This window comes from Epargyreus clarus, unplaced genomic scaffold (assembly GCF_041222505.1).
Source record: "Epargyreus clarus isolate Ecla_fem2 unplaced genomic scaffold, WU_Ecla_fem_2.2 ptg000007l, whole genome shotgun sequence".
Taxonomy (NCBI): Eukaryota; Metazoa; Arthropoda; class Insecta; order Lepidoptera; family Hesperiidae; genus Epargyreus; species Epargyreus clarus.
The window spans coordinates 1,928,387-2,072,565 of NW_027332215.1; the positions used below are offsets into that span (position 1 = coordinate 1,928,387).

At 34.4% G+C, this 144,179-nt stretch overlaps 2 protein-coding genes and 2 non-coding genes across 7 annotated transcripts; 2 read left to right on the forward strand and 2 right to left on the reverse strand.

Annotated features, from left to right (window-relative positions):
- Window positions 1-24,508: 24,508 nt before the first annotated feature.
- On the reverse strand, window positions 24,509-97,806 carry DopEcR (G-protein coupled receptor DopEcR). Of its 4 annotated transcripts, XM_073074144.1 has the most exons (6): window positions 54,783-54,810; window positions 50,247-50,399; window positions 35,111-35,211; window positions 32,972-33,155; window positions 31,192-31,448; window positions 24,509-27,412 (listed from the first exon to the last, which is right to left on the reverse strand). In XM_073074144.1, the coding sequence occupies exons 4-6, from the start codon at window positions 33,144-33,146 to the stop codon at window positions 26,816-26,818; spliced, it is 1,029 nt and encodes a 342-aa protein (XP_072930245.1). In that variant the 5' UTR covers window positions 33,147-33,155; window positions 35,111-35,211; window positions 50,247-50,399; window positions 54,783-54,810; the 3' UTR covers window positions 24,509-26,815. The 4 variants fall into 4 exon arrangements, with proteins under 4 accessions (XP_072930245.1, XP_072930246.1, XP_072930247.1 ...); XM_073074145.1 differs by lacking the exons at window positions 50,247-50,399; window positions 54,783-54,810 and adding an exon at window positions 97,688-97,806; XM_073074146.1 differs by lacking the exons at window positions 50,247-50,399; window positions 54,783-54,810 and adding an exon at window positions 38,720-39,232 and having other exon boundaries at window positions 31,204-31,448.
- A 6,452-nt stretch (window positions 97,807-104,258) lies between these two features.
- On the forward strand, window positions 104,259-109,796 carry LOC140743180 (uncharacterized). The gene has a single exon (XM_073074234.1). The coding sequence runs from the start codon at window positions 104,259-104,261 to the stop codon at window positions 109,794-109,796; it is 5,538 nt and encodes a 1,845-aa protein (XP_072930335.1).
- Window positions 109,797-116,851: 7,055 nt separating this feature from the next.
- Window positions 116,852-116,923, reverse strand: TRNAY-GUA (transfer RNA tyrosine (anticodon GUA)). The gene has a single exon. It is a non-coding gene; the product is annotated as a tRNA-Tyr (tRNA).
- Window positions 116,924-131,476: 14,553 nt separating this feature from the next.
- On the forward strand, window positions 131,477-131,550 carry TRNAV-GAC (transfer RNA valine (anticodon GAC)). The gene has a single exon. It is a non-coding gene; the product is annotated as a tRNA-Val (tRNA).
- The last annotated feature ends 12,629 nt before the right edge of the window (window positions 131,551-144,179 follow it).

Sequence of the window (144,179 nt, forward strand, 5' to 3'; positions counted from 1 at the left end):
AACTAAGATGTTACAACAAGACATACAAGTTGTGTTTCAAGAATTTGATTGTTAAAGTCAGGAGCTCATCTCATTCGCTTCGGTGGTATATTAACCAATTTCTAGTTAGATCTTTGTCAACAGCACGACCGGACTTTCACTTACTGCTAAGAACTAAGATGTTACAACAAGACATACAAGTTGTCTTTCAAGAATTTTATAGTTAAAGTCAGGAGCTCATCTTTTCCGCTTCGGTGGCATATTTACCTATTTTTAGTAAGTTTTATTTTGACAGCACGACACTACTTTTAAATACTAGTAAGAACTAAGATGTTACAACGAGACATACAAGTTGTCTTTCAAAAATTTTATTGTTAAAGTCAGGAGCTCATCTCTTCCGCTTAGGTGGCATATTTACCTATTTCTAGTAAGATCTTTGCCAACAGCACGACACGACTTTCACTTATTGGTAAGAACTAAGATATCACTACAAGACATAGGACATGTCTTTCAACAATTTGATTGTGAAAGTCAGGAGCTCATCTCATCCGCTTCGGTGGTATGTTTACCAATTTCTAGTTAGATCTTTGTCAACAGCACGACCGGACTTTAACTTACTGCTAAGAACTAAGATGTTACAACAAGACATACAAGTTGTGTTTCAAGAATTTGACTGTTAAAGTCAGGAGCTCATCTCATTCGCTTCGGTGGTATAGTTACCAATTTCTAGTTAGATCTTTGTCAACAGCACGACCGGACTTTCACTTATTGGTAAGAACTAAGATATCACTACAAGACATAAGACATGTCTTTCAAGAATTTGATTGTTAAAGTCAGGAGCTCATCTCTTCCGCTTCGGTGGCATATTTACCTATTTTTAGTAAGTTTTATTTTGACAGCACGATACGACTTTTAATTACTAGTAAGAACTAAGATGTTACAACAAGACATACAAGTTGTATTTCAAGAATTTGATTGTGAAAGTCAGGAGCTCATCTCTTCCGCTTCGGTGGTATATTTACCAATTTCTAGTTAGATCTTTGTCAACAGCACGACCGGACTTTCACTTACTGGTAAGAACTAAGATGTTACAGCAAGACATACAAGTTGTCTTTCAAGAATTTGATTGTTAAAGTCAGGAGCTCATCTCATTCGCTTCGGTGGTATATTTACCAATTTCTAGTTAGATCTTTGTCAACAGCACGACCGGACTTTCACTTACTGCTAAGAACTAAGATGTTACAACAAGACATACAAGTTGTCTTTCAAGAATTTGATTATTAAAGTCAGGAGCTCATCTCTTCCGCTTCGGTGGTATAGTTACCAATTTCTAGTTAGATCTTTGTCAACAGCACGACCGGACTTTCACTTATTGGTAAGAACTAAGATATCACTACAAGACATAAGACATGTCTTTCAAGAATTTGATTGTTAAAGTCAGGAGCTCATCTCATTCGCTTCGGTGGTATATTTACCAATTTCTAGTTAGATCTTTGTCAACAGCACGACCGGACTTTCACTTACTGGTAAGAACTAAGATATCACTAAAAGACATAAGACATGTCTTTCAAGAATTTGATTGTTAAAGTCAGGAGCTCATCTTTTCCGCTTCGGTGGCATATTTACCTATTTCTAGTTAGATTTTTTACAACAGCACGACCGAACATTCACTTACTGCTAAGAACTAAGATGTTACAACAAGACATACAAGTTGTCTTTCAAGAATTTGATTGTTAAAGTCAGGAGCTCATCTCTTCCGCTTCGGTGGCATATTTACCTATTTTTAGTAAGTTTTATTTTGACAGCACGACACTACTTTTAAATACTAGTAAGAACTAAGATGTTACAACGAGACATACAAGTTGTCTTTCAAAAATTTTATTGTTAAAGTCAGGAGCTCATCTCTTCCGCTTAGGTGGCATATTTACCTATTTCTAGTTAGATCTTTGTCAACAGCACGACCGGACTTTCACTTATTGGTAAGAACTAAGATATCACTACAAGACATAAGACATGTCTTTCAACAATTTGATTGTGAAAGTCAGGAGCTCATCTCTTCCGCTTAGGTGGCATATTTACCTATTTCTAGTTAGATCTTTGTCAACAGCACGACCGGACTTTCACTTATTGGTAAGTACTAAGATATCACTACAAGACATAAGACATGTCTTTCAACAATTTGATTGTGAAAGTCAGGAGCTCATCTCATCCGCTTCGGTGGTATGTTTACCAATTTCTAGTTAGATCTTTGTCAACAGCACGACCGGACATTCACTTACTGCTAAGAACTAAGATGTTACAACAAGACATACAAGTTGTGTTTCAAGAATTTGATTGTTAAAGTCAGGAGCTCATCTCATTCGCTTCGGTGGTATATTTACCAATTTCTAGTTAGATCTTTGTCAACAGCACGACCGGACTTTCACTTACTGGTAAGAACTAAGATGTTACAACAAGACATACAAGTTGTCTTTCAAGAATTTGATTGTGAAAGTCAGGAGCTCATCTCTTCCGCTTCGGTGGTATATTTACCAATTTCTAGTTAGATCTTTGTCAACAGCACGACCGGACTTTCACTTACTGGTAAGAACTAAGATGTTACAACAAGACATACAAGTTGTCTTTCAAGAATTTGATTGTTAAAGTCAGGAGCTAATCTCTTCCGCTTCGATGGTATATTTACCAATTTCTAGTTAGATCTTTGTCAACAGCACGACCGGACTTTCACTTACTGGTAAGAACTAAGATGTTACAACAAGACATACAAGTTGTCTTTCAAGAATTTTATTGTTAAAGTCAGGGCTCATCTCATCCGCTTCGGTGGTATAGTTACCAATTTCTAGTTAGATCTTTTTCAACAGCACGACCGGACTTTCACTTACTAGTAAGAACTAATATTTCACTACAAGACATAGAACATGCCTTTCAACAATTTGATTATGAAAGTCAGGAGCTCATCTCATCCGCTTCGGTGGTATATTTACCTATTTCTAGTTAGATTTTTCAACAGCACTATACGTCTCCCAATCATTAGTAAGAACGAAGATACCAGTACTTAATACGTCATTAGATCCTAAGTATTCATAAAGAGTATTTAGTATTTTTCTAAACTTTCGATGGACGAAAACGTTGTTTTATAAATATTTTTTTTTAATTTTCGCATGATATCCTGTGCTAATCCACTGATATTTCAACATTGAGGCTATAATTAGAAGTTCATAATATTAATATTACATAATATCGACTTTAATAGTTATTTTTTTATCACTAACCGGACTAAAGAAATGTAAGTTAATTATATTATTGTGCATTTAAAGCAGATGAAACTTTAATTCGAGACATATAAATACATGTTGGAGTGTGGCTGTACTACGTAGAATCTAATAGTACTAACTGTACAATGTGATCTTTATTTTGTAGTTACTAACATTATTCCGATAATTTCAGCCATTACCTTGATCATCATTGGTTTCAATCACATCATCTGATCGATGTTTTATTATGATCACTGAATGTTTTATTAATACTATTGACAGAATATATGAGGCAATACTTTCAACGATTTAAACAATTATAACTGTCATTTTGAATATCGATACCTTAATTCGCAAATCAGTCAACTCCACTTTTTGTCAAAATGTTTTTTTTTTATTTATTTTGATAGTAAATGGCGTTGAACGAATGATATGTAAAATTAATATAGAACAATTGTTTAATTTAAAAGTAAATTCAGAGTATTATAGGATTGTAAGTAAGTAAATATTCCGTTTTATCATAATCATTCTAAGAAAACGATCACATGAGTACTTGAACTACTATTTGTTGTGCAATAATGTGACCAGATATTGAACATTGAAATTTTTCACAGGAAGTTATCGCTACAAATATATTTATTCATTATATAGGTAATATTAATTCTATGTTGAATTGAAAAAGTTTTACATAAGTCCTAAAAAGTTACTGTTAATTACTTACGTTTCTTTATCGGCTCCTCTCTGGACGGCCAGTCAAGGCAAGCCAGATTGGGAACACGTACCAATATTTCTATTCTGTCTAACAAGTTCAGGTCCCTTAGGAGCATTATCGTTTATTATTTTTTCTCTATCTCTATTTGCATAAAAATAGTTAGATCCGATTGTCATACTTATATACAGCGACTTTTCATGGACATTTTCGCGTATTCGTAAACATTATTGTGCCTCTAAACTATACTTCCAGACAAGGGGTAGCCTAGGTGTTCATCATTAGCATAAAGTTTCTAAAATGTGCGTCTGCAATTTGTTGGCGAAAACAAATTGCCACCCCCCGACCGAAGCTGCACGAAGCCGACTGTCTCTTATTTCGTCACGTTACGTCTATATTTTAGTGTAATTAAAACCCTACTTGCTCGAAGCCAATCTGCGGCCCAATTTCAGCCTTTCAGACCGCCTTTTCACCGTAGATGTGCCGAAAAGACTTTAAAATCGAAAAATTTGATTTAATTACATTACCTTACAATGGCAATCGAAAATCATAAGATATCATTGAACATTTTATTCAAATTGATTGGGATTTAGAATGGGAAGGTATACAAAACATTTCCTAAAAAGGTTAAAGACGAATAGGCCAATAGTGGTTCAACCGTAGCCAAATTTAACCGCTAATGGCTAATTCGTTACCAGGAGTTGTGTCAACGAAGTGAAAAAAATAAGATTTTACTGAGGTTTTATCAAGTAAATTTACAGCCGAAAATGTATTAAAATGAATTTTCTAGTTTTAAGATTGAAGGATTATTTAAGTTTTAGGATTTCTAAATTATGTAATTTCTTCTGTAATAATTAATTATGTTAAAAAAAAACTCCACTCAACATCCATCTCGGCTATTTGGTGCGAACGTGAAATAGTGGAGTGTACTCCACCCTATAGGGCACAAAGTTCTATAGTGCCGAGAGCGCGTCAGTCATACACCGTAAATTAATTAAATCAAATTATTCATATTTCTTTTGCATTTTTATCTTTTTATTATAATTTGTTTGAAATAGGTGACACTGTGCAGAGGCCAAGTCCACAAGTTTGTCAATCTTATAATTTTGGCCGCTAATAATCATAAATTGAATTTCCCAAATTGCTTTAAATTAACAAAACCTTATTAATGTAAGTTAAGAAAATCGGGGGATAGTGCGAAAAGTACATAAGAAATGCGAAAACTCAAAAGATAATTAACTTAAAAGTAAATTCGTTCTTTCTCCTATCAAATTAGTTTATACTGGGAAAGAAATAGGAGAAAGAAGTCGGTGGCCCCAGGCCCGCCACCGACGGTAGGCTCCAGCCAAAGCGTGAGCCTTCCCCGGAAGAAAAATGGAAGAGAGAGAAAACCTGGAAGAAGACTGAACAAAACTAAGTTTTGGAAGAGAAGTAATTATTGACAACCATGTTAAAGAAGTATAACCTCAACCTTTATTGTATAAGACCGCTTAAACAACCATGTTAACAAGGAGCCACTTGGTTAAAATAAGAGGCTGGTGTTAGCGAATACTGTTACTTAAGATCTACATAGTGGTGCTTCGTCAACATGATTTTTTACGTAATGTAACATAGTACTATTCAATAACCACTTTGATAAAAGAGGTGCAGAAACTAAAATATAGACTTTGGAAGACGTAGGAGGAAGTTTTAAAATTTTAAACTAAATAAAAAAGAAAAGGATCATAAATCTCGCAAAATAAATACGAAAAATGTCGTTCTTTCTTCTGGCGTATGCAATCAAATTAAGCAATAACATAGGTACGATAAAAACGTAACGGAAATAGTACCAGAAGGAAGAAGTCGGTGGTCCCAGACCCACCACCGACGGTAGGCTCCAACCATAGCGTGAGCCTTCCCCGGAAGAAAACGAATAAATAGGACGAATAAATAAAAAATATCAGAAATCTCGCTAAATAAATACGAAAAGTGTCGTTCTATCTTCTGGCGTACGGAATTAAATTAAGCAATTACACAGGTACGATAAAAACGTAACGGAAATAGTACCAGAAGAAAGAAGTCGGTGGTCCCAGACCCACCACCGACGGTAGGCTCCAACCATAGCGTGAGCCTTCCCGGAAGAAAACGAATAAATAGGACGAATAAATAAAAAGATAAGGATCAGAAATCTCGCTAAATAAATACGAAAAGTGTCGTTCTATCTTCTGGCGTACGGAATCAAATTAAGCAATTACACAGGTACGATAAAAACGTAACGGAAATAGTACCAGAAGAAAGAAGTCGGTGGTCCCAGACCCACCACCGACGGTAGGCTCCAACCATAGCGTGAGCCTTCCCCGGAAGAAAATAAATAAATAGGACGATTGCTTAAAAATCATATGAATAAATAAATTAGATTTAAAAAAATGTGACAAAAATAATTTTCAAAAGACAACTGCCATTTGATGATTTGGAGAAATAACTACTTATTGTGACCCGACTACGCTTGCCGACTATGTTGCCAAAGTGTTACTCGGTAGTGTCTGGAAAGTACTGTTAATTTTTTAAAGTTCTGCGAAGTAAAACATCGTCGACATAATCCCTAACGTGTCTTAAGACGAGTTAAGTTCCAAAAAAATAGCCAGTAAAATTAAATTAAAAAAATATATAAAATATGAAAACTTTATTTAGTAAATTAAGTACTTCAGGGAATGGAGACATGAACGTAGGCAAATTATATTGAACGTAAAAAAAAACAATCATTGACAACTGTTATTTAGTTTTGTTGAATATTTTATTTGACCGCTTATCGACTATGATGCCAAAATTCCACTCGGTAACACCGGTCGCTATGGTATGCGAATATGACACTGTAAGAACAACGAAGTGGAATTCCATCAACATAATTTATAACGTAATACAGTTGTCTCATTTGACAAAAAAGATGTTAAGTAATCGATTCTAAATAGGATTGAAAGACAGAGAAGTTAGATTAAGATCGAAAAAGTTTCAAGAGAAGAATAGAAGAAGAAGTAGAAGATAATAAGAAGAGAGAGGAAGAGAAGAGGAAAGGAGCAAAATAAAAAAGTACCGTTCTCCCTTCTGATACACATACTTAAGAGAAGAATGAAGAAAGACCGAAACAAAACTAGGAAACTGTATCAGAAGAGAGAAGTCGGTGGCCCCAGACTCGCCACCGACGGTAGGCTCCAGCCACATAGTGAGCCTTCCCCGCAAAACATTATCCATAAAGAAAGGTAAAAAAATAATTTGAGTATAACTGGGGTTAACCTAAAGACTAAAGAGTATGAACTTCATAAACGGAAACGAAAATTGAAATCTATAATAAGAAGTTAACTATTGGAAATTAGCAAATGGGGGGCATATACCTAGATCATATAACTAATATTCACGTAATTGAACCTGGGATATAAATTAAATTTCACAAGAATTCATTACTACATGACATGGCAAAAGACAAGGATGACCACTCCTTAACTACTATCCGCGACAATTATTCATAAATGTACGTATATACTTTAAAGATATGCTACGTGTCTTTCTAAACAATGTGTATACACATGAAAACAATAAACGTTTACCACCACCATCAACACAAAAACACATGTATTTAAACAATTGTTTTTGTGTCGATGGTAATGGTGGTGAGTTATTGTGGCCATAGTATATTGTTTTAAAGCGTATATATATTGTTTGATATGAAAGAAACATGCACGTAACATTCCTTAAAGTAACATCGTACAATATTAAAAAAATATTTGCGAATTGTAGCAATACTAGAGACGAAAGACAAGACTTAGAGCGTTGTTTTTCACAAGGGAATAAACTAGACTATCAGTTGGTTATGTTGTCAAAAAGCCACTTGGTAAATGACTGGTTTTGGTATTCGATTTATAATGTTAAATGTACTACAGAGTGGTGTTCTGCCAACATAACCTGCAATTGACATAATCTTACCCGGCGATCTATCAATTGCACCTAAATCAAGTTTTACTACAAGAAAGAATTGCTCCGGTGTTGTTCATATGTGTGTTATTAAATATTGTAATAGCGCATTACCGTCGCAATGTATGTAGTAGCTGGTGGTAAAATCTGAACTTCTAAAGATCTACAACAGCTTAAAATTATTAGTTGAAATTTGGTCGTCGAAAATCTTTGGCAGTTGAAATTTAGCTATTCTATTCATGCCTTTCGAATTTAAATGGTCATCAAATGCTGTCACCAATGAAAAACTTCAACCATAAATTAAGGAAATATAATTAATATAAGAGAAACACTAATGAATCAAGAAATATATCCAGAAGATTAATGTATACGCTTAAAACACCTAAAATTTAGTTATATTGACGTTTCACCTTACGGTTTTAACAACTATATTATCAAAACTCTACTCGGTAGTCGAAGTCACTGGTAAACGTGTAATATTAGGATTTCCGCGAAGTAGAATTCAGTTGACATAGTCCTCAACGTTAATGTAACTTAGTAGCATCACTAGGATTCCAAAATGAAATTAATTAAGTAAACTATGTTAATATTTTCAATATCAAATGTTTGGAGAAGTTGTAAATCAATAAAAGAAGTAATGCAAGAAACTCACAGCAAAGGGAAATTAGAAAGTGAAATTAATAAAAATTTGAAAAATAAACACAAGAAACATAATTATGTTTTGTAATTGCAAATTAAAAACAGTAAAATAAATAAAAAAGTTTTTCCTTCTGATACACATACAAGGCACTGAATAATTATTGAATGTATCAGAAGGAAACAATCGGTGGCCCCAAACACGCCACCGATGGTAGGCCTCAACCATATTTCGTGCCTTCCCCATTAACTTTAGTAAATTAACAAACACAGATAAAAAGGTCACGTAATGTTTTTGAATCAAATCAGTTATAATTCATGTTTAAGATTAAAATACACTATAGGTGTTACAAAATAATAATTGACAACGTTAAATAAATTAAAAAAGAAAATGGATCGTAAGTGTTCTGAAAAAATATGTTCGAAAATAATGTTCTAAGCAACTTAGCGTGAAACACAGAAGAAATTCAAATTAAACGAAGGTTTCAAACTGAAGACCTCGAGTAAAAAATACAAATGTATTCAAAATACAAAACAAGTATATTGACGATTCCGTTTTTCTCGTGAAGCTCGTTCTTACTTGCTTCATCAGAAGAAAAATCGTGCCTTCCCCGGCAAATGCCAGTAATTAAAAATAGGAAACATAAGTTTTGTAATTACAAATTATAAATAGTAAAATAAATAAATAAAAATAGTTTTTCCTTCTGATACACATACAAGACACTGAATAATTATTGAATGTATCAGAAGGAAAAAATCGGTGGCCCCAAACACGCCACCGATGGTAGGCCTCAACCATATTTCGTGCCTTCCCCATTAACTTTAGTAAATTAACAAACACAGATAAAAAGGTCACGTAATGTTTTTGAATCAAATCAGTTATAATTCATGTACAAGATTAAAATACACTATAGGTGTTACAAAATAATAATTGACAACGTTAAATAAATTAAAAAAGAAAATGGATCGCAAGTGTTCTGAAAAAATATGTTCGAAAATAATGTTCTAAGCAACTTAGCGTGAAACACAGAAGAAATTCAAATTAAACGAAGGTTAAAAACTGAAGACCTCGAGTAAAAAATACAAATGTATTCAAAATACAAAACAAGTATATTGACGATTCCGTTTTTCTCGTGAAGCTCGTTCTTACTTGCTTCATCAGAAGAAAAATCGTGCCTTCCCCGGCAAATGCCAGTAATTAAAAATAGGAATCATAAGTTTTGTAATTACAAATTATAAATACGAGTAGTAAAATAAATAATTAAAAATAGTTTTTCCTTCTGATACACATACAAGACACTGAATAATTATTGAATGTATCAGAAGGAAAAAATCGGTGGCCCCAAACACGCCACCGATGGTAGGCCTCAACCATATTTCGTGCCTTCCCCATTAATTTTCCTCATTAACAGACACTTAGATTAAAAAATACACGTAATTTTTTTTAATTATTAGTTATAGTTAATATAAAAGAATAAAATACACTAAAAATGTCACAAAATAATAATTAACAATGTTAAAAAAATTGTAAAAGAAAATGAATCGCAAGTGTTGAAACACTGAAGAAATTCAAAATAAACGATGGTTTAAATTAAAGACCTCGAGTAAAAAACACGAATGTAATCAAAATTCATAATAAGTATATTGACGATGCCGTTTTTCTCCTGAAGCTCGCTCTTACTTGCTACATAAGAAAAAATCGATAGCCCCAAACTCGCCATCGATGGTAGACACCAACCAATTTACGTGCCTTCCCCGGAAATTCCAGTAATTGGTTTAGAATTCCAAAATAATGCGAAAATACAACGAAGGAGAAGAAATGAGGATCTCAAAGATATACCTCAAGGACATAAAATACCAAAATAAGTACATTGACGATTAAAATTCAAAACGAACGTCAAAAATATAACTATAACAAACAATTGAAGACCTTAGTAGAAGAATATTTAAAATAACAAAAAGATGGGTAATGATGAAGCCATTTTTCCTCCTGAAACCTGTTCTTGCTTGGTACATCAGAAGAAAAAAATCGATGGCCCCAAACCCGCCACCGATGGTAGACACCACCCTTATTACGTGCTTCCCTGGCATTTTTTTAATCGAAAGGAAGGATTAAAATTCAAAACTAACGCCAAAAATATAAACAAAACAAACAATTGAAGACCTTAACAGAAGAATATTTAAATATCAAAAGATGGGTAATGATGAAGCCATTTTTCCTCCTGAAACCTGTTCTTGCTTGGTACATCAAAAGAAAAAGATCGATGGCCCCAAACCCGCCACCGATGGTAGACACCACCCTTATTACGTGCTTCCCTGGCATTTTTTTAATCGAAAGGAAGGATTAAAATTCAAAACTAACGCCAAAAATATAAACAAAACAAACAATTAAAGACCTTAACAGAAGATTATTTGAAATATCAAAAGATGGGTAATGATGAAGCCATTTTTCCTCCTGAAGCCTGTTCTTGCTTGGTACATCAGAAGGAAAAAATCGATGGCCCCAAACCCGCCACCGATGGTAGACACCACCCTTATTACGTGCTTTCCCTGGCAATTTTAGTAAGTATTAAAATTCATAAATTGGTTTTTGCCAAAAAATATAACTGCAATCTGTCGATAGTGGAACTATTCTCATGCTCCAGGAGAATAGTCCTACCATCTCAAACAACAGATTCTATAGACTAATGAAGGAGTTATACAAATAAAACTAATGAAGAGAACGATTTGGTAGACTTAATAATTTTCCGTTTTAACGATTATGTTACCGAAGTGCTACTTGAGTATAATAATGTGCTGATAATAGTACACGAGGTTTTAAAAGTTCTGCGAAGTGGAACTTCTTTGACATAATCCTTAACGTAATTCAATATGCTGTAAGATTCTCTACCAAAGTCTTATAATAAAAAAATATTTAAGAAAAAGAGAAACCAAGGAGAATTGATACGAAGAGAGAGGAAATACGAATGAATATCTAACGTAAATATAATTTCATAATTTAAAGGAGATAACGATTTGGTAGACATAATAATTTTCCGTTTTAACGATTATGTTACCGAAGTGCTACTTGAGTATAATAATGTGTTGATAATAGTACACGAGGTTCTAAAAGTTCTGCGAAGTGGAACTTCTTTGACATAATCCTTAACGTAATTCAATATGCTGTAAGATTCTCTACCAAAGTCTTATAATATTTAAAAAAAAAAAGAGAAACCTAGGAGAATTGAGACCAAGAGAAAGGAAACACGATTGTACATCTAACCTAAAATTAAGTCCATAATTTAAAGGAGAAAACTTAAGATGAACGTACCGAACATCACAAAATAAATTGACAACCGTTAATTACTTAGATGTTTAATCGTTTACCGATTATTTGACCAAAGAGCCACTTGGTGAAACGAGCTCGCATATGTTCGCGAATATAATATATTAAGATCTACAAAGTGGAGCTTCATTCACATAATCTAAAACGTACTGTTGTTTAAAAATACACCATTTAGATAAAATCATAAACGAATAAGTCAAATTTTTTATTTAATATTTTTGGGTAATATCAAAACATTGGAAGACGATGTGGAACGCTTGTAAAATTCAGAACATGCGCCGAATGTAGAATGGGGAACAGTAAAAATAATGGGGATATTAAATCAAGACGTAAAAACTAAATGGACGTGTACAGAAATGCGAACGCGTAAATAATTGAAGACGGGTTTAATATTTTTAAATAAAGTTATAAAAAATCATAAAAAGAAAAAAAATCCTTCAATACTCCAGGTGAGTATCAAAGGTGAACCGCACTTGTTTCTGTCACCCTTAGGCAGGGGAAAGGCAACAGAAACAAGTGGTCGGTGGCCCCAAACACGCCACCGACGGTAGACTCCAACCATATTACGAGTCTTCCCCGACGAAAAACTCAAATCTACGAGTATAACGCAAAACATTACCAAGGTTTTCGATGTATCGTACAAAGTTCCTTATGAGTACAAATTACAAAAATCTTGAGTTTGCAAAACACCTAAAAATCTACCTATATAAAGCACGATACGGGTTGTTATTTAAACAAAATAAAAGACATATTCCTTATGAATTATGCTTCATAATCATAATTTACAACACTAATTGCTTTTATATGTGGTATCGTAATATGACTACTGTTTTAAATGCAATCTTAAGTATTTTGAATATTGTGGCCTATTTCATACTCATCATTTGGATTATTTTTTACAAAACGATGTCTCATTAAACTTACGCTAATACGTCACGTCTTCTTCCTAATATCAATAATACTAACACCGAGTCCTCTAAAATATTATTGCAATAAACATTAATGCATTGACATTACCTAGAAGTAACTGGAATGTTACCAAATAAATCTATGACACACTTGTTAAAAGAATACGTGACTATTAATTGTCAAATAATACAAAGATAAACCTTACATTATAATTAGAAGCATTTTAAATACGAATCTACGTAGTTAATTATCATCGGGCCAGTTTTGGTAGCAATGGTACCTTGGACTTAATCTAATATCTATAGTATTACAAAGCAACGCCTTGTTTATTAGTATAAGGGAATAAACATATAATATTCAATACACATTAATAGTCCTAGTACGTCTAAAGTGATTAAATATTGTAATTCACTGTGTAATATAACTAGATTTAGAAGGGATAAAAATGCGTCATATGTATAGAATCCATGCAATATGATTATATTTATTTAGTTAATATGTAATCGATTATTGATAATAGTTTAGACATACAATAATCATACAAATAGATTATCAGAAGATAAAATAAGGCAGTCATCTATCTGCATGTTTAATTTCAATTTTTGTTGGTATTTTTCTTACATACATTACAAATTACTTATACTTGAAAAACATTAAGAAATATATTAAAATACGCTATTTGAATAAATATGTCAAAAGAGTAGAAGAAACATCCAATATCTGAATCGATATACTGATTCCTAAATATACTATTCCTATACTGCGAAGTCTAACCAAGGCTACGAATTAACTAAATGCGATATCTTAAATTTTAGAAGAAGTACGTAGACACGACCAACAACAATGTGAAAAAACAGTGTAAAAGTGAAAAAAGTATGCTTTCTTTTCCTACTAATGTTACTATTCGTTAGGGAAGAGATTAAGTAATATTCCTATTTGAAATCTGTAGTTTATGGTTGAGTAAATAGTAATATTAATGATGTTAAAGAATGAATATTCGATGAAAATTCTGAACATACTGCAATAGTGTACAATAGCGAATTTGGAACTACGCGAAATAAAAACGAGAAGCCTGAGTGCCATGAAAATCCAATTCGTGATTATCATAAGTAGGCATTCGGTAAAAGAAAAGAAGCACACAAATGAAATTGCAGAATTTCAACCCCATCTCAACACCACATTTCATGAAGCCTTTTCCAATTCTTATTGAGATCACCATCAAATCTCTGCTAAGCAAGGTTTACGAAATTACATGACGAAATAATTCCAGCGTAATAAAACTGCTAGATGAAAGAAAGATGTTTGAAAATTAGAATTTCCATCGCCAATAATTTTTATAATATGGCATAGCAGTAGAATTAGCGTAATTATAAGTGACAGATGAAAACGAAGTGTCGTTACGAAATGACATGTCGATTTCGTTTTTTTTAAAGAATGTCCTTTTTAAGTTGAAGTAGCAAGCGAGCGTGCAGTCAATCTGATGGTAAATTGCTACTGCGCGCCCATGGACATCTGTAATCAACCCCGGATATGTTAAAATCGATAACAGATGCGTTGCTACTCCTGTGGTCTAAGTTGAAACGCCTCGGATAAGTATGTCTCACTTACCACACCCTTCGAAGCGAAACAGCATCGCTTAACCCTGCTGTTATAGGCCGAAATAGGTGTAGCGGTGGTACTGCCGGAGTCGAACCTCAGTGGGTTCTACCACCTTCATAACTAACTGGCACAAATGTGAAGAAAACGTCATAACACGATTAACGAATGAATTGAAAACGAAGACTAGTGTCAATGTTTCTATTGTGTATTGATGTGCGTTGCTTAAGGTTTCGTGTAGTGTGAAATGTGCTGGGTTTATAATAATATTGTTTAAATGTAGATCTACGTATTGGAAGAACACTGTAATCTGAATAACTTTTAAGGGCCTAACTAATAAACTAAACTGCAGTTTATTCGGTTTGTGAATGTCTCCGATATATGTATATTATCTGCAGAACCTATTCCAAATACACTACAATTACACGAAGAGTACGGACTTACTATGCAGTAATATTTTTATTTTTAATACTGATGCATTACCCATGGATAATGCAGTAATAATTAAATAGATATGACCGCCATAATATATCCATTAGAGAAATAGTACATTTAATAATATTATTTGAAATTTAAACTACGATTACGCAAGACTATAAGTGATTAATATAATAATATAATTATCGTAAAAGAATAAGACAGATAAAGTTAAATTTTAAACTTAAGTATTACATAAGCAAAAATTGATAATTAAAATATGCACTATTCATACGAGAGCGATATTACCAACTATTTGCAATAAATATTTATAGTAAATTAACGAATGTCATGCATCACTTTCATTTCGGCATCATTTTCGAACTTAAAATAATTTAAGAAAATCAGTTTCACTTATTTTTTTCTAACAAATGATTAAAAAATGATATCTCATCAATTCAAACAGAGTAGTTAATACTAAAAGACATAATACAATTACTAATTCAAATAACTTTCCTTATAAGACATGGGACCTATAATCGATACAATGGGAAACAACCCGGATCAGTTATACTAGTCCCGCCGCCTTGGTCGGGCCGTGCTCCCGACCCTTGCCTCGGCGCAACTACACTCATGGCCTACTCTTTTTGTTTTACCGTAGCGCTTAACATATAGATATATAATGCGCTAGTCTTCAACTAACACTAATCTATTTTGGTTAATATATCAATATACCAACACTAATAACACGAAAGATACGAAACGGATTTCGATACATAATTTACTTAACAAATCATCGACCTTTTCGCCGGGTTTATTATTTATTATTAAATATTATTTATGGCCGATAGAAAATTTACATGATCGTATGGATTAACCATAATACAATTACTATAAGCTTACTACAAGCTTATATCCTATAACTCTAACCTATTACTGTTGCGAATGAACTAACAGTCCTAAAATGATTATTTATTTTCAAGCATGAGAATTGCAAAATTATGTAGGTTTGAAGACTGTAAACCCACTTAAATAGTATCTACTTGAAATAGTGGGCTTTCCTACTGAATCTCCATTCACATAGAACGAGAAGTGTAAATAGAAAGAGAAGAAGATATCAGTGAGATATTAAAATATGTTATTTATGTACGTTTAAGATAACAATTGGAAGAATTACGGCGATATAATTCGAAAGCGAAGTAAGAAGATTTCAATAAATGGACATAATAGACGACTAATAACGCGATAGATATACCTATATCCAGACAAGGGACGCATTAGAGAGATTATAATCAAACTATTTTTTACAAGATTTAAGTAGGAAACTAGCTACGACACACATCAAACCAGAACACAGCAGCGCTTAATACTGCTCTTACCAGTTAGAATAAGGTGTGGCGGTGGTACTTCCCCCGACGAACCATATCGGTTCGACCACCATCCACTACTAGTAGTAATAATAAGTATTATTATTAATTTAGGAAACCCACGATGCGTTTTATTTTACAGTTAGTACATCAAAGGTTAAGATGAATTACCTCTGAGAGTAGATAAGAACATAATCGTCAATGCCTTTGTAATCAAGAGAATATACCATGCTTAACAAAATATTTTCAAATTCAGAAATACTCGTATTAACCGGACCTATAGGCACAGTCATAATTCTCGTGACATTATGACAATACACTTTAGCTACCGTTTTGTAAGCCTGTGCATGCACCTCTATTTTTTTTTATCTTGAGGTGTACACGTGTGATAGTTCATTAACAAAAATAGTTATGAAAGGAGCGTGAAGTCTACCGATTCACACTAAGCCAGCGTCGTGAACAATGATCAAGATCCGTCACTCTCAGATACCCTTGCCCAGTGGGACAGTAATGGGTTGACAACGAATATGCATAGCGGTGGACTTCTAGCAACGAATAGATTGAATAGACAATTTAGATATTATGTTCTTTCTGAGAAAATGTGTTACATTATTTCAAAAACAATGAAACACATGTATGTATCATATTATTAAGTTCATGTCAAGTTAATTCGTTTCCTGTTTAATTCATAATAGCCAATGATGTACTTACTACCATATAATTACTAAAAGTATAACTACAGACACAGTCACAATTTTTGTGACATTATGACTGACATTATGTCCCACTGGGGGACAATAATGGGTTGACAACGAACATATATAGCGGTGGACTTCTAGCAACGAATAGATTGAATAGACAATTTAGATATTATGTTCTTTCTTTGAAAATGTGTTACATTATTTCAAAAACAATGAAACACATGTATGTATCATATTATTAAGTTCATGTCAAGTTAATTCGTTTCCTGTTTAATTCATAATAGCCAATGATGTACTTACTACCATATAATTACTAAAAGTATAACAACAGACACAGTCACAATTTTTGTGACATTATGACTGACATTATGTCCCACTGGGGGACAATAATGGGTTGACAACGAACATGTATAGCGGTGGACTTCTAGCAACGAATAGATTGAATAGACAATTTAGATATTATGTTCTTTCTGAGAAAATGTGTTACATTATTTCAAAAACAATGAAACACATGTATGTATCATATTATTACGTTCATGTCAAGTTAATTCGTTTCCTGTTTAATTCATAATAGCCAATGATGTACTTACTACCATATAATTACTAAAAGTATAACTACAGGCACAGTCACAATTTTTGTGACATTATGACTGACATTATGTCCCACTGGGGGACAATAATGGGTTGACAACGAACATGTATAGCGGTGGACTTCTAGCAACGAATAGATTGAATAGACAATTTAGATATTATGTTCTTTCTTTGAAAATGTGTTACATTATTTCAAAAACAATGAAACACATGTATGTATCATATTATTAAGTTCATGTCAAGTTAATTCGTTTCCTGTTTAATTCATAATAGCCAATGATGTACTTGCTACCGTATAATTACTAAAAGTATAACTACATTGTAATAGTGCTTCAGATTACACAAATAATATTTACTACGGTTAATTGCCACAACATGTCCTCAGCGTCTAATTTGTATTTATATGATTTTAAAAAATTGTTTAAATGCGATTAAATATTACAAAATACGAGCTACATAGATTACATTGATTGTAATGAAACTATATTGCTTTCATTATACGAGATAATACGAAGGATTCATAATTAAAACACGTCAAGATAGAGAAAATTATTACTTAATACACTTGTAGATGTTCATAGAAGTAAGACTAAAATCACATCGATTACCCTAACACAGTTTATATTGTTTTTACGAAGAGACCTTTATATTAATAGAACTTCCGGTTTTTTTTTTATTTACCGAAGTTCTTTGTATCCACTACAAAAACTCTTACAAGATTAAAAATATTATAAGAAATACAAGTACAGAAATACCATAGATCTTAATTTTTAATAAAATTTAATATATGTATCGAAGACTAATGGATAAATGTGATAATGCAAGTCTATATAAAATTCCAAAAAACAAAAGAATATCAAGAAACTGTAAATGGGAGACGATTAGCATATTTTTATTAAGTTTATTATAATACGAATGCAAAAAATATAACAAAACATGTTCATAGCCTATTCTACGGCATGGATACGTGCCAACATCCTCGGAGGATATTGACGCATAGCCCCGCAGTTTCTCACCACGTCACTGTTGCTTCGAGAGAAGTAACAGCAAAGTAGGAGAAACAGGTTGGTGGCCCCGACCCGCCACCAACGGTAGGCTCCATCCTCTCTTAACGAACCTTCCCCGGGAAGAGATCATCGCGCCTCATTTACACCAATCCATTGCCATGAATAACTAGCGCAGAAAATTTAGTCATAGTTAAATCGCGTACGATTTCCCTTTCGATAGATTGGCGCAACCAATTTGAGTGGGCTCTGCAGCCCATGGTCATATCAAATCCCGAAAACGAAACGTAACGTAATTATATGCAAAAAAAATATTTACCAATATATCTAAGTAATAATATTTGAATAGTTAAGTACTGTTTTAAAATCAAAATTATTTTTAGTAAACTCAGTTTTTTATGTTATGGTGTGGTTATTTTTTATTGCGTCTATAAGACTATTAATCCAGATAAAGGATATAAGCCTAACAATGCAAAGTAATTGTTTAAATCTAATTCTATTTACAAGCAACAAGACGTGTCACAAATTGTTCCCATTAACACGTAAAAAAGTAGCTTAATAATACGCCTAATAAAGAATACGAGCCCCATGGAGATGTCATTTTAGCATCAGCGATCAATGATTTAGCTGCTTTCGGAAGCTAGTTGCATCTTCAAGCGCTCTACACACATGTTTGTGTCGGTTGCACTTTTGGACGCTCGATGTAGCAATTGAACGTGAAAAACGCGAATCGATGGAATCGCCAAAACCGCCAAGTATCTAGTCTGCTAGGGTTCTAAATTATTATTATGGAAGACTGCTAATCAAATAAGACTTTTTCCTACTATATTATGTTCGGTTGTTTTAGTAGGTACGTGATAATTGAATGTAATGGACTTTTTACAATTCGTCTATCTGATCATACATCAGCACGTAGTTGTAAAATTTCCGATTTATACGAGACATTTATATGAAAATACCGAAAAGTTGTTTCGCGGGCATCTTATAAACTTATTATAGGTTTTAGATTTTTTGTTAATTAACAAGATACGTTCTTTCACAAATTCTAAGAAAAATTGGCGCGAAAATGTATAGTCGCTTGTCACAAATATAAATGTCGGGTAGAGCATGTCTGCTGTACGATTTTTTGCAAAATTACTGCAATTATTTTTTATTTAAGTGGCATCTATTTTTCGCACAACTATAATGAATGAGTAAGAATCTTTAAGTAGTGTGCGCTAGAACATTTTTAATATAAATATTTTTGTTATAGTAACTAGATTACAGCTATTATTAAAATCTAGGATTATTATAAACGCGCATCCGTTTATCCTCATACTAGGATTAAATATATACATTCGGATGGCCAAACTTATTCGTCTTAATAGAACGCGTCCCATTCTATAAGAGCTCTACGTTATTTATCACAATTTACCAATCAAGCCTATTAAATCATTACGATTGTAACAGGATTTTTTAACCTAGATTATACATACATTTTATCTGAGTAATATGTGTAGAATTAGGTACATATCCTAGCATATAATATGTATTTATCGTTAACTATAATACAGTACAGAACGTGTTTCTGTCCTATCTACAAATATGTAACTACTTCTTTATACCCATTGAAAGCCTATTACGGTAACTTACGGCATGAAGTTTAGTTTAAGTTAATATTACAAGTGCTTTATTTAATAAGTGTGCTTTAGAGGATCCATAATAAGGATTTGATTACTGTTTTGTTTTTATATTTTTGTTCTGTATATAAACACATTGAAATCGTACATACGAGTCGAATAGATTAGGTTATATTCAGTCGGCAGGCGTCTACTACTACTATTTTATAAAAAATATATATACTTGTCGAATAGATAACCTCTCTTCCTTTGGGAAGTCGCTTAAAAAAGCTTAGTGAGGTAATATACGACACCCACACATATGTGTGTTGTCTAACTTTGTTATTTTACAATGCTAAAAAAAGTTAGATTTTTAAGGAAATAAATGATTATTGCAAACTAGCTCTTAAGAACGTATTCGTGTACTTATTGCAATGTTTCTGAACATCATTATAAACAAACGACTTTTCGTAAACAACTGCAGTTGATTTGTCGCAGCCTTTTACGCTCAGCTATAAATAGAGATACTGTGAACCCTTTTTAAAATTCCATATCTAATCAGACTATTTAGCAAACGGAAGATATTTTAAAGTAGGAATACTTAAAAAATACGTCTGACTTCAGAATATAACCTTATCACTTTAGGTATATGATATGACATCTGAACTATTCGTTGTTATTAATGGAACAGTGGAATGAGTATGTCTCACAAAATTCCTATATATTATGACAATATCCTGAAGCAAGTAAGTTTTTAATTGCATTGTTAGTAATAAAGTTAATTTTAAGTAATTGTTACAGACATTTATTTTCTAATTAATGTGCTTTGGAGCACAGAGATTTCGCTTACGTATTGTACATGTATAGCGCCTTGATTATTATACATTTATCCTATATTTCTATTGTTATTCCTAAAACCAGAAGTTAGCGTTTTCGTTAAAGATCGGAATATAATTACAGACGAATTGCATATGAATAATTATTCAATGAACAAAGTGTTGAAGGAGATTGTAAAATATACAATCATGTCATCTATATATACGCTAAAACCTAAGAAACTACATATTTACATATTATAGTATAGTATTAAGTAGCAGTATAAAACTATAGATGATCTGTATGGCCAGTGGCACAGATATTCATCTCTTAATCTAAGCTAATGTTATTGAAGGTTTATTTTCTCGCTTGCTTCACCTTAGACGATGTAAGGTATAATTCTTAAACTATTATGAAATTTATATCTAATGAAATACGTTTTGCATATGAACGGTTAAGTTTCGCCGTCACTAAATAGCTACGATAGAAAAGTTTAATACGTCATACAGGACGAAGGTGTATCTTACAAACAGTAAACAATCCTACAAACAGTATAATAATTACATATATTCCAATTCTTAACGTTAAGATTAAATTTCATATCGTATTTAAAAACCTCAATTGTTTACATACACGGCAGTGCTCTTATCGAGGCTATACGATCTTACACAAGCTATAGCGAACCATGAGTATATTATAATATCATAAAGCACGAACATGATCTCTATTTGCCATAAAACTAACGTTTGTCGACAAGACTCTCGATGGAAATCATCAAATATTATTATATATATCACTTGATCATATAATTATTTAAATGTATATAGCGTTACAACTTATCCTAAAACGAATTCCTCTATCAATATCCAAAGAACAACATACGACAAATAGATTGGGTCACCCGATACTACATGGATATATCGTTATATTGGTATAGCTATCGACTATATAGCGCCCATAGCTAAAGTATACTAAATACTAAATGAAACTTCGAATATACCACGAATATTTCGAATATGATAATAACCATGTATGGTTACTTTCGGTATCTTAATGAAAGAATATTGTGCGGATCACATATTAACAATATACATAACTGTTACTGGAATTTACATTTCTAATCGACCAAACGACGCATACAAGACGAAGAGTAACACTGCCGATAACACGAATGTCTCGCCTATTCCTATAACAACAACCATGCACTCATATGATTACTTTTCAAATCGTAACTTATGAGAATAATGCGAGGATTTCGATGATCCTGGAAATATTTCATGACGAATTCGCTTCTAAACTCGCCACATTCAACGCTAACAGAACCGTAACATGGAAGATACGAGTAGCACGAATATCTTATCTATCTACCTTAACCCATAGATTAGTAAAGATACTTCGCCGCCTTGAAATTGAATGAAGCCACAAACGGGTTTTTTTAGTAAGTTCTTTTTTTGAATTCTTGACAAATAAAAACATTTTTAGGGAAAATTTACGAATAAATAACTAATACTGCGTAATTTACGTAATAAATAAATAATTATTTTAAATATTTTAGGGACATTTTAGCACGGAGTTATGCAAATATTTAATCACAAATTGGCTTTTCTAATTCACAGACAGAGACATATCGATGTACATAAAGCGTCATTAATGAATGATAAATGACACAAATATTTAGTAAATACTACGTCTGCAACCCTACATCCGTGTGGTTACTTTTCGTATCTAAACAAGTAACAATAATGCGAGGACACTGATGTTCCTGCAACATTTAAACACGAATTCGCTGTTTAGGAAACCCAAAAAATTAAAAGAAAACAAAATTTAATATCGACCGTAACAAGGTTACCTCGTTATCTTTATCGTTATCACCGTAAATCTGAATGGTGGCCATTTCCAATTTCAATCAATATTTATTGATAATTTCAAAATAGGACGCAGAAGGTCCTTTATTGAAAATCAGATGTAAAAAGTACGAGTACTAAGACTGAACTAACATTTAAAGACAAGCAATAGAAAAGACGCCGATGTACAGCAGTATTTAAGCATAATGTCTCGCCTTAAAACTGTGACGATAACCATGTGATTGTATGGTTACTTTACAAATCTTAGCAGACAAGTATAATGCGAGGACCTCGATGATCCAGAAACTATATCTGAATACGCATTCGATTATCAATACCAATCGAGCGACGCGCGAGAAATGAATAAAGGATTACATTAACATCACGAATACACAAAATACGAGAAAGGTACGAAGACCCAAACTCAACGATTCGTGTAGCTCTTTTTTTTAATTGTATTTTAAAATGTGTTAGAAATTTTCATAAGGTTAACGAAACGTAACACTGATTATACGAAAATTTACGATACAAACTATTTTCTACCACAATTTGAATCACAGAAAGTGATAATTCCGAATTCATTAGACAAAACTAAAATTGACACGAATAATACGAATAAGGCTAGTCTAGATTAAACGTGACACGAACATTTCGACTTATTTATCCGATTATAACCATACATGCGCATGGTCGCATATTGTATCATTACTTGCATGAAATATGCGGAAACGCCGATATTCCCGCTATATTTTACGCAAATCTAAATGATATATCGAAAAAAACACGAAAATGTGCTTATTTTTAACACCTACACACATTTTTTTTTTATTTTTTTCTGTTTTTGTTATTACATTGACCGTAAAGAACAATACGAGAAAGTCGATACTCCTCGAAATATATTAATACACGAATTCTATCAATAAAAACGACCGTATCCAGCAAATACTAAAGATATATATGAATATAGCACGAATATAGTAATTTCGTTACAATTATAACTTTACATCTTTTTAGTTATATTTCGGATCTAAACCTATCTATGCGAGATCGTTTATATTTCTGGTGACCTACGTTAATAGCATATCGTGAGCATATTGTTTTATTATTCCTGCTATATCAGTAGCTACAAGTCGAATTATAACTAGCAAAAATGCTATAATTTATTTATACCAGGAATGCTTTCTAAATGGAAGAACAACGTTTGTTTGAATGCACGAAAATCTTAATTTTACGACTGACCATAAGTCCATATGGTTTTATTTCTAATGTTACAATGCAAGATCGCTGTTTCTTGCATTGTACATTGAATCTATCAACTATCCGCAAACATTATCGTGTCATCTATGCTATATGTGTCTATTAAACTATAAATTATGTCCGATCGAAAATTTACCGACGAGAATTACGATCGAAAATTTACCGACGAGAATTACCCTCGAAACATTTTGTCAATACACTAAATCGAATATCACAAATTTCGCAACATTTGAAAACTTATAACGTATATACAACTTACTCCTAGTACTACCAATCTGTTCGAACCACGTGATCGCTGCCACTTCAGGTCCTTGCAAGTTTTAAGATTATTTAAATTCACGATTACGCTAATTATATACAACAAATACGTATTACGAGCGCATTTAAGTAATACGTTTTAGAACGCAAAATTATAATCTTATAGATTAGTAAAGATAGTTCGCCGCCTTGAAATTGAATGAAGCCACAAACAGCTTATTTTAGTAAGTTCTTTTTTTGAATTCTTGACAAATAAAAACATTTTTAGAGAAAATTTTCGAATAAATAACTAATACTGCGTAATTTACGTAATAATTACGTATAAATAAATAATTATTTCAAATATTTTAAGGACATTTTAGCACGGAGTCGTGGCAAAACTTTTTTACGCAACTATTTCAATTCTCAAAACTGGGTACATTTTCTTGTTAGGAGTGAGTAATCTTTACTTATAGTATGTCTTATATTTGAAATTCTCGTGTCACAATGTTAGTTACCGTACTCCTCCGAAACGGCTTTACCGATTTTCACCAAATTTTATATGCATATTCAGTAGGTCGGAGAATCGGCTACTATCTATTTTTCATATCCCTAAGTGATAAGGGTTGTTCACCCTTAACATTTTTTTATTTATAGGGCAACACAACGTTTGCCGGGTCAGCTAGTTAAGTATATATTCATTCATTGTAACTTTATAGAGTAACGCAAGCGCTCCTATGAGATCTTACGATGCTATCCTTAACCCTATTATCACTATTTTGCCACTGGGCCTCGCGTTGGGACGAGTAGCCAACGCGCAGTGGCAACAGAAGTCGTCTTAATTGACGGTTTTCCCATTTCGCATGCTATTATATATATACAACCTTATACCATTCCTATTATAACCTTAACTAACAACGTCTGCACTACATCGTTGATAGTTTTTTCTGTGATCGTTTAGATTTTTGTAGAAAATCTAGTCAATATTCAATATGTATTGAAGATTGCCGATTTTTTAAAATGTGGAATTGTTCTAAGTGAGATAAGGTAAGATAATCTTATTTAACTCCAACGCTGTAGGTGTTTCAAGTAAAATGTTTATTTGTATTAAGTAATCATTTATTCCATTTTCGAATTATCTCCTACATCTGTGGTTTTACTTAAACTTTCAAACTAGTGAATGGAAAAGACTATCAACGAGGTCACTAAGCTACGAGTAGATATTTTAAAAACAAAGTTAAGTGCAAAACGCTATTGCACCGAGCACTAACGCTTATACGTAATTGTGCTTTACGCATTCATTTATCAATTCTAGCTTTATAAATCTACTTTATATTTTAATACAATAGATGTGGATTCGAATGCGGCACATCCGAAGTGCTTTAACTTGTTTCCTAATACGTAAGGCGGATTACATTGCTTAATCGGTCAGCATTTTTACAATAGCGAAAATGTTACAGTTATCGAAACGAATAGAAAAATAGTTTATGTACATGGTGCATTACGTCAATATTCCGAATTAGCATTAGTTTAATTAGGTTATACGTTAATTGATTAAGTACATGTTGTTAGTTATTTCAACACGTTATTGTAAATTCCTATAAGAATTTACGAAAAATAGCAAACGTAGTCAGCAGTTACATATTATTATTATTAATGTAAGACGCTATATCGTCATAGGCTTGTTATGACATCGAAAGACAAATTATTATTCACGCCTGCAATCGAAAACGATTATGTATAGAAGAAAATAATCTTATCATTATGTTAAAGAAGAATAAATGATATGGACATATTATTGCAGATATAAATTATATTAATTATTGTCGATAAATTGAACGTTCTCATGATATAGACGAAATAATCAAAAATGGACAATATAAATGTAAGTAACCTAACCGACGTCAATGAAATTTAGATTCTAAACTCGACGCTTTTTCAAAAGACAAAAATCCGTTCATTAAAAATTTAAATATAAAACTACTACAGGCTACAAAAAAATACCTATTTACCTTTTGCTTCATTAATCTAGGCTATGTAGAGGTAAAAAAGCATTCCGTTGTATTGAATTTACGATAAGTTTTCAACAAGAAACGAATAAATACGTCGGAAAATATAGTTACACATCCAAAATAGACGTCCTAAGCTAACCTAAATTAGTTATTTCTAAAGGAATAACAGTAATAGTGATTTTATTGATTTTTCCATCATCGACTTCTCTTTTATCCCGTTTTTTAATCTTTACTGAGATTATAGCCTCCTCTGATCGACAGTTTAGGAATTTTATATTCCAGCTTTCCAGGAATATAATATACCGTGTCGCTGTTTGTATTTCATCATATTCGTTAACCGTTGCTGAGATTGGAACTTTTTAAACAATTTGACTCGGCACTTGGTACAATATCTCCTATTTTCATTGAGAAACCGTTACAATTATTAATTTTAATATTACTCTTAACTAACATAAAGAAAAAATTGAGCATTCTATTCGAACGTAAAGACAAATATCTGAAGACGAAGTGAACTCCTCGAACGTTGATGATGCAGGCTCCGCTTAAAAATTTCTTAAAGTCACATTCTAAACACATGCCATCACTAAAGTTCGAGCATATATGCTCGATAGCAAAAAATCAATCATCATTGTCCATACCTATCAGCTCCGCCTGAAGACGTCCCTTGGTGCGGCAGCACGCGGTGAGGCACAGAATCCGCAGCGCCAGGCGGAAGTTGGGGCTGAGCAGGATCAGGATGATGATCTTCCAGAAGGAGTTGAGTATGCCCAGCCACACCATGCCGAAGTGAAGCATCGGGATCTTGAGCTCCTGATCATTGAAGTATTCGTAAATTCTGACACCGGCGTACGGGGCCCAACTTAGCCAAAACGCAGACACGAGGATAAAACTCATCCAATGACTAGGATTGGCAAGATTCTCTGCCAGCGCAGTCGCATATTCTTTATCGTGTATCGGGGCACCACTATTCAGCTTTCTTTTCATTGAAAATATATAGAAGTAGTTGTACACGATGGAGATGACACTAGGGCCAAGAACAAGTATACCCAAAGTAGCAGTGTAGGCATAAGTGGTGCCCCAGTCGAGCATACAGATAAAAGTTTCTGTGTCAAAGTTGGCCTCTTTCTTATATCCAAGAAGTGGTGGGCAGCAGAGCATGGCAGCGGAGATCCATGTGAAAACCATCCAGCATTGGCTTCGCGTACGAGTTTGAACCTGTGAAATTATTGTGGGATTGTTGATTGTGTCTAAATGAAATCTATTTTTTCTTATAAATAAGGGTAATATTACTGCCATATTTAGTCTACATACGAGTAACTGCCGATACTACCTATAGATTTTGGAATTTTGTTAAAATACGTACATAAGTTACATTGATTAACGTATCATTATGTCCTCTATCGTTAAGACCAATCTGGGTTCCTAAATAATTTATTTTTTGTTGTTCATCTAGATGTGGCAGCATTATTTAAACGTACATCTTTGAACAATCATGCAAATCCGTTCTATTAGCTTAAGGCGAAGCATGCCAACTAAACGTAGATCTTGAATGGTCACAGAATGGCATTATGCTCGAATGTATTACATGTCTGTTAAGCTAGCTGCATCTTATTTAATTTCTCACTTTAAAATGGCACGTACTAAACAAATGTAAATCAAATATAGTTCCAGTTAATAGAACGTTGTATTTGAGATATTGATAAATTAATTAAAAATAGTTAAAATGGTAATAAAATATCAAAAATATTCGTATCATAGTTTGATCAAACGAAAAATGTTTAGTAACTCGAGTAAGCTTATATTAACCAGTTAAATAAGCAGACCTTATAAAAATATATAAAAATCTAGCTATATTGTATAATATTTTATCCCAAAAACCTTTATTAAACCATGCCTTGATATCCCAGCATTAAAAATAATTTATTAATCCACTTTTATTAAATTCAAAAGATTAAAATCGAGCAATATACTCTAAAACTCCAGATTGTGCCAGATAAAAAAATTAAAAAATCTGAAAGCAGATCTTTCAATTCATGGTCAGTGTTTCAATGTCATGTATCGTGTTGAATTATAAACATTGACATAACCTTCACCCTGTCTAATTTTTATGTAAGTTGACCAATTGACTAATGAGGACAATATTAGAATGCTCTAATACATTATAATTGTAGAAAGAGTATCGGATATCCTCTTTTATTTTCACTTGTATTAGAATCCAATAGAAGTATCTACTAGACAAATAATATCGGCAATATAAGTATTTAATAGTAAACGGGAATTTATTTATATTGTATTTCCCCATCTCGCTGTTCAGAGCAGAATGATGTATATAGTTTTCATGTATAAGGTTTCCACCTTCCCTTTTAGGAACTCTTTTACAAGCCAATGTACCTAATAGGCTAAGACTTCACGAGTTATTTTTTGCTTGTTAATCACACTTTTTATAGCGTAACTATCTCAAGCACTGCTGTATCGGGTAGAAATAGATGTTATACCTAAGTTTGCTAAATACGGCAGATGTTACTAATATCATCTATAACTAAACTCATACGGAAATGTCGCAACGCATCTGTAACCATGTCGTTACTTGTGGATAGTGTTTCTATGATGACCACTTAACATCAACATTCGCCCACCTCGAGATGTGGACTAATTTTAGGATTATGTGTAATTGACAATGGGAATACAGTATGCGGTGGTCGAATTTTAGATTTTTAGTATGAGTATAAGTAATAGTCTTTTGATTCAAATTTGGATGGGAGATAACTGAGTATTTTTCTCGATTAAACACATTAAGAAGAACACACACAAAGCAAATGCAAGTGAAGCAAATGTATGTTAGAAACACATTCAATGGGTCGATAATGTAACTAAAATAATAATTAACAATAATAAAAGAACTTATATGTATTTATTGACAAAATAATATGAACATTGAAAGAAACCATTGACTCAAAGGCCTAATTCTACTGACGTCAGAGTATGTTATATCTTGTTATTTTTTTATATATCTATGAGTGATTTCTGTCACTCATACAAACATATTTTTTCAGTAAAATAAACGGATGTCTATCATGACTAATAAAGTATCGGACTGCAGGTCAGGTCTTTTGATTTTATAAAGAAAGAGCTAAAATGTAGGCAATTTTGAGAAAAAATTACAGTGTTTCGACATAACACAATATAAATCTGTTAATAAAATGTTTACCTTAAACTTATGGAATACTTCATGTAAGATAAATTCGCAAGAGCTAGATCCGAATACAAGAACAGGACAGCAATATGTTAGTCTTTGCCAAAATAGGTGTGACAATGGTATACTCCTAGTTTCGTAGAATTTGGCCTTTACTCTCTATTATTAAATTGAAAGTAAGAACTGACAAATGTTATGAAAATGTAAACTTCATTTAAGTTCCATGCAATTTTGAATAAATTCCTAGTTTAATCCTCATGAGGATATTATGGTGTTTTATGTAAATGTGTTTCTAACTTTACCATTATATTTGCTGGCTCTCAATGATTTATAGTAGAAAAATGGCGACTACTGGACAAAAATAAAAGAAGAGGGTTTCGTGCGAATTGTTCACATATAATGTACACTGCCAATTGGATCACTGTTATCAGTACAATCATCAAGAACGGTTCATAAAGCCTTCCTTGTGATAACTAAATTTTGATTTATTATTATATTCTAAAAAGTAATTTAGGCAACATAAGTTGCATTTTCAAGATTAGTAGGAGTTAGAATTAATAAGTTTCCAAATTTTTTATAAATTTGCTTCACAAAAACTAAATCACTAAATGACGATACTTTTTAATTTTGTATTTGAATCCTAAAATAAAATAAAGCAAAATAGCATATAATTAAAATATATACAATAAATATTCTAGAATCTTGAACAAATAATCCATGTAATGATCAAAGTCTAAACTAGCATTAAAACTGAAATACTATATGGTTCATGTCTCTTTGGTTCTAGAGACCCGTTCCCGGCAGTGGGACGTATGTATGTAGAGTATTATATGGAATGGGAGTCTGGCAGTGAACATTCGGCAAACACTAACAAGCACACAGAAAAAAATATTTACCGTTTACAGGAACAGAGTGATTCAAAACTCGAATTTGTAAACATATGTTGACAGTCTTATGTCAAAGGAAATGAAAATTTTCAACTAGTTTGATTAGTGTCATTTATTGGATTGATTTTAATTTAAGATTTATAAATAAAAAATCTTAATGGATCATTTCAAAACTAAATCAGGTTGTTTTTATTTTGCTTAATGGCAGGTAATATTTGGTTTCAGCTTTTATGTTAGTTGTTTGCAGTTATAATTTGAAAAAATCGATAAGAAATTGATCCAACCGAATCGGTATATGTGACAAATTTCGTTAATGTGGCATAATGATGTTCCTTAGTAATGTTTTTTCTTAAGTATTCGGAACTCTTTAAAATGTTTTGGCACATCCTATATTTTTTGTTTTTTATCACATTTTTATTACTTAGACCTGTATGTGTGTTTTTATCTGGGTATATAACGGTATCTTTGAACTCGATTTGCACCCACTTTGACCGGTCAAAACAATTTTGTCTCATTGTCCTCATCAGGATCGTCGTTATTAACGATTTCCTTCTTCGGTTTTGGCGTGTTTTTTAGTTTTATTTTTCACTTTATTTTTTAACTGATTTATTTACTGATGTATATAAATCCATTTTATCTTATGTTTGGATAAATATCGATGATGTATTAAGACGTCTCGTTTTACAAAATTCTTAATCATGGTGACTAATTAGATTTTTAGAATACCGAAATCGTATGTCTCAGTATAAATGAAACTTTTCTAGTGAAAAAATCAAACCTTTGAACAAAGAGTTTTAAACCAATTAAGGACCGAATAAAAACATTTGAATCACTCAGTCAAATCAGAGGAGCCAGCCAGTTGCAAACACAGTCGGTGGAGGCACATAGAGAAGATATAGAAAAAAGATATCTACCGTCAGACTAACCGTCTCATATCTAAGCGGTTTCCGGACGGCTAAGTATCGGTCTACGGAGATCCACATGAAGGTGTAAACCGAGACCGACCACAGGGTCACCTCGACGTAGCCAGCGAGGCGACACATGAGGTCTCCGAACATCCATTTGCCAGTTATAGCCGGGTACACTGATAGTGGTACAACGAAGATCCCGCATAGTAAATCAGCCACGGCCAGCGATAGTAGATAGTAGTTGATCACTTCGTTCGACAGCCCTGAAATTCGGGAAATGATGTAGCATACCGCCTACAAACACGATTTATCTATAACTAATAGTTTTTCATTTAATTTGATATAATTTTATTTGTTATGAATATTGTTTCATTTACTTTGAATATTGTTTCCTTTATTATGAATATTTTTATATATGTTCATATAATTTTTGCTCATATCGTTTTATCTAATCATCAATCTTTTATTATTCTTTGCTGGGCACGGGTTTTCTCTCAGAATGAGGATTAATGTTATAGTCCTCATATTGGTCAATTTCACGAATTTGTTTTAAAGAACTCTCAGTGAGTTAGGTGTAGATTTCCTCATGTTATGTTTTCCTTCACCGTTACAGATAGTGACCATTAATTTTTATCACATTACTTTGAAAAGTCAGAGTGATTAGTAAGTTGCTGTGATCATTAACTAATAGTAAACTGTTTTTATTTCTTTGGTTATTGACGTCACGGAAACCTTACAAATTCTTAGATTTCTGATGGCTTCGGGATCGAAAGTGATATAATTATAGCGATTGACAACTCCATTGTATTGTACAACCTATTTTAATAAACGTTTTGTATTAAAAAAACTTAAATAACCTATCAAAATCATAATGTTAAGTTAATTTTGGTTTGAATTAGAAAAAAAGTTCAGCAGAAAGAAAAAGGATTTAAATAGATGCCTAATTCAGTCAGTTAATTCCGTTCCATAATAAGTAAAGTTTTTTGAATAATAATGAAATGATTACACTTTAAACAATTGTATTTCTCTGTAAATAAACACAAACATATATATAAATATGTGAAATTTACTCATGCTACGCCGACTGCTACGTAACCACCGTCACACCTATTTCGGCCGTATAACAACAGTGCTTGGATAGGTAACTGAGAGGTATGAAAAGCAAACACACGATACATTCCAATTTAGTCCTCATGTGAATTTTGTTTACTAGCGACACCTACACTACAGTTACAGTTCATCTACATCTTGCTAATCATTATATGATTTTAGACTAAAACTATCGCGGAATTGAGACATTTTATTATGTAACTGGTTGCTAATCATTGTTTGCTAATGGATGAAAAGTATTTGACTTATTTCCAAAATTAACTATCAAAGAAAAGTACTAATATAATTACTATTAATACGATTACAAACCTAAATCTAGGCATTATTATTCGTGTGTGACTAACTGTCTGTAGTTCACAAAATGTAATTATTGTACATTTAACAATTGAACTGGTTTAAAGAATATTGAGTGAAAAAATAATAAAATCTACTTTATGTACAATTACTATTCTAATTTAATTTATTTTCTTGATTGTTTTTAATCATATTCTGTCTAGAATAGTCTAGGTGGATTACAAAAAATAACTACTAAATCTTGACTTAATATTTGATGTATAGTTTCTAAACTATGATAAAAGGAGGACGTACCCACACGCAACTTGGGGAATTAGAAAAAAAAATCCTAGAGCACAGATTTTGTAAAATAAGATTTCGGATAAAAATAGCAGGTACAAACCTTTGAAGTTCAGGAATGCAGCGATGATGAGAAGATTGGAGACGACGATGGCGATACCCATGACTGCTATGATGGCGGCTTGTGTGAGTGACTCGAAAGTCGCCAGGGGGCTGTCCGCCACACTGACCTCGCCCGACCCTGCCGCGTTCCTCGAATTGAGCAGCCGCGCCGGCATCTCAGGGCCCTGGAAGGGACGACACTATTAGCGCAAGTCACGCAAACCCGACGTGAGACACGGATGAAGCCCTACTATTTAGTGTTTGATGTGAATAGAACACCGCGTCCACGATATTACCGCACCTACTGCCTCTGCCGTTTGGGAAATATATTTAAACTTTTATACAATAAAATTTAACTATTGGTTGCGATATAATTTTATTTTCTTTGAAAATATAGGCTAATAAATTATTATTTTTAACGATTTTTTTAAATTATTAAATTGAAAATTACGATCTTTAGTTTGGATTGTATATAGGTATCTACTTGTTTTTTTATTCTTGTGATGATAAATTAATGACAAATATTTTGTATTGTATTTGCATATGTCAAATATCATACATTTATGACTTAGTACTTATATTCAAATTTGCTTATGTTTGGACATCGAACTCTGGATTCCTTAAGCATCAGATCAGTAGGTATGTAGGCATTATGCGTCAGAATTATAATATATGAGAGAAGTGTACATATAAATCACAATATTAAATTGTAGTTCATATTCTTTATGTGCAAATAAGATTTATATTCCATTATTATTTGTAACACGTGAAGTTAACTTAATGCTGGTAAATCCTACAATTGCTCACTTGTCTTTCTCATAAACTCTTTTGCATAAGAAGCTTAAATATAAATCCCTTGTATGTTCAACCGAGAATTTTCTTACTTAAGTACTTATCTACAAAGTGAGTTCACATACAGAGTTTCATAAAGATTTTTAAAAGGAAATATTTTTAATGTTAATGACTTATTATTTCATTATCCATCCAAAAGGTTTATTTTTTTCAGTTTTCGTGACTAATTGTGTTAGTTTCCTGCGGTTTTTAAAGTTTATTTTCTCAAGATGTTCTTTGAAAATTATATTATAATAAGCGAATCGACTTGTATTTTTTTACATTTTTGATTTACTCGATATTTATTAAATTCAAATTATTATTATTGTAAAGACATTCACAAATTCATAATGCTACACGTTAAAACTTCTCATATAACAGGCTTATGTTGCGTGATAATTATCGTCTATATACAGACCAACTAAGCCTTTAAGCCACAAAGTTTGAAGGTCGCAGGGGCTTATCTCACGGAACTCCCTGTGTTCTAATCGTATGTAACACGGATATATTTAATAGGCATCTGTTATGAATAAAATATAACAACAAATTGTCTGGTTTCGTTTTAAAATGTTTTTCGCTTTTAAATTTACTATTTAAATTATTAAAAATTACGATGCCGACTATTAAAAATCTTTTTTATATTTTTTGTCCGTGTGTAAAAAATGGGTGCTGCGTATGTTTATAAAATATTATAATATATGCTGTACAGTAGATAAAATTAAGTATTATTCTTATCATTTGAAGTTGTAGACCTTCACCTTAAATTGATTTTTCCGTCTTAATTGAGTTTTATCAGAAGTTGGATTAGATGCAATTCTTCTTGTTACGTATCTCTGCCTTATTATATCCATCAAACTAGAACACATCATTGCAATATTTCTATGTGAGGTGCTGCATGAAGAGTCCAAAGTTATTGACAAGAATACCTTTGTCCGTGGATATTAAAGCCAACCTTCTCGATGTCTCAAAGGTAGTAAATGCATGGTGAAGCATGCATGGTTGAAGGGGGTAGAAGCCTTTGCAGTTCAACTCCGGCGGCGCCACTGCCACACCTATTTTCGCTGCTGTGTTCTGTTTCGAATGGTGTGGTGAGGGAGAAATACATTTCCAAGGTGTTCCAACTTAGTCCTCAGGAATAGTGGGCGCATTTGTGGCTGACCTCCGGAAGGAATGTCGTATGCTATCTGGGGTTGATTACAGATGTCCATGGGCGGCAGTAGTCACTTACCATCAGGTGGATTGCAACCTCGTCTGCTACTCTTGTTTTATAAAAAAGTCTCAAAAGTAGTGGATGGATGGTGAGGCTTACCTTTCTGGTGTCGTCTCGCTGCTCCCGGGCCCCGCGTGTCGCCAGTCACTTCTTAATGAAGGGCTCGAAGAACCATTCTGTTCCGCGTCTTCGGTTAGATCCTGGTTAAAAGGGACGGTATTGTTAATATTTGAAAATTACATCCATTTTAATCTATGTCTACTTGGCTATTAGTATTAGGTAAGGTCAAAGAATTGGCAGAATTCGGTATTTTTTTTATTGTATTGTATCCTCTTTAATGTAATGAAAAAAAAATGTAACTTATTATAATTGCTTGTATACTGAAGTTACATTTGAAAAAATATGTAACTCATTAATTTATTTTACATTATTGAGTTATTCAAATGGAAATATGTAATTGTTTTCGGATATTATTAAATAATGTATGAGAATAATCATTAAATTGTATGATATTAGGCGCTTAAATTATTTTATTTTAATATGCTTAAGTAAGTAAAAGTTTTGTAATGTCAATCATTGTACTAAGTGCATAACTGCGTATGCGCATGTTTCATTTGCACTATAATTGAATCTCAAACATGTATTATTAAATTGTATGATATCAGGCGCTTAAAATATTTTATTTTAATAGGCTTAATTAAGGTTTTGTAATGTCTATGATTGTACTAAGTGCATAACTGCGTATGCGCTTGTTTCACTTGCACTACAATAGAATCTCAAACATGTATACGCCATATACACCTGTATCTCCCTTAGAATAAAGTGTAAGCAAAGACAAATGGACTACATGCTCGCTTGATACTTCTATGATTTGAGAAGTGACTTAATTTAGGGACAACATTTTTTTTTTTATTTTAATAGAGGCAATTATGGTCGTAATAAGATATATATGGAATAAAACTTAAAATCGATTTGAATTATTTTGTATATCTTAAAGGATCCAAGTTAAGTATTTATAAAGGGTACAAAGTTGCCTTAAAAATACAAATTGTATTTTAAAATTCAATTCACGATTGTGTCAAATTACGATCGGCCGGAATAAAAAAAACGAACGCATTTTTTCCCATTCCAAACCGCGTAAGCGTTGGTTACTTGTCGCAGCCACGCGTAGAGTTTCGTAGCGTCGTAGCAGCGTAACGTGCTACGGAAAAGTTACAAGTACACTGCCGTATCCCCTTTTGATCATTTAATAATACAACATCAAGGTACATACATGTTTTATTGTATAAATACGTTGAATTCAAAATAAATATGATTCATGTCAGTACATGCTTTTATTAAATATATATTAATTTATCATATTTTTTTAAATATTGATTAATTTTTATAATATTTCCATATCATAAATTTTTTCACAGTAAAAATTGTGTAAAAATGAGCAATATAAAAAACAACTCGTTTATGATATGTGTTGTCTATTCAGGCTGCCATCTTTAAACCGGAGTGTATCAGTCAGTCAGTTAGTTAGTATAGTAGGTAATGGTTTCGTACTTCTTGAAAATTTATGTCTCAGCTTCGATTTTTTTCATTAAACTATTACCATAATACATTTTAGTTCTTAAAATTTCAACATGCTTGGATGTGTACTTCAATCGAAGTCAGTCGAAAGTTAAAGTTAAATTAATAATCGGAAAATAAAAAAATATTACATTATAAATAATTAAAAAAAAATCAAAGTACAAGAAACTAAAATAAAAATTGCAGCTTAAATGACCTTTTTCGATATACATGATGACGGATTTTAATTTATTTAAATGATTGCTTAGTATTGAGACAAATGTATATTAGAAAAGTTAGAGTAGGAAATATAGACTTATTTATTTTTAATTTGCAGCTTTAAAATAAGTGTACATGTGAAATTGCAGATTCTTACCCATTTTCAAAATTTTAATTTTTCAATATATTTTTTGTGTTAAGTCAATTAATTTATTTTGTTTATTTTCAGATAAAAATAATTTCCATTTAATAAACAATGATTTCCTTATCGAAACGCACTCACTTCAATATTATTATTATTAATTCAAGATTTTACACACATGAATATTATGCATATGAAAAAGGAACTATGTATAACCTCCTTTTTTGAACTTGGTGAACACAAGAACAGAAGAAAATAAAACAGTAGCACATATTGGAGGAGAAGAAGAAATAAGAAAGCTGACTGGGTAAAATTCGCATTTAAAGAAGAAAACCTTTCGCATTATAAAATACCTGTATATTTTATTTGAGTTTTACCAGTTTTTATTTCATAGATTCTCAATTCTGGTATTGATTGAAAATTTATCAATATATTCGAAAAATATTCTGACAAAATTCTAAAATTTTCAATCGCAAGAGTATCTTCAATTGCTGTGACGGCATTCGGGACTTTCGCCATTTTCTCAGAGCATGGCAGCGATTTAATTTATATTTTGTGCTTATGCAATGCGCTTTGCCGCTATATTATAGGCATAGCATTATGGGCTCGCAGCTTGAAATTGTATGCGAAGACCAGCAAAAGTTGCTAATGAAAATCACTTAGGCGACAACAACATTTTATTTTGCAGAGCTTATGTAACGTGGAAACATGCCCAATAGGGCGATATTATCAACTCGTGATACGAGCAAGGAAGAAACAATCAATGTAGCAGTCAGCATGTAAATACAGTCAGCAGATGCGCATGGCTACAGCTTTATAAAAATGCAAAATTTCTTACACATTTGTAAAATCAAACGCAAAACAATGCACACGCTAACGCCAGCAAACAAATATGAAGTAAAGATCACAATGCAAGACATAAACACATATAAAAAAAAGAATAAAATTAATTATAAACAAGTCAAGTATATGGATATAATTCAAGTATAAGTATTACTGTTTCAGCTTCTTCCGTCAAGAAACTATTGCGCGTTATAGAGCGTTTCGCCGGATCAACTTTATCATCAGAGTGCATCTAAAGATATTGAAAGAAGAATCCAAAATAGATTGTCATTAGGGAATTATTTTAAATCTTGAAATTTATTTTCCATATTTTTATATCAATCATAATTTATATTAATTAATATAATTCCCGTTTGAATTAAATTTTCAATTCAATGGGTTCAAGTACTATAAAGTATGAATTTTAAAGAAAATATTTATAACCGGAAGATGTTTATATGAACCGTGTATGTTTTTCTAAGTTTTTGTAAGTGACCACAATCCATTTTAATTGTTTTGGATTATCGGCCGCACGAAATTCGATTACTGAGAGAGAAATTCGATTACATAACAATTAAATTCCAGGATAATAACAATATGAAATAAAAAAGTTCTTGTTAAATTGTTGCTGCATTAAAATTAACTAAAAAAAAATTTAAACTAAAAAATCAAAAATAATAAGATATGAAATAATTGTAAAAAAAGTTACAAGTTTATCGTTAAAATTATGAGCAAAATCTCAGAGAACATGCATCGGAGAACCTTAGAGATCTAAGTAAAAAAAACATGTAAGACATCTAAGTAAAAAAAAAAATAACCCCACATAAAAATGTCTATTTCTTTCTGTTGGTCTTTTATAAAATAAGACAGATTAAAACACACTCAAGTTATGTCGGCAGACGGCAGCTGAATCTAAAAAAAGATTTACATACAAAAAATATTTAGTCATATATAAAATTAAGTCTTACCGCTCCTTCCTTTTGTTGGCTGTTCCTGATTGGATGCGTTGACTGGAATCACGTCGGGTTGAACTCCGGGTTGCATGAGCGGAACAGACTGATTGGACGACTCATCTTCCGAGGATGTCCCAGCTTCCGTGGGCGACTCAGCTTCCGTGGATGTCACAGCTTCCGTGGGCGACTCAGCTTCCGAGGGCGACACAGCTCCGGTAGGAGAAGCAGGTTGAGTGGGTGACTCAGATCGCGTGGGTGAGCCTGCCTCGCCTCCATCTTGTTCGACTTCCTGTTTAATGTCATTTCCATTTTCAGAATCTACTTCAGAGGCCAGTTTCGCGCATGCGGCATTCGTGGCTTCAGCCATTTCAGATTGCGCTTCCAATTCTCTTTGTTCGTCCTGAGCAGCCTTTCGCATCACGTATTTCAAAAAAATGTATCAAAAAGTCACTTTAGAAAACACTTCACTACATAAAACTATCACAGTTTATATTTTTATAAAATAGTGTAAAGTCACTTTTCAAAAAATTTAAGTCACTATAAATTCATTTCGGTATCAATATATTTGAGCAAGTCTGCTTTCTGTAAGAGTTAAATTCAGAATGAGCCCTGCGCCCCGCAGTTCTAGGATACCTAGGGTGGCGCGCGTCCCCCCCTCGCTCCGCAATGCGGATATCGCCCCTCGCGCATCCCACTACCCCACGTCCGCAGTGTGCCTGGGAATAGCCTTGGCCTGCGCAATAAATCATGTATTGATCCGCGCACCGTTCTAGGACTTTCTTTGTTCTAGAACAACTACCTACAATCTACCCTGCCTACAAAAACCTTAACGTATCCTACGTATTACGAAAGATTCGCAGCCATTTTGTGAAAAGATGCGCACTGAGACATTTTGTTGTATCTGCCTGCGCATTATTCTCGAGATTTCTTTGTTTGGAACAGTACACTCCATGTAAATTTGAGAAAATCACTAAACACAAGTCACAATACTTTTTAGATAAAACGACCATGATATCAGTCAGCAAAAATCCATATCCTCATAGAGGATACGACCGTATCTCGCGAGAGTTAACAATAAACTGAGCTCAGGTCCCGACGCCCGGCGGAACCTCACCCCGCGCACTCCCGCCCCTCTACCCCTATCGATCCTTCCAGCACGCCTACGTATTGCGAAAGGTCAAAGGCTAGTCTGGGTACAGTTGCGCAGTGAATTATTTTGTTGTGTCTTACTGCGCACCGGTCTCTTTGTTTGAAGTAATATACTAAATTTTTAATATACGAATATAATTCAAAAAGTAACAATATTTTCTAAGATTGACAATACTTTTAAGAGAGGAAATATATTATTGCACTTTAACTTGCAGATCAATATTAAAATATCACTTAGCAAAAATCTATATCCTAATACGGAGGATACGACCGTATCTCGCGAGAGTTAACAATAAATTGAGCTCAGGTCTCGACGCCCGGCGGAACCTCACCCCGCGCACTCCCGCCCCTCTACCCCTATCCCTCCTTCCAGCACACCTACGTATTACGAAAGGTCAAAGGCTAGTCTGGGTACAGTTGCGCAGTGAATTATTTTGTTGTGCCTTACTGCGCACCGGTCTCTTTGTTTGAAGTAATATACAAATATAATTCAAAAAGTAACAATATTTTGTAAGATTGACAATATTTTTAACAGAGGAAATATATTCTTGCACTTTAACTTGCAGATCAATATTAAAATATCACTTAGCACAAATCTATATCCTAATACGCAGGACACGACCGTATGTCGCGAGAGTTAACAATGAACTGAGCTCAGGTCCCGACGCCCGGCGGAACCTCACCCCGCGCACTCCCGCCCCTCTACCCCTATCCCTCCTTCCAGCACACCTATGTATTACGAAAGGTCAAAGGCTAGTCTGGGTACAGTTGCGCAGTGAATTATTTTGCTGTGCCTTACTGCGCACCGGTCTCTTTGTTTGAAGTAATATACGAATATAATTCAAAAAGTAACAATATTTTGTAAGATTGACAATATTTTTAACAGAGGAAATATATTATTGCACTTTAACTTGCAGATCAATATTAAAATATCACTTAGCACAAATCTATATCCTAATACGCAGGACACGACCGTATCTCGCGAGAGTTAATAATAAACTGAGCTCAAGTTCCGACGCCCGGCGGAACCTCACCCCCCGCGGTCGCCTACCCACTTCTCCAAAACACCTACGTATTGCGTCAAATCAGAATCGATTCTCCCGCCCCTCTCCCCCGCCCGCCTTAGTATTGCAACAGGTCGGCAGCCATTTTGTGTACAAATGTGCCATGAGCTATTTGGTAGTATCTTTCTGCGCATCGTTCTCGAACTCTCTTTTATGAAGATACATAATCAATTTCTTATTTGTGAATAAAATTCAACAGTTTGCAAACGTTTCTTAGCACCAATATAAGTTTTATGTGGCATACACTAATTCAATTCCACTAGCAAATCAATATTTAAATATCACTTTGTAAAATCCAAATTTTGCTGAGGGCACACGACGGTGTCACGCGAAAGTTAAAACTAAACTGATCTTTGGTTCCAATCACCAGGCTGACTACCAACCCACAAACTCCCACCATCTCCCACCCCCTCCTCGAGGACACCTACGTATTGCGATAGGTCGGAAGCCATTTTCTGAATACATGCGCAGTGAGTCAATTTGTTTTACATGTCTGCGCATCAATCTCGACCTTTCTTTGTTTGGAGCAATATGCTCAAAATAAAGCTCAAATACTCAATAAACACTAATCACAATCCCTTTTAGAAGATACGACTTCATCACACTGATTTCACCACATAAAACAAAAATTATTATAATATCCTTTTCAGAGGACACGACCGTATCTCGCAAGAGTTAACAATAAACTGAGCTCAAGTCCCGACGCCCGGCGGAACCTCACCCCGCGCACTCCCGCCCCTCTACCCCTATCGATCCTTCCAGCACACCTACGTATCGCGAAAGGTACAAGGCTAGTCTGGGTACAGTTGCGCAGTGAATTATTTTGTTGTGTCTTACTGCGCCCCGGTCTCTTTTTTTGAAGTAATATACTAAATTCTTAATATACGAATATAATTCAAAAAGTAACAATATTTTCTAAGATTGACAATATTTTTAAGAGAGGAAATATATTATTGCACTTTAACTTGCAGATCAATATTAAAATATCACTTAGCAAAAATCTATATCCTAATACGGAGGATACGACCGTATCTCGCGAGAGTTAACAATAAACTGAGCTCAGGTACCGACGCCCGGCGGAACCTCACCCCGCGCACTTCTACCCCTCTCACTATACCCCCGCCCTAGCCCTCTCTAAGCCCCGCTTTCCCCCTGCCCCTTCTTCCAGCACACCTACGTATTGCGAAAGGTCAAAGGTACATCTGTATAGTTGCGCAATGAATTATTTTGTTGTGTCTGCCAGCGCACACTTGTAAATCTCTTTGTTTCAAGAATTATAATATAATCTACCTTAGAATCCACCGCATCCTCAAGGATACCTACGTATTGCGATGAGTCGGCCGCCATTTTGTGAAAAGATGCGCAGTGAGCCAATTTGTTTTAAATGTCCACGCATAAATCTCGACCTTTCTTTGTTTGGAGACATATACTCAAAATAAAGTTCAAACACTCAATAAACGCTAATCACAATCCCTTTTAGAAGATACGACTTCATCACGCTGATTTCACCACATAAAACAAAAATTATTATAATATCCTTTTCAGAGGACACGACCGTATCTCGCGAGAGTTAACAATAAACTGAGCTCAAGTCCCGACGCCCGGCGGAACCTCACCCCGCGCACTCCCGCCCCTCTACCCCTATCGATCCTTCCAGCACACCTACGTATTACCAAAGGTCAAAGGCTAGTCTGGGTACAGTTGCGCAGTGAATTATTTTGTTGTGTCTTACTGCGCACCGGTCTCTTTGTTTGAAGTAATATACTAAATTCTTAATATACGAATATAATTCAAAAAGTAACAACATTTTCTAAGATCGACAATATTTTTAAGAGAGGAAATATATTATTGCACTTTAACTTGCAGATCAATATTAAAATATCACTTAGCAAAAATCTATATCCTAATACGGAGGATACGACCGTATCTCGCGAGAACCTCACCTCGCGCACTCCCGCCCCTCTCACTATTACCCCCGCCCTAGCCCTCTCTGAGCCCGCTTTCCCCCTTCCCCTTCTTTCAGCACACCCACGTATTGCGAAAGGTCAAAGGTACATCTGTATAGCTGCGCAATGAATTATTTTGTTGTGTCTGCCTGCGCATAGTTGTAAAACTCTTTGTTTCAAGAATTATAATATATTATCTACCTGAGAATCCATCGCATCCTCAAGGTTACTTACGTATTGCGACGAGTCGGCCGCCATTTTGTGAAAAGATGCACAGTGAGCCAATTTGTTTTAAATGTCCACGCATCAATCTCGACCTTTCTTTGTTTGGAGCCATATGCTCAAAATCAAGTTCAAACACTCAATAAACACTAATCACAATCCGTTAAAGAACATAAAACTTTATCACATTGTTTTTACAACATAATATTAAAATCATTTTCAGAGGACACGACCGTATCTCGCGAGAGTTAATAATAAACTGAGCACAGGTTCCGACGCCCGGCGGAACCTTACGCCCCGCGGTCGCCTACCCCCTTCTCCAAAACACCTACGTATTGCGTCAAATCAGAATCGATTCTCCCGCCCCTCTACCCCCGCCCGGCTTAGTATTGCAAAAAATCGGCAGCCATTTTGTGTACAAATGTGCCATGAGCTATTTGGTAGTGTCTTTCTGCGCCTCGTTCTCGAACTCTCTTTTATGAAGAAATATAATTATTTGTGAATAAAATTCAACAGTTTGCAAACGTTACTTAGCACCAATATAAGTTTTATGTGGCATACCCTAATTCAATTTCACTAGCAGATCAATATTTAAATATAACTTTGTAAAATCCAAAATTTGCTGAGGGCACACGACGGTGTCACACAAAAGTTAAAACTAAACTGATCTTTGGTTCCAATCACCAGGCTGACTACCAACCCACAAACTCCCACCACCTCCCACCCCCTCCTCGAGGACACCTACGTATTGCGATAGGTCGGAGCCATTTTCTGAATACATGCGCAGTGAGCTAATTTGTTTTACATGGCTGCGCATCAATCTCGACCTTTCTTTGTTTGGAGCACTATGCTCAAAATCAAGTTCAAATACTCAATAAACACTAATGACAATCCCTTTTAGAAGATACGACTTTATCACACTGATTTCCCCACATAAAACAAAAATTATTATAATATCCTTTTCAGAGGACGCGACCGTATCTCGCGAGAGTCAACAATAAACTGAGCTCAAGTCCCGACGCCCGGCGGAACCTCACCCCGCGCACTCCCGCCCCTCTACCCCTATCGATCCTTCCAGCACCCCTACGTATTGCGAAAGGTCAAAGGCTTGTCTGGGGACAGTTGCGCAGTGAATTATTTTGTTGTGTCTTACTGCGCACCGGTCTCTTTGTTTGAAGTTATATACTAAATTCTTAATATACGAATATAATTAAAAAAGTAACAATATTTACTGAGATTCACAATATTTTAAGAGAGGAAATATATTATTGCACTTTAACTTGCAGATCAATACTTAAATATCACTTAGCTAAAATCTATGTCCTAATACGGAGGATACGACCGTATCTCGCGAGAGTTAACAATAAACTGAGCTCAGGTACAACGCCTGGCGGAACCTCACCCCGCGCACTTCTACCCCTCTCACTATACCCAGTCCCCCGCCCTAGCTCTCTCTAAGCCCCGCTTTCCCCCTACTCATTTTTCCAGCACGCCTACGTATTGGGAAAGGTCAAATGTACATCTGTATAGTTGAACAGTGAATTATTTTGTTGTATCTGCCTGCACACAACTCTCTTTGTTTGAAGAATTATAATATATTCTGTATTTGTGAATATAATTCAACCAGTCACAATCGTTATTAAGCACCAAAATTATTTTTTTGTTGCTTAATAATGCAGTTTCACTAGCAGGTCTATATTTAAATATCACTTTGCAAAATCATCATATTGCTGAGGGCACACAACGGTATCGCGCGAGAGTTAAAGCTAAACTGATCTTTGTTTCCAATCTCCAGGCGGATTACCAACCCACGCACTCCCACCTCCTACCACCCCGTCCTCGAGGACACCTACGTATTGCGACAGGTCGGCAGCCATTTTATGAATAGATGCGCAGAGAGCCATTTTGTTAATTGTCCGCGCATCAATCTCAAACTTCCTTTGTTTGGAACCAAACAATCAATAACCATTAATCATAATTCCTTTTAGAAGATACGACTTCATCACACTGTTTACACCACATAAAACAAGAATTAATATCATTTTCATAGGACACGACTGTATCTCGCGAGAGTTAATAATAAACCTCTACGCCAAAGAATTGCAACAGGTCGGCCATTTTGTGTACAAATGAGCAGTAAGCTACTTTGTAAATAGTATCAGCCTGCACATCGTTATTGAACTCTGTTTGTTTGGAGTCATATAGACAATTTTCAATATAGTAATATAATTCTACAACAAGTAAGATTTGTACTTAGTAGATAGTACTTAGTACCATGATATTATTTCTTGACAGGCAAAATATTTATACACTCCCAGTTACAGATCAATATTTAAAAAATAATTTTGCAAAAATTTAAGCCCTGCCTAGGGGACACAAGAGTTAGAACTAAACTAAGCTTTGGTATCGATACCCGTCAGACCACCACCCCGCGCACTCCCACCCCCTTCTCCACGACACCTACGTGTTGCGCCAGATCGGCACCCTGCGCACCCCCGCCTCTCTACCCCTGCCCCTATTTCCAGCACACCTACGTATTGCGAAAGGTCAAAGGTAATTCTATGTGCAGTTGCGCAGTGAAATATTTCGTATCTGTCTGCTTCAAGAAATAAAATCAAATCTTAATTTGAGAATCTTGAGAGAAAGATATTTAGAAAGCACCGAAATTATTTTTATGTGATGTAATATATAAATGAAATTTCACTAGTTGATAAATGTTTTATAACACTTCGCAAAATCAACATCTTGATGAGGACACAGACGGTGTCACGCGAGAGTTAAAACTAAACTAACCCTTGGTTCCAATTACCAGGCAGCCTACCAAACCTCACTCTCCCACCCCCTCCCACCCCGTCCTCGAGGACACCTACGTATTGCGGCAGGTCGGCAGCCATTTTGTGAAAAGATGCGCAGTGAGCAATTTTGTTTTAAATGTCTGCACATAAATCTCGACCTTTGTTTGGAGCCATATGCTCAAAATAAAGTTCAAACATTCAATAAACACTAATCACAATCAATTTTAGAAGATACGACTTCATCACAATGTTTCAACTACATAAAGCAAAAATTAATTGTCTTTTTAGACGACACGACCATATCCTGCGAGAGTTAATAATAAACTGAGCTCAAGTTCCGACGCCCGGTGGAACTTTACGCCGCGCACCCCTACCTCCTTTTCCAAAAAACTTACGTATTGCATCCGATCAGGATCGATTCTCCCGACCGTCTACCCCTTCCCGCCTAATAATTGCAACAGGTCGGCGGCCATTTTGTGCACAAATGTGCCATGAGCTATTTGGTAGTATCTTTCTGCGCAACGTTCTCGAACTCTCTTTTATAAAGAAATATACTCAATTCTTTATTTGTGAATAAAATCCAACAGGATACAATAGTTACTTAGCACCAATATGATTTTTATGTGGTATACACTAATGCAATTTTCCTAGCAAACAATATTTAAATATCACTTTGTAAAATCAAAATTGCGCTGAGGGCACATGACGGTATCAAGCGAGAGTTAAAACTAAATTGATCTTGCGGACTACCAACCCATGCACCCCACTCCCTCCCACCCCCTCCTCGAAGACACCTACGTATTACGATATGTCGGCACCAATTTTGTGCTAATGTGCGCAATAAATTTTAACTTGTACTTATTCGCGTACCGTCTTAGTAATAATTTTTAATTTATTCTTAAATATATTCAACAGAAACAATTTTTAATTTAGCAAAACGACCATATTTTATAAGAGTTTTAACGGCAGAATCAATACTTAAATATCACTTAGCACAAATTAAAACTCTTTATGAGGACACGGCCGTGTCTCGCGAGAGGTAATTACAAACTGAGGTCCGGTTCCACCGCCAGGCAGACTACCACCCCGCACACTCCTACCCCCTTCTCCATGACACCTACGTGTTGCACTAGATCGGCACCCTGCGCAACCCCTCCTCTCTACCCCATCCCCTATTTCCAGCACATTTACGTATTGCGAAAGGTCAAAGGTAATTCTATGTACAGTTGCGCAGGCAGCCTACCAACCCACGCACTTTATGCAAAGATGCGCAGTGAACTATTTTTTTTTTGTATCTGGCCGCGCACTTTTCGCCAATATTCTTTATTTAAAAGCAAATGCTCCTTTTTTACATTAGAAAATCAAAATTACAATCTCAGTAACACAATCTACTACTAACTACCCACCAACATATCAATCTGTGTTCTAAATTTATTGATACTGTTTTAGGATTTCTTGGACCTGGGTTATTTTCGACCTATTTCTTTTTAAGAACTTAACAATCACTAAATAAATATCTCTATAAATGAACACAAGTGCTTACCATGGAAGTTAGAAATTGTGTAACCACGAATCCCGGTGGCCGATGCATCACCATTACTCCCAGGATTATATAAACGAGTATCGTTAAAGATTCATGTTGGTCTTTTCTAATAACCGCGTCATTTAATTGTTGTATCGATCGCCCCGTCTTTCTCTCCTCCCTGTCTATCATGTTTGCTTCTATCTAGGATATCCATGGACATACACCCTTCTCCCTGAACGTGCCTCCCCATCTGGGGTGAGTTGCGCATCAATCACCCTTCCACCCACCACCGCAAGGGGTGGGCCATAGCGTACCTGGGAATAGCTCAAACTTCACGCTGCGCAATAAATCATGTATCGATCGGCGCGAATTTTTCGTAATCCTTTTTAGGTACCATTAGTGCGAATAATAATATAATTCATAAAATTCCACTTAATATAAAAATAAATAACAGTTAAGCTTTACTGATTAGGCCCCTGTTCATCTGTAACGTTGAACCACTTCTTTTCTACAATCGTTAATAACACTCATGACGTAAATCACTTCATTTATATCACAATCACACCTCTCGGGGGTAGAAAGCAAATTGAGCTTGTGTTCAAGCGCCCCGCACTACCTCACCCCCGAGTTAACCCTTCCTCCCCGTCTCCTCGGAGTCGACCGGACCGCGCGAGGTGGTATCGATTTCGTGACAACTACGCAGTAAATATTTAGAGATTTCTTTCTTTGGGACAGGATACTTCATTTTTAATGTCATTTTACAAATATTACAATTGTGGTTTATTGTACGAGAGTTGTACGAACCAAATATAGGCTGCATTATCATTCTATTATCTCGACCCGCACATCATTGTGAACTCGGGAATCCTATAGAAAATTTTGTTAATTGAAGCTATCATATTAGTTTTTAGCAAATTTTAATCAAAATATTTACGAAAGTCACTTTAAATTCTTTAGTTTCACTTATCACGACTTAGGCACTAAATAAGCTCAGGGATCCGAAAAGCTCAATCGAGTTACACGACCACTTATCACGAGAGCTAAACCCAGACTGCGCTCGCGATATGGCGGCGCGCGCATATCTGCATCCCCCTTCATCCCGCATCCCTCAAGAGGGATGTGGATGAAGGACGTTTTGCGCAGGATCGGCGTTCGTTTTGCGCTACATCCTTTGTGTTCTTCCATGTTTTTTTTATACATGTACTTAATGGGTATCATGAAGCACTTATGTCTTGGTGGGGATGAACTTACAAGGTTAGCGTTAATGGATTTTGTATCTGAGCAGCACACGTCTATTATGACTTTAATGTGCCGCTCTGACAGGAAATGGCTGTTAACAGTTAACAGGAAATGTTACTAGCTGACCCGAAAAAATGATAAGGATAACCCTTATCACTCAGGGGTATGGAAAATTTGTAGGGGTAAATAAAATACCCGAAAACATGATAAGGATAACCCTTATCACTCAGGGGTTTGGAAAATAGATAGTAGCCGATTTTCAGACCTACTGAATATGCATATAAAATTTGGTGAAAATCGGTAAAGTCGGAGGAGTACGGTAACTATCACTGTGACACGAGAATTTTATATATAAGATTATAATTTAATATCTGTTCATCGCGTAAGTCTCTCTTTAATTATTATCACGTTACACTAAGTTTTCGAAGGTTCAAAATGTTTAAAACTTTCATGTTATCTACGGTGTACGATTGGAGAGATCGAGAACGTTTGGCGCAGCATCTTACACATGTCCGGCGTTATGCTATGGGCACTACTAGTTACATTTAGAAAGTGCGGCGCAATTAATGTTACGGCGTTTAACATACGGTAATATGGTGTTTAATATCACAAAAAAATTATCTCAAGAAAAGTTAAAGGTTATGTTCACAATATTAAATAATATAATAGATATACGTAGTTTAAAACATCATCCCTTAACAAATATACAGAATAAGCGAGACTAGAAATGAAGAAGTAAGAAACCAGCTATCCTGAATAATATTTCTTCGTAACTGTATGTTACGATTTTAAAACAAAATGCAGTTTTCGAATTGGGGATAGGAACTGAAACGCAATCCTTTTTCATGGTAAACCGTTTTAAATAAAACATGCTTTGTCTTAGTTTTAATGCTTTATTTTATTTGAATACTCCATATCAACAATAGTATACATGTAACATCCACAATATTATTGTATATTTTTATTCGTTAAAATTATATAAAAATAAGAAATAAGTCATAAAATTCAAATTTTATAAAAATTATCAAAATTCACAAACACTAAAACAAACAATTAATCTGTTCATCGCGTTGATGACTCCATGTCCTTTTTATCCCATTATCCATGTCAACACGATTTCAAAATCTCGAACATTCTGCGTGTTTCTGGGGACTTTCTTTGTTATGACATGCGCACTGAATGAATTTTTAATGTATTGCGCAGTTCAAACGACGCCATATTGTTCGCCGGTTGAAGGAAGTCTTCAGTACGATTCCTCACATTTTTCATTATATGCATATATTTTTAAAACACACACTATTATTGAAACACTTTATTTGACAATATATTATGTTCATTCATTTAATTATATCACACGATACCGTTATATTATTAAGCAACAGTTTTGAACGCTACAAAAATGTGTAACGTTATAAAACTCTTTCAAGTACCATAAAATACGAGTAAATTCTATCCTATTTGCAACAAATTTGGTCTTCGGATGCACCTCGGTGAGCTGGGTTACGTGGCAATAAGCGATATAAACATATAGGTTCAATGCAATAATCCCGAATATAAATTACAGTAACTTAAAATAAATGAATTTAAAAAAATGCAACTCACTAGTAAGTGGACAGGATACACGGGACCCGAGTGACCCATGGCGCGGCTGGATCGAGACTGCAGCTATGAACGATAGCTGGCGCAGGCTCCGCTTTAGGACATGCGCTTTGAATGCATCTTGAACGTTCGACGCAATAAGATTTACAGCGCCATCTAGTAGAGAAATATTTATTTGAATTTTTACAGATAGCAAAACTATACGATTTTATAATAAATTTAAAATAAGTCCTTAGTTTTTATCTACTTCAAAAATAATTGAAATAAAATTACTATGTTAAAATTAAACCATTGTATTAAGAACTATAATTTATTGAAAAAATATTACAAGTTTATAAATACTTCCAAGTCATAATTAAAAAAAATGTTTCATTAGAATAGTACAATAAAGAACAATAATTCTATAAATTCACTATTTTTTTGTCTTTAGTTATTCTTTAATAAAGCTCTCGAAAGTTCTGCGCAGATGTTCGCACATGTTCTATTTCGTGACATGCGCACTGTGCGCGTAATGGAAGATCTACGCCGCAACATTATGGGACGCCATCTTGTTCACAAATGCAATGTGAATTGAGATTTGTTAATAAAGCTAAGCTTTAATCGATTCTCGATAATTATAATTATACGTATCTAGACACATTATTAAACACTTTCACGAGTAACACTTTTCAAAGATATACTACAGTATAATAATATGTAGTCATAAATTTTACAAGTACAAAAAATTGTTCTTATTTTAAAGAAATCACGACTCAAAAAACGAAACCATAAATTCATATTATAAAAAGGTCGCAAAGAATTCATTTGAAAACCGGTCATGCAAGACAAATATTTTTTGTGAATATTGAAAATTGCAAGTCACACGGCACGCGATACCCGGGCGCCCCATAGCGCAGCAAGTCTGTGACTGGACCCTAGAATTATCATTAGGTTTCAACGCAAGTACTGATTTATGACATGCGCAATGAATGCATCTCGAAAGTTCGACGCAATTAATATAGCGCCATCTGGTGGTTTGATACTGTACTTTTAATTTTTTATACTGCATTTCACGAATCACTTCTGTTTTTACAATTAACGAGATTTTTTTTGTATTCTTGTAGTTATATAGTAATTAATAAATAATAATGCATTCATTTCATCTCGAAAGTTTAAGGCAATGAATAGAGCGCCATCGTGTGGTCAGAAATTGAAGTTTTAAAATATTTATGTTTGCATTTCACTAATCAATTTCTGGTAATTATGCAATTTTACAACAATTGATTAGATCATTTTATTTTATTATTGAAGTATTGTGTATATTGAGCATAACTATATAAATAACAGCACATTTATTACACGTCAGAAGTTCGTCAGAATGAATATAGCGCCATCTCTTGGTCGAATATTGTCCTTTTTTTTAATTTTATACGGCATTTCACTAATTATTTACTGATAGGTATACGATTTTATGATAGTTTCATTTTATTATTGTATTCATTTTTATTAAATTGTGCCTAAATAGCATTGTACCTATTGCATTTCGAAAGATCGACGTAGTGAATACAACGCCATCTTGTGGTCGGAAATTGACCATTTTAATTTTTTTATCTTGCATTTAACTCTCTCACATGATATACAGTTATTACCTTTGACTAGATCGTTTTATTTTATTATTGTTGCCAAGTGTATACATAAATGCGTTAATTGCATTTCAAAAGTTCAAAGCAATAAATACAGCGCCATCTCTTGGTTGGATATGGTACTTTTAAATTTTTTATGTGATATTTCACCAATTACTTAATGATATACGATTTGATAATTGATAAGATTATTTTATTTTAATATTCTATTCATGTACTTATATTACAACTATGCTTAAATAGCAACGTGTCGATTGCATCTTGAAAGTTCGACGCAATGAATACAGTGCCATCTTGTGGTCAGGAATTGAATTTTCACTTTCATTTCACATTTCACTATAAATTACTCGATATACAATTATTATAATGTACTCTTTCATTTTATTTTATTATTGTTGCTATTTTTATACAAGAATGCATTATTTGCATTTCAAAGTCCATGGCATGGAATACAGCGCCATCTTGTGGACGGAGACTGAACTTGTTTAAAATTGTATGTGACATTTCACCAATTATTTACTAATATTCGATTTTTTCATAATTGATTAGACAATTTTATTTTATTATTGTATTAATGTATATTAAAAATTATCCTAAATAGCAAAGCGTTGAATTCTTCTTGAAAGTACGACGCATTGAATACAGCGCCATCTTGTGGTCGGAAATTGAACTTTTTTAAATGTTTATATTCTATTTCACTTCGAATCACTTCTTGGTAATTATACGGTTTTACAACAGTTGACAAGAACATTTTATTTTATTATTATTGCCTTGTGTATACAAAACTGCAATCATTGTTATTTAAAAATTCAAGTAATGTATACAGCGCCATCTTGTGGTCGGAGACAGAACTTTCAAAAATTTTCTTGCATTTCACCACTCACTTCCTGATAATTATACGGTTTTGCAATAGATTGAATCATTTAATTTTATTTATGTAATTATGTGTATTATGAATTTACCGAAATAGCAACGCATTTATTGTAACTCGAAAATTAGACGCAATGAATTGAGCGCCATCTTGTGGTCTGAAGTTGTAGTTTTGTAATTTTTTTATTGCATTCGAATGCTTGAAATGCGGTTTTATAACAATTGAAAAAATATAATTTATTTTGACGTCGTATTACGTGTATTATAAATAACGAATAGATTGTATTTGGAAAATTCGACGAAAAAAGTTTTACAGCGCCATCTTGTGGTCGAAGACTGTTTTTTTTTATTACAAATTACCGATCACAATCCGACAAGATAATTTATTTCTTGGGTTATATGAGTACAAAAAAATAACACATTTTATTATTGAAATATAACACTGCATTTATTAATAGGAAGAAACAATAAAATATGTATTCTACAAATTAAAAAAATCAACTTAATGTTAGATGGCATTTCTTCACGTAGTTGATTCTATGTTGCTAGCCACCCGATAGTTGATGCGCACTGAGAATCTTTTGAACGATCTGCGTAGAAAACGCGATGACGCCATTTTCTTCATGAAATTTCGAGTTCATAAAAATATCAACACCAAACAAGAATATAGCGATTAAGTAATAAAATTTATCACAAACACAAAACTTCACGAGTGGTACTTTTTCACTTTAATGTACAAATATATTTTTTGAGTTAAATATATTATAACACCAAAACCATATTGCGAATATTTTTATGTTGAATATTTTAACAGACCTAATTTTTGGGCGATAAATACGGACCGAATTTTCAGACCTGATTCGAATCGATTTAACAATCGATTAGTTTCTGGAAGAAATGCCATCCATACTATAGCCGGTATCAATGGCGGCGTAATTGAAGGACATTTTAAAATAAAGTATCATTGCAAATTGAAGCGGGGGTCTAGACATGCGCATTGATTACATCTCATAAATACGGCGCAATAAATACGATGCGATCTTAACAACATTCAATCTTAAATGATACACTAATTGACCTTTATGTTTTATATCTTATACCGGTCAGTTTAAAAATAGAAAGTTTATCGACGTTTTTTTTGGAACGATTGGCGAAGAGACGCTTGCGATAAGAGTTGAATTCTCTGTTTATGCTCTACATGCAACTTTCTCAAATGTTGCGGGGCAAAAGTTGATTTACAATGAATTCTATAATATTGCAAAATAGATAAGTATATTTTGAAATATTTTACAAAAAGTATTTCAGCTAAACCCGTCTATAGTACGCGCAATTTTAGAGGAACATTATTAATGGTGGTGAACCCATCCCTCACACGTATTTTATTAACGTAGCAATTGTATTTCTTAAAATTTTAAAGAAATACACAGTAAAAGAGCTGTAGCATATATTTATTACACTTACGTAATGTAAAAAATTACTTCATTTTCAATAAATTAATACACTTAACACAAATAATCACTCACTTGGACACTTAGGTAAACACACACATAAAAATGAAAACCAAGTTAAAAGAGAACACTTTCAAAGAAACAGTAAATTTCTTGAGATTTTCATTCTAACGGAGAACTTTCTTAAGTTCTTAACGAAAGTTAACACTGTAATTATTGAGGGCGAGCGCGCTTGAAACTGTGAGTCTGAAAACTAAGTTGAGAACCCCGACCTTCAGAAAAATCAATACTCAACTACGCAGTTACAGTCAATGTTGAACTATTACATATTTTCACTTTTTACACTTTCACAAGCAACTTAAAAACGAAAAACACCTTCAATAAATCTTATATTATTGTTAGAAGCACTTATACACTAAAACCACAAAAATATCAAACGAAACAATCAGAGGACTCACAACGTGATTGTCCTTGGAGCGCGATACGAAAACCGAGAAAAAATTCAAATGACGGAAAACAACTTTAAACCGCAATAAAAGTAGAAATCAGAGCTGTCAATGTGGAAAATTTAGAGAAAATAAATTAAAAAGAATACGCACCGATCTGGAGGAGCTGTGCGTCTCGTTGGGCGGGCGCGAGCAAAGTGGCCGAGGTAACGTTGCGGGCAAGGGCGCGTGCCCCCTTCCAGACGGAGAGGGAGAGGGGTGTCGGCAGGAGTCAAGGTTGGCGGCGGGAGCTCCGCAAGCCGGGGTCCGACCCCCCGCACCTCGCGATCGATACGAACGCTACGCTTCGTCTTTCAGGGACGGCCGCTTTCATGGTCAGATCTACGCTCACTTGTTTGTAATACCGGTTACTACTTTATATTCTACTACGACTCAGCACAAGGGGTACTTTTTATGTGAAGATGTTTTTTAATTAGTAGTTACGCGCGTAACGTTACCGCTTGCTAAATCAGAAATGAGTACCGGAAGGACGCATCAGGGGGGAGGGATGCGACAGTGATCGGTTTTGGCGCATCCCCCTGCACCCCGCAATCCCCGAACTGCAGTTCCTACATGTCCTTATAAAGTAATGCGGCAATCGCCAGGTGATGGCGTTTATGACATGCGCAGAAGTGCGTCTGGCTCACCAGCGCCATGGGATTTTCCATCGCCATTTTAATGATACGCAACAATTTAATGGGACGCCAATTAAGTCAAGGACAGTAAAAGACTCTCCTATTTAATATTATTAGTGTTTTCTTTTTGTCGTATTAATGCGGAAGGACCTTATTGTACCTTTCAAAAGCTTCCTATCACAGACCTGCCTCCTATCTTACATGGGCTTATAATTTTGGAAACGTACCATAATGGCGTTTACATATTTTATCATAACTTATATATAATATATATCTTATGAAGCGGTTTGAACTGAATGAACATTAAATCAATTATTATTTTCGTTATTTCCAAAAATAATAATTGTCGTCGTCAGATCACATGCCATTTCACATTATTAATAATAATAATTCTGCCCTACTATATTTGACAATTTTCATAAATAACAAGATAAAAAAAATATAACTAGAAAATGTACGAATTATGTGTTTAATTGTATAGAAAGACGTTTTGGCTAGAACCACAGTAATCCTACTGAGTGTATTAGTACGGCTTCAAGTGAGTTAAGTAGGTTAAGCCCTTTCACGTGAGGCGAAATACAGCTAAGCTCTGTCTCGATAAAATCAATCTTGAAGATAGACCTGATTTATTTTAAAATCAGATCTATCTTCAAACAATATATCTCTTAATCTGAGCAGTAGGAATCACTCATGTTGGTTCTACTAGTTAAAACTTTTTGGTGGTAGTTCTAATGGATGGATGTAACGTTAGATCGGATGGAGGTAGTACAAATTAATTCAAATGATTATGTCGTTAAAAAAGAGAGAGAAACAAATTATAACGCGACTTGTGATTTTATCACTTTGCTATGTCAATAAATAAAATTAAAGTAGGTGCAGTCCACCTGATGGTCTACTCGTATAGTCAACACCAAATAATTGGGATAAGTATATATATTTTAAATATCTTGTGATATTCACTATCATTTCTAACTCGTGTGATGTTTTCACACTTACCACATCATTCAAATGGGATGTAACACGCTCAAAATTGTTATTAAGAGACCGAAATACATGAACCAAGAAAAGTTTACCTTAAAACAATGTTACTTGTAAATAAAAATCATACAGACTATTCGTTAAGTTTGATCCGTAAACGTAGATAAACAGACTATAATGGTACGAGAAGGCCATACTACAAGAAAGGCCACAGGTGGGACCATTGAGTACAAGCTATCACTTTCACTAGGTCTATTTTGGAATAACAAAATTAGAAGAAGTTGTAGTGCAAGTATTTTTGTCTTCGTTTTGTGCTTCCGAGGTAGAATGGAATTATTCACCAAGTGCACGTCGAAGCACACAGGGTTCCGTGTCGCCAAATTTTTATTTTAATATTTAATGTTTGTCATACTAGCAGCCGCAGAACATGCATTTGAAAATTAAAATTATCAACCTTACTTTATGACTTTTTTTTAAGAACCATGTTTGCCTGAGATTCAAATCTCGGACCCCACGACAGAATGTTCCTTTACAAAGTACGTAGTCGTAATATTTTCAAAGGGTTAATTCCGAAGTCATCATCATCAACCCATTACTGTCCCATCGCTGGGCACGATTTCCTCTCAGAATGCGAAGGATTAGGCCATAGTGGTCTATGCGGTGTACCACACTGGCCAATTGCCTATTGGTAGACTTTCCATAATTCCGAAGTTCGGTATTAAAATTGCAGCACTGATTTAACGTTATACTGCAGTATTTCTGAATAATTGAAGTTGCATGGAGTCATGGAGTCTATGTTTGTACTCAAGAAAATTGCTTCACGACCGACGTAATAATACGCCAAGTTCCTATCGACACGTGTGTTCCACATAGAAAGTTCGCACGTGAATTATTGAATAGTTCTTAAGGCTATCTGGCCACCTTTGTATGTATCCAAGTTGCCTCGCAACCCCTTCACTGAATTATTGACAAAGACGTAATGAAAAGAATAGAAAATTAGTTTCCGACGGACACGTCATATCTAGTTTATATCGACCAGTCGGTGCCGCATAAGAAAATCGCAATTGAATTATTGAATAGTCCTTATTGCTAACCGGCTCCGTTTGTTTGTATCCAAGTTAGTTGCTTCGCAACCGCTGCATTTAATTATTTACAAAGAAATTATAGCGAGTACTTCTTAAGGCTGACCCGGCCACGTATGTTTGTGTTCAAGTTAATTGCCTCACAACGGCTGCATTGGAGTTCTTACAATGACGTAATTAAATTAACAGACGTTTAACGGACGATTAACGGAATCATTTTAGACCCTTTAGCATTATGTTTCCTAGATTCTATTGTAAAACCCTGTAATGAAACAGTTTTTGAAGGATATGGTTTTGGTCTGACGCATTTTAACTTGGTCCTCAGGGGCAAGAGCTGATGTAGTGCCGACTGCATTAGGGGCTCTACAGATGTCCTCGGGCGGCAGCTATAGCCACCCGCTACTAGGGCTGCAAGCTTCTTTGCAACTTATATCTTATAAAAAAATATAAATGATCATTTTATTTTTTGTATGACTAGTGATAATGAGTGACTAGTTTTCTGTCATTTGAAGGGTAAAAAAATGAAACATTTAAATATAAGTACATTTCAATATAAATACTTATAAAAGGTTGGCAGCATTAGTTACACTACATAACCGTTTGTTGATATACATGTCACTCAATATAACCGTGTCGCTGAATTATAAACATAATTTTTGATTCACTGTAGCTTGGTATGTGTTTTAAAATTTAATCATGTCTACCGGTATAAAGTAGCTATGTGTTTTGGTTAAGGATATAATAAAGATTTTGTAAGATGTCTATTAGCCACAGTTGCTACTTAATGTGTATATTATAAAAATGCAATTTACACATAACGATTTTATTACTATCTTGGCATAATAATATGAAGCTGTTATGTAATTAAGTTAAATATTCCCCTAGTTAAAGATTGTTGAAATTTAATTAATCTCGTAAGCTAGTGGCGCGTTCAAAGTGGAATGCAAATAAAAACTCCCAAAGAATAATCTTTTCGAATAATCCCGTAAAAAAGTAAAAGAGATGCTACCACGGAAGCCTGGCGTTTAGTACCCATTCAAAGTCCGAGATGTTTTAAAGAAGAAAAATGTTTTGTTTAAAGAAATAAAATTTGCGTATATTTTACACACATTATTCAAAGCAAATACAAATTGTATATCAAAAAGCATTGTTTATATAATTATTACTCCACACTTTACCATATTAAGTGTATCATAGATACTGCCAAATTTAGTTAACACAAGGTAATATTCAAGGACTGATCGATCATTAAGCGACGCCGTCATCTATATCTGAATTATTGAATAGCTGCATGCAGTTTTCGCACCTTTGTTTGTAGTCAAGATAATTGCTTCACGACCGACACGCCGTCGTCTTCAAATCGATCACTTTATGATTTATAGAAAACCTTGCAAGGGAATAAATGAGTAGTACTGAAGGCTAGCTGGGGATCATTATGTGTACCTAATATAATTCACTAAGTGGACCGATGTCTTTGCAAAGATGACATAATACAACCAAATAACATTATGTAAAGGAAAAGAGTACAAAACTTTAAATTTGACTATGTTTACCACAAAAACACTATACTTTTAGTGAAGGAAGAGCACTTATTGATCATTCCACGATGTAAAGTCTTATATGTCTGAATTATTAAATAGTTGCATGCAGCTTTCCCACCTTTGTTTATACTCAAAGAAATTGCCTCACGACCGACATCACATCGTCTTTATATCGATCACTGGACGAAAAATTTGCAACTGAATTATGTAACAGCTTTGAAAGCTAACTGTTAACAATGCCAAATATGTTCCTAAGAATACAAGAATGTAAATAGAAGAAGAACAAATTTTGAAGCTTGATCATGTTTAGTCTGGACTACAATACTACTGTATTTGCTACGAAGAAGTTTATTTAATTGAAGGTTATACTCAAGGACTGAGCGATTGTTCTACGAAGCTCCGAGTCTCCAATGTCTGAATAATTGAATAGTTAGAGCGCTTGTTTGTGCTTGAGAAAATTGCTTCACGACCGACACACCGTCGTCTTCATATCGATTACATATGACACATAGAACACTTGCAACATTACCCTTGGGAAACGTATCACCTGTAATTTCCAACATTCAATACAAATTGCAATGACGCACACAATTTTCCTACTGAATTATAAACTGAAATTTTAATTCGCTAAGACTACTACGTACAGTTGAAAATTTAATCAATGCTGGTTTTATGTTACTGGTCGTTATTTTGCAATGCAAACGCATGTAAAACATACTTTGCAAAGTTTTTTTTTTTTAATTTTACACGGTATTTGTTTTTATAAAATGTAACTTTATTATGTACGTCTTCTTAATATAAACATTTTTTTCATTCAGTTAACGTGGAAAAAATATATTATGCCAATTAATATGAAAAGTACCAGGATTACCGAGCTTCGCTCGGTGTTTTATATTTATACAACAAAAATACCGATTATTCTCTTTGATATAAAAATGAATGACTAAATCTGTTGCTAACAGCAAATCTCGAGAACTGCTGAACCGATTTCGCTAATTCTTTTTTAACACGCTTTTATTACCTTGGGTTGTATGTATGTATGTATGTATGTACGATAATGTACGTAACAGTAACGGAATCTTTGAACCCGATTTCTATCCACTTTGAACGTTCAGTTTAATTCAAATTTTAGAAAAATTATCAAAAACCGATGACAATACACGATTTTAATAATTTTGTACCATTGTCCTTATCAATATCCTCAGGACTAATGATTTTCGAGGCGAGAGAAAGCGCCTTAGCGAGAGTTCAGGCAAAGTTACTAGATTGATTTTTAGTTTTGAAAAATAATAATGTTATTTCCCTATAATTCAAATGTACTGAAACATATCTATAATGCCATCTTGTAGAATGATTTTTAGGATTCCGTACTCAAAGGATAAATCGGAACCCTCCGCTGTCTGTTCGTGAGTCACAGGGCTTTACCTCTTAAACCGTAATAGATAGGGTGCTCTTCGAATATTGATAAGTGGAGCACTCCACGCTTTTTTCACAATTATACAATTTACTGTTCCTTAATTGATTCGTAGATTGAAAATTATTTTCTACTTTTTAGTTGATTTTATCATAAAAGCGTGTTTTTTAGTTTTTTGAACTATATTTATTTATAATATTTCTTGAAGTACAAGGATGGTTCTTACGGAGAGAAACAAATAAAAAAAAAATGCCTGAAAAAGTCTAAAAATAACACTTTTTCTATATTCCCATACAAAAGATTCGTAATAATACTTAAAAGTCAATTTGAACGTTAATACCATATCATAAAGTTTAATTGTTAATAGAGGGGTTCCGGGAAGGCAAAACAATTGACAGACCATCTCATGTACAGTACAGTCCGAAAGGTCTAAGCTGACCTTTGCGTTAGTGTGAGTGAACACCAAAAGTAGAGTCAGATTAAAAACAATCAAAAAAAAAATTTTATTATCTTTTCGTTACGTAATTAAGTTAAAGAGATATTCTTGTTTATTAAAATATTTTCTGTCTGTGTCTGTGATTACATATCAATTCAGCAAATATGGTGTTTTTAACTTTTTTTTATATATATAATATAGGAGTAGCAGACGAGCATGCAGTCCACCTGATGGTAAGTGGCTACTGCCGCCCATGGATATCTGTAATCAACCCCAGATAGGACCAGAAATTCCTACGTGAGGTCGACAACAGATGCGGATTACTGCTTTGTCGAAATCGTCAATAATAATGGTATTTTTCCTGCATCTGTTCTTTTTTGGAGATCTAAATTTGCTTCCATCTTGTAACAGACGTTTGCCTTCCAATAAAACTCTTTTGATTGTAGACAACGGAATTCTTGTAGATGTCGCTACCAATTGGGCTGCTGTATTGACACTTGACATATTTTTATCATTTATGTCTTTAAAATAACTATTCAAATTACATATAATTTCCTTGACTTAACTATTTAAAGGTCTTCGTATTATACGTTTTTTAATATTGGATGCCATTTTACTAATAAATCTAAAAGAAAAACAAATTATTAGAAATTAAACAATTCTGCTACCGGTACAAGTATTGAAGATGCACAATTGGCAAAAAGCGGTTTAAAACAATTAATAGTAGGGGAGCCCAGAATGCTAAATGTGTAGAAACTCGAGCGTCATTGGGACCTATACGATTGTGTAGATTAGACATTAAAATGAAGAAAAGATTATATGATATTTTTCGGTTCAGCTCGTTTTCTTATTCTGACGATTTGTAAAAAAAAATATTATGAGAATGTATGAAGAATAATGTATCTTCCTAAAAATTAGCCTTTTCCTTTGGTTTGTGATGCATCATTACTTCCCAGGGATTCATGCTAATAAGTGACACTATCAGATAACATAATAATACAGGATGTTTTTTTTTTTCAAAATTAGTTTTTTTCATTACTTTGACGTGTGGTAATTGGCAGATTATGATGTTTCCCGTTTTCTATTTCATTATTTCCTTTATATTAAAAAGAAAATTGACCACGCTCGAGCGTGTCCAGTTATCGATTTTTTGTTATTCTGCGAACTCCCCGACATAGAAAGCTCATTTATGGTTTAGGATACTTTATAGAGTGTAAGGTATCTCCCATATCTTAGTCTGACGCGCTCGAGACACTTCCGAAATCCCCTCTTGGGCTCCCCAACTATAAAAGAATCATTGCGCTTTCATTTGATTTCACACCTACACTATCCATGTGCACTCACACAAAATTAAATGCAAAGCTCACCTTAGGCCTCGCGGACTATACCTATATCTAAAAAACGAGAAAAAATTGTAGAATTGAAGAAAATTACACATATTTGATTATAATCTAAGGTATTCCCGTTTAAAATTATTTAAAATAAGCATTCCTCATTGACATATTAAATATGGCGGAATATCAAAGAGTATAGTAGTAACCTATAGTCAGTGTCAAGTACTCAAAACTGTCGAAATCGGTAATTCTGTATTTCGCTGTTTTTGTCGTACAAGTTATTATTACCTTAGTTATTTACAACCTGGCTTTCGATTTGTGTACTGTCATGTTTTCTGAATTTAATTAATTATTTTATAATAAAACCATATTTTAAATAGTATCTAGTTTGATAGATGTAAGTGACATGTTGAATTAAAAAATAAGTCGTCAACTTGAAAATCGAAGATATTACATTATGGTGACGATGACAAAAATAAATATAAATAATATATTGTGTTGAAAGAGTGGAATAAAGCAGAACGGGAAAGGTTCATTAAAAGCATAAGTGACGTTTGAATTAAGATGGTGTCAAATATATTTAATAGTGTATATTAAAAATAGTGGAATGTGATGTAAGCGTTGAATAAATATGTACAGATGAGAAGATGTTCCATTACAATCCTGAATATGTTTCTGCTTTCTGTTTACCTGGCTTACGATTTTGGACTCTTGCGATTTTCGTGCGATCGCTTTAGTCTGTGTTGACAAGGATTCAATATCATCAGGTAAAATATAAATCACTGACTTCTATTAATCGTGAAGTAATAGTTAATGCTCATGAACTAAATAAGCTAATCTTTTTACATTTATCTTTTTTTAGATAAGTACTATAGGGAGACAAGGACGTTCTTGAGATGACTAAATAATCAGTTATTATTGCAACTGCATCGCCAGGCAACGAACCGTACGCGTAGGTGGCTGCGCTCACATTATGACCATTGTTTGGTGTTTGGCCTGGGATCGTCACAGAATAGTATTGTAGCACCTGCTGCATTATTGGATGCAATATTGATAAGGGAAGATATCGAAAATGAATAAAATATGTATATAAGTGAAGGATAAACAAAATGTGATCTATATGTGTACTTAATATTGTTTTATTTATACACTTAAAACATTTAAGTTTTAACTAAAATAAATTGGTATAGAACTATACTTTATTGGTATGTTTCTTTACGTTGCTGTACGTTTTTTTGGTGGTTACATAAAGATTGTCACGACGTATCTACTGACATTATTTGTGTAGTCCCTAGCTATCTACTATCTAGTAAATAACTACATGATCACATACTGAATTCAATCCGTTTTTACTTCCTCAGTTCTTTTTAATTTGGTTACAATGTATTTTAAGTAGTTAAGTGTAGGTACACAATACCTACTTATGAAAGTGAATATTATTAATGTTTATCAAATTCGTATACAGGTATTGTTTCTCATGATGATATCGTGGAGCAATTACTATGTATTACAATATTTATTACATCTGCGCTCATTCGCGTAAAAATAATTTAGAAACTAAAACATATATAGTAAGTTTTAAACAGAATGACAGATTACATTATTACGGTAGTCACTGCCGCCATGATATTTTTCCAGTGTTTTGTTGCAAGTTTAAGTGTAAATGATTGCTTTAAACGATTAAACCAAGATGATTTGAACAAAATGAAACACACCGATTTGTTCTTTGCATGGTTTCTTAGTTTTTAGTATAGTGTACAAAAGATGGCCCATACATTTTGAAACATCTCCTTTTATTTACTTTGTGAACTATGTATTAACAATATGATCTATATAATTGTTTCATGAAGTTACGTAATCGCGCTTTGGTAACTTACATGATATTATTACAAATTAAATATTGAAAAGCTCAGCGAAGGTTATTGTTATTATTATCATTTTACATTAGTAGTGACGCAATTTAAATTTATGAGGCGACCCAAAGCCTACAATGCATAGCCGTAGAATAAGATTCAGTTAGAGTCCTGTCAGCGTAATCAAGTCATTAATAATATATAACAGACAAGAAACATACGTCAAAATCCTTTAAAACTCTTAATTAGTTAAAGCTATAAAGATATTTCCTTTTCCTTAAGTGGTTAAAGGTACAATGTCTACGTCATCGAGACTTCGAAAACGGTGGCTTTTTTAATATGCAGGTAATAGCTGGAAATAATACTTTTCGGTAATTAATTATTCCATAGTTCTGAAAACTAACCGAAAACAATATATGTTTTCAATTCATAGTTATGTCGCAACCAATGTGCTCGCGTCTTCACAAAGGTGACATGATACAAAAAATGTCATAAGAACATGAGAATTTAAACTAGAAAAAGTTAAACTTTTGAAATTCGAAAATGTTTAGTTTGGAAGCTATTTACTACGAAGAAGTTTAGTTTTACTGAAGGTTATATTCGAGGAATGGTCGATTGTTCTACGATGCAAAGGCTTCTGAATAATAAAATAGTTGCAGGTGTTCAGACTCACACCGTTGTTGTTGCTTAAGGAAATTGCTTCGCGACCGACACACCGACGTCTTCATATCGATCGCTTATTACACATAGAAAACCTTGCAAATGAATAATTCAATAGCTCTGGCTCCTTAAAGGTCACGTTGGCATAGATACAGTTGTGCAACTAGCTTACCTTACCCTACCCCTGGGAAACGTGTCACCCGTAAATTTTCCACTAAGCAATGGAAATTGCAATGACGCACACGATTTCCCCACATAATTATAAAATGAAATTTTAATTCGCTATTATTCGTGTATTGTGGAAACTTTTCATCAAGGCTATTTTCATTTGTTTGTGCTTGAGGAAATTGCTTCACGTCCGACACATTGGCGTCTTCATATCGATTACTTATGACACATAAAAACCTTGCAAATGAATTATTGAATAACACTGAAGGCTCATTGAAGGCCACTTTGGCAGTTAATGTTGTGAGACAGGGTGACTCTTGGGAAACATATCACCTGTTAATTTTTCACTAAGCAATGGAAATTGCAATGACGCACACAATTTCCCCACATAATTCTAGACAAAAATTTTAATTCGTTACTACTCGTGTAAAGGTCAAACTTTTAATCGAGGCTCCTAATATGTTTCCAATAGTTATTTGAATAGAAAATGCAAGTAAGGAAAGGACTATATGAATCTGTTAAATATTTTATTTCGAGTTACAAATGCGTGTATTTTGTGAGTGTCTTTTAATTTTTGAACGGATAACAAACATTATTGATCCCAATATATAAATGTTTTGTTTTAGCGAGCAAATCAATATATTACGTCGGTTAGTATGAAATTATAAATCTTAAAGATTTGCGTAAACTAGTCATGACATCTTCTAACTGATCACTCTTAATTATTACAACTGAAATATAGAGAAGGTCAGCGAAAGCTATTGTTATTATTATTTGACATTAGTAATCAGCTGAATAAATATAAGGTCAAATAGTTGCACTGGGCCTAAACACATTTTTGTTTGTGCTTGATGAAATTGCTTCACGACCGACACATTGACGTCTTCATATCGATTGCTTATTACACATAAAAAACCTTGCAACTGAATTATTGAACAGCACTGAAGGCTCATTGAAGGACATATTGGCGTAGTTACAGTTGTGACTTGTATTGTGACGATTATTAGAACAATTTACTATTCCTAAATTACCCTTGAGAAGCATATCACCTGCAAATTTTTCCCCAATCAATACTAATTGCAATGACGCATACCATTTTCCCACTGAATTATAATTTTAATTCGCTACTCGTCTGCGGTTGAAAATTTAATGAAGGCTGGAAGAAAGAGACGAAAATATCCGTTTAAACCTTAAACTATTAAGTAGTAAATGCGATAGAGATATTTCCTTCCCACTAAGTAGTTTAAGCTGCAATTTGTAGAGCGCCGAGATTGTGAGAACTGGCATATGGCTTCTTTAATATGCAAGTAATAGCTCAGAAATTGCATTTTCCGTATGTCTTTCACGGGGGTTGTGGAATTATTTATTTCACTTAAATAATACATAATTACGGACCGTCTACTAATGATAATGGCTGAAATTCTGAAAATGTTATTTAACGTGTGTGATGTCTATCTATCCGTTCTTCACCTTACGGATCACGGCTTAAAAGGTTCTCACTTTGAGTGACCCGTGTTCAGTAATGCCCACTGGTGGAATTTTGTTCGCACTCCACATCGAAACTATACTGAGAAGAATAATTAGCAATGTAAACTTAAACTTACGATGATTTTCTGTAGAACTGAAATCTAAATTATTTAAAGACATTAATTTTGAAATTTATACTAAGCCGCGAAAACTCGCAGGAAATGAGCAGTAAAGTAACTTTCAAGGGAGCATGGTATTTAGGTGACCCAGAAACGCCTTTCTTCCAACCATGGATCGATAAGCAGCTAGCAGGCTTTATCTTTTGTGCTTTGCAACACCGAAACCAAACTTTTTTAATATCAAGTTATACGTTTTCGTTAAGAAGAACTTCTAAAGAAAAGGAAAAACAAATTTGATTTCAAAACATTTTATTTTAGATCGCAGTAACTTTTGATATTCATATTTCTGATAAAATTAAATTATTTTGCGTATTAAGGATTACGTATAGGTAAACCCTTTTTCATTAAAACCAATCCTACATAAGTATAACCAATAACTGCAGTATAACCAAAAATGGTCTTGAAATATATTTTGAATATATGTATTTATTAATATTAAGCATTAATTGAATTCACAAACATAAAGAATGGTAATTAATCCAAAAAGATATGTCATTTATCTGATTCTGGAAGAGCTATATGCAATTATATAAACGAAATCACTGAAATAAATATTTCATAACAATTATATAGTACTAATTGGCAAAACTTGCTTGAAAAATCTTTATTTCTGCAAACGCTGCAAAACCGTTGAATATTTGAATACTCAACATTTTCGCGCGAATAACCATTTCACCGTTAAAATGAATGACTATTGAATAAGATACTTGGCAAACAGCTACTCACTAAATATTCCAGTTTTCGCAGCACTTGGCGTTTATTTCTTGCATTTGAGTCTCTTCTTTACGCCCGTAAAATTCAATTTCAGTGCTCTAGTTCTATTTTAAAAGAATTTAATTTCAGCTGAAGCCCTAGTTTCCGTCGCGTTACATAGAATTGCCTCTCAATTGGAATCTGATTGGGATTTCCACTGGATATTTAAAATAAACTCCCTGCAAAATCTCGCAACGAGTTATAATCATTATTAGAAAGTGATTATTCCTAGCTTAAACGTCGTGAAACTTGCACATTTAAGAGTTCCTAAAAAGTTAAGGGTGTGTGAAGTCTACTAATTCGCACTTGGCCAGAGTGGAAGACTATGGCATAAAAACTCTCTTGATTTGAACGTAGACCCGTGTCTTAGTTGTAACAAAGTAATGGGATTCCGACAAAATTATTAAAGTTCCTATCTATTTCTAAGCTTAAGGCAGTTATAAAACCAGTACCCATTTAGATATACATAATTTCGTCATTATTCATATTTTCCTTTTGGGGCTGAAGATTATATGATCGTTTTTGTGTCTGTCTGTCGAAACGAAAACATATAGAAGCCAAATATGTAATCGTAATTAATTTCTCATTTATGAGACTAACAAAAACCAAAAGAAGGTAGTAGAGCCCTTTCTGGTTCGACTCCTGTGGCACCACCAACCCTATTTCTGCCTAATAACAGCAGTGTTAAGCGCTGCTGTAATCTGGTTTGAAGGGTGTAGTCAGTAGACTAAGATGGGACGCCTCGGAAAAGTATTTTCTTAAGCGTTCCAGCTTAGTCTTCAGGGGTAGCATCTATGATCGACTTCAGGTAGAAATATCTAACCCTATCTGGGGTTGATTACAGATGTGCATGGGCAGTAGTAGCCACTTACCGTCAGGTGGACTGCATGCTTGTCTGCTACTCCTATATTACAAGAAAAAATATTTTCGTGCGTTAATAAAGGAATGGAATACGGTATGCACTGTATCCAAATGATCCTTTATCCAAATGATTTAATAGGTCAATCTTTATTACGAACCAACTCAGACTAGGGAGATCCAACTTAGAATTCACCTACAAAGCTTTTATATTCTACCTCAAATAGTCAGTTCAATAAAAGCTTGGCTATCTACAGAAAATTTTCGCCACTTAACTGTATTTTAAATGGAGGTCGCGTTGTGAGGCTAACAACCTTTTAGATCATTTTAGATTAAGCTCTGAAAATGGGCCGTCGATAACGAAACCATTTGGCTATTTCAAATGGTTAGCAAAACCTATTTTCGGCATATATACATATACATTTATTTCTATATTTTCTAACCTATTTTGCTGCAGGCCAGAGTGCTAGGTTCGGCATTAAGAAAGATAAAAAATATTATAAGTACACAAAGATATTGATTTGTTTAATCAGTGTATGCATTCATACTACTCGTTTTTAGGGTTCCGTACTCAAAGGGTAAAAAAGTATTAATAGGGGTAATAAGCTTCTGCTACGGATACGTACGGAAGCCTCCATTTTCCGAGTTCGACTCGTACTTGGCCAATTTTATTTCAATAGTCATATGACAGAATGTTTGCTACAATACACACTTTTTACATTACTCGAAAATTAATGCAGAGACGAAAAAATCATATAGTAGCAAGTAGTTATGCCAACTAAAAACTGTTTTAAAATTATGTACTTTACTAGCTTATACTTCGCTCGCATTCTGAGGTTTTTATCTACTCGAGAAACGTACTTTCTCCGTATATATTTTTCTCCGTATTTTGTGAAGTAGTGGTAGTTGCATTGGCGTTCAAAAAGTGTTCTGTAAAGAATCTATTTTGAATAAAAAAAATGATTTTCCTGAAATCATGATAACGTGTGTAGAAAATTTCACGACAATCGATTTTTGTACTTTAGGCGTGAAAGACACAAAGAAAGTCACATTCGCATTAAATTTTAATTCGCATTAAAAATTTAATTTATATTTATGAAATTGAGAGCAACTCGTTTTAAACTTCGGACGGTGTTTCACAGGTTGAGTTTTTGTTTCGTTTATTTATGGTAGAACTTCGACCACTGCAATGGGCTGGTTTGTATTAATAGCTAGTTGCTTGGATCGCGTTCAGACTTATTTCGAGCTATATTGAATAGGCCGTCGAACTTAACGAGGGCAGTTGGCTGTATTCCAAATGGTGCGCAAAACCTATTTTAAACATTCCTTTATGTTTCTATCCATTCGCGTTTATAAATATTCACTATTTCGGCTTTCAACTTAATTTCGGATTCCAGTAAAACTGATATGGTCGGTGTTGAATACCTTCGTAAGTAGAAGTATATTGAACGTACATATAGGTATCACTTACGTAATTTAGTTAACAGTCTCAACAACTTTTAGGGTGGGTTGCATCGAAAGCCCAGTTAAAGATTGCGTTAAAGTTAAATAAAACAGTAATTTTGACGGTAGCGATGGAATGTAAGAATTCTGTGTTGAACCAATTGATTTGTTATTAACGTCATTTGTGTCACCGTCACCGCAATTTTTATTCGAAATTGACTGATAGGGAAGTTGACAAATACAGTAACTTTAACCGGTTAAAGTTAAGGATTATTTAGACGTAATTTCAACCTCAACTAAAATGGTGCAACGAATTATTTTTTTAACCATGGATTTGACGGTTGGTTGGGTTGACGGTCTGTAAATGTTAAAGTTACATGATGCAACCCACCCTTAGTCTTTGATAGATAGTTCAAAATTTGACAATGATTACCTAGAAAATCTGATGGATATCGCACTTTGCTAAAGTGGGTTAGTCGTCTCCTACAAGACCTATGAGGAGTGGAGCCATGGTGCTATACTAGGTCACGCCTTCTAAGACAAAAATATAAATATCATTATAACGTCAAATCTGATTTTGCAAATACAGCGATTTGGCAAAATACGCAAATTTATTCGTCGACTTATTTTTATTATTAATTTTTACAAAGTTGCTTCGAGTTTTATAAGATAACATCAGTGTAAAAAAAATGCCGGTGATAAAATATTGCTTATATATCAGTGCATATTATCAGTAAAATACTTATGTAAAAAAATGTTGCCGCTGAACAAATGTCACCGATCAAAACTTATTCCTAAAAATATTATTATTTACAATTTATTTTAATTTATTACGTCATATTAATAATCTGCATCTTTGCTGCTAAGAACGTTTTACAATTACTAAAGTGTGTAGTTTTACAAACCTGAGAATATGTTTCTTCATGATGATGTTGCCAAAGCTATAGGGGCGGAAGTAAGAGCAAATAAAAGCTACACAAGCAGCGAAGCTAGTAGGTCATGAGGTGTTCCATAAAAATACCTATTACCTATATAGCTCTTAGGAATATTTACCTACTCCGCTACGATTATTATTTATTATTTTTGGATTTTAATTGAATAATTATTACAAATCTTGAGAAATAAGACAAATTATAACAAAGTAATTAATTTATAACACGATATCACTAGCAAAACTCAATTTAAATTGAAGACGACCTACTGATATAATACCGAATACAAAATGAATTTTGTGAAACATTCACAATCGTTATTAATAATCATCTAATATTTTGCCTATCAAAGATTAACATTATTTTGACAATTTGTGCATATTAGAAATTGTCAAATTTGTCTATATAAAAAAAAGAAACATAGACACATATGATACCGGATATATTTTTTTTATAATATAGGAGTAGCAGACGAGCATGCAGTACACCTGATGGTAAGTGGCTACTGCCGCCCATGGACATCTGTAATCAATCCCAGACAGGATTAGATATTCCTGTCTGAGGTCAGCCACAGATGCGCCGCTACCCCTGAGGACTTAGCTGGAACGGCTCGGAAAAGTATGTTTCCCTTGCCACACCGTCAAACCAGAACACAGCAGCCTTGTTACTGCTGTTATTAGGCAGAAATAGGTGTGGCGGTAGTGCCGCCGGAGTCTAACCATACGGTGTTCTACCACCTTGAAGTAACATTACAGGTTAATATCAAAACTCTGATTCCTGACATAACAAGTGGGAATTACTATTAATAATAATATACTATTTAAAATTGTAGATGCGTCTCACAATTCCAAATTAATTACAGATTAAAATTACATTATTACTTTCACTCGTATGAGATGCTCGTCACCATTAATATTGAAGACATGGCTTGCAAATTTAAATAATTTATTGAAGTCATATTTAGTAATCTATGATTAAACCTGTAAGAGACGTCAATTACCCATTACCATTACCGCCCAACACCGATTAATTATTTATGAGCAGTGATAATAATAATATTCTTTATTGTACCCAGATGTACTCGTAGAACATAAAATAAAAAAAAACATACAATTTACGACACCACAAAAGGCGGTCTTATCGCTAAAACAGCGATTTCTTCCAGACAACCTTAGGGTGAGGAGTTAAAGAGAGTATGAATTACAATAAAAGGCAGGGTGCAAAATAATTAAAATTTTAACTACTAATAGGAAAATTCAAGTGTAAATTAAGGGATAGCATATAGTAGAAGAAGAGTAAACAAAGTAAAAGGGAAAGAAGCTAATAATTAAATTTAGAAACAAAGTAACACAGTTTTTTTAAATGATTAATAGCAAGAGCATAAATTTAGAGAACAAATAAAGTTAGAGTTGAAGCTAGTAAGATTTGAAAAGAATTTTGAAGGAATATAAGGATTGGGAGTTACGAATAGATACTGGAAGGAAGAAACAACATACATTAACTTAGTGATGGAAACACGGCCTCTCGATCGAGGGTCCTGAGGTTCAAATCATGTGTGTATTATAAATTAATTATCATTTGCTTTATCGGCGACGGTTTCACGCGAAAACCTGCATCCCCTCGACAACTTAAAAAAAGATGGTTCCCAAAAGTATGTAAAGTGTACGAATACTAATCTTTCTTATTCTAAGAGGAGACCCGTGCCCAGCAGTGGGTAGTAATCGGTCGACGACAACGGACAACGTATTAATATTAAACAAGCTCGTGTCAGAATAACAGTGTAGTATTGGCCTTATGTTTGAATTATTTATGAATTAAATTATTATTTTGCAATACGTACTTGTGCAGCGCGGTGGATTAAGTGCTAATCCTTCTTATTCTAACAGGAGAACCGTGCCCAGCGGTGGGATAGTAATGGATCGACGACGACGGCGACGACGTATTAATATTAAACAAGCACATGTTAACAACAAGAATAACAGTGTAGTATTGGCCTTATGTTTGAATTATTTATGAATTGAATTATCATTTTGCAATACGCACTTGGTCAGGCCGGTGGACTACGACCTAATCCTTCTCATTCTAAGAGGACACCCGTGCCCAGCAGTGGGATAGTAATGGGTCGACGACGACGGCGACAGCGACGACTTATTAATATAAAAATGTGCGTGACAGAATTACAGTGTAGTATTGGCCTTATGTTTAAATTATTTATGAGCCAATTTATTATTTTGCAAAAATGTCTAGGTGTAATATACAACTAGATGTACTAGAAGTGTTCAGTCACATTATTGTTGTAAACATCAAATGTAACGGTATAATTATATACATTCTTATATTGAGGCAATTTTTTGTGTTTTTATATGTATTTAAATAATTTAATACTTATTAAATACAGCATTATTAAATAGCCGAAAAAACAAATTCGGTTGTTGTTGTTTTCTTTTTCTCTTTTGCGTGATATGAATTTTTATACCCATTTTTTATCTTAAGATTACGCAATATTATGCAATAACTCGTACAATAAAATAATTTAAAGGTAATAGAACTCTTTGTGGTTTCTTTTCAGTTGTACCACCGGCGCACCTAATTCTACCTTATACCAGCAGTGTTAAGCGCTGCTGTGTTCTGGTTTGAAGAGTATGGTGAGGGAGACATACTTTTCTGAGGCTTTTCCAGCTTAGTTCTAGGAGTAGCGGCATTTGTGGTGGACCTCAGGTAGGAATCTAATCCTAACTAGTGTTGATAACAAATTGACGGATTGTCTACATTTCAATAGTAGATAATTAATTTACTTTGAAATTAAATAAGTTTTATTGATATGTGAGAGGCAAGTTTGGTCTAATAAATTAGTCACGATAATTTGAAATATTTTTATTTTGCACAAAAAAACAACGTATTTTAGTTAATCATATTGTCTACCATCTGGGTAGCAAAGGCAGCAGATCAGACGTTAAACCAGAATTCTCAATGTTATTTGCAGACAGCTGTGCCCAGCCGTGGGAAATGACAGGTTTTGCATCGATTAATTAGTATTAATTTTAATATAACTCGCTATACAAGCATTGTTGGAGGCCCCCAAAAGTGTAAAAAATTTATTTGATCTTACAAAATGACAAATGTGTCGTAGAATTATTCGCCTAATAATATGGCTAATATCCTTATTGCAGTTTACTTCAAACAATTACATCTCACAGCTTGTCATGTTTATTTTTTGACAGCATCTATCTAATAACACATGTCCATTATTAACACTAGAAGGCCCGGACATCTTGCACTACCTGAAAAGCCCGCTGCCGTCAAATTGAAGGCAAGTAATATAATTATGATAAATGTTAAAAATAATTATTAAAGTCACAAAAACTGCTACTTCATTTTATAAGTAAATATTTGGCGATATAATTTAGCTTTTATTTGCATATTTTAGGTATAAATTTGCTCAAAATGTTTGTTTTTTGGTCATGTAACAAATATCACAACAATGTTTAATGCAATTAACATTTATTAAATACTTTCGTGTTTTATTACTTTGTGTGTTACTTAGTAGCTTCACTCAGCAACATAATAATTGTCTAAGCTTCGGAATATTGTCAAATTACTTCTGTTGTTCTAATGTTCTGCATCAAGTTGTTTTATAAGCTGGAGAATGAAAAATATGACATCACTTTTCTTGTTTTCTTTTCTTACTATATGTAATTCAAGATAAAAGCTTGGATTATTTACAAATTAGATCAAGTATATTGTAAAATACACGTTTTGGTGACTTTGTCGCCCGCGGTTGCTTTGATTTTCAGTACATGTCCACTCTGCGACTCTCTATAGCTATATGAATATAGTCCTCGTTTGATACCTTGTAGGTGGTCGATGGTGAGCCAAATTCAGATGTAAGCTACTAGTTATACGTCATCTACATCCAGCTCGAGTTCTAATATGTTTTCCACCATCACAATAGTAATGTTAGGATTATATATATACAAGGGCTATAAATGAATAATTATATGTATATTTTATTAGTAACTTGGTTGTTATATGAGTTTAATTAATTTTTATTTTCTACCATCAATGATTTTGTACAATTATAAAACGCTGATTTGACTTCATCGAGTATTGGAATTTAAAATGTATTTTTTGTTACAAGAAATACAGTTATTCAATCACTATTATTTTAAATTTTGTTGTTGTATTTAATAATCAGATTGTATTTATTTTCGATTCATGAAGTTTATTTTTACCTTTTAAATGATTGTAAATTGACTTAATCAGTAACGCCAACCAATAGGAAGCCTCAAGGATTGTAACTAGCTTGACAGTGGTGGTGGTTGAGAAGAGGTATTAAATAGGCTGGGTCGAGGAGCTGGAGGGCATTCCTGGTTAAGCATCGGATACAAAAGCAAGTGTGAAATAGTGAAAAAGTGTGTTTAATTATTAAAAGTGATTATTTAGAATAAATAGAGGAAAAGTGACGCCGTGTTTTCATTCTACCGACATACGCCTTCAGTAAACAATTGTTGTTAGTGGTAAATCTTCCTCGGAGTTGAAGAGAGATAATGATTGCTATTCAGATAGTGAATCGAAAGGTTCAGTTCTTCTTTATAGCACTGATATACTAGTAACTTCGCTCTTCTCACTAGATATTACCTAATTCTTGTGCTATTTCCATTTCATTATATAGTATGTATACGGCGTATTCTCATTGTGAAGAATATACTTTTACCTACTAACACAAGTTGACTTACAGACCCCAAAATGCTCAATAATATAATTATTCGTACAAGAAATTGTCAAATAAAAGCAAAAATAAATACAACTTTGTTCAAAATTATAATAACATGTGTATTTACGTATCACGTGGCCGAGCAAGTGACTCAATTTACTATGCCGTCAAATTGACGGCAGTGGACCTTATAGGTATTACTGTTTATAATTTTAAAAATAAAACCATTACGAGTATTATTTTTATATAAATACTTCAAAAACAATACTTTAGAAAAAGTCATAAAATATCAGAGTGGTTGAAAACATAAGTAAAAAGTTATGTACGATTAATTTCATAAAACCGTCAACGGCGCCGGTCTTTCTAGTGTTAATATTAATATATTCAATGTTTTGCCTACCAAAGATAGAAATTTTACAATTCTTGTATGAATAAATTATTAAATGTCGACCTTTCTTAAGCAAAACATTGGACTGTACCCCTAGTATGAGGTTTTACGTTTATTACAAAATGACTGTTTTTGTATTTGTTTACGTATTTCCCATACATTTCCAATCAGTTCTGATACAATCCGCTATGTTCATATACCTCACAGATAGATCACAGACAGTATACAGAACTTCAAATAGATGGCGTTACTTGTTCCATTTATCGACATGGTGCATATTTCGTAAGAAATATTTGTAAGAAATAATAAAATTTTATTATAATTAGAAATATTATAATTATAAACTTAGAATTTTAATAACAATCTCTATGAGAAAATACTTAACGTGACGTAACAAATACTAAAAATAAAAAAATAAATCCACATTGTTTCAATACGTAAGCAAAATAATAGAACTTCGTTAAGCGGTTATAAAAAAGAATACTAAGTACAACGATAAACGTAAAAAAAACAGAGCTTTGCAGTTGCGTAACAACATTCTCAGTGAATACAGAGATTATTCGTAACATGACGCACCCCTCAAAGCATGTTAAAGTTCATGGTCAAAGTCGCAATTACAATGCTACCCTATTTGCATGGCAGCCACGTGCACTTTGAATAGGGGGTGATTCTCATTCAACTTTCCCATTGCATACTAATAAGACAGATGAACAATGCCCATGATGGACAATGGAAACGCTCCCCTGTTCGCAAATAATCTTATTGGATATGCCTATCCAGATATACATAATTGTTAGTGCGTCCTATTTCAAAATAATTGCCCTTTTTAAAATTTGTTTGAAGATCTAAAACATAACAAGTTCTTTTTTACCCGACTGCTAAGGAAGGGTTATGTTTTTCGCGCGTATCTTGTATGTTTGTCTTTCTTTATTTGTTCGGATCTAACAAACGGCTGGATGAATTTCGACAGTTGTTCGAAGGTGTTATTATATTCGTCTCAATGACCCGAGTGTCCTTAGATAGGTGTTAGAAGAAAAAAATCAAAATCGCGGATTTTTTTAATTGGTCTATTAATGTTCTATGTACTTATTTATTCTATATTTTATTTATTTTTGTTAATACTATGATTTTTCTACCTGAAAGATACAAGTATCAATGCTTCTTGTCATAATACATTTGATGTGTTATTTTGATTAAAACTCTAAATTGAACTTGGGCCATATACCGTGGCGCTGAGTGTACAATAGTTTTTATACAATTCTCTGTGTAAAGTCAAAGTAAATAGCCTTGGTTCAAATTCATATCTTTAAAATGAAATAAAAGGACATTTATGTATAGAATAATTATTTTGATAATGATTCCGATTGTTTATTTTGAACTTGGTAGAACCCTTTGTGGTTCGACTCTGACGGCATCACCGCCTCACGTATTTTAGCCTTAACACAGTAGTGTTAAGCACTTCTGTGTTCTGCTTAAAGGGTGTGATTCCAGGCATTCTAGCCTAGTCCTTAGTAGCAGCGCATCTTTAGTCGACTTCATGTAGGGATCTGATTCTTTTCTTTGCTTCATGTTGGACGGCAGTAGCCACTTACCATCCAGTGGACTGCATGCTCGTCTGCTACTCCTATATTATAAATAATTCGCCAAGTACGAGTAGAACTCGCACATGGAGGCTTCCGTACCACCGTTCATTATTTTTTACTTATTATTAGTAATTTTATTATTTTCAACAATGCTTAGTTATACGAAACAATAATAGATGGCGTTGGGGTGATGGTGAATGGTACGTAAAAACGTAAAATAAAATTAAAATTACTATATTAAAATATGTTTTATGGTTCTTATTTGTATTTATTATAATACCAGTTATAGTAGCAAACGGATTGTAAAAATTTCAACCGTCTTCCTAGTACGCTTTAACAGTTAGAACGAAAAATGCCGAAAATACCGGTTTGTTGTATGGAAACCCTCTTTAATATTAAACTTTATTTTATTTTAAGTATTTGTTGTTATAGCGGCCACCATTATGTACCCCTGTAAAATTTCATGTGTCTATCTATTACGGTTCCGGAGATATAGCCCAGTGACAGACGGACAGACAACGAAGTCTTAGTAATAATTCCGTTTTTACCGTTTGGGTACGGAAGCCCTAAAAAAGATATAACAATAGTGCCACCGAAGTCGAACAACGAAGTTTTATCAGCCTTAAAGATTTATTATACAGCTTCGCGGGGCAATAATAAAACCGTGAGACAGGGTAGACTGTATTTGAGCAGTACTTATTCTTATTTGTGATAGTATTATTGTACTAATTCAAGCATTGAAGCAAATGGCTCTAAATAGGGTATTTAAGGACTTCCAGACACTGTTAATTAATGAGTCTTATTTGGTTCACCTTGAACTTCTTATTCTAATTGTATTTGTACTTCTTTAGATAGCTTTTAATTTTTATTACATATGTAAATTTCAAAGAAAAACTTTACGAACTTTAAGATCGTAATTTGATAATGTCTAATATTTATAAAGTGGTACTTAATTTCTTTGGTATGTTTTTGGTATCTTTGATATGCAATACATGAGATAAATTGATTATATAATAAATAAAGGGTGTCGGTATGTATAGCACAGTACAATTATTATAAGTATTAACAGCGAAACATTTCTTTTGGGAAACTTAATGTCTCAAAGTTTTTTGTAACTGCAGTTTAAAATAATTCATTCTAAACAGTACTAACAGGTGGCCCGTGATAGATAGATATATAAGATAGATAGATGATAATGTTTTATTGTCCTGTCTTGCTATACGTTAAAATTATGCTAACTTAATTTTCTAACAAGATTTCATACCTCTATTTCATGTTTGCAAATTACTAATCAAACTAACTGCATCATTATCAAAAATAAAATAAAAATTTCCCACGAAACACAATACACCTGGATGATTATGTTTGGGGCTTTATAGGGCCCAGACAAAGCAAAAATCGTTGCGCCCTTTGAACTGACCGTTAATACCAGATCCGCAGATCAAAGGACCAGAGATAAATGGAAACATTGTGCGACTTCAAAGAATATGACGTAATTACAGGGGAGAAAATAATAGGACGCGAGCGACATGATCCCTATAACAGCCCTTCATAACAAACAAAGAAAGGATTGAAGCCGGGTGTTCCACAGATTTCAACCCTCGTGTCCTGGGATGGTTTCAAACCAGGGAAATTTATTTTAAAGGGTCCTATTGGACTAGGGTCTGATTGTTACCCGTGGCTAAATGAAGACTCGTTAGCTTGCGATTGAAAGCGTGATTGATTCCCAGGAACATTTATAATACGAATCTTATCTGATTCTATGATAATGGATTCGTCTTTTTGTATACGTTACGGATAATACCTATATTATGAGGTCACATTATTGTACCTCTATGTAAGGATTCCTATTGAAAAGTAGGGGTTGAGTCAACTGGGTGACTTAATGACGTCTTGTCATTTCGTCGTAATACGCAGATTCAATTCCCAGGCAGATGTATAAGACGAATCCTCCTTGATTTACTTTAATAATGGATTTGTCTATCGTATACGTGATGTCAACATGAACTGTAACAATTATGTTATGTTATGAATAATAGGTCACCTTACTGTAAGTCTAGGTAATATGTAGGTCCTATTGGAATGTACAGTTGAAGTCAATCGTTTGACTTAAGTCTTGTCAGTTGGACATAAACGGCGATTTGATTCCCTGGCACTTGTATAAGAAGATTCTTATCTGGTTTTCTTTAATAATGGGTCTGTCTTTTGTATATTTGATGTTATATATAATACTACGTATATTGATAGGTCACCTTATTGTAACTCTAGGTAATGGGTCCTATCGGAAAGTGGAGTCAGTCGGTTAACTTAATAATGTCTTGGCAGTTCGACATAAAAGTCAGGTTAGATTATTAGGCAGATTTATAAAACGAATCTTACCAAGTTCTCTTTGGCCATGGAATCGTCTTTTTATATCATTGGTTGCAGCACGATCAATGATACTTAAGTTATGAATAACAAGTACATTGTAGGTCTTATTTATATACTTATTGTAACTCTCTGTTGGTTAGAACCTATAATAACATCATATCTGCTTTGTGTTTTTGAAAAAAGAATTGAACTAATAAATCTATAAGTACTTTGAAAGGTTACCGCAAATAACCAAATTTATTTCTAACGTAAAGCAGTTTTGGTGAAAGTGTGTGGATGCCGACTGAGTTACACATCACATCATTGGTTTTTAAGACTGGCAATGCATCAGTTATCGGCTTCATGTATCATTTCTTATAAAAAACCACTAACGAACGTGGTACATGGCCTTACGGTAAAGGAAAAATATGAATACGTGCCCTGCAGTCAAAAGCTGTCTTACGTATCAATTCTATCATATTTACACCTCTTATTGATAATAATCAATCTATTCAACGTTTCTCCTACAAAAATCAAATTTGACAATTCTGCTGAGCTGAAGTTTCCAAGTATTGATCTTTGATAGGCAATAATTAATTATCAGTAACAATCGATAGAGGTGCTTAAAGCCATTTTTTTAAAATCATCGCAAGCCGTATATCGCTTTTTGTACAACGAAATTATAAATGTTGAAAGGGTTCTACCCATTATGTAATTTAATTAGAGCATACACTGTTAGGGTAAAAAATCTAGGGTGAAAAGACTAGGGATAGAGTATGGACATCTGCGTGCCCTTAATTTGGATGTCCAGCTGCATATAAATTAAATGTTTGCCGCTAAGCCAGCATTGTATCATTTAGTTTTTTAGTCTAAGTTTTTTTCACCCCATGACTTTAATAACAGATGGCGCTCGCAAACACCTTTCTATAGGACGTTGCCAATTTGTTTCCATCCCACAGCTGGACACCAATTATTTTAATTCCTTATTTAATCTTATCTTTCTCATTAGTTTCTCGTTAGTAACCGCGCTGATGTACGGAATCGAGTATATTAGGAAAACCGACTAGTAACAAAAAAAAATCGATTATTTCAACGGCTAAAATTGTTAGAAAATTATAAAAAATATTTTGTTAACTAGCTTTTCAGCAATCCTAGCTGTTGTTATAAATGCGCATGTGTTTGTTTGCTACTCTTTCAGGTCTTAATTACATAACCGATTATCATGAATTTTTGTACGCACGTTGTCAGGGGTTCAGAAAAGGACATAGAGTCACATTTTTACCCGAAAGAAGTACTGTTATCACTCCTGAAAGGTGCCACTCACCAAGTCCGAGTTCGATTTCCACTAAGCTATAAAAATATTTTATCTATAGCTTGCTTACCTACTTAGGTACTTATTGTTTATGTACATCTAACATACATGATTTCTGTGGGATGGGGATTAGTTGATTTGTTATCTTAATTCTGATTCAGGTCGTTTACTTTTTGTGTTACTTAAATCAATTTTACAGAAAAACGTCCCGGCGACATCCATAAGATTTTAATAACATGTCGATAAAGTAAAACTTTGGAAACTTGGAGCTTAAGGACAATGTTATCAATTATTGACCTCTGACCGGGAGCAAAGCCGCGGGTAATTTTTTTTAATGAATTATATTAATAAATGTTTTCTTTAGCAAACAAAATTTTGATTTTGATTTTTGATTTTTGATTTTTCGGTTTTCCTAATATAATTTTGGAATAAGCCGGTGGCGTTAACTTTCTCTACTGCGAAAAGGATTGTTTTTCAAGCGTATGTATGTATGTCTTATTATCTGTATGTATGTCTTATTATCTGCAGTATAATTTGAAATATATTTTGAAGGTGGTAGAGCCCTCTGTTGTTCCATTCTGGCAGCACTAACATCACCACACCTATATTTAATAGAAGCAGTGTTAAACGCTGCTGTGTTCTGATATGAAGCATGTGTTTAGCGGGACAATCTTTTTAAAAAACTTAGACCTCACCTGGGGTTGATTACAAATGTCAGTAGCCCCTTACCATGGTACCTAAAAAGTTACGTTAAAAATATTGTTACAATGTACATTGTATATAATAATGTTTATCATATTACGCGGATTATACCATTAAACTGAATAAGAATACGTTTTATCTTGGGGCGTTGAACTGTATGAGTCATAAACTATAATTGTAAAGTAAGTTCTATTATTTCTATGTAATTAAAGTCTGCGCGTAAATTTTTGTAAATCACAGTTATATTTGTTTGGGCTACTTTTATATGTATTGTACTGCTTATGTAGGTGTAAGCACTTAGATATACTGGTGTAAAAGAAAGTGGCAAGTTTTGTACTCGTATTCTGATTTAAAGTGCGACATACTCATCAAAGGCGGTTCAACATAGTTCGCACGGGTAGCAACGCATCTATTGCCTAATTCTGAGAGAATTGTGACCTTATCTGTATCTGAGTACATACTTTCAAAAGTAGGCCTAAGTGTTGCTGTGTTCTGGTTTAGAAGGAATGGTAAGTGTTGTATTCTGATTTGAAGTGAGACATACTTATCAAAGGCGTTTCAACTTAGTTCGCCCGAGGAGCAACGCATCTATTGCCTAATTCTGAGAGAATTGTGACCTTATCTGTATCTGAGTACATACTTTCAAAAGTAGGCCTAAGCATTGCTGTGTTCTGGTTTAAAAGGAGTGGTAAGTGTTGTATTCTGATTTGAAGTGAGACATACTTATCAAAGGCGGTTCAACATAGTTCGCACGGGTAGCTACGCATCTATTGCCTATTACTGAGAGAATTGTGACCTTATCTGTATTTGACTACATACTTTTAAAAGTAGGGCTAAGCGTTGCTGTGTTCTGGTTTAAAAGGAATGGCAAGTGTTGTATTCTGATTTGAAGTGAGACATACTTATCAAAGGCGGTTCAACATAGTTCGCACGGGTAGCAACGCATCTATTGCCTAATTCTGAGAGAATTGTGACCTTATCTGTATCTGAGTACATACTTTCAAAAGTAGGCCTAAGCATTGCTGTGTTCTGGTTTAAAAGGAATGGTAAGTGTTGTATTCTGATTTAAAGTGAGACATACTTATCAAAGGCGTTTCAACTTAGTTCGCACGGGTAGCAACGCATCTATTGCCTAATTCTGAGAGAATTGTGATCTTATCTGTATCCGAGTACATACTTTCAAAAGTAAGGCTAAGTGTTGCTGTGTTCTGGTTTAAAAGGTGTGGTGAGTGTTGTATTCTGATTTGAAGTGAGACATACTTATCAAAGACGGTTCAACATAGTTCGCACGGGTAGAAACGCATCTATTGCCTAATTCTGAGAGAATTGTGACCTTATCTGTATCTGAGTACAAACTTTCAAAAGTAGGGCTAAGCGTTGCTGTGTTCTGGTTTAAAAGGAGTGGTAAGTGTTGTATTCTGATTTGAAGTGAGACATACTTATCAAAGGCGTTTCAACTTATTTCGCACTGGTAGCAACGCATCTTTTGCCTAATTCTGAGAGAATTGTGACCTTATCTGTATCTGACTACATACTTTCAAAAGTAGGGCTAAGCGTTGTTGTGTTCTGGTTTAAAAGGAGTGGTAAGTGTTGTATTCTTATTTGAAGTGAGACATACTTATCAAAGGCGGTTCAACATAGTTCGCACGGGTAGCTACGCATCTATTGCCTATTACTGAGAGAATTGTGACCTTATCTGTATTTGACTACATACTTTCAAAAGTAGGGCTAAGCGTTGCTGTGTTCTGGTTTAAAAGGAATGGTAAGTGTTGTATTCTGATTTGAAGTGAGACATACTTATCAAAGGCGTTTCAACTTAGTTCGCCCGAGGAGCAACGCATCTATTGCCTAATTCTGAGAGAATTGTGACCTTATCTGTATCTGAGTACATACTTTCAAAAGTAGGCCTAAGCATTGCTGTGTTCTGGTTTAAAAGGAATGGTAAGTGTTGTATTCTGATTTAAAGTGAGACATACTTATCAAAGGCGTTTCAACTTAGTTCGCACGGGTAGCAACGCATCTATTGCCTAATTCTGAGAGAATTGTGATCTTATCTGTATCCGAGTACATACTTTCAAAAGTAAGGCTAAGTGTTGCTGTGTTCTGGTTTAAAAGGTGTGGTGAGTGTTGTATTCTGATTTGAAGTGAGACATACTTATCAAAGACGGTTCAACATAGTTCGCACGGGTAGAAACGCATCTATTGCCTAATTCTGAGAGAATTGTGACCTTATCTGTATCTGAGTACAAACTTTCAAAAGTAGGGCTAAGCGTTGCTGTGTTCTGGTTTAAAAGGAGTGGTAAGTGTTGTATTCTGATTTGAAGTGAGACATACTTATCAAAGGCGTTTCAACTTATTTCGCACTGGTAGCAACGCATCTTTTGCCTAATTCTGAGAGAATTGTGACCTTATCTGTATCTGACTACATACTTTCAAAAGTAGGGCTAAGCGTTGTTGTGTTCTGGTTTAAAAGGAGTGGTAAGTGTTGTATTCTTATTTGAAGTGAGACATACTTATAAAAGGCGGTTCAACATAGTTCGCACGGGTAGCAACGCATCTATTGCCTAATTCTGAGAGAATTGTGACCTTATCTGTATCTAACTACATACTTTCAAAAGTAGGGCTAAGCGTTGCTGTGTTCTGGTTTAAAAGGAGTGGTAAGTGTTGTATTCTGATTTGAAGTGAGACATACTTATAAAAGGCGGTTCAACATAGTTCGCACGGGTAGCAACGCATCTATTGCCTAATTCTGAGAGAATTGTGACCTTATCTGTATCTAACTACATACTTTCAAAAGTAGGGCTAAGCGTTGCTGTGTTCTGGTTTAAAAGGAGTGGTAAGTGTTGTGTTCTGATTTGAAGGGAGGTTTAAAGAAGGCATACTTAACAAAAGTAGTTCAACTTAGTTCTCACGGGGAGCAACGCTTCTATTTCGTAACTCATGGAGGAGCCAAGCCCCAGTGTTCTGGTATAAAAGGAGTGATAAGATATATAAGTGAAGATATATTATTGTCAAAGGCAGTTCAGCTTATTCTAATGTTACTACTACTGGATTTCCTGCTTCTGATAATAAACTGGGCATACGGACTCTTTTGGTTGCGACAGTATTTGACGTAAGATGTTAATTCCTGTCATCGACATTATATCTCCTACCCTGACCTATATCTTAAATCAATCCATCTCAACATGTTGTTTTCCGTTAACTTGGACGGAAGTCCAAGTCATTCCTGTTCCGAAAAAGTCCAATCCTTCTGACTTCACGGACTATCACCTATATCCAACCTACTTTTCCTATCAAAATAACTTTCGCTTCTGGTTCACCAACAACTCAGTTGTTTTGTGTTCAAGCACAATCTTTTAAATCCCTTCCAATCTAATTTCCGCCCTGGTCATAGTACGACTATTGCCCTAATGCATATCACTGACGACATCCGCAGAGGTATGGCCAAAGGTTCATAGTGTTGTTACTTCTGGATTATAGGAGTGCGTTTATCGTCGTGGACCATAGTATCCTGCTGGCCATTCTTCGCTCGTTCAACATATCTCCGACAGCGATCTGTGGGTTTCAAAGTTTCTTGCATGGGCGCCGGCATCTTGTACAGGTCCAGGAAGTACAGTCTGCTTGGTCTTATGTATCTGCTGGGCTACCGTAGGTGGCGTGTTGTCTCCGCTTCTATTTTCTCTTTTTATTAACTCTATAAACCTCAATCTGTCTTCTCTCTACCACCTTTATGCAGAAGATCATCAAGTGTTTAAGCAAACCATATTAGGAGACATGCTTAAGACAATTTACTCCTTAAATGAAATTTGAGTGAATTACATGGTCTCAAAATCAATCCGAACTACACGCAGATTCTTATTACAGGCAGCTTCCGCTTACTATCTTGAGGAGATCTGAGTTCAGTACCAAATATAACATTTGGCGGCTTACGTATTCCATATTTTGATAATGTTAAGTACCTCGTTATATACTTTGATGACATCATCAAGGTCTCCTCAAATTGATTAAGTAAGTAGAATAATGTTTTCCATGGTAGGCTCACTCAGAATACTTTGCAATCTTCTCCTTATTGCTACTAAAATTGCGTTAACTCATTCCTTACACATTCCTATATTCTCAACTATGCTGTGGTTTACCATCTTGACCTCACTGAGGAGTAACTTAATAAACATGAGCGTCTACAAAATGTATGTCTTTCTTTCATATTTGGCCTTCGCAAATATGACCACATATGCTCAGAAGGTAGAGACCGTGGATTGGGAGTCCGATTTCGCCGGAATATGTATAGTATACTTTCTCCGATAACTGCGTTCTGTTCAGCCCCAACGCTCCTTGCCTCATTGTTTTGTATGTATTTTTTGATCATTTTCCATTGCTTGTATTTATTTGATTCCAACATATACTTGCTTTAACACTAAATTCTACATGTATCCTTTCCAGCAAAACCTGTTCCTTCTCTAATTTCGCGCACACTATCTTTCTTTCTTCGCTTGTCTCTATTTTCTTTTTCATGCGTAGGTTGTCTGGAAGAGATCCCTGCTTAGCTATAAGACCATATTGCATACTGCTTGACATGTGTAATAACTTATATAGCAAATGATAATAAAGCCTATTTTCGAACTTATGGAGAATGGCTTATCTGGAGCTGGCTATAGATTTTCATAAGTAGGGTTAAGTGCTGATGTGTACTGTTTCAAAAGGAGTGATATGTGTTGTGTTATTAGGAACGGTTTAACTTAGACCGCACAGGATGCAATGCATCTATTTAATCAATTTATTTTTTATTTTAAGCTATTTAATTTTATTTACTTAGGCAAGACTTATCTGGAGCTGCCTAATATTTTCTAATGTACATAGGTCTAAACACTGCTATGTTCTGGTTGGCGTAAAGAAGACATACTTATCAAAGGCGGTTCAACTTAGTTAGCACCGGTAAAACGCATCTCAGACCTATTTCAGACAGGAATGTTATCTCCAGCTGGCTACAAATATCCTTATGTAGGCTTAACCGCTGATGTGGTTGGAAGGGAGTGGTAAATGTCGTATTCTGAGTGGTAAGGTAGACATACAGACTAAAAGCGGTTCAACTAACAACATAGACTTCACGGGTAGCAACGAATCTCTTTCCTTACTCAGGGAGGACTGTGATCTTATTTGAAGCGGGATACAGATACCCTAATATCATAGGGCTAAGGGCTGTTGTGTTCTGGTTTGAAGAGAGGCGTAAAGGGGACATACTTATCATAGGCAGTTCAACTTAGTCTATTTCCTAACTCAGTAAAGACTGTGATCTTACTGAAGCGGGCTACAGATATCCTAATGTGCATAGGCCTAAGGGCTGTTGTGTTCTGGTTTGAAGGGTTGTTTTAGAAAGGCATACTTATCAAAGACGTTGCAGCTTAGTTCGCAAGGGTAGCAACACATCTATTTCCTACACTACTGACTGAGCTGACTACAGATATCCTGCGACTTATCTAAGGCGGTTCAACTTAGTTCGTACCGGTAAAACGCATCTATTTCGTAATTCCGAGAGGACTGTGTTTCTATCTCGAGCTGGCTACAGATAACCTAATTTAAGGCCAAACGATGGTGTGTTCTGGTATGAAAGTAGTATCGTCAAAGGCGGTTCAGTTTAATCTAATTTTGCCACTTCTCGATTTCCTATATTCCAATTTCGTGCCTTCACTCTTCAAAGCATCCACTCGGACTCTGTTGATTGCTACGGTAGTAGTCGTAAGATAATTGCTATCATCCACATTATATTTCCTACCCTGACCTATATCCTTAATCAATACATCTCAACATGTTGTTTTCCTTTGATTTGGAAGGTAGCCCAAGTCATTCCTTTTTCGAAAAAGTCCATCCTTCTGACTTAACTGACTATTGCCTATATCTATCCTACCTTTCCTATAATAAGCACTTGAACATCTGGTACACCAACAACACGTTTCTTTTATGTCCAAGCACAACCTTTTATATCCCTTCCAATCTGGTTTCCGCCCTGGTCTTAGTACGACTACAGCCCTATTGCACATCACTGACGACATACGCAGAAGTTTGGATGGCCAGAGACTCATGTTGTTGGTACTTCTGCATTACAGCAGTGCTTTCAATACCGTGGACCATGACATCCGGGTGGCCACTCTGCGCTCGTTTAACATATTTCTGACAGTAATAGGTTGTTTTCAAAGTTACTTGCATGGGCGCTGGCAACGTATATAGGTCCAGGAAATACAGTCTGCTTGATCTGATGTATCTGCCGAGATACCGTAAGGTGGCGTATTATCTCTTCGTATAATTTCTCCTTTTATTAACTCTATAAGTCACAATCTGTCTTCTCTCCACCTCCTTTATGCAGATGATCTTCCAGTGTATTAGCAAGCCACATTAGGAGACCTGCCTAAGACAATTTACTCCCTAAATCTTGCTCGCATTGTAGATTGGAGTGAATCCTACGGTCTCATAATCAATCCGAACAAAACGCAGGTTCTTATAATAGGCAGCTTCCGCGTACAATCCACAGTAGATCTGAGTTCGATACCAGATATAACTTATGACCCCGTACGTATTCCATACTGTAATATAGTTAATTACCTTTGTATATATCTTGATATACTCATTCCTTACTCTTTTCTATTCTCGACTATGCCGATGTTTGCTATCTTGACTTAATAAACTTGAGCTTTTCCAAAATTTATGTATTCGTTTTATATTTGGTCGTCGTAAATATGAACTAATATACTGCGTGATGTTTAGTTCCATCGCTTCTCCCTATCCAAAAGAGTAATTCCTGTACCTTGCACATGACTACTATCTTCGCTCCTCTGTAAATCTCCTTCTTCGTCCTGTTATAAAAAACTCATTTTCTTCAGTTGTTGTTGGTTTATTCCATAAACAAACATCATAGATCGCTGCTTAGCAATAGGACTGCCTATTTTATACTGCTTGACCCATGTATGTGCTTATTGTTTGAGTTCAACCGTAAGTGTGCAATAAGGGGTATTCTATCTATCTATCTATTTTCTAAGGGAAGACTGTGATCTTATCTGGAGCTAGCTATAGATATCCCTAAGTAGGGTTAAGTGCTGATATTGGTTCTAACCGAGTAATAAGTGTAGTTTTTTGATTTGAAGAGAGTGGTAAGGGAGACATTTTTATCAAAAACGCCTCAGCTTATCTCACCTGGAGCTGCCAAAAATATACTAATGTACATAGAGCTAAACGCTGCTATATTCTGATTTGAAGCGTGGCGTAAAGAAGACATACTTATCAAAGGTGTTTCAACTTAGTTCTCAAGAATATAAACGCATCTATTTCTTATTTTAGAGATGGCTGTTATCGTACCTAGAACTGGCTACAAGCGCTGCTGTGTTCTGGTTTAAAAGGAGAAACATACTTATCAAAGGCGATTCAACTTAGTTCTCACGTTAACAACGTGTATTTATCTGGCTACAGATATCCTTATGTACATAGAGCTATGGGCTGTTTGTGCTCTGATTTGAAGGGAGGCGTAAGGGAGACATACTTGTTAAAGACTTCAACTTAGCCTTCACGCGTAGCAACGCATCTATTTCCTAATTCAGGGAGGACTGTGTTCTTATCTGGAAAGGGTTACAGTTAACCTAATGTTCATAAGGCTAAGGGTTGTTGTGTTCTGGTTTGAAGAGAGTGGTAAGGGAGACATTTTTATCAAAAACGGCTCAGCTTATCTCACCTGGAGCTGCCAAAAATATACTAATGTACATAGAGCTAAACGCTGCTATATTCTGATTTGAAGCGTAGCGTAAAGAAGACATACTTATCAAAGGTGTTTCAACTTAGGTCCTCACTGATAGCAACGCGTCTATTTCCTTTTTCAGGGAGGACTGAGTTCATATCTGGAGTTGGCTACAGGTATCCTATTGTAAGCGCTGTTGTGTTCTGGTTTGAAGCAACGAATTTATTTCCTAACTCGGGGAGGACTGTTATCTTATGTGGAGTTGGCTACAGATATCCTAATTTACAGCCAAGCGCTGCTGTGTTCTGATATGAAAGCATGATGATGTGTACTGGTTCGAAAGGAGTGATAAGTGTTGTGTTCTGATTTGAAAATAGTGGTAAGAGAGACTTTCTTATTAAAAACGATTCCACTTAAGCCGCACATGACGCAATGCATCTGTTTGCAAACTCAGGGAGGACTGGAGGAATTTAGTGCTAAGCGCTTTTGTGTTCTGGTATAAAAGGGTGACAAGAGAGATATTATTGTTAAAGTCGGTTCAGCTTAATCTTATGTTGACACTCCTGGATTTCCTGCATTCCAATTTCGTGCCTTCACTGTTCCTGTTGTTGAACAAAGCATGCAAAGAATCCACTCAGACTCTATTGGTTGCGACGGTATTAGTCGTAAGATGATCGCTCCTCTGTTAATCTCTTTCTCGAAACTCCCTCTCATTCTTCTTCCTTTTACAAACAATATTTTTCTTTCGTTGTTGTTGGTTTATGGAATAATGTACCCATGTCCATACGCCGCGCTGAATCGCTTGATTCATTTAAAAAACAGCTGTTAAAATATTATTCAAAATTATCATTTTCCACCTCGTTTCGTCTTTTCGTATGTAACGTGTCATTGTTTTGTATGTGTATTTTGATCATTTTCCGTTGCTTGTATTTATTTGATTCCAACATATACTTGCTTTAACACTGAGTACTACATGTATCCTGTCCTACAAAACCTATTCCTTCTTTAACTTCGCACACACTATCCTTCTTTCTTCGCTTGTCTCTCTTTTCTTTTTGCATAGGTTGTCTGGACCGAATATTGCATACTGCTTGACATAAGTGTAATAACTTATGGAGCAAATGGCAATAAAGAGCCAATGCTCTTTAGCTACAATTATCTATCATTCTATTTTCGGACTTATGGAGAATGTTTTGTCTAGAGATGGCTATTGATATTCTTAGATAGGTCGAATGCTATTTTATATTCTAACTCTAAAAAATTAAACAACGAACGTTTCGTACCAATTTCTACGAGTATGTCGCCATATCAACTGTTTGAGTAGTAAGATGGACAAAAAAATATACTAAAATGGCATTGGACGCTCAGATATTTGCAGCTCAGATCTAAAGATTTAGCGAGCCAATTGCAGAGGTCATCCACCTGCATTGTTCGTCAATTTATCAATTTGCAAGCAATCTCCCCTCGTCCTGATCACGAGGCTGTCAATTAGGTAATTGGTGTTTATTATGGATAAATCGCTGTCGTTTATGACGCTGGAACGGTTACTGCATGAGATATATGTATCTACATATATTTTGTTCTTATAATTCTAAGAGCGGATAGTTCCACGCCTTGTGTAGATCGTTTTATTATGGGTTTTGGAAACATTTGACTCTGTTGGGTAACTAACTCTAAACTTATCTACCAATCCGCTTCGCAGTAGAGTGGTACATTAAGCCATTATCTGGTATTGGAGTTAGACCTGTCCCAGCACAGGATTTCTTTTTCAGCAATGATTTTATGTTTCAAATCAAATTATAATTCAATTGCGCATTTCACGAAGTAGCGAGCTTCAAGTACCAGTAAATATTATGAAGTCCAACTCTACTTTATTATTTATCAGTAGCCGGCGAGCATGCAAACCACCTGGTTAATGGCTACTGTCGCTACATGGAAATGCTTGTCTCCTTTATCACACCCTTCAAACTAAAACACAGTAGTGCTTAACACTGATATTATAAGGTGGTAGAACCCTTTGTGGTTCGACTAGGGCGGCACCACCGCCACACCTATTTCTGCCTAATAACAGCAGTGTTAGGCGCTGCTGTGTTCGGTTTTGAAGGGTGTGTTAAGGGAGACATACTTTTTCGAGTCGTTCCAGCCTAGTCCTCAAGGATAGCGGCGCATCTATGGCCGACCTCAGGTAGGAATATTTAATCGTATCTGGGGTTGATTACAGGTGTCCATGGCCGTCAGTAGCCACTTACCATCAGGTGGACAGCATGTTCGTTTGCTACTCCTATATTATGAAAAAGGCCGAAAATGGATGGCGTACCACCGCCACATTTGAACCACAACCATCTTTTGTTGACTAATAAAATGATTTTATATATTCTAAAGGGCCTCATATTCAATTCAATGTGATGTCGCATAGCGTATAAGACTTTTATGACGCGTCCAATAACTCCTCATGTATCAAATTACGTAAAATAGCTTAAAAGTTATATACATACATACGTATCGGTCAAAATCACAACCTTCTTTTTGCTTCGCCTTAGATGGGTGACGAAAAAAGAACTCATAACCGCGATGACATTAGATCATTACATTTAGGTATCGTATTACAAAGTTCTAGAAATACATCATACTGATACCAATACCCTTAGTATTAAATGCTACGTTTTTACAAAAATAACTATTTTTGTTTTTGTTTATGTATTTCCCATACATTTTCAATCAGCACCCCTAGCGGACTGTATCAGAACTGATTGGAAATGTATGGGTTTATGTATGCCAATACAAATACAAAAAATTCACTTCTGTTCCAACGTAAAAACTCATACTAAGGGTACCAGAATACAGAAGGAAATATAACCCTCATTTAAATAACGTACCAAAAAAAGAAGAATTTATAATAACTCTTTCTGGGTCACTGCATTAGTTAAGGTGGGAGTTTTCAAAAACTAACTGTATAATATTTTTCATAATAGCCACGCTTTCAGAATTTAATTTAAAAGATTTATGAACGAGGCCTAGCACTTAGCTTTCCAGCTGTATTCAGCGTTTGAGTAATAGTTTTTTGAATACGCCGAATATTTCAAAAAGATTTAAGACAAGGAAATCTGTTATTTTTGAAGTTACGCTTATATTGCGTTATAAAAATGATGAGTCACTCTCATCAACTTAACATGCCCGCAAACAACGACACAGAAATTGATAAATGTACAAAATGTGCTATTACTTCCATACATTTTGTAATCATTATACGAGAAAATGCCGAGTCGAATTTAAACCACTTCAATGATAGTCGGTTTCACAATTTTATTATTTTTAAGGTTTCTTGCCCAATTGGTAAAAACGTAACCATTTTACTAAGCCTCCGCTATCAGTCCATCCATTTGCATGTCACAGCATTAACAGGGCTCTATCGCTTGTGCCCTTACAAATATACACTTAAAAAATTACAGAGTATGTACAACAGTGGCTGTATGTACAAAAGAACGGATACTAAACATAAAAAACTTCATAATAAATGGAGGTCGTCCTTAACATATAAGAACCGCATTTTTGGCGTTTTTCGCTTAATGAAGCATTATAGGTCCAGAACAGGACCGTTCAAATTTTCACAATGCAATTACGTTTCGGTATGAATTACTGTTATGATAACAAGACGAAAAATAAAAATAAATGCAAATTTGTTGATACGGAACCCGCCGCATGCGAGTTCGACTTGCACTTGAGTCATTATTTTTTACAAAATGAAGTAGCAACGAGCAACCACCAGATAAAAACCAGGTGGTTACTGTCGCCGTCTGAAACCATCTCCATGGAGAAAAATTGTTCTACTTGAAGCCGATCTCAGTGACGTTGTCTCTCTTGAGACATAGGTGTTCTCATATCCACACACTTGGAGCAAAACGGAGGAACTGCTTCACGCTATAAATAAGTATGGCAGTGGTACCTCTTCGGACAAACCATATGGGTTAAATCCACTCCTATTCTACTAATCCTATCAATCCTACAAATATTATCAGGGCGAAAGATTGTGAAATGAATGTGTCCAATAATATAGTTTATGCATCAGAATAATAACTAAAATTTATTGTGTGGTTTGGCTTTAATATAACGATAAGTATCAAGTAAATCGCAAAAATTCTTGGCCCCTTTGAGCTAGTAGGCAGCGTACGAGAAGCGTACGAGAAGCGTAGGCTGCCTAAGCCGTTAATTTACACGAAATTGTCTTAATAAGGTCTTAATAAAAGTCCAAGATAGCATATTATATCTGTCTTTTACGTGGCAGTCATTATAGTCAAAATAGTCAGTCATAAATTACTAATAATTTGAATGGCTTTTTACTATGTTTTTTTTTGAGTATTCATGAACTACTGTTAATATAAATATCCTTATATTTTTAAAGTAAATAAATTTAATTTTTTACACTATAATTCGAACCGATAATTTAAAAGATATCACAATAAGGGTTGCATCGAAAGTCTGTTTAAAGTTTGCGTCAAAGTTAAACACTACATGGAAAACTCATAGACTGGCATCATAGGCTGTTCTTGATGACAGTCATGACACACACACACAGTCATGAGGAATCGACTAAGATATAAGGTTATGTAACAGTAATTTTGACGGTAGCGGTACATGTTACTGTAATGTAAAATGAAATTCGAACAACAATAATTTGTTTCGCTGCCACCATAATTTTTAGTCGTCGTTGACAGATAGGGAAGTTGACAAAAACTGTAACCTTAACCGATTGAAATCGAGTGGTTAATTTTAAGTGTTAGTTATGATTATGACGTAACTTCAACCTCAACTAATATGGTGCATCGAATTAATGTTAGGCTTTTGTAGACGTTAAAGTTACATGATGCAACACACCCTAAGATTGCCCGGAGCGATATTAAAATATCAGACATGTGAAAGTCAGTTGATATGGTATATCATGTTATTTTGTGTAACACGGGTGAAACCGCAAGCACAGCCAGTATAAAGTCTATTTTTAAGTCCTGTAAAAGTCCAGTATAAAGTTCATTTTATTATTATATTCCAACTATTATTTTATTTGCGTATGTAAAGTTATATTTCTAGTAAAAGTAGAAATAAAATCCAAGCGTGCGTGTGTCGACCTATTTTTGGACCTCAAAAACTGTTTGTTTTACTTTGTTTTAGTTTTATTACTTTATGCGCTTTTGATTTAAGGTTCTTTTATCGATTCTTTAAAAGTATTTTAATAACATTAACCCATCAATTAGGTTTATTTATCAATAAATTTTGTTTTAATTTAGCCGTAATTTAAAAATAAGACTAATATAACAAAACATTGCGTTGTTCATAAAAAGGTAAAATTATGGAACATCTCAATTACCACCTTATACGTAGAAATACATAAGTTACATAATTAAGCAATAATTTTAATGAAACCAAACTCTTTAAAAAGCGTTGTAATAAAAATGTAAGAAAAAAAAACAGAATAAAAACGAATAGTCATAAACATAGAAGTAAATAACTAGACGTACCCTTTACTCGTACTAATGACATTTACATTGTTAAACCGGTACTATTTCCATTTCTTTATTTTCTCGATGACAGTTCTTTGTAGTGTTGTGACCAAATAAGCAATGATATCGATCGCATATATTTATTACATGTATTTTGAACAAAGACAAATACAATGGCATTCGATAATATACAAGAACAGAAACTTATAATAAATGTTGAGGAGAGTTCATAGAGTGACAGTGACGATTCATCAAATTTTGATTAAAATAAATAAATAAAGATTACCTGTCGTATGTTTTTTTGGTTCATTGTCGAGTACCTACCTATACCTGCTTATTTTACAACAGCTTCGAAAATTTTAAAGAAGTAGGCATTATCAATCAAAAATGTATACGTGTAACATCTTGTAATGAAATAAAATATTATAAGTATATGTAATATAATATTATGGTTAATAAGTTTGTACAAAAGTATCCGGCAGTAGTTTAGTTTCTTACATTTTGTAAAAAATAAAAAAAAACGGGTCTGTTATCGTGTTACGTTTATCGTTATAGCTCCTGTAGTAATAATTATGTGTAGCACATCACTACCTGTCCATGAAGTACAGTATTATCTGTGTGACATTTTCACGTAAACAACACAAAATTACATGGGCGTGTCGAGCTGTCATCGAGAAAATAAAGAAATGGAAATAGTATAATAGAGCTGTTATCACCCCGTTTTTGAAGCCCGTATTTGAAGCCTTTGGGAAACTTCAGAGTTGTATATGTATTATTATTAAATACACCGATATATACTTTCGTTACATTATTATTTTCACATATTTGTTTAGGGTTGCTTGGTTTGGAATAAAATATGGTGAAAAGGATCGCACAATTTTATTCGCGTAAAATATAATACACTAATTAATTATGAAATGTGTATTAATACATATTAAACATTCAATTTTAAATCCATTGAACACCTTATAAATAATAAAATATTACTTATAACTTTGTACTATTAATACCAATAAAATATTATTTAAATTAATTTATATGCTTAAATTATTTAGTTAATAAATCCATTTTCATATAATATTAACTTAAACATAACCAATATAACATTTATAAAATAACGTATTCTTCGGCGTAGAAGATACGTCTTGATTTGATGTCCGCTTGCAGTCTATATTTAATAATATTTTTTATGATACATATTTTATTTTTTCCTAAAAAACATCAACTGACAATATAGAAAATTGGCTTATTTTATCTTCTTCATTCTTTCTTTATTACTTATCTCTTTTTTAAGCTTTAATTATTTTTTTAAGTTAGGAGGGTTTTACGGTTTAATCTGCTTATTCTTTACTGTAAGTTGTAATTTATTTAATTTTTATTATTATTAATGTTTGTCTCGATAATTATTTTAACTAAGAAGTAGAATGCAGAATCGTTATTATTATTGACATAAATCGTAACATAATTTCTCATGGAATAATTTTTGAAATGACAAATAAATTCGAATGTAGCACTCGTAGAGGGAGCTACGCCAGTGCAATATATGCTACGGCTACGAACGTAGACATTTGTACTTATTTAAAAAACTTTGGCCTCGTACAACTTTCCTGTTGTTGTTTATAGAAGCTTGTTTTTTGCCAAGTTTTTTACTTGTTTTAATGACACGTATATTCCGTAAAAGCCAATATTTATTTCTTATCAAATGTCTATATTACGGGCTATAAGTGTTGTCTTGTGATCTTTAAATAATAATTTTATAATTCAAGAATGATTTTTATCGCGTCGCAATACCGTACCTACAAAATTCTGTTTTAACTTTGTGTTGGCCTATTCACGGCAACTAAAATGACGAAGCTATGGCGCCGGTGTATTCGTGTCCGACGCGACTTTATCACGTCATGCGCTCTCGTTAAAATTCCATCATTATCTTAGCAATCTTCGTTGATAATTAACGTATTTGTATGTTTTCAGAAACAATTTTGTAGATTTGAGTATAATCAGGAAATATTTTGTGAAAATGAATCATAATTATTTTAAAAAAATCAAGTTAGTTGATGTTAATGTCCACGTGGTCGCGTCAAAAATGGTTTTCATTACGACATTTAATATTATTGCGTATCGTGACGTGAAGAGACTTCCTTTGTTAACTTAGGATAATCATTCCATACAATACATTACAAAACTCTTTATTGTACACCAAATTAAAAGTAAAAACTAAAAACCATACTGCATTATTAACAATGAACATTGTTGTTTTGCATCTCTATATTTTTAATAATCATTTTAATTAACTACTATGGTATGGTGTGGTATAATAAGTGGTTGATATTTTTAAAACAATTAAACATTTAAAAAAACAATTTTATTATTGTAATTATTTAACAGGTATACAAAAATACAGTATTTTATTAAAATTAAAAATGAAACTTTAACACTGTGACAGGAAATAAAATGCCGGGGTGTCGCCATGGTGCTGGATGTCGCTAATATCGCTGCGTCCTACGCCATATTGTTTTCCGCCAAGCGCTGTCCGAAATGATGCACTTTCAAAATCCAATATAATTTTTTCAATCGTCGTCGGTAATTAAAATATTAGCGTGTTTTAATTTATATTTTTATAACTTGTAGTATAAAACAGAATTATTTTTAGCTGATTGTTTGTCTTCTGTCAAAACACTGATTCACGATCCACGTGCTTGAATATAAAATGGCCGCCCTTATGACAATCACGACGTATTTATCACAAAAATGTATTTTGTTCGTCTTATTATATTAATTAGGTTTAACAAACCTTTCATTGTTTGCCGTTTAAAAAATATTTTTTGTCCGAAAAACAATTACGAATGATATACCCATTATAAACACACATCACTTAAAAAAAACACAAAATAAATCGCAACTGAAAAGAAAGGTAAGAAATTAAAAAGCAAAAAATCCAACTCAAGAGTTAAGCCAAACAAAACTGCAACACACAACTCAACTTAGGAGTCATTAAAGATAATTGAACTTAAGTAAAGTTCAGAACTTACCTCATGGTCCTCAAGCTTGCAGGGTAGCTCGGGGGATGCGGGGCAGGGGGCGCTGCAGCCGGGAAACGTGAAGAGAAGCGAAGAGCGAAGAGCGGAGGCGGAAGCGGATTCAGGGCGGCAGGAACCCTGCGTCGCGGCGCGCTGTGGACTGCGGCGTAGGGCGACGGCGTCCGCCCCGCGCACTCCGCGCTCCCGCCCGCCCCCATCGATTCCGCGATTACCAAAGATAATGTTGATACGGTAATCCAATTTGACATAAAACTATATAGTGTGACGTGACCAGTAAATGCGATTTACCCAATTTTTATGACTTTTTGAAAAGATAAAGTGATAAAAATTGGGTATAAAGTGTGTGTACGTACGGTACATATAAAAATAATACCGAAGCCCAGGCACGCCCTTTTGATTTTTTCAAGATTTTATCTAACTTGCAGTGGGCCAGCTGGGCCAGCGTAGTGTACAATGGCCTAAGTCACTCTTACTTCAAAAAGAGACCGTGCCGTAATGGACAATGTATATAATGGACAATGGACAGTAATTGGTTGACAACAACTAATCGTATATTTATAGTTACAGTAAGTAACGTATAAAAAGTTTGATGAATATTTAGTACTTAATGACGTAGGCTGCGCGGTTCCTTTATTCTATGTCCGAATACACATAACACATGTAGTACATATATCTTTGTCACGGTTGTGCGTACAACCTCGAATTTCGTGAGCTCAATGGATGTGCCAGGCTCGTTAATGCAGCCGAGGATAACAAACACACGAACAACGATAAATTGTTATGCAAACATTTTTATATGCGAACGTTTTTATTTACATAATGTTTAGTGTTTTGAGTGGGTTTCTAGTTCTAGATCCCCGGCCAGACAAACGTAGAATTTAGATTTTTGCACTAGGTCTGGGCATAAAAATTCTAGTATAAACTGTGACTGCAGTATAGGCTAGGATTGTAGAAAGTCTTAATATATTTTTTAGCATTTCGTAACCCTATTAAAATACTGAATTACTAACCAATTATCAATACAAAGTGTTCAATCCAACACACGAAATATGATGAATTTATTTTACATTTTATAACTCCCATCGCTTTGGTCATTTTAAAAATCAAAATTCAAGTACTTTTTAGGCAATATAGCTCCACGACAAACTAAATATAATGTTTCATAACATAAAATATGTACAATAAAATATCAATGTGATAAATATAATTAACATAATGAAAAATAATTACATGACTATCATAAACGGCCTAGAATAACGGATTTTCTATGAATGCACTGAAGATAATTTGGCATCTGACTTTTAGTTCAACAAGCACCTAAGTTCCTACGGTATGAAAATATAACTGATCTAAACACTAATTAAAAACATTTACTCGTCGAATAAATAATTACTAACATATTTATTCTATTTTTTTAACTCTACATTTAAATATGACATTGCAATCAAACACATTTTTACACAACAATTTAAACACAGCTCACAAATATCAGACATTCAATAATACACGTTCTATTCCAAAATCTTTCCCAGAATGTTTGATTCATATATACGCAAGCCTGAGGCAAGAGTGAATGAACCTAATGTAACCTCTTATAGTTGTAACGGCGTGAATGGTAGTCGTAAAGGGTGGGACTTCGTTTACTTTCCGTGCGTTGAGGATGTCAGACCGACATACCTTAGTAAAGGTTTGTGGTCGTAGTGTCGCAGGGAAAACTATTTAATTTATTTATTTATACTTTATTGAGAAAACAAAGTTGTGGTACAAAAGGCGGACTTAATGCTAAATAGCATTTTCTACCAGTCAACCTTAAGGATGTCCAGAAATAAATTAAAGGCGGTTCAATAACATAGAAGGAGATATAGAAATGTCAATAAGATGAAAGAAAGAAACAAAATTAACAAAAAAATACAACCGACTTCTATGTCACTACAAAGTAAAAAACAATTGTAATAAGTGTTGGTTTAGTAGATATTTCTAAAGTCGGCGCTCATTCTTACCATACTAGCTCCCCCCCCCCCCCCGCAACCCCGCAATTCCCTTTTAGTCGCCTCTTACGACAGGCAGGGAATACCGTAGGCCTATTGGAGTCCCGAAACTATAAGGACAAGGTCACTGTTAACAAATTATAAGGGATTACTTTAAATTGATTTTGAATTTGATTTTGAATGATTTAGATTAAGCTGTTGATTTAGGTCCACGCATGTTTGCTAAAGGCGAGGCTTATGAATCATATATCTAGAAGGTTTAATAATTGGCAGTTTAGACCACCGCAAACCACTTAACCTTCTTCACGATAGTAACTCTCTCAATGAAATGACAATGTAATCTTAATTAGTGTAAAATAAAAATAAAAATAAAAATTGAAAAACTGAAAACACCCTACTGTGGTGTTTCGTTAAGTATGTTTTGTGTTACTTTCGGAGCTGATCGTACTTTATTAATACACGTAATTATAAAAATAAATAACGATGATATAACAAGTGACAACAAAAAAGAAAACATCTTCAAAAGTAGTATTATCAATTAATATAAATTGGCCTTTTCATATATTTCATTGTTTAAAAACTTTCTTTAATTTACATGATTCGAAAAAGAGTTTAAATTTGCTCTCAGAATAAACAGACACACATAATAACACATAAAACTAACAACTCCTTCCAATGTGTAGTAAGTAGGTACACTTGCAAACCTTTTTTTGCACTTTTTACGTAACGTAATAGAATTTATGTGGAAGTAGAATGTGGAAGTAGAAAGATTTATGTGGAAGTGGATGTAGAAACCAGTATGCGGTCCATTTGGTTATGAGTACAATCAAAATTACATCAGACAGTCTTTTTAAATTTTAAAACTTGAAATAGGGTAGTTAGGCTCCTTGATGGAAAGTAGTCAAGGTCGCTTAAGTAGAGAAAAGTATATGTGCCTTAACATACCCTTCAAACCAGAACACAACATCGCTTAACATGAGGCAGTAACAGGCGTCACGGTGATATAGTTGATTAATATTTTACTTAAACAAAGGTACACAATCAGTCTCTAGAGTCGTACCAAAAATGGTTCAATCATGAAACCGCTTATGTCTCTATAATAATAAGATTGAAACCCCTGAGAGTTAAAACTGCTACAGCTTTTATAACAAAGTAAACCGTTTCGAAAGGATAAAGCTTTTACTTTAAAAACTATACACAGTAAATATAATTGAAGTGATTTGATGTCAAACCCGAGTACGAAAAAGTTTTATCATAGAAAACTAGCTGACATTGGCAATGTAATGTTATATGATTGATATAAAATTAATATAAATAAAAGTTTGGAAAATCCAAAAGTGCACGACTCATAATGCTCATTTAATTATGAAATATAAAAAAAAAAAAAAAAAAACTTAAGTCGTTCAAAATAAATTGCCGAAAAAACAGCTGTAGTAGGAAGAAGGTACTGCACAAGCGCCCCTGGTGGAATAAATGTACTCTTATAAATCAGATCAGAAGGGACTTTTTTTAAAAAGAAAAAGGCTTTATTACACACGTTTTCAATAATCGATTTAATTAATTTAACAAAAACCCTAAAATCTCACAAGTTTAATCAGCAAGGTTTAATTAACAAATAACTCTAATCGTATTAATTAGTACAAATCTGAACCTAACAACAAGACAATGACAAGCGTAATAACAATTTCTTAAGAACAATACAAGGGAACAATATATCGCACAGACCGACACCGAACCGAACGAACGCAAACAAAGGAATGAGCCCCGGCTACCGTTTGTGATCGCTTTTATAGCATTCCTCCCACTACTACCCTCATATCTTCCAACAGTACATAATATCTATAGATATACAGTCTTGTAGTTTTCGTTTTTTATTAATTACAATTAGACGACACTGAATTAATTAATCATTCGCATTCAGTGACCTACAATCGTCGATTAGAATTAAAAAAAAAAAAATTAACTCAAATGATGGATTTTTTCACAAGTTACAGTGTTTTCAGGTTTCACACATGACGGACAGGAAAATTTTTTGACCTATTTTGGTGTTTTTTTCCAATTCTATTGCAGTAAATCAATTTTTAAAAATTATGGAATTAATCTCCATTAAATTATCTCGACAATAGTATGCAAAATATCTTGATTCCGTGAACTATCAAGGCTATAATAGTAAAAATAGCCGCCAAAATGAAGAGAAAAAAAATTTTCGATCGTAAAGCACTCTCTGATGCTTCGCATCATGAGTCGTGCAAAATAAGTTTTAATCAAAAACCTTAACTTGTCATCACATTCTTTCGCACTGCTATTTATGCTGTGTCGATCTAAAAATATAAATGAAGGTGGGCCTCGTATTCGATCTAATCTTCTTAATGTGGATCCGTGCAGCGAAAGCAGAGGGAGAGAAGAATAAACGCTTTCTACACTCACAGCCCCACACTAGGATTGCCTGTGTCGTGGGTACCATGGACACACACATAGACAAATACACAAACACCCAGATCCAGAAACAGAAATCTAAATTCATCATTTAAATATCTGTCTAGCCGGGGATTGAATCCGGGACCCTTTGCGCGTCAGACCAAAATGGTGACCGCTCCGCCACGCGGGTCGTCATGTGGTGATGATGATTGATACATTGCCAAATTTCTGTTACTGCTACTGCTATATAGAACCACTACTTTTATTAAACCTAAAAGAGGGTAGAGCCAAAGCTGCATATTCGTATCGCATTACACCTTATTGTATATTTTCTCGTAGCTGCTACGTCGTAGCATGACCTACATCTATAAAAACTGGTAGTCAGATCCTGACGATTTATCCTTTTGTGTACGGCAAGGTGGCAAACGATTACGGCTATACTCTGAATATCAATATTTTTTTTTTGTTTTATAATTTTAAGAGCTTTATTTTTAAGTTTCCTTTCTTTAATTTTAAGGTTTTAGTTGACAAACTTTTATTTATTTAGTTTAAAGAAACATCTCACAATAAATTTTATCTTAATCAAATCCTTTTATTTGATTATATCATTAAAAATATAGCCGTTATATTTAATTAAATACGATGTAACCCAGCCTATAACAAACAGAAAATTATGATAAGTAGTTTAGAAATTATTTATTTTATTTATTTATTTATTAAACACAAAATAAAGCAATAAAACATTACAGAAACTCTTTCCAATTCGTTTTAAAGCATTCAATGTACGCTCCTGCCGTGCTGCGAAGTTCAGCAAGAGGCGTGCAGAAAATATCGACAGCTGGATTCCACTCCACCAAGCCATTGAGCGAGGTCAGCACTCGTATCAGTGGAGACTCTTTCATAAGGATGAGTCTGCAATGTGGTACCGCAAACAGCATCCGTCGTCGGGCTCCAACATAATTGTTTGGGACATGTAATGATACCAGTTCTAGTACGGAAGGGTTAGATGTCCTCCCTCGGATTAATAGGATGAAATGGTCTATTAAGGCAATGTTACGTCGATATTCGAGTGTATTGTATATTCCTAGCATTCCTAATATAAAAATACTAGGATATAGATGGGGGTACCCCACAAAGTATCCATATGCACGGAAGTATAGATACCTCATAAATTTTCTTTGGAGCTGCTCCAACATAAGCTTGTACTTTGCTTCATGTGGGCTCCAGATAATTGCGTTACTTTCTAGTAAGCTCCTTACAAAGCTGTGCACGACAGATTAATACATAAAATATAAATTATAAAATAAAATACTTAAATATAAATGAGTCATAATATGAGCCTGTATTAATAATCTGTGGAACATAATAAAGATGCAGACGAGGACGGCGGCAAAGAAACCGTATCGACTTTGTGGTAATTCGCGCCGCTGCGGTTTCCCGCGCTTTTTTAATTGCGCACATCGGATGATCGGACGATTCGACTGGACGACACATTGCTGCTTTTATATATATACGCTTGCTCTGCCGCCGCCCGCGCCGCTTTTAAACCATAATATCGTCTTTTATTAATATACCAGCAGCCTATACGTAACATTTTGGCCTTACGAACCGGATAATTCGTATCGTTTATGCATAAACAGATGGTGAAAAGTTGGGATCTAATTTGAAGAAGTTCGTTAGAAATACCAACAGTGATCGTTTATCGTTTATTTTAAACACTATTGTTATGTGCATGCAGTGTATAGTTGTGTTTAGTGTTACCGTTTAAATTGTTTGTTCGTGGTAATTTCGTATGTTTAAAAGCTAAGTGCGTTTGTAATTAATAGAAATATAGACATAAGTGACTGGTGTTCGTTTGTTCGTTGTCAATAAAAGGACATTTATTATTATATGGTGAGCGAAGTGTATTATAGTTATTATATCCGTAGTGAGTTCGTATATTAAAAGTAACGTGTATTAAAAGTGACGTGTATGTTAAGTTCGTGTATTAAAAGTGAGTTAAATTATTGTTTATGTGTAATTGTGAATTTAATATATCGGGTGTGATTGTGGTGTTAATATAATTGTGTTGTATTCATGTATGTGTGTGTTGCGTATCAATTAGTTGTTTATTCGAGTATAGTGTAGTGAAGTGTCGAGTTAATAATATTAACAAAATGCCAATAACGAGGTCAATATCCTCTAAGCGTAGAGGTATAAAGATCGAGCCAGCTCCACCTGAATCGAACCCGGTCACTGAACCACAATCAGCACGAGAAGTAGACGCGCCAATAGGGATACCAAGTACTCCAATGACACAAACGCGAGGTAAAAAGAGTATCGAGTCGTTGCAAAGCCGATCGAACGAGTCAGCATGCTCTAAGAAGAGCATTCAGCGCGCTGAAGCGTTAGAACGACTCGCCAAGGCAAAGCTAGAAGAAGCGCGCGCGGTCACTGCACTTGCTGAAGCTGAAGTAGCCAGGATCGATGCACAGTCTACCGTTATTGATGATCATGAAAGTGGTCCCGATGCAGACAAAGATAAGTCTTTTCTTATTAAGAGTTGGCTAGAAACGCAACCAAAGATAGGCGAACCCATGGATCAAGATATTTACACTACCCATCAGAAAAATGATACTGAGTTGCACCCGGCGGAGTTCACCGACCGACGTATACCATCTCAGGAGCCGCAAATGATAGATGTGGCAGCGCTCGCCGCGGCTTTAAATGAGGTCGCGCGAGCTACATCATCGCAACCACTATCAAAATATGTTCAAGACTTACCATCCTTTAGTGGTGCTAGCAATGAATGGCTAGCATTTAGAGCTGCATACCGTGATACCAATGGTCACTTCACTAAGACTGAGAACTTGATACGACTAAGAAGATGTTTACGGGGTGTGGCCAGAGAAGCAGCGATATCGCTATTTATTGCGGAGACTGAACCGGACGAAGTGATGCGCCTACTAGAGTTAAGATTTGGGCGCCCGGACGCGTTAGTCATAGCAGAGATGGAGAAGATTAAAACTATTCCTCGACTAACAGATAACCCCAGAGACATATGTGTCTTCGCCAGTCGCATTAATAACATCGTAGCCGTTGTACAAGCTTTGAAGAAAACTTATTACTTGTATAACCCAGAAGCGATTAGAGCAGTCGTAGATAAATTAACGCCCGCTATAAAATATCGATGGTACGACTATGCTTCGACAAGACCAGAAGATGAACCTGATCTTATCAAAATCTCAGATTTTCTGTCTAGAGAAGCTGAACTTTGTAGTCGATATGCACCAGCAGAGAATGTCAGAGACCGTTCACCTTCAATTCAGAAGAATCCACACAGGTCTTACACTACCACGTTATCGGAACCGATAGTACGCTCGATCTCTCGAAAGCCAGTGAACGCACCAGATTGTCCCATTTGCCAGAAGGATCATAAGATTCGTGATTGCAAGACCTTCAACGATTTAAAAGTTAGTGACAGATGGGAACGAGCGAAAGAATTCAACATTTGCTTTCGATGCTTGAATAAAAGAAATTTTCGGCACCGATGCAGCTACAAGGCATGTGGGGTTGAAGATTGTAAAGGTTCGCATCATCCGCTTCTACATAGCACTAAACCGGAGGAATACACTAAAGAGAGCGGTTCCGATTTAGCCGTGGTAACATCAACTCGGCCTAAGACTTTGGAAACAACTTTTTTGAAAATTGTGCCTGTAACCATAAAGGGCCCTAAAGGTAGTTTAGAGACATTTGCCCTTCTAGATGAGGGATCTACAGTTACCTTGATTGAGGAAAGTATAGCTCAGGATATTGGAGCAATTGGGCCAACAGAGCCGTTCGACATTGAGGGTGTGGCTGGAGCTCGAGTGAGCGCAAACACTTCAAGACGGGTGTCGTTGCTCATCACCGGAAAGCACGCTCACAAGGAACATGAGCTTACAGCGCGCACTATCGACACCCTACAACTTTCACCTCAAGCTATAGACGGAGATTATTTGGACAAGTTCAAATATTTGAAAGAAATTTCCGATGACCTCATATGTAATCGTGGAACACCCACACTTCTGATCGGCCAGGATAACTGGCATCTCATAGTATCGCGGTCAGTTAAGTGTGGAACACGAGGTCAGCCAGTCGCTTCATTCACTGAGCTCGGATGGGTGCTTCATGGCCCCAGTGGAGATAAAACGCATCGAGTTCATTTCGTGTCGAAAATTACAGTCCACAATGAAGAAGAAGAGGAAAGAATAGAAGATCTTATGAAGAACTTTTTTGACCTCGATGCAATCGGAATCGAACCTAAGCATCCTAAGAATGACCCGAACGAACGCGCCATAAGTATACTCGAGAAGCGTAGTCGTCGGTTGCCCAACGGACAATTTGAGACTGGTTTGCTGTGGCGTAATGACGACGTGGTGCTCCCCAATAATAAGAACTCTGCGATAAGACGCCTCGAAGGCATAGAGAGAAAGCTGGACAAAGACGCCAATCTCAAGCGGCAGTACAACGAGCAGATGGCACATCTTCTTGATAGCGGGTATGCTGAGTTAGCGACTTCTTCACCACGCCCTGGCCGCATTTGGTACTTACCACATTTTCCGGTGATAAACCCTTCGAAGCCCAAGCCAAGAATCGTATTGGATGCTGCAGCCAGAAGTCATGGAATTTGTTTGAACGATACCTTGCTAAGCGGTCCTGACCTTTTGATGTCGCTGCCCGGAGTACTGATGCGTTTCCGGCAAAGACAAGTAGCAGTAACAGCAGACATAAAAGATATGTTCCTGCGTATAACCATGCGTGAAGAAGATAGAGATGCGTTGCGTTTCCTGTGGAGAGAAGACAGACGAGAAGGACCACCTACAGAATATCGTATGCGAAGCGTTATATTTGGCGCAGCTTCCTCTCCGTGCACTGCGATTTACATCAAAAATAGAAACGCAAAAGAACACCAACAGCAGTTTCCTGAAGCTGTGGATGCCATCATCAATAACCACTACATGGATGACTATCTACAATCATTTGATTCCGTTGAACAAGCTATTCGTGTTGCGTCAGACGTGGATTATGTTCATCAACGTGCAAAATTCTTCCTGCAAAAATGGGCATCGAATCGACCTGCAGTGCTCGCCAAATTGACATCGGAGCTTAATAGGCGAAGCGAGGAGGTAAAGCTGCAAGATAACCCGACAACAGAGAAAACCTTGGGACTTGTATGGAAACCTATTGAGGACCATCTGACATTTAATTTAAACCTTAAGAAAGTTTCAATCGAGATATGTAACGGAACGAAGCGACCAACAAAAAGAGAAGCACTTCGCACCATAATGTCGCTTTTTGATCCTCTGGGCCTTGTCACTCCAGTCACCGTTCCAGCGAAGCGCTTATTACAAGACACTTGGCGTTTAGGTGTCAATTGGGATGAGGAACTTCCCGATGATTTACATGCGGCGTGGCTTGAGTGGTTGCGCCATATGAAACAACTGAGCCATTTGGCCATCGAGCGCTGCTACCCACACTTCACCGATGCAGCGCACGTTGAGATGCACATCTTCGTAGACGCAAGTGAAAGTGCTTGCGTCGCCGCAGTCTACTGGCGATCTATTTATGTGGATAATACCGTCCATATGTCATTAGTCATGGCCAAGGGGAAGGTGGCTCCATTGAAAGTAACATCAGTACCACGTCTGGAGCTGCAAGCTGCCGTATTAGGCTGCCGCCTAGCACGCACCGTTGAAACCGAGCACGATGTAAAACCAGGACGCCGAATATTTTGGACAGATTCTCGCACCGTGTTGTCGTGGCTCAGAGCGGGACCGCGTACTTATAAACCCTTTGTTGCTCATCGTGTAGCGGAGATTGAAGATGATACCAAAGTCAGCGAGTGGCGTTGGGTGCCCACTGCACTCAATGTCGCAGACGATGCCACCCGCGGAACACCAAGCGAATTTGAACACAATCATAGATGGTTTCGTGGGCCGCATTTCTTATATAATTCAGAAGAATCTTGGCCCCAAGAGCCAGAATCCGTCGTGACACCAATTACTGGGGAAGAACGTGTGGCAACAACAACACATGGAACTCAGCGCCTCGTCGACGCATTGCCTCTGGTCTCGAAGTTTTCATCCTGGTTACGTCTCGTCAGAACAACCGGCAGAGTTCTTCAATTTATCGAGCTTTGTCGCCCCCAGCGTCTGGCTGCTCCTGTAGGCGCTATAAAAAGAACACGTCGATCAGATGTTGAAGACCTGTGGAAGAAGACGACATCACGACGACCAATTCAACGACCGCGAACTACAGCTTCGACACCTGTTAAGCCATGTTACGTGCCTCTCGAAGCCTTTTACCTTAAAGCGGCAGAGAAGATTTGGTGGAAAGCTGCTCAAGAAGAGAACTTCTATAATGATATTTGCCGCCTTCGAAAAAACTTGCCAATCGCTAAAGATAGCAAATTGCGAGCGTTAAGCGTCCATTTAGACGAAGAAGGCGTGATGAGACTAAGATCGCGTATTGACTTGGCCATAAATATTTCACCGGAACAGCGCAATCCACCGGTCCTCGATGGTGGAAGTTCATACACCCGATTGTATATCGCATGGATTCATAAACTTAATCACCACGCCGGGGCAGAGACGGTAGTAAACGAAATTCGTTCACGTTTATGGGTTTTGCGATTAAGACCAACAGTTCGAAGCATAATAAAAAGTTGCATAAAATGCCGACTTCTGCGAGCAAAACCTAGTTTACCCTTAACAGGAGACCATCCAAAGACCCGACTCGCCCATCATGAGCGACCATTTAGTTTTGTGGGTCTCGATTTCTTTGGTCCCTGCGGCGTTACAGTAGGACGACGACATGAAAAGCGATACGTCGCTCTCTTCACTTGTTTGACAACTCGTGCTGTACATATAGAAGTGGCAGGATCCCTGACGTCAGATAGCGCTATCATGGCTTTAAGAAGGATGATGGCGCGGCGTGGATGTCCGACGGAAATCCATAGCGACAATGGAACCAATCTGAGAGGAGCTGATGCCGAGCTGAGGAAGGCTGCCTACACGGCGACAAAAGATGAGGCCACATCTCGCTCAATAACTTGGCGATTTATCCCACCCGGAGCTCCATTTATGGGCGGAGCGTGGGAGAGATTGGTACAATCGATCAAACGAGCACTAGCTGCAACATTGAATGAGCGCTACCCAACGGAAGAAGTGTTGCTGACTTTGCTTTTGGAAGCGGAATACACGGTCAACAACAGACCTTTAACACCAGTGTCAACCTCTGCAGATGACCCTGAATCGTTAACTCCTCTTCACTTTATACTGGGAGGTCCAGCTCGAGTGCCACAGCCTGGAAGCTTCAGCGACGCTGATCTAAACGCTCGACAAAGGTGGCGGCATACTCAACGTCTAGCCGACATTTTTTGGGCTCGATGGGTGCGTGAATATGTGCCGTTGCTTCAAAACCGGCGGGAGCCGCGAAGCCAAGGACCATTTCCACAAATTGGAGACGTAGTATTGCTGGTGGACGAGAATTTGCCTCGGAATACCTGGCCCCGGGGAAAAATAACAAACTTATACCCTGGAAAGGATGGAGTTATTAGGGTCGTCGAGGTGAAGACGAAGTCGGGGCTACTGAAGAGAGCCACAAAGAAGGTTATCGTGCTCACAAATGAGGTGCATGAAATGCACGGCGGGAGAATGTGCACGACAGATTAATACATAAAATATAAATTATAAAATAAAATACTTAAATATAAATGAGTCATAATATGAGCCTGTATTAATAATCTGTGGAACATAATAAAGATGCAGACGAGGACGGCGGCAAAGAAACCGTATCGACTTTGTGGTAATTCGCGCCGCTGCGGTTTCCCGCGCTTTTTTAATTGCGCACATCGGATGATCGGACGATTCGACTGGACGACACATTGCTGCTTTTATATATATACGCTTGCTCTGCCGCCGCCCGCGCCGCTTTTAAACCATAATATCGTCTTTTATTAATATACCAGCAGCCTATACGTAACAAAAGCTGTTATACAATAACTTTATAGCAGAAATACTGTCGATGTTTCGTGTTTGCCACATTACAAACCCTAAAGTTCTAAATGCCTTCCCGCAGATAGCTTCGATATGATCGAAGAACCTCATGTCAACTCGAAACAAAACACCCAGATCTTTCACAGAAGAATAACGCGGGAGTCCCACGTCCCCAAGTACGTAATTATAAGAGATAGGGTTTTGGCTACGAGTTATCGTTAGTACAGAACGCTTGTCTTCATTGATCATCAGCTTATGCTTCCTGCTCCATTCTAAAACACTGTTTATGTCAGTCTGTAGTACGTCACAGTCTGTGTGGTTTTTAACTTCCAAGAACAGTTTTAGGTCGTCTGCAAATAACAGACATTTTGCCGTACTAACTACACTTGGCAAGTCATTAATAAAAATTAGATGATGGACCGATGGTCCAAGGTTCGATGCCTGGCCGATTCCCGAAAAGGTATAATACGGTTTAGAGGTGAATCCGTTATACTGCACGTACTGCCTTCGGTTTCGGAGGTAGCAGGAGAAAAAATTAAGCAATTGAGGAGTAAATCCGGCAGCCGCAAACTTCTAGAGAAGAATATCAAACGCTTTTCAGAAATCGAAATACGCAGTATCGACCTGTGAACCATGATCAACTGCCTTCGTGACATAGGTCCAAAAAGATAATAAGTGTGTGGAAGTAGACCGATCTCTTCTAAAGCCATGTTGACCATCTGTTAATTGGCTTTCAACTTGAACCCTTATCAGCTGACATATTATTGATTCAAATAACTTGCCAAATACAGATAGCACTGCAATGGGTCTATAGTTACTTACGTACGACCCAGAACTATTCTTCGGAACAGGTACTACGCGGGAGAGTTCCCACATCTCTGGATATGTGCCACTAGCCAGACAGGCGTTATATATGTAATGTAAGGGCACCGCTAGTACCGAGCGACAGTCCTTCACAATATATGGTGGAATGCCATCCGGTCCCACAAAACGCTTTGGTTTCATTTTTTGCAAAGCGGACTCAATATCTGCGTTTGATATGGAATTGACGTGTATGACATTTCCTACGTTCCCGTCATTTTAACTTGCTGCTTTAGAATTAAGGTCTGGTGGAATTTGACTGTATACAGAATGAAATTATAAGGGAATGGTTGAAAATGCATCCCCAAATGTGGGTATGTGTGCATAATCTACTGGAAGTATACTTACGTGACAATACCATAGTTAAGTTGCGCATAAATAAGGTATATTAAATAATACTCATCACGTATTTTCATAGACATCCTCATAAGGATTGGTACATTTATTTAATTCATTACGGACGTAAATTTTATCAAATAACCCGTAGCTTATGCTACGACGTAGCTAATGCCGATGCGTAGATGCTACGAGCACCTGCCCGTTCATAAGGTAAGGTACTCGTATTCAATGCGAAAATTAAACAGTACCCTTAGTATGAGTTTTCAAAACAACCCAAATTTTTACGCTAAATTTGCTCAATACATTTGCCTGTGGTATGTGCTTCGATAGTATGAGTTGTCGAAAGCACACCACTGAGCAAACGTAACATATGACTGGTGATCAAGTAACGTTTTGTCACGTTTTGAGTATTTTTTTCTTTTATACCGCGCAACATGTAGTTCCACATATGAACATTATGCCAAAATTATTATGAATTAATTATAAAATGTATATTTACAAAAACACATATGTACAACTTTATGTAATTTGAAAATAAATATATTTATATAATATTACGCTTAAAATAAATATAAGGACTAAAAGGTCCACGACTTAAAATAAATGTCAAATACAAAGTTTCTTTGAAAATTTCCTCATTGTGAAAAATATTCAAATACTTATAACCGGTATAATATTCACAAGATCCAAGATAATAAAGCTAATACAATTAATTCAATAATTAATGGAGTTTATAGAACGGTGAGTAGGTAAATTACTACTTTCTGTGATAAATATTTGTGTGATTCGTTCCCAGCTTCATAGAGATTTCAGACCGATCTTATAGTAAATCGTATTATTTTAGACACGGCGATTTAAATAAGCACAATTCCTTATTTTATTAACCTTGCATCACATTCATATTTGATTTTAGTGAATGGTTAACATAATTAATCCTTAATAACCCAGTGCATATAATATAACAAACATAATATATAATAACAGCTTTGCTTTGCATATATAGGTGTGGAGCGAGTTTAAGGGAAATATTAAAATAAAAGCTGCTAAAATACCAGGCAGCAAATGGGACTGAGGGTGGACCAGCTTGTAGGCTAATGCTCACAAACCTGGAACAGCGAGCCCTCCAAATAATAGGCAGTCAAGCTGCAACAGGTTTTGTAAACCTTAGAGAAGTTGGGATAGAGGTAGATATATTATTTACTTATCAAATCTTATTTTCAGATTTTCAATATTTAACATTTCCCGGTTTATAACATGAAAATATGCATTTGGGATTAAAATGTTAATGAGTAAGCATAGATTAGTAAAGATAACTCACTCCATACAAGAAAATGAAGCCATTTTTGACAGTTGAAATTGTGTGCGTAGTAATAAAGTGTTGCCACGTCCCCGTTCTAGTTTCCCTAAAATGTTTGAAATACGTATTTATTTATTATGTAAAGTACGTAGTATTCGTTATTTATACGTAAACTTTCTCTAAGAAGGTTCTATTTGTCAAGAATTCAAACAATAAAATGACCAATTCCGTCGTCTGTACCTACACCACATTACGAATTGTTTTCTTAGTAGATTATTTAGTAGGCGCTTAGAGTAGCAAGGGAAAAGGGATTAAATTAAATGTGTGTTACGAAAGTAATGTTTATCTAGGAAATATACTCAACGAACATCATAACGAATAAACAATAAAAAGTAAAAAAAATATTAAAAATTAACTAAAAATATACAGAAGAAAATATATGACAATGACAACAACAAACATAAAATATACAATTGCTATAAAAACAATCAACTAAATCCGTAAATGTACAAATTATACAAAAAAAGCAATGTAGCAATATATTTATAAAAAATTTATGCACTATCTACGTAATATGAGTACATAATCAAACGATGCTATTGAAAAAAATATATCATAAATTTAATTATAATTTAATAATATTATAATATTTCAATTTAATGTTACTCGAACATAGTATTTCTGTTAAATTTAAATAAAATACATAATAAATATCTAATTTTATTTGCAAGTTATTTCCCACATGTAAAGTAATTCACAATAAGGTACTGGCAACACTTAGTACTATGTTATTATTCTTATATTCACAATAAGGTATTTGCAACACTTAGTTCAATGTTATCTATTTTCATGTTTGTGAAATATTAAAAAAATGTAGTTTTTAGATCTTTTACGAATGAAACGACACTTCTCCGCGCTTTTTCTTAGATTCCGTGCTGTGTTTGCACCAAATAACTGTACATGTCGGCATTGTTACGCGTAAATTACACCACGACGGTCGGAAACGTAATGGGAAAAACCGTAAACTGTTTTACGTGAGTGTGTGCGTGATTTCTTGTACATACACGAAAACCGTAAGCTGTTTGATACTTCGTCAATTACAAGGCGGTGAGATATCTTTACTTATCTATGTGAGTAAGTGAGCATATGTTTGCTTGTGATTCTTTAAATTTGAGTAACAAATTAGTGGATTTCTTATGTATACTTCAGAGCATTTTATGCAACAAGTTTTTTGAACGAATATATTTTCACTTAAACATATTAATACCATGCAATGATTTATTTGCACAATTAAGAATATTAATTGTCTCTTTATATTACAGCTCCCAACTTCAGCATGTGAAGCAGGTCCACAGGTCCCAGAAGATTCCTCCACACCTTCCAGCAGCCACCAAGCGGCCAGTGGCAGCAGTCACATTCAGACTTGTAAGTTATTTGAAGCAAATAATTATAATATTTTAAATTATTATAGGCATTATTGATATTGATACTATTACTTGGTATTATACATTTATAGGTTATAAGTTTAGTAATAATAATATGTAACTAATATACTGTAAATACCTATTTTCAGTGGAATTGCTGATACCGGATATGACTCCTCCCAGACCTACATCTCCCATTGTCAACCAACCCGCCAAGGCCAAGGCAGCCTACTCAAAAATAGCGTTGTCAGAATGTCGAGACTCTAGAAGACGTCTTCTGTTCAACCGCTCTCTATCACTCAGCAGCGGCGCCCGACTCCGTTGCCCAATACCCCTTGACGCCACCGCGTATATGGGCAATCTTCTAGATCAGAAGACGCATCAGCGCAATTTGCATATATGGATGAGCGCTGGCGCCTTTTAACTCGAGAGGTAGCCTCCGAGCACATCCGGTTGCGGGAGACGGAGCTGGAGGAACTACAGGCGGAGCAGAAACAACGCAGGGCAGAAATGATTCATTGGCAAAAGTATCAATTCTATGTTTTTATAGAAAATTGTAGCGTTTGAATTTTATATATCTCGTGGATATCGATATCGTTGTTTCGTCGGTCACATCTCCAATCGAAACTATCGGTTTACCTATAGTCGTCTCAATCTAATAGGCCCATTTTGACACATGCCATCCTAATGTGTAATGTTTTTGTGTCTAATGCTCGATGTTTGTCGTCATTATTTTCAATATTTAATTCATCAACTACATGGTCTGCTTAGCAGCTATGGACATTTCATTACTTGTAATATTTAATAATGTATATCCATTAAAATCTTTATCAACTAGACTGGATCTAAAATATTTTTATCTTTAATCTTGCTAGCTGTGTTACAAACGTTAGCAGTAGCACCAAAACATTTTATATGATCAATTTTGTTTTTACCTTGCCACAATTTACATGGTGTTTTATTTATTTATTATCAGAGCTTTAGTGGGGAATGTATATATTTTTATAAATATAAGTATATGACTGTTGTAACAGTTTCGCCCCAATAGGTTTATTTAATTTCGCATTTACAACCATTTCGGTTAATATATGATTAATTTGCTCTGTTTCACCATTTTATTGTGTTTTATATGGTAAATTTAAATGATACATCTTGCCAACACAAATTCCTTAAGTTCATTATTTCAGAAATATATTCTCGATCAATATCATAATGTAAATGAACAATGTTACTATAGGATAAATTTTCACTTTTAGACTTTTAAATTGATACTTATTTTCCATTTAAAATACATATAACATTAAGACAATTTTTGTCATCAAAGGAAGTTGACGTTATCGAATCGCAAACATAACAGTGAATAATATTTTTTTTTTTAGCATTAGCTGGTCAGTCTTTACAGTCTTTTCAGAAATTCAAGATCACAGATTACATATAAGTATTCAAGATTGTCACATGACGGTCAATAATAAAATCTTTAAGAATATTCAAATTTCATCAACCCATTTATTGTCCCACTTCTAGGCATGAGTCTCCTATCAGAATGAGAAGGTTTAGGTCATAATCCATCGCGTTAGCGAAGTGAGTATTGGTAGACTCACATACCTTTCTGATTTTTTATTATATAAATCTTTCAGGTGTGGAAGATTTCTTCACGATGTTTTCCTTCACCTTTTAAGCAAGTAATAATTAATTTCTAATACGCACATAACTTTGAAAAAAAGTCAGAGGTACATGCCTGGGATTTGAATCTCGGACCCTTCGTTAGACAGGTCGAGTTTCTTAACCATTAGACTATCACTGCTATTCAAATTTAATTTCGGTTTATTCAAATGACCGTTTGTGCAATAACTAATATGATTTCTATCTTTGTATTAAGTTTATTTTATACTGTGATTTATAATTTTATGAAAAAATTATTATATCATCATCCTTTATACTACATATTAGACATTGACTATTTTTATAAATATGCCCTTCATTTTTTAATAACCGACATACCTTTTATTATTCAATTCGATTTACTTAGAAGCTGCATAGGTACAGCTTAAGTTCCATAAAACTAACTTTCGGTGAATAGTATAGAAATTTAAATTCTTTGTTTTTGACCTATACCAAATCTTTAGCTCCTCCAATTTTGAACCTAGTCTGTCATTTGACACATATAATTCCTTTGTATTTTCAAAGTGATCAGAGTTTTCAAATCTAAAAGAAAAATAAATGTCAGGGTTAGAATTGGAACAAAAATCAAATAAATTTCATTTTGAAGACATAAAAGCGAAACTGTCCTTATTTTTATTTTCAGTGTCCAATGCATGCATGCTGTTATATAGCTACTACTGTCTCCATTTTGTTGCAATTAGGTACTTGATATAATGACAGTTAGCATCAGTAAAAGCGACGGGTTCAGATCGCAAAAAGTATAATTTTTACACCAACAGTTCCTAGGATAAAAATTCATATTAGCTTGTGTATCTGCATGATGTAGTAGGTACTCTAGTAGTAGTTTACACATTTTTCTATATTAAAATTTATATTTTTACAAGCGTGTGATATTTACAGCATGATATAGTTTATTTTTAGTCGAACTTGTTGATTAGACTATTAAAAAAATAATGTACAATACTTATTTTTTATTTGTTTAAATTCTAATTACATAAGCATCAAATTATTCATTAATTAAAGTAAAATAAACAAACTATATACTAATAAAAAATATTTACGAAATATACAAAATGAAAAACAAAAACAAATAATATTGTTCTACTAATGAAATTAAAAAAAAAAGCAATCAACATGCAATGTATATATGACCCCGACGTGATTCGAACACGCAACTTTCCGATTTACAGTCAGACGCGCTACCATTGCGCCACGGAGTCTGTACATTCTGTGACAAAAATTGTGAACAGGTTAAGCGAATCCGAGCGGTTTTATGGTTGTTTTGGTGAATTAACTGGTAAAATACAAAATGTTTTTAACTGTCATTATTTCGATTTAGAGCTGTTGCTAGGAAAATAATAATAGGGGTTACAAGTTTACGTTTAATCAAAAAGAAATCTCATGGATAAATTACACAAAATTTCATTTAGGGTCTAAAATCAAATTATACTGTGCCCGTAGAAGAGATTGAATACATCTCTTTTTACGGAAGACATCAATAAATTGATAATTTTTAGTGAATCACAGTGACTTAAAAATATTCTGATGATGATATTTATTTTACCTATACAAAGGTTGTGACGTGAAAATATATTCAACCTAACGTTTCCATATTATATAGGCATTATACTTTCCCTTGCTATGTAATTTATCAAACCGGTGAAATGTTTAAGAAAAAATATATGAATGTATTTTTTACATATTTAATTTGACATAAAAACACATTTCATTCATTTACTAGCTCGGTGAATGGTGTATATTGATAGATCTTAGACCCAGTACAAGTAAATACATCGTGACAATTTAAACTGTCAATGTATTAGGGATGTATTTTATCTCGAGGAGAGATAGAGCCTGGTATAATTCAGTCAGACTGAGAGCGCAGGTATAATAATAGTATCGTGGTACACTCGAGTATGCAAGCTTAAAAACAAACTGAGGTTCACCTCAGTTCATTCGACTTTAATCCTCAGGATGAGCGGCGTATCTGGAGCCAATCTCAATAGGAATCTAATCTTATCTAGGATATATTACAGACGTCCATGGACGGTAGCCGCTTACCATCAGGTACACTTCATAATCGTCTACTACTTCTGTATAATATGTATGAAAAGTAATAAAGGAGAGATATGGGAACACGAGGCTATCAACATTGGCAGCAGCAATCATTAACATCAGGTGGGTTGCACGCTCGTTTGCTATTCTTATAATAAAAATGGCATATGTTAAAATGGGAAGTATAATGGGAGGAACACTTGAGCGACAATGAGCAGTCGAGGACGGTCGGATCTTTGGGCCTAAACCGCTCCCTTAGTGCGATATGCATGCTTTCGTAGTAGAATTATATGCAGATAATTTTGTACCCCCGTACAGTCGTCCTGGGTGTGGGGTGGGTGGTATTTTTATGCCCCACGACGCATGCGTTATTACTCCCCGGGAAAATCAATATCCCCCGTCTAGACGACTCATCAGGTAAACATTTCTGATAGAGTAACAAACAGCAAGAGCGAGCGAAACAAGCGAATGGATTCCGTACAATTTTTAATGTATGCCTGGAATCTCACACTTCTAATTATTGCAGGATTCTTGAAGTGAAAGGTGTTATGACCAATATTGCTTTACGTGGGAGGTACAACTGCTACACCTAAGAGGAAATATTACTGGGTTTGGTGGAAAGATGATGATATCGGATGATTTACATGTTACATCTTAATTTGTAAAAGCTCCTTTGTTAGATGGAGTGAGTAGTGGTTAGTTTCAAGGGTTCTGTACCCAAGGAAGCCTATTGCTAAGCCTTCACTTTAATCTTTAACTTAAACACTTTAAACGTTTTTCACTTTATCCATTTAACCGTTAAGGTATACAGTATAAGTTTTCACAATTCACTAAAGAAAATTTTCACAAAAAATAAAACGAGTTCTATGTCACTACAAAGTAAAAAATAATTCAAATAACTGTTGGTTTAGTTCATAGTTCTGAAGTCAGCGCTTATTATATTTCGTTGGATAATGGCGTAAACAGCGTGTCAAATATGAGCTCGCTGGTCGCTGCAGCGCCCTGCTCGCTTAGTTTTATATTATCTTATATGTTCCAACCAAAGCTAACCAATCTAATACGATATATATATATATCGTATTAGATTTTTTTTTATTATGTATGTATATATATATATATATATATATATATATATATATATGTATGTATATATATATATATATATATATACATAATAAAAAAAATCCAAATCAAAAAAGAAAATTATAAACACACCATTCCTCTAATTTGCGGGCGTGTGTAGATACTCAGTGTTTATTTTAAATTTCATGAGAATTCGGTGGGCAGAAGGTAAGTTATCATAAAATGTGTAAAAAACAGAAGTATTGATGATAAGTTCCGCCCTATAACTCAAAGTTCTAATCATCAGATCATCATTATATCAAAGTACGACAGTACCGCAATGAAACAACCTTTCAAATGAAAAAAAAAAAGAAAATTGAAATTGGTTAAGAAATACACAAGATATTCAAGTTTATAAGAAATCGGGATTTTCCGGGAAAACTAGCGAAACTCAAATTTCTATGAAATAAAACCTCCTGTGAAACAAGCCGCATGCAATGGTTTTTGAATCCTGTCGATCGGTCGCGGCATTGCGACAAATTCGCTGGACATACATAAAAAAAAAGATACACGTGTCGAAAGATAACCTTAATAACTCTTCTGTGGGAAGTCGGTTAAAAATACGTATAGTATAAGAATTACGATGTCGGTGTACCAGGGGAACATGAAATTAACTTTCCCGAGACAGGGACAGTTGTATCATTTGAAATAGAGGGACGATTCTCTAGAGAGAGCGAGAGACAAGATTTACGAGTACAGTGCTTTCACTAGCACTTTAAATCTTGTCTCTCGCTCTCTCGCAATGTGAAAGGGGTACTTTTAGGGGTTAGGTAGAGATAGGGGATTCTTATTCCAGTGCGCACGTCCGAATAATTGATTTGCGATGGCGTTTTTGGCACCAGAAGCACCAGAAGCACCAGGAGAACATGAATTGAAGAATATGTTCCGAGTACCGACGTGATAGGTAGTGATTGTCAAATCTGATAGATGAACGATGTTGTTAGGTATGCAAGAAAGTATGATCGTGACAATCTAAAAATCGTGATATACGAACTCGTGATAGCTACCTCTCGTGATAGAAAGGAAATCATATCACGAAAGAGCCCCCGAGATCCCCGAGAGCTCGCTCACGGGAGCTTAACTACTAGGCGATCATAAAATTAAAGATCGCATTCCGTACTCTCATCCACGCACACTTGTAGAGAATGGGTGGAACTGGACACATGTGTTAATAAACTATACAAAATACAATGTACGAGTACGCATGTGTTTAACATTACTCCCTTCGTAGTAGTGCAAGGATTCCACCCTAGTTTATATCCCGCCGCCTCTATTACGCCGATCGTCGATCGCCGACATACCACGCTCTTTCAATCACGCTTGTAGTATATTCATCACGATGTCAAATTAAAATGTTCTTTAATGAAAAATAGCGTTAGGACCAGTAAATTAACGAAATAATGTTTATTAACACGCTTTTAATAGTTTGGGTTGTATGTACGTATGTATGTTTGTATATATGTATGTATGTATGTATGTATGTATGTATATGTATGTTAGGGTGGCGCAAAAAAACCGACTATTTATTTCTGAGTCTCGCGTGAAAAAATGATATTTTTTGTTTTAAGAGCCTCCTCCAAAGGATAGCTCAAAAAAAATTTTTAAGAGGTCGCTCCAAATATTTTTAAATTTCAAAATCCATCGAAAATCGTTTTTTTTTTTTAATTTTTTCTCGTGACGTTATAATTTTGTAGACAAACAAAAAATAATATTCTGAAAGTTTCAATTCAAAATTTGAATTTTAAAAGGTCGCTCCGAATTTTTCTTTATTTATTAGTGTGACAGAATTACAATTTAGTATTAGTCTTATTTTAAAAGTCGACATAGCTGTTTCTTGTAATGTAAAGCTATATTTATCTTGTTTAATATTTATCCTCCAAATAATAAGTCATGAGTACTGGAAGTGTATTGTTCAGACACGTTATTGTTTATAAACATCAACAGTACTTACGAGCCAGCGTTACGCTATAATAAGAATTATATTTTCTTTATGATGCAAATTTTAAGAAATGTATATTTTTTAATTATATTAAATTTTAATGATTTTATTATAATATCCTAAATTAACATAAGCGATAAAATATTAATTTGTGTAAGTATTAAATTTAATATTATTTAACTGGTTGGAAAAACAAGTGCGGTTATTTTCTTCTGTTTTCTTCTTTTTGCGTTGTTCGAATTACCCACAGCTTTTCTTCGGGCAAATACGCAGTACGAAAATATAATATACAATAATTTAAATAAAAACACGATAATTAAACTCAGGTATGATACTGTTGTATATTGTCTTAATTTTAATGGTAAATTCATTATATTATAATTAAAATCTTAATTTTGTTCTTAAATACTGATATTTCATATTTACTTTCAATGGTGAATTTATTTAATCATATTGAAATCTTAGTTTTGTTTTAATGTGTAAGGTAACTTTTGTTTAATAAATTAGCCATAATAATTTAAAATATCTTTTTATTTTGCAATCTTTTGTAGTTAATCTATTAAGTGCATGACTTTGGATTTGTTTGAGCGACATTTTAATATTCAATTAAAAATGTTATACATTCTTTTCTTTTATTTAATAATATAATTGACAAAAACTTACCACGAGATGAACTGAAAATCAAACAAAATAAAAAGAAACTTAATTTTATGTAAACTCAATAATTTTACGTAAAGAGTAATATTACAATTAATAGTTTTTTCTTGATATCCCGTTTAATTACGATTAATTTAGTAGTAAACCATCCAAAATTACCTCTTTTCATTTCAGCCAGACAGAAATTCTTTTTACCGACGCAGCAAAGTTATTAGTTCATTTTTTAAACACCATTCTAGGTCAGCGCTTTTTTCACTTTATTTCCAAATACAGAACTTGTTTGTAAACAATTACTCCACGGTTTTCTGTTTACTTTTTATGCTGTATAAAGAATCTAGTAGATAATCACATTTAAATACAAATTCTAATTTGTCAGTTCATGAGTTTTTTTCAATATAACAGTGTTTGATGTCTTCGCTTCATAAAAAGGTATGTTTTATTATTATTTATATTGTTTCAGTCATCTTTTTGTGCTAACCTTAAAATAGTTTAATATATCTAGTTACTTTGTAAATATTTATATTTTTATTCAAAATTTGTAACTGAAATATATCTGTATTCTGATTTATGACTGTTTTTCATGTTATTCTTTTGTAGATTCAAAATGTGGTCTAAACGACAACAGAGATCAACAAAACCATCTGGTTCTGGTGAATGGTTAATTGGTGAATACCATAAAGAGTTCATAACCACTAAACTTCCTTCTCGTCGTGAAGTACTCAGCTTTTTCTTGTTCCAACATTGTGAAAATAAATTGACAATTGCTGATAGTTTGAAATTGACTACTCAAAAAATTCAACAGTGCTGGGAACCAACAGTAACCATCAAGGACTTTCATATCAAAGAAAAAATTAAAAAAATATTCGATACTTGGCAAAAGTTAAAGAAGAATCGTTTGAGGGATTCACAAGTCCAGCGTGAAAACGAAGACACGTTTCTAAATTTTTTAGACGACGTGTTTGAATGTACACTTCAAACAGAAAAAAAAAACAATTTAACAACAAAACCTGTTCCACATTCTAAAAACAATTTGTCACTAAATAATTTAGAACCACCTGTACTATTGTCTCAAAAAAGTAATGCATCAGGTTGTAGTATGTCATCACACGAATTTTATCCTTCTCCGCCTAAAAAAAGAAAAATAAGTGACCCGCGTAGAAAAAATATTATAACTCCGGCATTATCAAACATATTACATCGAACAAAAACTTCACAACGTAGCGAAACATTTATCGTAGTTGCAACATCTGTAGCTTTAAAACAAGAATTATCAAAAGTTAGTGTCAGTAAAGACACCATCCGTCGTACACGCCAAAAATATCGAGCTGAGACCTGTGAATTCATAAAAGAGTCATTTAAACCAAATATATGTCTCACAGTGCACTGGGACTCAAAATTAATGAGAACGTCAAACTCTTTCGAAGCTGAAGAATCTTAAGATAGATTAGCAGTATTAGTTACAGGAGAAGGCACATCGAAACTTTTGGCTGTTCCTTTAATCGATGGATCATCTGGTATGAATCAAGCAACAGCTGTTTACAATTCACTTTTGCAGTGGGATATTGCTGATCGAGTTCGGTCTCTGTGCTTTGAAACCACTGCAAGTAACACAGGACTACATGAAGGAGCTTGCGTTCATTTGGAAACAATCTTGGAGAAAAAACTGCTTCATTTCGCTTGTAGGCACCATATATTAGAACTGATTTTAACAGCAACATTTTCTTCACAATTAGAACCCGTCACGAGTGGTCTCCAAATAAAATTATTTGAACGTTTCAAGAAAGAATTGCCAAATCTTGACAAAAAAAATGAATGTGGAAACATTCAAGATAAAAACGGAATTAAAGAATTTATCCTTGATCAATTAAAAACTCAACATGCAAGAGCGATTATAAGGTGTTATTAACTTTATCCCTGATTTATCTTGGTGAGTCTACTAATTTTCCAATAAACAAGCCTGGGGCATATCATCGAGCTAGGTGGATATCCAAAATAATTTATTGTTTAAAAATATATCTTTTCCGGGGTCAGTTTAAACTTTCTAAAAAAGTCTTGAAAGAACTCGAAGAATTTAATGCATTTGTCATTAACATATATCTGAAAACCTGGTTTCTTTGCCAAATTCCTACGCTCGCAAGCTCCAAGAATCCATTTACAGTTACTTAAAGATCTGGTGCAATACAAAAAAACAAATTAAAAATTAGGTTCTGCGGCATTAAAAAGTTTCTCAAGACATTTGTGGTATATTAGTGACTATTTAATTGGATTGGGATTTTTTTATTCTGAAATTTCAATTGAAACAAAGATTAAAATGGTGTCAGCTTTAAAAACACAATCTGGACGGCAGCCATTAAATCGTATTCAAATTGAAGAAAAAGATATCGAAAATAAAGAAATTCACCATTTCGTAAATCAAAATACACGATATTTTTTCGAAGCTTGGGCTTAAGCTTGGGTGACGATTTCCTCGAAACACATCCTGCGACCTGGAATTCAAATCAGTCCTACTTAAAAAGTTTAAGTACAATTCGTGCATTACATTTAGTTAATGATATTGCTGAGCGTGGTGTTTCAATGATGCAGGAGTATCTACAATTTGTAAAAAATGAAGATGAGCTGCAAAGAGTATTACAAGTTATCGAAGAAAATCGAAAATTATATCCCAATGCCAATAAAGCAAATTTAATACGTACTTTAACAAATCAATAAATGATATTATTCTAAATAAAGTTAAAACCTTCAAAATTTAAGATTTGTTATCAGAAGTAACAACAAAGTATATTTAAATATTGTTAAAATGTTGTAGTTGATTAAATGAAATTATTGAGTTTAAAAAAAATTAAGTTTCTTTTTATTTTGTTTGATTTTCAGTTCATCTCGTGGTAAAGGAGATGTTTCAAAATGTATGGGCTCCCGGCCACCTTTTGTACACTATACTAAAAACTATGAAAACATGCAAAGAACAATTCGTAGGGGTTCATTTTCTTCAAATCATGTTTGTTTAATTGTTAAAAAACAATAATTTACGCTTAAACTTGCAACACAACAGTGGAAAAACATCATGGCGGTAGTGATTACCTTAATAATGTCATCTGTCATTCTATTTTTACTATATACATATACTTTTTAATATATATTTACGCGAATGGGCGTATATAGATATATAAATATTGTATTGTATGTATTGAGAAACAATACCTATATTTGATAAACATTAATTATATTTACTTTCTATCTCTCTATATCTATCTTATATCTATCTTAAATCTTGACTTAAAACAAACAACAAAATATATACTTCTATACCAATTTATTTTAGTTAAAACATTTAAGTGTGTAAATAAAACAACTTTAAGAACACATTTAGGTAATATTTTATTTATTCTTCATTTAGATACATTTTTTATTCATTTTCAATATCTTCCCTTCTCAATATTTTCATCCAATCGTGTGGCAGGTTCTGTAATATCCTGTGACGAGCTCAGCCCAACATCAAACAATGGCCATAATGTGAGCGCAGCTACCTACGAGTACCGTTCGTTGCCCGGCCATGCAGTTGCAATAATAAATAAATAAAATAAATAAAAGGCAGTTGCAATAATAACTGATTATTTTGTCATCCCAAGAATGCCCTTGTCTTGCTATTGCAATTATCTAAAAAAGAGAAATGTAAAAAGATTTGCTCCTTTAGCTTAAAATTATTAACGATTATTTCACGATTAATACAACTAACTGATGTATATTTTACCTGATGATATTAAATCCTTGTCAACACAATCCATAGCGATCGCACGAAAATCACAAGAGTCCATAAAACATAAGCTGGGTAAACAAGTAAGGTAGAATCAGTCCAAAATTGTAAGCAGCACAGAGCAGAAACATATTCAGGATTGAAATGGAATCTTCTCATCAGTACATATTTATTCAACGTTTACATTGGATTCCACTATTATTTAATATGTATATATCCACTTTTACACATATCAAATTGACAACTTCTTCTTTTTTAATTTGACGTGTCACTTACATCTATAAAACCAGACACTATTTAAAAGATGGTTTTGTTATAATAATTATAAATAATTTCAGAAATAATGACGGGATACCCAAAACAAAAGCCAGGTTGTAAAGTACTAAGGTAACAATAACTTTACGACAAAAACAGCGAAATACAGAATTATCGACATCCAAAGAGTAAAGTAACCTATGTGTGGGGTACACATAGGTTCCCTGGCCGACATCGACAGTTTTGAAAACTTGACATTGACAGTATTCCGCCATATTTAATATTTCAATGAGGAATGCTTATTTTAAATATTTTTAAACAAGAATACTTTAGATTATCAAAATATATGTGTACTTTTCTTCAATTATACAAATTATTCGTGTTTTTTAGATATAATGTACATAAGATGGCCGAAAATGAAACATCTCCTTTTTGTCAATTATATTTTTAAATAAAAGAAAAGAAACGTATGAAATTTTAAATTGAATATTAAAATGTCGCCCAAACAAATCCAAAGTCATGCACTAAAAAATAAAGAAAAATTCTGAGCGACCTTTTAAAATTCAAATTTTGAATTGAAACTTTCAGAATCTTATTTTTTGTTTGTCTACAAAATTATACTGTAACGAAAAAAAAAATTAAAAATAGAAAATCGCTTCTTGGTGGATTTTGAAATTTAAAATTATTTGGAGCGACCACTTAAAAATTTTTTTTTTGAGCTGTCCTTTGGAGGAGGCTCTTAAAACATACAAAAATATCATTTTTTCACGCGAGACTCAGAAATAAAAAATGTCGGTACTTTTGCGCCACCCTAATGTATGTATGTATGTACGTAACAGTAACGGAATGTTTGAACTAGGGTTGTTGAAAATATCAGCATCAGCATCAGCTGATTATCAGCTTATTTTTTAATATCAGCATCAGCATCCGCATCCGCAATAAAAGATGCTGATATTTAATGCTGACATTCAAGTCGTAACGTGTTCGTTGAAGGCGGAACCGAGCGTAAGTCACGTAGCCTTTCAGCCAATCACAGACAGTGAACATACACAAGTTGTCACTTGTTCCCTCATTTGATTGTTTCGTCAACGTAATTTGGTTAGACGTGACTTTCGATCATAGTTAAATCAATTAATAAAATAATTAAGAATTCAATTCATGCCTCCTCCAATGAAAAGTTATTGAACAAAGATACTGCATAGTGTAGTATGTGTCAAGAAGACCATTCTCGTAAGGGACTCACAAATCGTTCAAAGTTAAAGCCTCCAGAAGGATATACCTGTTATTAAGTACTGAGATCGAAAAACAACAATCTGCTACTAAACTCCAAGAAGATGTAAGGTGAATACTTCCTTTTGTACGCGTATCACGCAAAAACGACTGCGAAAAATTGTGACCGACACGACAACTGACATCTTCACGTATGGTTATCGCGATAAAACGATTTGATAACTTTGAAAAAAATTGAATTGTGAGCTCACAAGTTAAAACTTTTCTTTGAAAGTTGTGAGTAATTATGTGCTTTTCTTGGAAATTTGTCAGTTTGGAAGTTTTGTTTCAATATTTTTAAATATCAGCATCAGCATAAGCATCCGCTGATATTGATCTGAAAAATTCAGCATCAGCATCAGCATCCGCTGATATAGTAAAAACCTGCATCAGCAACATCCCTGGAATGAACCCGATTTCTATCCACTTTGAACGTTCAGTTTAATTCAAAAGTTTGAAAAATTATCAAAAACCGATGACAATACACGGTTTTCATCAACATCCTTAGGATTAACGATTTTCGAGGCGAGAGAAAGCGCCTTAGGGAAAGTTCAGGAAAAGTTACTAGATTGATTTTTAGTTTTGAAAAATAATGTTATTTCCCTATAACTCAAATATACTGAAACATATCTATAATGCCATCTTGTAGATAGACACTTGATATTTTTACAGACGATGCCTTATGATGGTCGCTATAACAACAAATACTAAAAATTAATAAAATAAATATAGTTATATATATCATAAAAGCGTGTTTTTTAGTTTTTTGAACTATATTTTTTTTAAAGAAGTTTCATTCACTGTCCATTCACATTCACAGTCCACTAATTAAAGTTTTAGTATATGTTTCTGAAGAAAGCTTGACCAATTTAGGTACACAGTGACGAAAAAAATATGTATTAATATTATAGAAAAATGAAAAAAAAACCTTTTACTAATGAATTATTAATGTTACTTTATCGTTAAAATTGTTAAAGGTACAAAGGACATGTTTCATTTTCGGCCATCTCATGTACACTATATCTAAAAACACGAATAATTTGTATAATTGAAGAAAAATACACATATATTTTGATAACCTAAAGTATTCCTGTTTAAAAATATTTAAAATAAGCATTCCTCATTGAAATATTAAATATGGCGGAATACTGTCAACGTCAAGTTTTCAAAACTGTCGATGTCGATCAGGGAACCTATGTGTACTCCACACATAGGTTACTATACTCTTTGGATGTCGGTAATTCTGTATTTCGCTGTTTTTGTCGTAAAGTTATTGTTACCTTAGTGCTTTACAACCTGGCTTTTGTTTTGGGTATCCCGTCATTATTTCTGAATTTAATTAATTATTTATAATAATTATAACAAAACCACCTTTTAAATAGTATCTGGTTTTATAGATGTAAGTGACATGTCAAATTAAAAAAAGAAGAAGTTGTCAATTTGATATGTGTAAAAGTGGATATATGCATATTATATAATAGTGGAATCCAATGTAAACGTTGAATAAATATGTACTGATGAGAAGATTCCATTTCAATCCTGAATATGTTTCTGCTCTGTGCTGCTTACGATTTTGGAATGATTCTACCTTACTTGTTTACCCAGCTTATGTTTTATGGACTCTTGTGATTTTCGTGCGATCGCTGTGGATTGTGTTGACAAGGATTCAATATCATCAGGTAAAATATACATCAGTTAGTTTTATTAATCGTGAAATAATCGTTAATAATTTTAAACTAGAGAAGCTAATCTTTTTACATTTCTATTTTTTTAGATAATTACAATAGCAAGACAAGGACATTCTTGGGATGACAAAATAATCAGTTATTATTGTAACTGCATCGCCGGGCAACGATCCGTACTCGTAGGTTACGGTTACATTTTGTATGTACGTAGTACGTATATGTACGTAGGTCACATTATGACCATTGTTTGATGTTTGGGCTGAGCTCGTCACAGGATATTACAGAACCTGCTACATGATTCGATGAAAATATTGATAAGGGAAGATATTGAAAATGAATGAATAATGTATCTAAGTGAAGAATAAATAAAATATTATCTAAATGTGTACTTAATGTTGTTTTATTTACACACTTAAATGTTTTAACTAAAATAAATTGGTATAGAAGTACATATTTTGGTATGTTTGTTTGAAGTCGAGATTTATGAAAGTAAATATAATTAATGTTTATCAAATATAGGTGTTGTTTCTCAATACATACAATACAATATTTATATATCTACGCCCATTCTCGTAAAAATATATTAAAAAGTATATAATGTATATAGTAAGTTAAAATAGAATGACATATGACATTATTACGGTAATCACTACCGCCATGATGTTTTGCCACTGTTGTGTTGCAAGTTTAAGTGTAAATTATTATTTTTAAACAATTAAACGAACATGGTTTGAAGAAAATGCACCTCTGCGAATTGTTCTTTGCATGTTTTCTTAGTTTTTAGTATAGGGTACAAAAGGTGGCCGGGAGCTCATACATTTTGAAACATCTCTTTTACATTATTTATTCTTACTTTACTTATTTGTATGTCACTCGATTCTCGGTTTATAAACGTTGTTTTTAAATAATTTCCTGACGAGTTTTCCTGAAAATATTATAATATCAGAATATCTTACTACATACTTAATATTTAAAAGATATATTAGAACTTATTTCAAAATTAAATTTCTTGCATCTCATTGCCCTCTCGTGAAATTCTAGCGAATTAATAAGGAATGAAGGCAGCTAACACGGATTTCCGTACCAAAGTCCACTTTACCTGTAGGGGGTTTGACTTACAGTTTTATATAAAAATATATGTTTAATGATACAATCGTTTAGGTATAATTATATAAAAATAAATAAAAACAAAAGGCCCGCCCCTACCTTAGTATAATACTCTGGACTGTCTCTACCTCTAACATGTGTGGTTTAGCCGCACCAGCCCAAGTCGCTATGCAGTAATCTATGAGAAATAGGCATAAAGCAAGTGTTCTATATACTTATATATAAATCACTTGGCGTAATCTTTCGGCAAGTGTTTCTGTGGCGTGGCTTGAACGAAACGATTTGGTTTACGGTGACTCCGCAATAATAATAGTTACTTATTCTCTCAATAGGTGAGCAAGAATAATCGGAGATTCCGTTACGACACCAGTGAACTGGTAGTGATAAAGAATCGGGGGGAAGAAAGCTCAATTTAGTGGCAAAAGTCAAAAATTTTGTTTTCCGTACGTTGAGTGTCAAACGATTATTTTGTAACCATTCAACGACTTTTTAATGGCATGAAGACTCCTAACAGGGGCTTCTCGTAGCAAATTCAGCTTGATTTTAGTTCGCATATTGCTAACGGTCTTATAAAACATATAAAAAGAGTACAAATTTACATTTACATATTAAACAATTACCTAGAAAGTTGAGGAACAACAAGCTTCATATATACATTTTATAGTTTAAAAGGATCCCGGTATACTTAAACAAATGGCACAATTATTATTACACTCACCGGCACAATTAACCGCCCACCCTTCTTAAGTGCCACAGTATTTGTTTATGAATAGTGAACCTTAATGTGATGTTTGTTATCTCTAAAGTGAGTCCTTGGACAACGATTTCTGGCACAGACACTTGATTTGTGTGAAATATTGAGTCACAAGCACCTTTTTGGTGTTTTAGTCGAATTTTGACTGTTATACTGAAAACATTATGTGGTGCAAAATTGTGGAATTTTGTTTCCTTTAGACTAGGACTAGGACTAGGACTCCTTGTTTTATTTTTTTGTTTTCCATTGTGGTATTCATTTTTAAAAACCATAAACATGACCCTGAATGCGGCTGGGGCCGCCAGGGCTGTGCGTTTAGCTCACGCTGGACATAGCCAACGTCGTATCGCTGTAATGATGGGTGTGCCGCGAACAACTGTGCGGTAAGCGATTAGGTGCTTCCGGGAGAAGGGATACTTCGCGCGCAGGTCTGGACAGGGGCGTCACCGCTGAACTTCAGCTCGAGATGACAGGTTTATTGTGAGCAACATCTTACGAGATCGCTTCTCTACAGCTGTTGAAGCAAGAATTCGACTGTTCTGTTGCGGGATGATAGAGAAAACTGTAAATTTACGTACTGACATTACCATTTTATATATTTAATTTAATTAATAATTAGATTGAGGATGGAATTGAATTAATAGCACGTGGCATGATAGCTGTAGTGGTGTGGTTTCATAAAGTCCTTATCTCCGATTAACCTGATTTTGACATGTTTAATACAAATATTCCAAGCAATCTATTCACAAATTTAATTTGCATGGTCAAATTTAAATACATACTTTATTTCGTGACAAAAACTAAACCAGCGACAAATTTTACAATTTAGCGACTAAAACGTTGTTTTTCCGGGAGCGATGATACCAGTATATTTTTCTAGTATATAGGCTTGGTTAGGATCATATTTTTAGTAAAATACGTTGAAATTTATCTAATCAGGAAGGCGGCACATCTTTATAACAGCCATATAGACCAAACACTGATGGTATGTTAATCGTCATACCGGAATAAAGAACTAACTTCTAAAAATTCTCATGTTAAAAAGTCTACCGACTAAGTTGTGGGTTATTCCTACATTCCTATATAATTTGGGGTTCTATAACTAAAAACACAATCAATATTTTGTCAGACAGTCAAAAGAGTGTTAACTGTATGACTTTTTTCGCCATAATTCGCAGAGCTCTCGTGGCGCAATGGCTAGCGCGTTCGGCTGACAAGCCGGGAGGTCGGTGGTTCGATTCCACCCGAGAGCAAAATTGACATATGATCGGACCTTTTTTTTTATTCGTTATTTTCTTTTGAATATATTCTAGCCTTTTTATTGTTGTAATTTTGTTATTTATAAATCATATCATGTTATTTTTTATTTTGTTTCGTTTTATAATATTTTAAATAATTAAATATAAATTGTACATTTTCATGTTAAAAAAATACTTCTTATAAACATCGGATACAATGAAAAATAAAATAATAAAAAAAGTTATGGTATTGTGTTCTAAACCTGACATCTTTTCTACTGTTAAATGTAACCAACGCCATCTACCAATTTCATGAGGAATCATTTGGAAATCTAGGTCACTACTAAGGGTAGTTTAAGCCTCATGCGTGGTTTTCATTCGTTTAGCAATATTTAATAGATGGCTCTATGTGTTAATAAAATTATCCAGCGAAACCCGGTGTTGCTCGGGTTAAAAGACAATGCATGTTTAATGGTATAAAAAATATTTAAAGATTTTCTAAAGTAGATATTATAGATTTCTTCTTAAACATACGCTATATACATATATACCTACATCTAATTAATTAACAAATCGAGATAATTGAAATATTGAACACTTTAGTAAGTCATAATGTTCTACAATTTACGGCAAGCTCTACTAGAATACTCTAGATCATTCTGAAAAGTATGAAAATGAGCATCAATATGAGCATGCCTTAAGAGCTCATATCGTATACGAATCACAGCTAAACGGTACTATATTAACCGATGACTTCAATACACTTGCATACAAATTATATTTTTTTAAAAAGATAATTTCGCATAAATAATAAAGCATGCAAAATTTTCAGAACTTACTGATCACTAGCCTATTACTGCTTAGTGCTTACAGGTTCCCAGTTACACATAACTCGTTATTGAAATCTATTTTCTGTAGGTAATTGTTTAAAACCCATTTCACGTTGAAATGAGACATACATTATTGCATCGTCGTCAACCCATTATCATTCCACTGCAGCTCTGCATGGGTCTTATCTCAGTGTGAAAGGGATTAGTCCATAGTCCGGCGCGCTGGCCATGTACGCATTAACTTCACATAAGTGTTTAGAGAACATTTTTTCCAAGTAACTCCCAGTCGTATCGGATGCCCCAAGATGTTTTCCTTTATCGTTACAGCAAATCATATTTAATTACTAACACGAACGGAGATGCGATCCTGGATTCGAATCTCGGACCTTAAGACTGAGTTTCAACCTGTACAATGTGGTGTGTAATATAAACAGGCAAAGTATTTTGGGACATTGTATCGTATTCAAATTGAAATTCACTATTTTATTCAAATAGTGAAACAATATGCACATAATATTGTGCAATGTTTAAATGAAAAATTGATTAATACAAAAAAAAACTAACACAAAAAGGGGGTTTATATAGTTGCATTTCTTGGAATCGCGGTAGGACTCGAACCTACAAGGGCGGCGGTACGTGTGGTCGCATACCGTCGTACGCACCAGACGGTGTGGCGAGCGTAAAGCTCACCTGGGCAGAGCCCGACGGGGCGACGCGCTAAGAGGACTCCAGTTGCGTTCCTTTGGAGATCCCGGAGCCCTCTACGCAGCCCCGAGGACGGCCACCGGGGGGGTTTTAGTGCGGTAAAAATCCCACATAACCCTGCGTCGCTCCCACGGCGCTGGGTACCCTTAGAAGGGTTCCTCCTCGTAATCGAAAAAAAAGGGCTCGAACCTACAGTGTGCGGACCACACGAGTATGAACCTGGCCTCTGGGCTACGTGACCCATGCAAAGCTTGAAATTGGGAACGACTTGAAACATCAGACTTCGCCTTAGGGGTGGGAACGTTGCCTTTCAATCGAGGTTTCCGAGGTTCAAATCCCAGCACCTCGATTTCTTAAAAGTTATTTTAGAAATCAATAATTATTAAATGTGTTAACGGCCATAAAATATATCGTAACGACGCCTCCACACCTGTGAAACTTAAAAAAAAGACTCACAGTTATGAGAAGCGTACCAATTTGCACTTAGCCCTAACGATATTACCAATATATTCCTTCTCTATTTTTTTTAATTGTGTGATTTATTGATTATGAGGAAGTCTGTACTTCCTAATACAACGAGAGACAATAGGTTATTATTATTCAGTGCTTTATAATTTCTCGAATTGCATAAATGTTGTTGATTGATGACCCACGTGGCCGAGCGACCACCGTACCGGTTTGACGAGAAGAGGGTTCCGGGTTCGATCCCCGGGACCCTCAGATTGTATAAATGTTGAATTATGATTCCTGGTCTGGGTCTGGGTGTTTGTGTCGTTGTGTTCGTATTTGTGTGTGTTCATGGCCCCCACGACACAGTGAATACTAAGCTTTATGTATAGCAAATGTATTTTTATAATTCTATGGCTGAAGACACATTGATTTTAGGGTAATATACAAATATATTATTTAATAATATCATTATATTTTATTATGTCCTAAATATTTTATAAATACATAACAACTTATTTCAAATTTCTTGCACCTCATCGCCCTCTCGTGAAATTCTAGCGAATTAACAAGGAATGAAGGTAGCTAACACGGATTTACGTTGCCAAAGTCCACCTTACCTGTAAGGCGTTTGATACTTACAGTTTTATATAAAAATATATGTTTAATTAACGATGTATAATGTGCATACAATACAGCTAACTATTCTGTAACAAAAATTCCAAGCAATTTACATAATAGTTGACGATATCACTCTATTTATTTAACTTATACACAACGTCCTCTCGTGAGTTTTTTTGTAGTTTTGTCAACTCGGTTTGTCCAGTAGTTTCGGAGGAAATTTGCCATCACGGATAGACTTTTTGGGCCATTTTAAAAATATTTAATTGACGCACATTATTTTAGTACAAAAACATAAAATCAAAACTTATGTCCTACGACATTTATCAAATTATGTATAAATTTATAAAAAAAAAACGAAATTTACTCCTATTTAAAAATATTAAACAAGGCTGAAATTGATGTTTTACATTGATGTTGTCATACATATCAAAAGGGACATCAATTTTGTTCGTTGGTGGATAGTTGCAACTTGGTGTTCATTTATTTATTATTTGTGTATCGTGGTTAAAACGAATCAAAAATGGATGCTAGAAAACGTGAACGATCCTGCAATTTCGACAAGGCGGAAACGCGCTTATTAACCGAATTAGTAACACAAAATAAAACAATAATAGAAAATAAGAAAACCGACGCGGTTACTAATAAAGATAAAGAAGCTTGAAGCAGAATAGCTTCTTCTTTAAACGCGGCAACAAGCGGCTCGACTATACGAACGGCCAAAATGTTAAAATTAAAATATGAGAGCATAAAGAAGGCCACGAAGAAGAAGATGTCCTCTCTCAGACAGGAACTTATCGTACAGGTGGGGGGCCAGGGTCATCAAAAGCTCCTAAATTCGATGAAGCACAGGAAAGAATAGTTGCTATATGCTCAAACATAACGGGGTTGGAAGCACTCAATGATAGTGACAATATTTCAGGTATTTTATGAATTAAATATTTTTTAAGTTATTGTTTCTTTATGTCCCAAGTAAATAAAACTAATTTTAATGTTCCTCTTATTTTTCAGATGTAATCTAACCTGCATCTGTAAAAATTAATTTGTTGCAGGATGATATTGAAGAGAAATTAATAACAAGTATGTATATTTTTAATACGCTTTTATTAGCTTCAGACGTATGTATGTTAGTATGTAACGGAATCTTTGAACATGATTTTAACCCCCTTCAAAACGTCGGATTAACTTGAAATTTGGCATACTTATTAAGGACCGATGACAATTCAATATTTTAAACATTCTGACCCGTTATCCTTACTAGGATAATCAGGGTCAGCGATTTTTGTTTTCCTGAGACCCGGAAGGTCTGCGTTAAGACCAATAAAGGAATCTACCAGGCGCGCCGATCACCTAACCTAACCTGACCTGACCTGACCTGACCTGACCTGACCTGACCTGACCTCAACTTCGACGCGTCCGTTGTTAATAGCATCATGAAGGGGTGTCTCATCATCCTTATTCATTCAGCACTTCAACATCTGCACCTTCCTTTAACAAGATTTCCACTATTTCATTGTTCCCATTTCTTGCTGCCAAATGTAAAGGCATATATGATTTCAGCTCATCGTCATAGTCACAACTTATATTATTAACTCGAGCTGTAAAATTAATTAAACTACTAACAGTTTTAAAATCTCTGCAGGCAGCAGCAACACAAAGAGAAGAAATTCTAGAATTATTTTTGATATTAACATCATCATGTTGTAATATTAAATCGATGATTGGACGACGTCCTTTTGAAATGGCTAGATGTAAAGCAGTTGACCGTTTTTCTCTTGAGTATTGCCATCAGCGCCTGTTTTTAAAAGATGCTCTATCATCCTTTTTTCGTGATTACTTTTATCCAAGATAGAGGACCTGGGATATGGTATAAATTATGAAAGAAAGCAGTTAGCATTGGCAATTCGGATGTCATTCAACAACTCCTCTGGGATTTTCACGTTAACAATAAAAATAAACACCAATGTAAAACACCACTTCATACAGCTGTGTTAAACAATGACCCAATATTCATTTTTGCACTGCTAAGCAAAGGTGCTGATGCTGATTCGAAAGATAAACTTGATAATACGCTACGTAATAATCGTTAAAATAATCGCTAAAATAATCACTAAAAAATGAAAAATAAATAATAGTTAAAAAAAACTAAAAAATACGCTTTTATAAAAAATTCGACCAAAAAATGAAAAATAAATAATAGTTTAAAAAAACTAAAAAATACACTTTTTATAGAAAATCCAACTAAAAAATAGAAAATATTTTTTTTAAAATTTGAATTAAGAATAGTGTAAATAAGATAAAAATATTTTTAGTGTAAAAAAAGCGTGGGGTGCTTTTTAAGATATTGTCAAAATGATAATCCTTCTACTCAATATCTATCAGTAAAATATTTATAACTATTGACACCATGCACCCCACGCTTTTTTGACAATAAAAAATATTTTTATCTTATTTACACTATTCTTAATTCAAATTTAAAAAAAAATATTTTCTTTTTTTTAGTTGGATTTTCTATAAAAAGTGTATTTTTTTAGTTTTTTTAAACTATTATTTATTTATTTATATTTTTAACTGACTTCAAAAAGAAAGATGTTGAATGTTCAACTGTATGTAATTTTTATGTATGTTAACCGATTTCCACCTTAATTGTGACTGATTCTCAAAATAATCAAGGGCAGCCCTCAAATGTTATAGGTATTAATAATATTTTTCATATACTTATTCATCATCATTTGTAGAGAAAAAAACGTACCTAATACATATATATAGTACACAATAACAACAAAATTGTCTATTTCTAGATTATGACTTAAATGAAAATTTGAAACAAAATTCAAAAATAGCAAATAATATTACTGAGAATGGCAAAGGTCAGTTTTTATAATTTTATATTACTTTAGGAATATTATATAACAAATAATTCTCATAAAAATACTGCAGTATAAGATATATTACATTTAAACCTATTATTACTTACTTACAGATTCTCATAAATGGGATACATGGAACTTGAAGGCGCTGAAAAGCAAAAAGGCCCCAGAATTGAAACCAACCAAAGCCAGCGTCACAGCAAGACTTAACGAATTAAGTGTTGCAAGGCTTGAACTAGTGCATCTTCAACAAGAGATCGCTAAAAAAGAACATGGATTTGTTGAAGAGCATGAATTAAAAATGGCGCACCTTCGCAATGAAGAAAAAAGAAAAGAGGAATTACACAATTTAATGCTGACAATAATGCAAAGAAAAAATATGGTGTAAATATATACATTTTTAGTTTACGAATAAAAGACATAAAATAATCAATAGGTATTTATTTTTCGTATTACAAGTATTACACCAAGTAAAAACAATTAATAAGTAGTTAAGAAATCTCTTCACCTTATTAGTAATTCAAAATATTCAAGAATATGGTATGGTCCCTTGTGTTAGAAGTACTATTTGTTTCCTCATTGTCAGCATATTCTGCTGAAAATACCGGTTGTCTTATTTTGTTTATTATTTACTTTTCTGTTTCCAACTTACCTAGTCAATTATATTGAATTGGTTAGGTTAGGTTGGAACATATAAGACAATATAAAACTAAGGCGAAAAGGGTGCGGCCTGCGAGCGGGTGGGTCCAATCAATGTAAATTCGGACCTCACCTTTATTCATGATCTCGTTTATACAATTTTATATTGTACTAATATAAACGTTAGTATGTCATCACTAAAAAGGTGAAAAAAAATAAACAAAAAAATAGAACCGACTTCTATGTCACTACAAAGTAAAAAATAATTGAAATAAATGTTGGTTTAGTACATATCTCTGAAGTCGGCGCTCATATTAGACACGATGTTTACATCGTTATCCAACAAAATATATTGAGAGCCGACTTCAGAACTATGTACTAAACCAACATTTATTCCAATTATTTTTTACTATGTAGTGACATAGAAGTCGGTTGTATGTTTTTGTTAAAAAAAATGTTTTCTAATTCTGGACCTGTTCCTTTTGTGCAAGATAATTCCGTGGTTCACAATTCGCATCAAAGCCAAACCTGGTTTAATCGCCATCGAAGTGAACTTATTTCGTTGCCATGGCCGCCTAAAAGTCCAGACCTAAACGCCATAAAGAATCTTTGGGGTTGAATGGTACAGCAGTGGGACAGCGAACGAGCTAGGACACGCATAGCCCTAATTAATCATGTCCATGAAATATGGGACAGTTTCAGAGGCAGCAATTTATGCATTAATATGATTGCATCAATGCAGCAAAGACTGCAGGATGTTATTGATGCTCCGGGTGGTTACATGAGATTTTAATTTCTCAATTATTTATACTTATATTTTGTAGTTTGTATAAATAAAGTACCTACACGTTTCGATTCTACAAAATCTTTTATTTCATTGCATCAATCCGTCAGTAACGGCAAGTATTATTTAATGAAAAGTATAATATAATTGTAACGTTCATTAATTAATAATGTAAAATAGCATGTATGCATTAAGTGATACATAGTATGAATTGTTAAGTGGCCATTTGTTTTTGAAATTTTCAGAGTGGATATTTATTTGAAAATCTGCTCGTGTATACATTTCATTGCATGTGACGTCGTTTACATATTATTGTAATTGATAATGGATACATATTTTTGCATGCGATAATGTATACAAATATCTGAAAACAATCTGTGTCCATATTTTTGACAAAAATGTACACATTATTGTAAGAAACTCTTGTGGTTATATAGTATGAATCGTTAAGTGGCTATTTGTTGTTAATATTTTCAGAATCGACATTTATTTGAAAATCTGCCCGTGTATACTTTTCATTGCATGTGACTGTACATATTAAATAAAAGAGCTCCTTGCCACATATAAACCTTTAATACTTAACTTAACAAAGTTATGTCTTTTCAATTAATTAATCAATACAGAGGTAAAAAGTCAGATCTATGTAATTGTGACCTTTTGACTCAGTTTAACTTAGATGTGCCCTTTTCACATACAAAAACATAAAAAAAGACCTGTCAATTGTGGCCTTTATGATTATCGTATTTCTGTTTAACTAGTACCTAAACATGTACATTAAATTAAGCAGATCTTTTGTATAGTGTGTCTACGATGCCGTAGCTAGTTAAGTGTACAACAAAGAATATTTTTTACAAAACGGCTACAATATAAATTGGATTTTTTTGTAATCAGTGGATAAAATCTATCAAAACGAATGTAATGAAAAGACCACCTTTTAGTAAAATTTAGACGACGAATCACGACGAATGAAATATATGACTGAGTGCCATCTACCATTCATAACATAACGTTTAGATCCGAGCGCCATCTAACATTCATAACATAACGTTTAGATCCGATAGATGTCGCACCACTTACGTTTTTGACGTTATGTTTCTCTTCTAGCATAGAACAGATTTCTCAATATTCAATGAGGTGGCGTTAGTTGTCGTAAAAAACAGTTAATTTTATTAGACCGCGATGCGGCCAAGCCCTAGAAAATACTCAGTTTATTCCCAAAAATAACATAAACTAACCACTATTGGTCAGAAAGGAGATGTTTCAAAAGGTATGGGCTCCCGGCCACCTTTTGTATACTATACTAAAAACTAAGAAAACATGCAAAGAACAATTCGCAGAGGTGCATTTTCTTCAAACCATGTTCGTGTAATTGTTTAAAAATTTTTAACAAAAAATACAACCGACTTCTATGTCACTACAAAGTAAAAAATAATTGAAATAAATGTTGGTTTAGTACATATTTCTGAAGTCGGCGCTCAATATATTTCGTTGGATAACAATGTTAACAGCGTGTCTAATATGAGTATACGAGTATATATAATAATTTCATTAGAACCTACACCAAATATCTGCAAACACAACTCAATTATTCCCATCGGTTGAGGGGTTGCATATTTTGACTCCGAGCCACATTATCAGACCCTTAAATATTCAATGATGAACTGGCTTTGTAATTTCATAAGAACCTACACCAACACAACTCAATTATTCCCATCGGTTGAGGAGTTAAATATTTTGTCTCCAAGCCACATTATCAGACCCTTAAATAGTCAACGATGAACTGGCTTTGCAATTTCATTAGAACCTACACCAAATATCTTCATACACAACTCAATTATTCCCATCGGTTGAGGAGTTACATATTTTGTCTCCGAGTCACATTATCAGACCCTTAAATAGTCAACGATGAACTGGCTTTGCAATTTCATTAGAACCTACACCAAATATCTTCATACACAACTCAATTATTCCCATCGGTTGAGGAGTTACATATTTTGTCTCCGAGTCACATTATCAGACCCTTAAATAGTCAATGATGAACTGGCTTTGTAATTTCATTAGAACCTACACCAAATATCTTCAAACGCAACTCAATTATTCCCATCGGTTCAGGAGTTACATATTTTGTCTCCGAGCCACATTATCAGACCCTTAAATAGTCAATGATAAACTGGTTTTGCAACATTAGAGCTTACACCAAATATCTTCAAACAAAACTCAATTGTACCCATCGGTTGAGGAGTTACATGTTTTGTCTCCAGAACCCATCGATGGATCCTAACCATATTTAAATGGGACCATCTTCCAGCTAGTCTCTATACAATAAAAAAATAATTACTAAAATAGGTCCACTAACGGCGGAGTAATTCGTGTACATGCATAAAAAAAAGATACCGGCCGAATTGATAACCACCTCCTTTTTGAAGTCGGTAAAAAACAATCATTTACACTTAAACTTGCAACACATCAGTGGAAAAACATTATGGCGGTAGTGATTACCGTAATAATGTCATCTGTCACACTATTTCAACTTACTATATACATTCATAGATAAGTAAAGATATCTCACCGCCTTGTAATTGACGAAGTCAAAAAAAAAAATCAAACAGCTTACGGGTTTCATGCATGTACACGAAATTACGCACACACTCACGTAAAACAGTTTACGGTTTTTCCCATAACGTTTCCAACCGTCGTGGTGTAATTTACGCCGAAAAATGCCGACATGTGCAGTTAAATGGTGCAAACACAGCACCGAATCTAAGAAAAAGCGCGGAGAAGTATCATTTCATTCGTAAGTGGTCTAAAAACTACATATTTTTAATATTTCACAAACACGAAAATAGATAACATTGACAGTACTAAGTGTTGCCAGTACTCATTGTGAATTACTTTACATGTGGGAAATAACTTGCAAGTAAAATTAGATATTGATTATGTGTTTTATTTAAATTTAACAGAAATAATAGCTACGTACGAGTAACATTAAATTGAAATATTATAATATTATTAAATTATAATTAAATTTTTGAAATGTTTTTTTCAGTCGAATCATAAGGGGTAAATAATAATAATAATCACCTTTAAAATATTCATACGTACATATCGGCGTAACTTTTGCGTCACTTTACTTTTGGAAGGAATACATTGTCTCTTTCTTGTCAGTAACTTAATCATGGCGGACCAAACACGAAAAATAATGAAACAATAATATCTCCTCATTTACTTGTGATTTGTGATTCCATGAAGCTTGTTTATTTATTATTTTTTTTGTTTAATTTGCACATTTACGGATTTAGTTAATCGTTGTTATAGCATTTGTATATTTTATGTTTGTTGTTGTCACTGTCATATATTTTCTTCTGTATATTTTTTGTTAATTTTTAATATATTTTACTTTTTATTGCTTATTAGTTATGGTGTGCGTTGAGTATATTTCATAAATAAACATTACTTTCGTACACATTTAATTTAATCCCTTTTCCCTTGCTACTCTAAGCGCCTACTAAATTATACTACTAAGAAAACAATTCGTAATGTGGTCTAGATACAGACGACGGGATTGGTCCTTTTATTGTTTGAATTCTTGTCAAATAGAACCTTTTTAGAGAAAGTTTACGCATAAATAACGAATACTACGTAATTTACATAATAAATAAATACGTATTTCAAACATTTTAGGGAGACTAGAACGGAGATGTGGCAACACTTTATTATTACGCACACAATTCCAACTGTCAAAACTGGCTTCATTTACTTGTATGGAATGAGTTATCTTTACTAATCTATGTATACATTATATACTTTTTAACCTCGTAAGGCCCCGTGTGCATTATATTGTACAAAGTAAGAGTTAGCATTACGGCCCAGGTAAAAAAAATAAATCATCCCTTAAACGCCCAATGTACATTACAATGTACAATTGGATTTCGTGAACTTTGGGTTTGAATTTTCGCGCCTACGGTAATTTCGTTTGAGCATTGTGATTAGTCAATTCAATGGCCGGAAGTTGAGATGACATTTCACAGAAGTCCAAAGACATTCTGTCAAAGTCGGCCATTTTTGTGCAACCATGCCGTGGACTCCGCAGACACGTAAGTTAAAATCTCAATTAATTAATGAAATCTTATGCTTTCTTGTTGTGAAAATTAAAAAAATATAATTCCAAATGTTAGAATTACTAGAAATAGTTGTTATTTTGAGCCAGAGACGCTGTTTTTTAGTTTTATTTCTCATCAAAAAAATATGTTCACCGAGTTGCACATTGAGCGTTATTATTTATTAAGTGATAATAAATTATGTTCATTATATTGCACAGTGGGTATTAATGCATAGATGAGTCAACAGATGTTATATTTTTTTTTAGGTCTTTTGGATAATCAAATAGAAGATTTATTAGAGCAATCTGAAATTGAAGACTTCGTGCCGTCGGATGAAGATGTGGGTGATTCGGAATACTTACCTAATACTGTCAGATCATCTGAATTTTACGATAATGATGGAAGTGATTCGAGTTCAAATGATGAAGTTGACATACCAATTGCGGAATCTGTCCCTCGTGAAAGACAACGTGGCAAAAAGCGAGGAAGAGGACGAGGAAGGGGGCGAGGAAGGGGACGAAGTGGAAGAAATTCGAATCGACGAGGACGAACTAGCGTGTCTAGTGGAGATGATAACCTTCCTTCTACTAGTGGAACCGTTTCTGCAAGTAATTGGACAGTTAAGGGTTTCGACCCTCATTTTCCAGAATTATTTGAACCAGCGTATTTAGAAACTAACACGGAAGATTTCACTAAAACAGATTACCTGAAACAATACATAGACGACGAATTAATTGATCTCATAGTACGAAATACAAATCAGAGTGCGGTTGAAAAGAACGGGCGTAGTTTGTATCTAACTGCTGATGAATTGTACGTCTACTTAGGCATTACATTTGTGATGTCATCAATAAACTACCCAAACTTGAGAATGTATTGGGAAAATAAATGGAAGGTACCATTTATCAAAGAAAACATGCCCAGAAACCGTTTTTTTTTGCTGAGAAACTCCTTGAAGGTTGTTTTTGACCATGACATCACATTAGAAATGAGAACTAAAGACAAACTTTGGAAAATGCGACCACTAATTAACCGCATATTGGCTGGTTGTCGAAGCCAGAAAAAATGTCAGTCCCTTTCCGTGGACGAAATGATAATACCGTTTACTGGTTCATGCGCGCTCAAACAGTACTGCCCAGGTAAGCCAAATCCAGTTGGCTTAAAAGCCTTTGTTTTAGCTAACCCGGATGGTACTGTTTGCGATTTTCATTTGTACCAAGGTGATACTACTTACCCTGCCTATCAAAACACCAACTTTGGACTAGGTGAAAAGGCCGTGCTTACGCTGTCAGATAATCTGGTTGCTGGCCATGTGTTATATTTTGATAGATATTTTACATCGGAAAAATTATTAGACGAACTCGACAAAAGAGGAATCAAAGCTACCGGGACTGTTATGAAAAATAGGATTCCTATCGATGTGCGCCAATTATTGATTGATGACAAAGAATTTAAAAACCAAGGAAGAGGAAGCAGTCAGGTACTGGTTCGGAATGATGATCTATTAGCTTTTACAAAGTGGTATGATAATAAACCGGTTTTGTTTTTATCATCTGTGGAAGCAAAAGATGAAGCTGATACTTGTCGACGCTGGTGTAAGAAAAACAAAGTTTATGTGACCGTTCCACGACCGAGAGTAGTCAGGGAA

Coding starts and splice junctions, on each gene's coding strand:
- DopEcR (XM_073074145.1), bottom strand. CDS start 33,146: ATGCCGGCGCGGCTGCTCAATTCGAGGAACGCGGCAGGGTCGGGCGAG. Junction 31,449..32,971: donor TGCATTCCTGAACTTCAAAG/GTTTGTACCTGC, acceptor CCCGAATTTCAG/GGCTGTCGAACGAAGTGATC. Junction 27,413..31,191: donor ATGAGACGGTTAGTCTGACG/GTAGATATCTTT, acceptor ATAATTTCACAG/GTTCAAACTCGTACGCGAAG.
- LOC140743180 (XM_073074234.1), top strand. CDS start 104,259: ATGCCAATAACGAGGTCAATATCCTCTAAGCGTAGAGGTATAAAGATC.